The sequence below is a fragment of the Ochotona curzoniae genome, unplaced genomic scaffold (assembly GCF_017591425.1).
Source record: "Ochotona curzoniae isolate NIBS_2020 unplaced genomic scaffold, NIBS_Ocur_1.0 contig_1014, whole genome shotgun sequence".
Taxonomy (NCBI): domain Eukaryota; kingdom Metazoa; phylum Chordata; class Mammalia; order Lagomorpha; family Ochotonidae; genus Ochotona; species Ochotona curzoniae.
The window spans coordinates 8611816-8734095 of record NW_024464920.1 but is presented as its reverse complement, the minus strand read 5'-3'; the positions used below and the strand labels follow the sequence as shown (position 1 = coordinate 8734095).

The window sequence follows — 122280 nt, the reverse complement described above, 5'->3', positions numbered from 1 at the left end:
TGGGAAAGCAACAGACCATGGCTCAAGTCCCTGGACTCCTGCACCCATGTGGGAGACCTGGAAGAGGCTTCTGACTCACAGCTTCGGACTGGCCCAGCTCTGGCAATAGCAGTTGTTGGAGGAGCAAACCAGCAGATGAAGATTTTTGTTTCTCCTTCTCTCTCTGCAACTCTGCTTTTCAAAAATAAGTATTTTTTTTTTAAAAAACCTAAACTTATTCTACACATATCAGCAAGTTTATTGACATTTATGGCTTGTAAACTGCTTGAAATGAGTTTGTAATTTTTATTTTCCAATTTTTGCTGATGTGATGTATTCAAAATTTTCATGGAAAGTATTATTGAAAAATGTGAATAGATTTTAATTTCTTTTCACAAAAACAAATGTCATTTTCCCGTGAAGTTTTGGAAGTATCTATTGCATTTTGTATGTTAACTTTGAATGGGTCTTGCTCAGCTTTTTACTAACTTTCAGAGCTTCTCCTTCACATTTCTTACAACTCCCCTGTGCATAATCCTGTTGTCTGCAAATGTCTCTTCCTTTCCGTTGTTTATGCTTTTCCCCTCTCGTTTTCTTGCTTCTCCTCCTTTTCTTTCTTGTCTTGCTGCAATACCCAGAGCCTCCAGAAGAATATTTTATGGTTATGATGAGACTGGGAAGTTCTTTTTAAAAAAGATTTATTTGAAAGGCAGTCACGGGCCCGGCAGCGTGGCCTAGTGGCTAAAGTCCTTGCCTTGAATGCACCGGGATCCCATATGGGCGCCGGTTCTAATCCCGGCAGCTCCACTTCCCATCCAGCTCCCTGCTGTGGCCTGGGAAAGCAGTCGAGGACAGCCCAAAGCTTTGGGACCCTGCACCCGTGTGGGATGCCCGGAAGAAGTTCCTGGCTCCTGGCTTCGGACCGGCATAGCATTGGCCATTGCAGCCACTTGGGGAGTGAATCATTGGACGCAAGATCTTCCTCTCTGCCTCTCCTCCTCTCTGTATATCTGACTTTCCAATAAACAAATAAATCTAAAAAAAAAAAAAAAAGCAGTCACACAGAGAGGAGAAACAGAAAGCGAACCTCTGCTGGTTCACTCCCCAAATGGCCGCAACAGGCTGATCTGAAGGTGGGAGCCAGAATCATCTTCCAGGTCTCCCACGTGGTTGCAGGGTCCCAAAGCTTTGGGCCGTCCTCCACTGCTTTCCCAGGCCACAAGCAGGAAGCTGGATGGGAAGTGGAGCAGCTGGAACCCGAAGAAGTGCCCGTGAGGGATACTGGCATCATAGGAAGAGGCTACGTGATGGCTCCAGTCCCATGACTGGGCCTTTTTGTTCTGTTCTTCATGTTGAGAGAAAAGTGTTCAGTCTTCATCATTTTTGAACTTTTTCTAGGTAACCCTGAAACAGTTGAAGATGGTTCCTCCTTTTACCCTCTTGTTTGTTGAGGCTTCTTAATCAGGGGTCTATGTCGAACTCCTGCAAATGCTTTTTGCTTCAAGTAATTATGTTATGCAAGTTTTCTCTATTACTTAATATGGTCAGTTATGTCGACTGATATTTGAATGTTAAATCAACCTTGCATTTCTGGAACAAATTTCACTTGATCATGATATAGAATAACCTTGGTACATATATCACTGGACTTAATTTGCATCGCTTTCCAAAGCATATCCAACTAGTTGGTGTTTGGTGTTTGTGATCTGTAATCTGATCCACATGGCTCAGAGACTTTGGGATCTTAACAGGAAGGCATTTCCAGTTTTTAAATTGCCTGTGGTATCATTCCTTTGCCGCAGCTTCCTCTGAGGAGAATCGTCGCTTAAGCTTACATCCCTGTTAATTCCTTCCCTATCTTTCATACATCTCATGCCTTTCTTGGGAGCAACTTATGTTTTTTTCTTCTTCTTTTATCTTCTATAACACATTTTTGTAGGTATAATGGGATCCATCATCCCCCACTTCATCCTTCCCCTATTTTCTCCTGCCACCATTCCCTTCACCGCTGTAAGAGCTTTCAAGTTACAAGTTTAACTTCCTGATATTTAAGGGATGTGATAAGTGCAGGCACAAATATATGTTCTGTCAGCGAAATTAACCAATGACGGAGGCACGGTTGTCAGCGGCCCCAGGACCATCGCAGCAGCCCGGCCTGAAGTTCCCATCCGGGTCAGCCTCAGCCCTGAGTCCGGGCCCCACGTGGGAGCCCTGAGCCCTGAGCCCTGATCCCGGGTCCCGCGTGGTCCGGCCGGCCGGAGCCTCAGCCCTGAGCCCTGAGCCTCATGTGGTCCGGCCGGCCGGATCCCGGAGCCTTTAAACCCTCAGCCCTCGGCCCGGGTCCCGCCGCCCAAGTTCCCGGGCGGGGCTTGGGGCCGTGCCTCGGATTGTGACGTCTGTAGGGGCGGGACTTCCGGCCGCCCAAGTTTAACAGTCCCGGCGGGAGCCGGAAGCCCAGCGCGGAGCGGGTTGCGCCGTGTCTCCCCAAGTTGTGTCGCCCACGGAGAGGTGAGGTTCTCGAGGGCCCGGGGTCTGAGGGCCGCCGCCTCCCGCCCCGTCCGTGCACCGTCAGCTCCCCGGCCGCCCTCGGCTCGCCTTGGGGAGCAGCAGGCCCGAGGCCCCCTGCTTCCCCCGCGTGCCCCGGCGGGCCCGGAGCTCCGGGCGGTTGCCGGGCAGGGGCGCGGCGGCGCGTTGGGTGCGGCTGTGTCCCGGGAGCCGCGCGGGCCGGGGTCGCGCCCGCCCTGCCTGTCCGCTGGGCCCACCGGGCTGCGCCCTCCGGACTGCGCCCTGCACATGAATGCAGGCAAGGTGGGGAGCTGTGAAAGGTTGCCAGTTGTCCTCACAAGTCCCATCTTCCCGTTTTGTAAACATTGCGTAGGCAAGGCACCCCAATGCGCTTTGCCTTGGTTGAGCGGCTGTGCGACTAAGAACTATTGCATACAACTTGGAGAACTTTGAGTTCAGCTGAAAGTTGAGTTGCGTGAGGCCCAGGCTGACAGCTCGCTTTCCCAAGAGACCCTGTTTTGGGGAATGATGTCATGTACGCCCCTCCCTCACGTGTGTTTGGTTCTGACAGAGTCATCCAGTGACTGCTGAAGTTAGTTAGGGCTAAGGGCAGATTGTTTAGACCCAGTTTTTCTGAACTTGGCTTCAGCGGTCTGCCAGCTACACCCCACCGCTCCCCAGGCCCGGTGTAAGATGATGATCCAGGGATCTCGCAGTTGTATTCACTGGACGATCTTTCATGGGAGGGGGCAGGCACACACTTCAGGCAGCATATGCACGCACTGTGCATTTCAGCAGGTGACTTAAAGTGATTTTGCAGTGGGTCTAACAGGTGTGAGTTCAACAGGTCCCTTTCATAGATGTTAGCAGCTCTGTGTATTCCACGGGCAGAGCATTGTGAAGCCCAGTGGCTGTATTTTCTAGTGAAAAGTTTTAGCTCATTTTAAAATACTACTTGTTCTTTTCCTCTTGCGAATGCAAGCTTCCTTTGATTTATTGCTCCCTCAGTGTGTCCTGTGACCTGGAGTGTGTTTCACACAAAGGCGCCCTGAGTCTGTTGACATCTCTGGTCCTCAGGATGGCTCATGAACGATATGCCCTTCCCCTGTTTGTCCCTCTGGGAGTTTTTCTTGCCCTAAATTGCCATACATTATTGCTTGCCATTTTAAAAAATGCCTCTCTTAAGCAGCCTCTTAACCTTGTACCTTCTGGACTGCTTTGTGAATTGGTTTTATAGGACTGATGCAAGGGCAGTGTAGACCACTGTCACAAGGATTTTGTGCAAGTCCTGTGGCTGAACTGCCAATTTTAGGGTGATCTTGGAAAAACTCCCGAGAGATTGCATTCTGACCTGCAAGGTTCCTGGTGCATCATTCCCTTGTAAAAACTTAGGGCACTTTTAGGAGCAGTTACTTGTTGAGTGCCTGTTACGTACCACATTTCAAGCCTGTGGTATGGGAGACCAGCTGTATCATGCGAATGAGGGAAACAGAGAAGGTGCTGTGAAGAAATGAAATTGCATCATGGGGTCTAGGGACCCTGGTAAGGGACTGCCCCTTCTGCCAAGGCGATCAGGAAAGGACTTTTGGTGGCAGATACATTGAGTTGCAAGCTGGATGGTGAGGTGAAGCTGAGCATGGAGAGTCTGGGAAAGTGTTCTGCAGCAGAGGATGGTTAATTCCCACTTGCGGTGGGAACGACCTTGCCTTACTGCGTGGGCTGTGCTAGAGAGGTAGAGGGATCACATGAGGCCAAGTGACAAGGAAGGCAAAGTAGGTTGGGATTCATTCTGATTGCTGTGAGGAAACCTTTAGGAGGGGCAGCTCAGAGAATGTGATCTAGTTGGCATTGTACAAAGTTCATCAGAGCCACTGATGAGCCTCACAGTGGTGAGGACGCTGGGAAGGTAGCAGTTAGAACTGTGTGTCTTTAGTCAGGTCCTTTGGGATACTAACCCCACCACTCTTCTTTGGTCCAACTTTATTGTTTTAAACTTTTCCAGGTGCAGTCATGCAGGAAAACCTGAGATTTGCTTCATCGGGAGATGATATTAAAATATGGGATGCATCATCTCTGACACTGGTGGATAAATTCAATCCACACACATCACCACATGGAGTCAGTTCACTGTGTTGGAGCAGCAACAGTATCCTTTTAAACGTTTCAGGGATTTCAGTGATTTTATTAAGAGAGAGAGACTGAACAGAGGGAACATGTGAGCACTGATTTGTGGTTCACTCCCTGCATGTCCTCGGCAGCTAGCGCTGGGCTGAGCTGAAGCTGGGAACTGGGAAATCAAACCAAGTCTTTCATGAGTGGCAGGGAGACCGACTGCCTAAAGCATTACTTGCTGCTTCCCAGGGTGTGTGTGTGTTTGCAAGAAACTGGGATTGGAGCTGAGCCAGGGCTTGAATCCAGGTACTCTGATAAAATGGACACACCTCCACACATGTCCCTCCACCCTTTTAAAAATGCATGTAGCTACTTTTCTGGTTACACAGCCAGCATCAACTGAAACTTTTGCTTGTGACCATGATAAGAAACAAGTTTTGCATTACTGTCAAAAGTAAAAGAGTTTAATGGTAGACCATATGTACTCTGATTTTCTCTGTTGGTTTCATTGCTAAAGTGTTAGTTGTAACCTCATTAATAAAACCTGCTATTTCAAAACTGATGTTAGCGGCTAGATCCTAGCCTTAGGGCAACATTTTGTTATTGAATCAAGTAGAATACATAGATCATAGTGGAAAAAATTCCAGAAGGTTTTGGAATGAGTTTTTACATCTATATTGAGATGTTTGTGGATCTGGTCTTCAAAACGAGGACGAAATTTAAAGGCAGAAGCCTGATGGGAAGGAGAGAACAAATTGCCCCACATCCCCATCTTACCTATGTGCTCTTCTTATTTCTCTGTGATGAGAATAACTGCTTAGCTCAGAAGAAGTGAAATGATCCAATCTGCATTTTCCTAAGCTTTTTGGGTGTGATTTTGGTTGAGCCCTTCCTGTCTTGGTAAGCTCTTCTAAGTGGATAGAACAGATGAAGCAGTGGGGTCACTGCTGGCTCTGGCCCTTGCAGAGCTGACCTGTTGAGGCAGGGAATGCTTGGTTGTGGAGGTTTTCCTGTGTGGGTTAGGCTGCTTCAGATATCCTGCTGGATGCCAGTTGTGGTTCCCCATGTCACAGCAAGAGAGTCTCCAGACCCACCAGCATCCTCCCCAGAGGGGAATCGCTGTATTTTTAGCAACTTTTGTGTGAAAACACTCTTTAGTTGATGAGCTAGAAATGATTTTTGTGAAACTCCTACGCTAAAAACAACAAACTTTCATCATTGGTCTGAGCTTACCAGGGCCAAAGTGTTCATGAAAGGAAGAATACCAAAGTGGAATTGATTGAGGAGCAGAATGTTGAGCATTTCCTGCCCACCCTGTGTGCTCTTGCAGCTAGGTAACAAAGGTGACTGTCCTGCTGAATTAACTTTAGCACTCCATCATATCCAGATTTTGTTAGAGTAATAGCAAGTGCATTGGTGCTCTGTGAACCAAATTTGTGGTGAAGTGACTATGTCTTCGAAGGACTCTCCAGATGTGCACTGGGGAGAAAAGTTTGAAGAGATTAACGGATACACGAATTACTACTCTTTTTGAAAGTTTTTGTAATGTGTAGAGCTTAATTTTTCCTGTCACTTAGAGTATGAAGTTCTTAATAAGAGCATTCTTAATTAAGAGGAATTGGGGGTTTTCAGTTTATCTTTCCAAGGAGTTACTAAGGATTGACAGCTTAGTGGTCTGTCAACAAAGCTAAGCTGATTTTGTGTTGAATGACTTTTGGAAACTAGTTTTAATTTTGTATGACTTTTTCAGCATCTTACGTTGAAATACACTATTTCCACCTCGGAATGCACATGAGTGTACAGATCTTTTGTCCTCTGAGTACAAGTACGCGGAGTTCTCACTATCTCCCCCTTCGTTTCTGATTTTTTTTTTTTTAATGTGAGGGAAAAGAGCATATTGTTATTTATGTAGTATGATTCAATGTAGTAATTTTTATAACTAAATACCAAATGATATGATATCTACACAGTTTTTATATTCTCTAGTTATTAACTACCACAAACAGGAGAAAAGAAATGTGATATTTGCCAGGTTTTTGAGTCGTGCTTATTTCACTTCGTGGCCTTCGTAAAGCCTCGTCATTCCTGGCGAGGTTTGATTCCTTCGTGCAGATCAGTTGCTAACGGAACGGAGTTCCCAGGCTGCAGCTTGGGTCCTCGAAGCTTGTATTACAGGGATCGGGAGCGCCAGTGTGATCCGTGGGGGAGGTTAGGTTTCTGTAGGTGTGGTACCTGACTTTCCTCATGACTGCTGACACTACAAGAGAAATATGTAATTAGTCCCTGTCACATTATCTCTTTCTAGTCCTTATCTGTGTTCCAAGTAGCAAAGTCATAGTAAACAGAAGCCAAGGGAAGATTTGTTTGTTTATTTTTTCAACATTATACCTACATGGAAACAGAGATGTTTGATTCATGTATTGATAAATTGGTGACTTACTCACAAAATACTTGCATGTTTTTGCAAATCAAGCGAGAGTGAAATATGGTTAATATAATTTTAAATGAAAACCTTATTAATTTCAGATAATGTTTGAATAAACAAATATAAACCACCTTATGTGTTTATGGTTTATATTTGTTAGAGGTAACATAATATTACTTCTTAATACTTTTAGCATTCTATCTCAGAATTTCTGGTCCTGAGAAAATATCAGGTGTGACTTGCTGACTGGGAAAACAAGAGGCAAATGTAGATATTTTCTCTTAGCTTAAATTGGTACCAGATATTGGTTTAATAAATTACAGTGTTTCTAGATGAGAAGACCAACTTATACATGCTGTTATGCTCTCATTCTTGAAAGATAAAATTAGATCTTCTGACCTAGTCTGAAGATGGAGTAGTATTTCATGTGGGTTAAAAGCACTTTTAAGTGACAGTGCAGGCAGAATATGATAGCTCCTCCCTGAAGTATTAATGAAGAGAATTAGCTTAGTAATTAGTGACTGGAGCCATCTTTGAAAGCCAGTGTATATGCTATTTTCATTTGCTCCTCTCCTAAGTGTGTTGGCCTGTGTGAGTGATTATAATATTAATGTCTAATGCTGTAGAACATGCTCATGATTGCTTGATACTCCCTAACTCTTCATTTAGACAACTTCCTAGTGACAGCATCTTCCAGTGGTGACAAAATTGTTGTTTCAAGTTGTAAATGTAAACCTGTTCCACTTCTAGAACTTGCTGAAGGGGTAAGTGATTTTCTTTTTTTAACTTAAAAATTTTAACTCTTAGCTCTGCTTGAATAACAGATGTTCATGGTGCTTGCAAGTAAATGTAAAGATGTTGTAAGGCTCATTTTTCCCCGTCATCTTAATTTGGGAGGTAGCAAGATTGACAAAGTTCCCATCTGTTTGCCCTCCAAGATACCTGCAGTGGCCTGTGTTGGGCTAGGCCAGAGCTGGAGACAAGCTAGAAACACAATCCAAGTTTCTCATGTAGTGATGGGAAACGTGGTCCCTTGAGCTGCCTGCCACAGTGTGCATTGGTGGGAAGCTGGAATCCAGAGCTGCAGGCAAGAATCAAATTCAAACACTCGGATGTGGCATGTAGGCAACTTATCTGACATTTTAATGGCTATATCATATGCCTCCCTAAAATATCGATTTTATTAGAAGTTCAGAAAAATGTAGTGACCCTTAATGGTAAGAGATGGGTGTTTATTGAGGGATCTTTAGATAAAATAATATTGGCTCCTAGGAGAGCTTAGATTTTTTAAAACCAGGTACTTCTTTCTCTGTTTGCCCTGTAGTAGGTAAGGGATCTTGTTGATAATGTCCGGTTATGACTAGGTCTCAGCTAGTTTGCTGGGTTGACCTAACCATATGAACCTTGATGATGTGGCTCTGCCTTCATTAACCTTAAGCTTAGGACCATCAGCAAAAGACCTGTACCTGATGGCAGCTGTCTGCTTCTCAGTCTTTTCATCTGGTACTAATGGCCTGCCTGTGCCTGTCCCACGTTCTCCATGAGCCAGAGTGCTTGGTCAAATGGGCTCAGTCCCATAGCACTGATGCGCACTCGGGGTGTGTGGTGTCCTTCCTGATTTGCTTGATGGGTCACTCCCGCCAACCCAGGATCACATGGCTTCCTCCTTTTCAGCCACACACGCTCCCTGACAGCTATATCTCTTAAAATAGGATGCAGTCTAAATAAAAAGCTAGAAACACTTGGTAGTTTGTTCTTTTTTTAGTTCAAAATTTTCAAAGTGGGCCCTATGTCATGAATTGCCAGTGTTCTTCTGGGATAGGTGGGGAGCCTAAGCAGAAGGAAAGCAGTGGGACGACAGAGTATCAGTTCAGATTTAAAGAGGATTTTTGATTTTTGTCTTCTGAAGATATTGGATTTGCCTGAAATTCATTTCTACCTATAGACGTTGGGAGATTTGGCGAAGAGAATACTGAAGAGAAAAATGAAGTATGAGATGCTTATTTAAGTTAGGTAATATTGAGGCCAAGAATGTTTCTCGTAGATAAAAGACAGCTACCTCTCAAAAGAGCAAGGGGAGTATCTTTTTTTTTTTTTTTTTTTTTTTTTTTTTAGAGATTCGTTTATTTTTATGGGAAGGCAGTTATACAGAGAGAAGAAGGGACAGAGAGAAAAATCTTCCTTGCGATGATTCATTCCACAAGTGACCACAACAGGTGGAGCTGTGACTATCTGAAGCCGGGAGCCTCTTCCTGGTTTCTACACAGGTGTAGAGGCCATCCTTGGTTGTTTTGCCAGGCCACAAGCTGGCAGCTGGGTGGGAAGCAGGAACTCTGGGATTAGAACCAGCACCCATATGGGATCCCGGTACATTCAAGGTGAGGGCTTTAGCTGCTAGGCCACAGCGCCAGGCCCAAAGGGAGTATCTTAATTATCTTCAAATATTTAGATCTGTCAATGTTTTTCAAAAACTATTTGATTGATAACAAAACAATTTTGACATCCACTTCCACCACTACATATTAACATGCTCTACTTTCATACAATATAGCTTTAGGATTAATGAATTTGTGTTTATTTAGAGCCTTTTTGTTTGTTTTTTAGTAGTATTTATAAGTGAGACAATTGTAAGAGTTTTCTGAATATTCCAAATTAGTTGTTACAGTTCTTATTTCTTTTTCCCATAGCTAAGAAATCACATCATAATCCAGTTGGGTAAAAGTGAAATAATTATGGATCCAGCTTTTAATCTGATTTACTGAGAAACATGTTTTGCAGGGGTGGGCAGTGTAGCCCAGTGATTAGGATGCTGGTTTAGCTGCACAGCCCATATGGTAATGCTTGGGTCTGATTCCTGGGCCTGGCTCCTGGTTTCAGTGTCCTGATAATGCAGCGTAGGAGCAAGTAGTGATGGCTCAAGTAATCGGGAGGAGTAGAGTGAGTTCCTGACCGCCATCTTCCCCCCAGCCTGCCCTTGCTGTTGGAGGAGTTCGGTGAAGTACACGAGCAGATAGGTGCTCACGTAGGAGTATGCTAAGCAGATAGGCCTTAGCAGTATTTTTTTTTCTAACGCATTAGTGTGTTGATAAACTCTTTTGGTTACTCATTCCATGTGATCTTTTCCTTAATTAGAATGGAAAATAGAACTTTAAATTCATATGTATATATTTTTTTATTTGGTATCTTACATCATTAAAGTAGACAGGTTGATATTAACAGCATTATAATGGATATTATTGGCTTCTAAATAATTAGGAATATTATTGTTACCTTTAGATTTTTTTTTTAAAGATTTATTTTTATTACAAAGTCAGATATACAGAGAGGAGGAAAGACAGAGAGAAAGATCTTCCGTCCAATGATTCACTCCCCAAGTGAACGCAACTGCTGATGCTATGCCGATCTGAAGCCAGGATCCAGGAACTTCTTCCGGATATCCCACACGGGTGTAGGGTCCCAAGGCTTTGGGCCGTCCTTGACTGTTTTCCCAAGCCACAAGCAGGGAGCTGGATGGGAAGTGGAGCTGCTGGGATTAGAACCGGCGCCCGTATGGGATCCCGGGGTGTGAAAGGCGAGGACATTTAGCTGCTAGGCCATGCCGCCGGGCCCACCTTTAGATTTTTTTTTTTAAGAGATTTTTTTTGTTGTTGTTGTTGCTGTTGTTGGAAAGGAAGATATACAGAGAGAAGGGGATACAGAGAGAAAGATCTTGTGTCCAGTGTTGTACTCCCCAAGTAGTTCAGCAAAGATCTTTTATAAGAAGCAGTTGTAAATAAGAGTTATTGTCTTGCAGCTTTACACCTAGTTGTAGTTGTGATGATGGGCATCTTCGTATGTCAGTCTTTGAGGAACTGCATCCCTGTGTTATTTAAATGCTGTTTTGATAGGCTGGAATAAACTGATGGTTTGCAGTTACACTCATTGTGCTAAAATCAGTTCCTAGAATGGCACCTGAAAGAAAACTACAGCAAATATACTGAAACATTGATGGAACACGCATCTGGCTGTTTTTTTGTGGTAGTTAATACTCTTAGTCAAGAACCTAAGAGACTGTGGGTAGTCCATGGGGTGTGGTCAGGGCTTCTGTACTCTTTGACGAATGTCTCTTGAGCAGAGAATGTTTTTAAGATACAGACTGTCAAGGTAAGAAGACCTCAGCTTCTCATTTCTCAGAAGATGACTTACCTAAATGTGCATTGCTTACCTTTAACTTTGGCATAGTCCTAAAATGTTGCCTTTTCCCTTCACTTCTCTTACTTTTTTTCTGATGTTGCTTAGCTGAAGTTAAGCAAGGAACTGCATCCCTGTGTTATTTAAATGCTGTTTTGATAGGCTGGAATAAACTGATGGTTTGCAGTTACACTCATTGTGCTAAAATCAGTTCCTAGAATGGCACCTGAAAGAAAACTACAGCAAATATACTGAAACATTGATGGAACACGCATCTGGCTGTTTTTTTGTGGTAGTTAATACTCTTAGTCAAGAACCTAAGAGACTGTGGGTAGTCCATGGGGTGTGGTCAGGGCTTCTGTACTCTTTGACGAATGTCTCTTGAGCAGAGAATGTTTTTAAGATACAGACTGTCAAGGTAAGAAGACCTCAGCTTCTCATTTCTCAGAAGATGACTTACCTAAATGTGCATTGCTTACCTTTAACTTTGGCATAGTCCTAAAATGTTGCCTTTTCCCTTCACTTCTCTTACTTTTTTTCTGATGTTGCTTAGCTGAAGTTAAGAAAATTTAATACAGTATTATATTCTAGTCCCTGATGGAACCACCAGATAGGTTAAACTTGTGAATACTCTTTGTGAGAACCTGGCAGTCTCTGTGGGTTGCCATTTAATCTGTAAATACTTACTGATCGTGGATGTGGTCATTGTGCTAATGAAGCTGACATTCTGGTGGGAGACAAATAATAAGGCATGAACAAAAACACCCAGATGTTGGCAACTTGTTCAGAAAACTAAAATAAGATTGCAGTACTAAATTACATTAGGTGGCCAAGAGAGACTTCTTGAAGAAGCAGCATTCATGTTGCCATCTGTCAACTGGAAAAAGCCATCCAGCCAAGATTCAGGGGATTTAGCTTTCCAAGCAAAGAGAATAGCAGTATTAGCCATAATGCAGAGAATATAGTGTGGATATGTTTAAGGAGTGTTGGAAGTTCAATATACATGGAGAATGAATCAGTGAGGAGAGAGAAGTGGTAAGGGCCATGAGGTAAGGTGGCAGAGGCAGGACCCAGTTATCAGGCTTGGAGCATTGAGTTAATGGCTGGGTGTGATTGGAAACCACTGAAGAAGTTTAGAGAGATAATAGGGGAGAGAAATGATCTGTGTTGCAGGTCTCAAAGTTAGCATTGTATATGGAAGGTGCGAGGTGGAAAAACATTAGAAACAGAATATAGGAAGCTATTGTGGTAGTACAATGTTGGATTTGCACCACTAGGAGCTATAAAGGAGGACCTGCTAGGATTTATTTTAGGATTGGAGTTGATAGAATTGTTTGGTTGGGGACAGAGAGAAAAAGGACCCAAGGGTTACTTACTGTTTTTATATTAAGAAAATGGTTGAGTAATGTCTTTGCAGGAGGAAGGAAAAATGTGAGGTCAGGTTCTGATGTTTTAATAGTTGATACTTGGCTTCCATGAGGGAGATTTGCCTAGGTTCAGAACAAATGTGTTGACCTGTTTACAAAGCCTTATTCATTGATAAAGTACAGAGTTTAGAGTCTCAAGCTGAGATTCCTGGAAGACTCTCTGTCTGAGTTGGAGGCTGACTTTAATTGAAGTTACTCTGTGGAGATGCAAGTACAAGTTTTATCAAGCGGTGGTAAAAGGGCAAGTGGGCCCTGATGGGAGACCAGGACTTGCTCCGGTTTCTTGAGCTTTGCGTGCTAGCAGGGTTGTCTGGAAACATGCACAAATCTGTTTGATTTTTGTTGAAGCCAACTTGATCCTTCTGACAAGGTGTTGGATTCCTATGAAAGATAACAGGTGGATCTTTGATAAAAGTATTAACCTGCTTATAGCATTTAATTCAACATATATTCGTTATGTGCATGCTAAGTGTTTGGAGACACTTAAGTCAATTCTGGGCTCTGTTAAATTAAAGATGATCTTTTTTTCCCTCTGCTAAATAGCAAAAGCAGACATGTGTCAGTTTAAATTCTACATCTATGTATTTGGTAAGCGGAGGCCTGAATAACACCGTTAATATTTGGGATTTAAAATCAAAAAGAGTTCATCGATGTCTCAAGGTAAGCCTTTTGTTTTGCTTTCATTTTTACACAAAGGAGTAACTTGTAGTGTGTTCAGAGTATTACCCAAGCTTTTCTTTTAATTTTGAGCTCTCATGATAAATCGGATACTTCAAAGTTGCATCCAGATTTTCAAGAAAATAGTGTTTTACCAAAATTGTCTTATTTTTTTTCTGTTTTATTAATGCACGTTACCCGTGTTTAAAACTTTTTCCTGCTCTCCCACTTAGTTCTGTTCTTAAATGTGTGAACCACTACTTTTCCTAAGTGTGATTTATTGTTATTGGAGATATTTTTAAGACACTTTGGGAAAATGGAAGTGGCTTGGGGGTGATAGTACTTAAGCCACTAAGCAGAAGTAGAAGTTTGACCTCTTCTATAGCTCATTTGGCCACTGCTTTTTAAAATATATATAATTTTTAAATCTTTCATATTTTATATGTACATTTTCAACTTGGTAATGAATTATTTTTTAAGATAATTTACTATTTCAAATTAATCTTTAAATCATTATCTCTTGCAGTTGTATGAAAATGTTCATCACTGGTTTAGATTTTGGGGGGAAATTTTTACTTTTCACTGTTTTGTTCTTTTACTATTTAGAAATTGACCCTACATAATTTTTATCTTTTAAAAAAGGTTTTTGTATGGCACATTTTAAAAATATTTAAATGGATACATGATGCACATGAAAGCAGAACTTCCTTTAACCCAGGAATATAGAGCTTTTTTTGTTGTTGTTAGTAAGGGCCATTTGAATATTTGTAACAGACAATATAAAATTACCAACTTAAAAATTCTTTTGCTACAGACTTGCTCAATTTTGAGTTCCACCTATGATTGTCTTCCCAGAACCAAACATAGATGTTGCAGATCTTTTGGGATCCATGTACTGGAAGTTTGCTGTGCTTGTTGAACTTGTCATCTTATCCCCATGACCTGGTGTTAGCTCACAGCTAGCACCAATTTGATATGTCTCCCACTCTTTAGCTCTCCAACCTTCAGGTTTATTTATTTTTTTCTTTTTAGCAAGTAGCAAACATCACCATTTCTTTATGCGTTCATGTCACTGAGTGAATCTGTATTAGAGGAAGGGGTATGTTGATGAAGAGTTTCTCTTAGTTGAGGCAAAATGCAATCCCTGCACTTACTGCTTAAATATTACCTCTGTTGGTTCATTATTTCAGGTTTAGCCAAACTTCTCAAAGTTTTAGGAATCTATCTATCTATCTATCTCTGCCATGATAGCATTAATAGTAATAATAATAATAATAATAAACAAAAATAAATGGCTGGTAATGAAAACAGTTAGCTTTTGTTTCACTCACAGCTCTGGAAAGCTAGATAGTGTTATTTTTGTGTGCAATAAACTGAGTCAGTGATGTTCACCAATGTAATGGCAAAGATGCTAACTCAGATGATATTCATTGTTTAGTATTTTAAAGAATGAATTATTTGGATTTAATCTTCTTGGGGTGACTTGCTTACTATGAACAAGAAATGTCTTACAGACTTGAAAAGAGATTAGAATTTGTGGCCAGTCCTATCATAGATGTTACAAATTCTAGATGTTTGACCCTTTCCCTCCATGGCAAAATTGTACTAATCTTTTCTATTTTTGGTTTTCTGAATTACTCCAGCTGGTTTTTTGTCATTGTTTCAAATTCTTAATCTTACGATTCTTGAGTCCCTCATTTATTTATTTAACAAGTATTTAATTTTCAAAGTGAGAATCTTATAATTTACCTTTGCATTCCTTACTACAATCCTTTCCATGGTGATTTACTATAATTTGCCACAATTAGTAGGTGTGTAATAAATATTTGTGGCATGATTTATTTTCAACATTTGATTGCAAGGAACCTCTTATTCTTAGTTTTCAAATGGGAACCAAATATAAATGTTGGTTATTCTTCTACATTAGAAGCAGTTTTCCCCCTTAGGATAGCAATTGTTTCATATAAAACAAAACAAAAGGGGGGAAAATAGAATCTCTGAAAACTTATTTGTAGTAGAAGAGTATGATAAGAGCTACTTGTTAATATTGCATGAATTATTAGCCTCAGTCTGTTTGTATTACTAAGATTACCAAGCTATCAAGAACTGCCCAGCTTAAACCTTGATCATTTGTATGTGTCCATAGTAGACATTTCTGATTTGATGGTGGGAAACAGTGTTTGTGAGCTCATGGTAGATGAACAGTTCTGTCTCCTCAAACTGGATTCCATTTGGTTTGGATTTGAAGCTGCCGTCGTGGGAGGGACACAGATGCGAGTTGGACCTGGACTTGAATCCTGACTGTGTCTCTTCACAGCTCTGTTTTGGTGCCCTGGGGGGTCTCATCTGTAGAACGGGGAGACAACCTTGCTTCTCAGGATTAGAAAGTAATATACTAATTTCCCAGCACTAGTTGGCTTGCTGTTTCTTGTCATAACATTTGTTGTACATTTGCTTTTTGCTCTCTCTCACTTTGTAGTTTTTTTCCTTTCCTTCCTCTGATATAGCTTCTCATCTCTCTTTGAGGTTAGTGTTGAGTTTATGTCATCTTCTGTTAATTTATTTCACAATGGTAATGCTTCTTTCTCTTTCCTCTGATACTTTACCTTTTAGGGTTTACTCTGCCATTTTGTGTTAATTTAAATGTCATTTTTGTTGTTGTTTAAACAAGAGCAAGGACACTCATTAAGAGTCAGCATGCCATAAATGCTGTTGTTTGTGGAAGTGGATTCCTTAAGGTAGAAATAATGCCTTCTAAAGAGAAGAAGCTTTCCATATTCCCTTATTTGAGTGTTTGAACTGTTGTGATATTAGAAATAATTCTGTATCCTGAAAGACTTAGTATTGATCAGTTTCTAATTACCTGTTTTTTAGGATATTCAAAGAAAATGTTAAATATTATACTGACAAATACATAATGTTTGTTACCTGCATAAAATCTGAAATGGGCCTTTTGGGGATTATAAGGCCTTGTACTTAATGCTCTTTGTCTTTCAGGACCATAAAGATGAAGTAACTTGTGTAACATACAATTGGAATGATTGCTATATTGCTTCTGGATCACAAAGTGGAGAAATCATTTTGCACAGTGTAACAACTAATATATCTAGTACTCCTTTTGGCCATGGCTACAGCCAGGTACAGTATGAAGCTGATAAGAGGTTTTGAAAAGTCTTAATAGAAGTCATTGAATTTATGTGTTTAAATTTTTTAAAGTTGTGTTGCTTTCTTCAGAAATTTATGAAAAATTAATATGAGAAAGCTATGCATTGTTTTAATTGCACCAAAATTAACTTAGATTTTAATTTCACTCTCAGTAAACCACTTGAAGTTCCCTTGGGCTGTTTAGTAGAGATGGAATAATTGAATGTGTTTAAGCTGAAAATAATTGGATTTCATATATATATAGAAATATATATATATATAAAACATATGATAGTTGAAGTTTGAAAGCTTATTCATATATCTTTACTTAACCTGCAGCACTGTAATGCCAGCCTCTTCCATTTTAAGTTATTACAGAAGTACTTCAGGAAACTTCTTAAAAGGAAAATCTGTCCATTAGAAAATTCTTAGAATAAACCCAGTTTCTCAAGACATTGAACACTTGGTTAACTCACCATAAAATTTGATGCAGAAATTTCCAAGGACATGCAACTTCTTTTAATCCTTTCTATTGTAATCAGTTTGGCCATAACAATTATCAAATATGGGAGAGCTTTACTTAAAAATTTTAAATCAACATTTGAATATTGCATAATGTTTGTGACTATTTAATACATATTAAGAATTTATAGGAAAAATGTTTTTCAAGATTCATATGTATTGGGAAATAGAAGGTGTGCTAGGCATAAATATAAAATCATCTTACAAGTGATTCAAAACAGTGGATAGTTGGAACTGTTGAAGGCGGGAGTTGAAGGAATGAGGATTTCATATGAGTTTAAGGCTTTAATAATTTGTTGTTTGGTTTTATTCTTATCGCACTGGCCATTTTGCCAGTTATTTGATTGTAATCTCAATTAGAGTTATCTTTTTACATGTCAAAGTTGCAGTTGGACCACTGTCACATTTTCTTGTTTCTTGTCCACCATTCTGCTTTACTTGGAAAAGGGGCTCATGTGGCTATATAAATATATTTAGGGATGCTAGACAGTATAAAAGGCTAATAAATTTTAAAAGAGCAGTATTTTGTATCAGGGAAATCACATAACTAGAAACAAGAAAGAAAAATAATGGGATTTATATAGGGCCAGTTTGAAAAAAATCTGGTGTATGGAGTTTGGATATAAAATGTGTAAAGCTTGGAACAGTGGGAGCAAAAATACAGCCTCAATTTTGGAAGGTGTGTTAGGAGGTAGATTTGAATTAGTCTAATGTCCTATTCAGAGTCTTGAAGTAGCAACAACAAAAGCCATTAGACATGTCTCCGTTTCTGTGTTTTATGGATGAGCGTAAGTGGTCGGCCTCAGACATACTTCTTCAAGTGTATTAATGCAATCAGAAATGAAGAAAAGTATTTTTGTTCTTGTGACACCCTTTTTATATGTGTTTTAATAGCAGTGACATAAATGTAAGACTTCAGAATTGGTGTTTTTAAGAAAGGGTTTTTGTTTTTGTTTTTGTTTTTCTTGGTATAGTTCAGGTATACCATGTCTGTTGTTTTACTGAAGTTTTTATTGCTTGTTGCAATAGAGTTTTGGCTATTAGAAATGTCAATACTTGCAGTAATAAGACTGAAAACCTTGGGCTTGATTTTAGCTTTTGGTCTAATTCTGTGTAAAAGATTCAAGTTTCTTTAAACATTGAGGTATAGATCTAGATTTCTTCTGCTGTACACCCTGGGGGCAGCAGGGGATGGCTCATGGATTCTGGGAGGTCCTGGTTTAGTTCCCAGCTCCTGACTCTGGACCGTGTCCTAACTGCTGTGGACATTCAATGTGGAGAGCTCTCTGTATCTGATCTGCCTTACTGCAGATAAGAGCTGAATTATTCTCCCCAAAAGACACATCTGTGCTTACACTACATTTTTTTTTATGAATAATCAAGGATTTGAAACGTTTAATATTTATTAAATGAGCTTCTTAGTGAAAGTGACAACTTTTTAGAGTCTCTGTGAGTCTGCATCATCCTGAATTTCATATCAGATATGAGATTGCCTGAATATGTTTTGAATGAATCTTCCTTGGAAATGTCTGTACTCAGTTGAAGCTATTAGTTTGATGTGAATCACAGGGCCTTTCTGCAGAGGAAGAGAGGGCCTCGCTGCTTGGGAGAACTGGGGCTGACAGATGCCTTAAGTCATGTATTGGTGTTTGACAAGTTCAGCAGCTCAGGTGCACAGAAAGATTACCCTGTGTTGCCTTTCTCAAAGCAGCTAAAAGTATAGATGTGTTTCCTAATATTTAAAAAGGAACTTTAAAAAGTGCCCTAAGGGTTAAATCCATTAACTTTTCTCAAGTGAAATTTTTGATATTTTATGTATAGATTTTATAAATATTAATAATCTGCTTGAGCTATGCTAAATGTAAATGATGCAACACTTTTTGTTGTTTAAGAATGAGTGTATTTTTTTATTTGGCTTACCTGTTTATACCTGAACTCCAGTAGATGGACAAAATTGACAGCTGTAAAGCTTTTATCTAGAATATTGGTCTTTTTTTGTTTTAGAGCAGCATCAGTATAATCCAAATTGGTGTAAAATGTGTGATATTAGATATGTATGATTCTCTTGAAGTATATCCTTAGTATTTGTTTATATTTGCCTTGTATGTAATTTTCTTGATGAGTTTAAGTTTGATAAATAGGCATAAAATAAGCATGAAAAATATTCATTTTACTTATTTGAAAGGCACAGTTAGGGAAAGAGAGATCTTCATCTTCCCATTCATCTTCCCCTAAGTGATTGTGATGGCTAATAGCAGGACCAGGCCAAAGCCAGGAGCCAAGAACTTCACCCAGGTCTCTCACGTGGATGCCGGTACCTAAAAAAATCAGTCCATCTTTTACTGCCCTCGCAGACACAGTATCAGGGAGCTGTATCAGATGTGGGAAGTTGGGATATGAACTGGTGCCCATATGGGACGTCAGCGTCACAGATGGGTCAACATGACCTGCTATTCCACAATGCCAGCTCTGAGAAAGGTTTAAGCTTTTCCTTCCATTTTTTTCTCTTCCAGTTTTTTTTAAGTGTGAAGTTATTTGAAAGGTGCTTTCTTATTCTGTTTCTGCATTTGTGTACCTTTTTTCCTTTACAGTTACATTCATTCTGTTTATCCAATATTGTTTTTCAGTCTTTCTCATTGTGTTTTATGTAAGGTATTCTCATATTATCAGTCTTCATAAACATCATCTAATGATATTGCATGTTTCATTGTTCAGTGCCATAGTTTATACTGAGATGTTCCTGTATTATTTAACTGTTTTCCAATTTTTTATAATCACAATGAGCATCATGTGTTAATATTTTTTCCATAAGTATTCATCTTCTGCTTTTGACATTTTCTTTGAAGGAATAAATTCTCTTTCAGGATAATTCGGTTATAGGCTTTCATTTTATTTCCTTCAGGAGCTTAAGTGTGTTACTCTGTTACCTTTCCATCTCAGATGTCTGATGATAAGTTAATTATTTTCCCCTTAAAAGTCGCTTGTTTTTTCCCCCTAGGAGTTGAAACCTTTTTTTTTTTTTCTTTAAAGTCCATTAATTTTACTGGAATCTGTCTTGCTGTTTGTCATTCTGTATTGCTGTTCTTAGACAGTATGTTCTTTGACTATTTTTAAATATTGGTGAAAAGTTTTCTTGAATTGTTGACTATATTCTTTCTCTGGTCTTTTTTTTTTTTTAATTGTCGCTGTTATCTGATTTTCAGTGGTTTATTGCTTTCTCATTTCTTCTTTTTTTATTTTCTATAAAATCACTTTTTTCAATGTACATTTAAGTTACTGTCAAGTTTGTTTATTCTTGTATTATTTCTACTTTAGCCTTCATTTTTTTTTTTTTTGAGTGTATTTTTTTTTTTTTATTAATAAAATTTATTTTTATATTCTTTACATACTTAGTTAGAGTAAGAAGGTTCAAGGGCTACAGAAAAGTGGATAAGACTAGTATGTTTTCCATATTGTTACCTTCATGTTTAAAGGGGGGTATGAAGGGAGAAAGCCCACCCAATTTCCCACCCTCCCCAAGTCCCGGGTGTAGGGCATGCTCTGAGGTTCTTGTTCAAGTGGTTTTGATGTTGCAACAGTTATGAATCGCTGTCAATCTTGCCACTCCTAGCACTATGAGGTCTTTGAAAAATCCATTGATTGACATAGTCCATCATAGCTGAGATGGTTGGTTGACCTGTTCTGTCTTCTCTCTTTTCTTCGTTAGGGTTCTGAGTCCAGCATTTAGATTAGGAAGATCTCCAAAGAAACTTCTTGTATGTGCTAACAAGTACAGGGCCAGGCACCGTCCATCGCTCCAATCAGCTGGTGGTTGTAATTGCTGGGTTGGTTCTGTTTTCACTCCCGACTTCCACTGGAACCAATGGGTGTTGCAGTCCAGCCTGGTTCTGCCCAGCACATATTTGGCCCTCACCTAAACCAGTGGGAGCTGCAGCCTAGTTGGAGCGACCCACAATAACCCCCACCAGGCCCGCCCCTACCCTGGTTTGCCAGTAAGTGTAGCAGTAATCCAGTCTGCCCCACACCCCATTCCACCCCAGCCACTGTTTAGTTATATGTCCTCCCGTGGAAGTGGTAACCCAAGAGGGATGAGCCCACTATTACCCTCCCAGGCCTCTCCCACTCCCAGATTCCAGTTGATGCTGCCCAAACAAACCTCGCCCACTTTAATTCTGTTTGCACCAGTAGGAATAATCCACCGAGCCCGGCTTTTCCCTGATCTAGTCCACATGAGGCGCACAGGTGTGGTAGCTCTGCCTAGTCTGGTCTGCCCCATCCCAGCCCATGCTCTCCTGCGGAAGTAGCTATCCTGCAAAGGAACCCTCCCTTATTCCCCTGCTGGCTCTGCCTACTTCCTTTCTTGTTCTCAGGCTGGTTGGGCGCTGCGGTCCCCTCCGGTACAGGCAACCTCACCTCGGCATTCCATATTGTGCACTAGTCTTTGTTGCGACCGAACCTGGGTCGACCCACGCTGGTACCTGGATTTGCCAGTGGATGACGTGGACAGATTCAGCCTGGTCTTGCCCCCACGTCTGCCAAGTGTATGCCAGTGGGTAGCTTTCCATGGCCTTTTCTGGGCTGTTTCCTATCATGTTTCTTGCGCTGACCTGCCGGGTCTGTGTCCTGCCAGAGGAGTTGCCCAGGCTCCTCCATCAGAACCTCTCCCAGTGCCAGGTTTCACGCTTACCAGTGGGTCCATGAGCCAATCCTACTCAGTCCACCTCCTGTCACAGCAGGAACTGTGGCTTTTCCTGACTGGCCTTCCACCCAATCTGGTTCTTGCTGTTGGATGTTCCAGCCCAGCCATGGCTTGTCCATACCTACGTATGGCTCACACATGGCTCAGTAGGGGTTTGAGACCTTGCCTAGTCTATCACACATCTGCCCTGGTCCTCCAGAACACCAGGGGGAGTCGGGGTCCAGCCCGGTTCGGTGCATCCAATCCCAGTCCACACTTGTGCCAAGGGAGACTACAACTGTATCCAGATCAGAACGCAGCCCCCCTTCCAGGCCACGCGCCTCTATGTGGGAACCTCAGCCCAGCTAGGGTTGTCCCCTTTGCTCCCCAACCGGGTCTGTTCCCAGCGATAGATCACTCGCATGCCAGTGGTTGCTCTGACTCAGCTTAGCACAGCTCCTCACCTGTCCCGACCTCTGCCTTAGACACTGTGGCTTAGCGTCCCTGGCTCCCGCAGACCAGCAGGTACAAGAACCTAGCTCGGCAAGACCTCTGTGCCCTCCTGGTTTCTAGTTTTACTTGTGGGCTAAGGTTTGTTCAGTCGTGCCTAATCTACTCTGTTCCATTACCAGTTGACACATTGGCCAACTGTTGGAGCTACTTTTGCAGGACAAGCCCCAAGCCCAGGCTTCTGCATGGACTGGTATTTGGTGCCCAGCATTATTAGTGATTACAACTTTTACAAAGAAACAGTTACTGCCTGCTTCAGGTCCGAGAATCACAATGGGTTCAACCTGGAGCTAATTAAGCAGCGACTGAAAGAACCAAATCCCCAGAGCTCCCCAGCCGGGCGGCCAGCAGGCGGAGCCTGGCACCAATGGCGCACTGGCCGCCCGGACACGGCTCACCATGTGCCCATGGCGGCCGTCCGGAATCCAGGCATGAGACGCCCCGTCCTGAGACCCACCAGCTGCCGGGAAGCTGCTGGAGGTTTAAAATTCCCAGGCCCAAGGTCGCGCCCCTCCCAAATCCCCTTCACCGCCCAATGAGGGCGGTGGCTGGGTGCCGGACCTGCCCGGTCCCAGAGGCCTCCCCCCTTGGTCTACTCACCCCAAAGGAAGCAGCCTCTGGAACCAAGCAGGCCCGGACACGGCTCACCATGTGCCCATGGCGGCCGTCCGGAATCCAGGCATGAGACGCCCCGTCCTGAGACCCACCAGCTGCCGGGAAGCTGCTGGAGGTTTAAAATTCCCAGGCCCAAGGTCGCGCCCCTCCCAAATCCCCTTCACCGCCCAATGAGGGCGGTGGCTGGGTGCCGGACCTGCCCGGTCCCAGAGGCCTCCCCCCTTGGTCTACTCACCCCAAAGGAAGCAGCCTCTGGAACCAAGCAGGCCCGGACACGGCTCACCATGTGCCCATGGCGGCCGTCCGGAATCCAGGCATGAGACGCCCCGTCCTGAGACCCACCAGCTGCCGGGAAGCTGCTGGAGGTTTAAAATTCCCAGGCCCAAGGTCGCGCCCCTCCCAAATCCCCTTCACCGCCCAATGAGGGCGGTGGCTGGGTGCCGGACCTGCCCGGTCCCAGAGGCCTCCCCCCTTGGTCTACTCACCCCAAAGGAAGCAGCCTCTGGAACCAAGCAGGCCCGGACACGGCTCACCATGTGCCCATGGCGGCCGTCCGGAATCCAGGCATGAGACGCCCCGTCCTGAGACCCACCAGCTGCCGGGAAGCTGCTGGAGGTTTAAAATTCCCAGGCCCAAGGTCGCGCCCCTCCCAAATCCCCTTCACCGCCCAATGAGGGCGGTGGCTGGGTGCCGGACCTGCCCGGTCCCAGAGGCCTCCCCCCTTGGTCTACTCACCCCAAAGGAAGCAGCCTCTGGAACCAAGCAGGCCCGGACACGGCTCACCATGTGCCCATGGCGGCCGTCCGGAATCCAGGCATGAGACGCCCCGTCCTGAGACCCACCAGCTGCCGGGAAGCTGCTGGAGGTTTAAAATTCCCAGGCCCAAGGTCGCGCCCCTCCCAAATCCCCTTCACCGCCCAATGAGGGCGGTGGCTGGGTGCCGGACCTGCCCGGTCCCAGAGGCCTCCCCCCTTGGTCTACTCACCCCAAAGGAAGCAGCCTCTGGAACCAAGCAGGCCCGGACACGGCTCACCATGTGCCCATGGCGGCCGTCCGGAATCCAGGCATGAGACGCCCCGTCCTGAGACCCACCAGCTGCCGGGAAGCTGCTGGAGGTTTAAAATTCCCAGGCCCAAGGTCGCGCCCCTCCCAAATCCCCTTCACCGCCCAATGAGGGCGGTGGCTGGGTGCCGGACCTGCCCGGTCCCAGAGGCCTCCCCCCTTGGTCTACTCACCCCAAAGGAAGCAGCCTCTGGAACCAAGCAGGCCCGGACACGGCTCACCATGTGCCCATGGCGGCCGTCCGGAATCCAGGCATGAGACGCCCCGTCCTGAGACCCACCAGCTGCCGGGAAGCTGCTGGAGGTTTAAAATTCCCAGGCCCAAGGTCGCGCCCCTCCCAAATCCCCTTCACCGCCCAATGAGGGCGGTGGCTGGGTGCCGGACCTGCCCGGTCCCAGAGGCCTCCCCCCTTGGTCTACTCACCCCAAAGGAAGCAGCCTCTGGAACCAAGCAGGCCCGGACACGGCTCACCATGTGCCCATGGCGGCCGTCCGGAATCCAGGCATGAGACGCCCCGTCCTGAGACCCACCAGCTGCCGGGAAGCTGCTGGAGGTTTAAAATTCCCAGGCCCAAGGTCGCGCCCCTCCCAAATCCCCTTCACCGCCCAATGAGGGCGGTGGCTGGGTGCCGGACCTGCCCGGTCCCAGAGGCCTCCCCCCTTGGTCTACTCACCCCAAAGGAAGCAGCCTCTGGAACCAAGCAGGCCCGGACACGGCTCACCATGTGCCCATGGCGGCCGTCCGGAATCCAGGCATGAGACGCCCCGTCCTGAGACCCACCAGCTGCCGGGAAGCTGCTGGAGGTTTAAAATTCCCAGGCCCAAGGTCGCGCCCCTCCCAAATCCCCTTCACCGCCCAATGAGGGCGGTGGCTGGGTGCCGGACCTGCCCGGTCCCAGAGGCCTCCCCCCTTGGTCTACTCACCCCAAAGGAAGCAGCCTCTGGAACCAAGCAGGCCCGGACACGGCTCACCATGTGCCCATGGCGGCCGTCCGGAATCCAGGCATGAGACGCCCCGTCCTGAGACCCACCAGCTGCCGGGAAGCTGCTGGAGGTTTAAAATTCCCAGGCCCAAGGTCGCGCCCCTCCCAAATCCCCTTCACCGCCCAATGAGGGCGGTGGCTGGGTGCCGGACCTGCCCGGTCCCAGAGGCCTCCCCCCTTGGTCTACTCACCCCAAAGGAAGCAGCCTCTGGAACCAAGCAGGCCCGGACACGGCTCACCATGTGCCCATGGCGGCCGTCCGGAATCCAGGCATGAGACGCCCCGTCCTGAGACCCACCAGCTGCCGGGAAGCTGCTGGAGGTTTAAAATTCCCAGGCCCAAGGTCGCGCCCCTCCCAAATCCCCTTCACCGCCCAATGAGGGCGGTGGCTGGGTGCCGGACCTGCCCGGTCCCAGAGGCCTCCCCCCTTGGTCTACTCACCCCAAAGGAAGCAGCCTCTGGAACCAAGCAGGCCCGGACACGGCTCACCATGTGCCCATGGCGGCCGTCCGGAATCCAGGCATGAGACGCCCCGTCCTGAGACCCACCAGCTGCCGGGAAGCTGCTGGAGGTTTAAAATTCCCAGGCCCAAGGTCGCGCCCCTCCCAAATCCCCTTCACCGCCCAATGAGGGCGGTGGCTGGGTGCCGGACCTGCCCGGTCCCAGAGGCCTCCCCCCTTGGTCTACTCACCCCAAAGGAAGCAGCCTCTGGAACCAAGCAGGCCCGGACACGGCTCACCATGTGCCCATGGCGGCCGTCCGGAATCCAGGCATGAGACGCCCCGTCCTGAGACCCACCAGCTGCCGGGAAGCTGCTGGAGGTTTAAAATTCCCAGGCCCAAGGTCGCGCCCCTCCCAAATCCCCTTCACCGCCCAATGAGGGCGGTGGCTGGGTGCCGGACCTGCCCGGTCCCAGAGGCCTCCCCCCTTGGTCTACTCACCCCAAAGGAAGCAGCCTCTGGAACCAAGCAGGCCCGGACACGGCTCACCATGTGCCCATGGCGGCCGTCCGGAATCCAGGCATGAGACGCCCCGTCCTGAGACCCACCAGCTGCCGGGAAGCTGCTGGAGGTTTAAAATTCCCAGGCCCAAGGTCGCGCCCCTCCCAAATCCCCTTCACCGCCCAATGAGGGCGGTGGCTGGGTGCCGGACCTGCCCGGTCCCAGAGGCCTCCCCCCTTGGTCTACTCACCCCAAAGGAAGCAGCCTCTGGAACCAAGCAGGCCCGGACACGGCTCACCATGTGCCCATGGCGGCCGTCCGGAATCCAGGCATGAGACGCCCCGTCCTGAGACCCACCAGCTGCCGGGAAGCTGCTGGAGGTTTAAAATTCCCAGGCCCAAGGTCGCGCCCCTCCCAAATCCCCTTCACCGCCCAATGAGGGCGGTGGCTGGGTGCCGGACCTGCCCGGTCCCAGAGGCCTCCCCCCTTGGTCTACTCACCCCAAAGGAAGCAGCCTCTGGAACCAAGCAGGCCCGGACACGGCTCACCATGTGCCCATGGCGGCCGTCCGGAATCCAGGCATGAGACGCCCCGTCCTGAGACCCACCAGCTGCCGGGAAGCTGCTGGAGGTTTAAAATTCCCAGGCCCAAGGTCGCGCCCCTCCCAAATCCCCTTCACCGCCCAATGAGGGCGGTGGCTGGGTGCCGGACCTGCCCGGTCCCAGAGGCCTCCCCCCTTGGTCTACTCACCCCAAAGGAAGCAGCCTCTGGAACCAAGCAGGCCCGGACACGGCTCACCATGTGCCCATGGCGGCCGTCCGGAATCCAGGCATGAGACGCCCCGTCCTGAGACCCACCAGCTGCCGGGAAGCTGCTGGAGGTTTAAAATTCCCAGGCCCAAGGTCGCGCCCCTCCCAAATCCCCTTCACCGCCCAATGAGGGCGGTGGCTGGGTGCCGGACCTGCCCGGTCCCAGAGGCCTCCCCCCTTGGTCTACTCACCCCAAAGGAAGCAGCCTCTGGAACCAAGCAGGCCCGGACACGGCTCACCATGTGCCCATGGCGGCCGTCCGGAATCCAGGCATGAGACGCCCCGTCCTGAGACCCACCAGCTGCCGGGAAGCTGCTGGAGGTTTAAAATTCCCAGGCCCAAGGTCGCGCCCCTCCCAAATCCCCTTCACCGCCCAATGAGGGCGGTGGCTGGGTGCCGGACCTGCCCGGTCCCAGAGGCCTCCCCCCTTGGTCTACTCACCCCAAAGGAAGCAGCCTCTGGAACCAAGCAGGCCCGGACACGGCTCACCATGTGCCCATGGCGGCCGTCCGGAATCCAGGCATGAGACGCCCCGTCCTGAGACCCACCAGCTGCCGGGAAGCTGCTGGAGGTTTAAAATTCCCAGGCCCAAGGTCGCGCCCCTCCCAAATCCCCTTCACCGCCCAATGAGGGCGGTGGCTGGGTGCCGGACCTGCCCGGTCCCAGAGGCCTCCCCCCTTGGTCTACTCACCCCAAAGGAAGCAGCCTCTGGAACCAAGCAGGCCCGGACACGGCTCACCATGTGCCCATGGCGGCCGTCCGGAATCCAGGCATGAGACGCCCCGTCCTGAGACCCACCAGCTGCCGGGAAGCTGCTGGAGGTTTAAAATTCCCAGGCCCAAGGTCGCGCCCCTCCCAAATCCCCTTCACCGCCCAATGAGGGCGGTGGCTGGGTGCCGGACCTGCCCGGTCCCAGAGGCCTCCCCCCTTGGTCTACTCACCCCAAAGGAAGCAGCCTCTGGAACCAAGCAGGCCCGGACACGGCTCACCATGTGCCCATGGCGGCCGTCCGGAATCCAGGCATGAGACGCCCCGTCCTGAGACCCACCAGCTGCCGGGAAGCTGCTGGAGGTTTAAAATTCCCAGGCCCAAGGTCGCGCCCCTCCCAAATCCCCTTCACCGCCCAATGAGGGCGGTGGCTGGGTGCCGGACCTGCCCGGTCCCAGAGGCCTCCCCCCTTGGTCTACTCACCCCAAAGGAAGCAGCCTCTGGAACCAAGCAGGCCCGGACACGGCTCACCATGTGCCCATGGCGGCCGTCCGGAATCCAGGCATGAGACGCCCCGTCCTGAGACCCACCAGCTGCCGGGAAGCTGCTGGAGGTTTAAAATTCCCAGGCCCAAGGTCGCGCCCCTCCCAAATCCCCTTCACCGCCCAATGAGGGCGGTGGCTGGGTGCCGGACCTGCCCGGTCCCAGAGGCCTCCCCCCTTGGTCTACTCACCCCAAAGGAAGCAGCCTCTGGAACCAAGCAGGCCCGGACACGGCTCACCATGTGCCCATGGCGGCCGTCCGGAATCCAGGCATGAGACGCCCCGTCCTGAGACCCACCAGCTGCCGGGAAGCTGCTGGAGGTTTAAAATTCCCAGGCCCAAGGTCGCGCCCCTCCCAAATCCCCTTCACCGCCCAATGAGGGCGGTGGCTGGGTGCCGGACCTGCCCGGTCCCAGAGGCCTCCCCCCTTGGTCTACTCACCCCAAAGGAAGCAGCCTCTGGAACCAAGCAGGCCCGGACACGGCTCACCATGTGCCCATGGCGGCCGTCCGGAATCCAGGCATGAGACGCCCCGTCCTGAGACCCCTTTAGCCTTCATTTTTGAAGAAGCGTTTAAAACATCTAATTCCCCAGATCTCTTGAGTATTCTAATTTATGCTGCTTTTCAAAATGTGTTTTACCATTTTATTGACCTTTTGGTCATTTGTTGAAAATATCTTACTCATTGTTCTCATAGCAACTTTATGTGGAGTTAATTTGTAAAATTAGTTTCACAGGCAGAGATGAGATTAAGGGTCTTTATTCTTTCTCAGAACTGACTCTTCTTTTTAGGTAATTAAAAATAGATAAATAAATAAACTAATGACTGACTTGCTGACTTTTTCTCCTACCTGTCTGTCAAGGTGTTTCCTTGAGCTCTGTTGCCTCCTTTCTTGTTGGGTTTGCTGTCACTCCAGCTGAGTGTGTGGTCCCGGCCTTGGCCAGAAGGCATGGCGAGGAACTTGGGATACTCAGGGTAGAAATCTGATGTGGCTGAACTGCTCTGGTCCCTGACTTTTCTGCAGATCTCGTGCACACCTATTAATGCAGTGGGCATTCCTGGTTTCAGCAGATGCTGTGAAATTGGCCATGGTGCTTTGCTGTGAACACCTTGGGGCTATTCTGGACCTCTCCCAATCTTAGATTTGCTTTAGATCTCCTTGATCTTTTCCTCTGCTTCCTTCTGCACAGACACTAATGCCTTGAAGAACTCAAGCTATTTGTTATTTGATCTAGCAACCTGCACTTTGGAATTAATGTCAGTACCTGATCATATAAAATATTGAAAATACGCATAGCGTTTTAGATTTTTTATAATCTGTCTGTAACACCTCCTGGGGGGTGAAGAGGGGGCTGGGGTATTTGTGTGTGTGTGTGTGTGTGTGTGTGTGTGTGTGTGTGTGTGTGTGTGTAGGTTGCAAAGACAAGGCCTGATATCAATAGGTGAACACACAGGTCCCAACATACAGTCCTACATACAGCTGTGCTTTGTTACACAGAAATGATACAAAGCAAAATCTTTGCTGAGGGCAGGCACATGGGTGATGGGCAGAAAAAACCAAGTATGAGCTTCCAGTTGCAGCATCTCTAGGCAGTGTTTGCTAGGGGAGCTCACCAGAGACCATTGCCAGCATTTTTTCCTGGCCTGGTTACCTCATCACTCTCTCCACCCCAGCTAATATTGAACATCTAAACCCTCAGAAGGAAGACAGGTGCTCTGTCACAAACTGTATTTTACATAGTTTAGACACAACGAGCCACTTAAGTCAGAGTAGTCCAGACCCTCCTCAAATCAAGGTCTCCAACATTGGCCAAGGACTGAATTTTTTTTTTAATAAAATTTTATTTTGACATTCTTTACATAGTTAATTAGGGTAAGAAGGTTCAAGGGCTACAGGAAAGTGGATAATACTAGTGTGTTTTCCATATTGTTACCTTCATGTTTAAAGGGGGGTATTAAGGGAGAAGGCCCGCCCAATTTCCCACCCTCCCCAAGTCCCGGATGTAGGGCATGCTCTGAGGTTCTTGCTCAAGTGGTTTTGATATTGCAACAGTTATGAATCGCTGTCAGTCTTGCCACTCCTAGCACTATGAGGTCTTTGAAAAATCCACTGATTGACATAGTCCATCATAGCTGAGATGGTTGGTCGACCTGTTCTGTCTTCTCTCTTTTCTTCGTTAGGGTTCTGAGTCCAGCATTTAGATTAGAAAGATCTCCAAAGAAACTTCTTGTATGTGCTAACAAGTACAGGGCCTGGCACCGTCCATCGCCCCAATCAGCTGGTGGTTGCAGTTGCTGGGTTGGTTCTGTTTTCACTTCCGACTTCCACTGGAACCAATGGGTGTTGCAGTCCAGCCTGGTTCTGCCCAGCACATACTTGGCCCTCACATAAACCAGTGTTAACTGCAGCCTAGTTGGAGCAACCCACAATAACCCCCACCAGGCCCACCCCCTACCCTGGTTTGCCAGTAAGTGTAGCAGTAATCCAGTTTGTCCCACACCCCATTCCACCCCAGCCGCTATCTTAGTTATATGTCCTCCTGTGGAAGTGGTAATCCAAGAGGGATGAGCCCACTATTTCCCTCCCAGGCCTCTCCCACTCCCAGATTCCAGCTGATGCTGCATCTAAGCCCAAACAGCCCTCGCCCACTTAAATTTTGTTTGCACCAGTAGGAATAATCCGCCCATCCCGGCTTTTCCCTGATCTAGTCCACATGAGGCGCACAGGTGTGGTAGCTCTGCCTAGTCTGGTCTGCCCCCATCCCAGCCCATGCTCTCCTGTGGAAGTAGCTGTCCTGGAAAGGAACCCTCCCTTACTCCCCTGCCAGCTCTGCCCACTTCCTTTCTTGTTCTCAGGCTGGTTGGGCGCTGCGGTCCCTTCCGGTACAGGCAACCTCACCTCGGCATTCTATAATGTGCACTAGTCTTTGTTGCGACCGAACCTGGGTCGACCCACACTGGTGCCTGGATTTGCCAGTGGATGAGGTGGACAGATTCAGCCTGGTCTTGCCCCCACGTCTGCCAATTGTATGCCAGTGGGTAGCTTTCCATGGCCTTTTCTGGGCTGTTTCCTATCATGTTTCTTGCGCTTACCTGCCGGGTCTGTGTCCTGCCAGAGGAGTTGCCCAGGCTCCTCCATCAGAACCTCTCCCAGTGCCAGGTTTCACGCTTACCAGTGGGTCCATGAGCCAACCCTACTCAGTCCACCTCCTGTCATAGCAGGAACTGTGGCTTTTCCTGACTGGCCTTCCACCCAATCTGGTTCTTGCTGTTGGATGTTCCAGCCCAGACATGGTTTGTCCATACCCACGTATGGCTCACACATGGCTCGGTAGGGGTTTGAGATCTTGGCTAGTCCATCCCACATCTGCCTTGGTCCTCCAGAACACCAGGGGGAGTCGGGGTCCGTCCTGGTTTGCTGCATCCAATCCCAGTCCACACTTGTGCCAAGGGAGACTACAACTGTTTCCAAATCAGAACGCAGCCCCCCTTCCAGGCCACGCGCCTCTTGGTGGGAACCTCAGCCCAGCTAGGGTTGTCCCCTTTGCTCCCCAACCGGGTCTGTTCCCAGCCATAGATCATTTGCCTGCCAATGGATGCTCTGACCCAGCTTGGCACAGCCCTTCCCCTGTCCCGAATGCTGCCTTAGACACTGTGGCTTAGCGCAAGGACTGAATTTGAAAGCAAGATTTTCTGAGGATAGGAAGTATCAGACCTGCTTTTCTGCACATGACATATATAATGAAACTCAAGAGTTTTCAGAAATGTTGGCATAATAACCACTCAAAGCTCTGCTTTAAGAGCATTACTGCTACAAACTATGAGGATGGATGGTAAGCCATTGAGAATGTGTGTAGAATAACTATGGCAGCTCAGGTGGCAGAAAATGAGCACTTGAAATAGGACACTGGCAATCCACAGGGACAGAATGGGGTCAGAGGAATACTGTGGAATCTATTTAGGTGTAGATTTGTGTATGTTTACATATACATATACACAGAGTCTTGTATATATGTGCTGGGTAATACAAAGCTATGAGAAAATAACATTGGAGTATATTTTTATCTGTGCAAAGGGAAAATTTTCCAAGTAGAAAGATGTTGTCTTTGGGACAAGTTTGATAAATTTAGAATTTGAGACCTGTAACAGAAAAGTAAACAAAAGAGGAACTGGACAAAGTATTTCTGTTTGCAACTTATGAAAGCATTAATGTTCTGATTAGATTAGGAGCAAGTGCAAATTAGTATTTAAAAGTCTTGACAGCCCAATATAAAATAGGCAAAGTAGATTAATGGGGAATGCAGAAAATGAGAAAGGTATATGACCACTCAGTAGTTTTTCAAGAAAGAACATTTAAATCATAAGCAATGAAGTAGAAATTCTTGATGAATTGGTAGTTTAAAAAACTCATAGCATATTTATAAATTAAAAGTAACCTACACGTTCAGTGTTACTTTATTCAAATTGATAGACTCATGTGTTCAGCTATTTAAATAATATAGAAATATTAATAACATGGCTGTTTCCAGTAGAAAAGTGTGATTGCAAGTTTTCTGTTAATACTCTATAAATATACACACAGTATACACCTAGAAAATATGTAAAATAATCTCTCAAAGTGTTAATTTTTCTCAAAATAATAGTCACATAATATTTTTCTTATAATTAAAAAATAATCTAAATAGCAGAGATGATCAAACTGTGATCTACTTTTTGTTTTTTAGAAAATTTATGTAGAATTGTAAAAAAGAGAGAGGAAGAGACAGAAGAAGTTTTCTGCTTCTCTCTCAAATGGCTGCAACAGCCAGGGCTGGGCCAGGTTGAAGTCAGAAGCCAGGAGTTTCATCCAGATCTCCTGCCTGAGTTCAGGAATCCAAACACTTGAGCCATTTACCACTGCTATCCAGGCCGTTGGCAGGGAGCTGATTTAGAAGTGGAGCTGCTGAGACTCAAAGTGGCACCCATGTGGGGCTGCTGGGCAGCTTTTCCTGCTCTGCCACAGTGCTGACTGACCTCAGGATCCCTTAGGTTTCTATGTGAAGTTTGGTTGCCACGCTCATTTATTTATCTGACTTCCTTTACCATACAGCAGCGTAGAAAGTTTACTGTTGGGTCCTTGGAGAGAGCTTGCCAAATTCCATCTGCAGCGAGTGCTAGATATTTTTTCTTCGTGCAAACAATCTCTTCCACAGATACACTCTTACATAGTAATAGTGCATTGTAGAACTGCTGCTTATGCTGCTAGAATTTTTCCCCTATGGGTATTTTAATTGTTTTTTTGTTTTCTTTCCCTTAGAAATAGCTTAGTCTGGAACAGGACTGGGACTTAGTAATTTGAGTGCTTTTGATGCCCAAATCAGTTGTTATTCAATGTAAGTGTAATTTATAAGACCAGTGCTTTGTTTACCCAGATCTTTATGATATTTTTCATGAAGAGAGATGATAAATAGAAACTTCAGAGATTCTGTTAATATTAGAGATAAAGTGGAAGGCATTGGAAGGAGCCAGTGTGGTTCCCCAAGAATCTTTCAAAAGTGGTGTGTATGATGTTTGAATGGTGGCTACACAAGCAGTAATCACGGAAGTTAGGAGCCTTTGATAATGACAGTGGCCAGGTACCTCTGCAAAGACAGAATTGCTGTGGAATTCTCAAAATAATTGGAAAAATGAGAAGTGTTTTCTCTTTTGAAAACAAGAACATGGAGGTCTGGAGAATGTAAGTAATTAATAAATCACTCAAAGTTTGAGCCGCTACCTGAACCCAGAATCCAGAGTGGAAGAAACGTTTCGCTTTTCTTGAGCCCTTGATTGTTAGTGACTTCCCAGAATAGATGCTAAGAACTTGAAGCAATGTGTGAAAGTTTTGTCTTGCCTTAATGAAGAAATGCAGCTTTTAAACAACATTTTAAAATTTATTTATTTTATGATATAGTTCCATAGGCTCAGGGATTTCCTCTCATCCCATCCCCACTTCCTTTCTACTCAGTGATTTTTCCCTATATTATTATAATAGTATAGTCCTTCAAAAGTCCTTCATTCTGCTATTTAAATGTATCCTGACGTTGCAAGTACAGACAGTGGCAGATAGTACAGCTACAGCATCTTGTTGTTAAAATATATTTAACACTTTCTTGGGAGTTCATCTTGGATTTTGGAGTAGAGATGCATGCTGCATTGTGTCTTCACTTCTCAATGTGATAGTATCTATCAAGCAGTAAGCTGCCTGTTCCCTGCTACATTCAGGCAGATTCTAATGACTGTGTTTTATGGATGTCTTAGGCAAATTCCTGCATAGTTAAAAGATTAAACTGCATGGACTTTGAGAATGTACTGGCTCTGTGACTTTGTACTGCTTTGTTTCTTCAAACTCTACCTTTGCATTGCATATACATTCAGATCATGTGGAGGGACCATAGCTGTATGAACTCTTCAAAGCACTACAAAAATCTTTTTAAAAATTAACATAAACCTTTATATTTTGATAGGGTGGTATATGGCTTTCTAAACAGTTCACTAAAGTCTCTTTTACATATGGCTAGGATTTATTTGGCTTCTATTTTTCCTATAAATCAGAGAAAAGCTTTCTTTTAAGAGCTATGCTTATTTACAAAAATGAAAACTATAAAAATTAACATGTTAATCTGGGTACTTTAACTCTGTGGAAATGAGAACCCCAATTTAATGGCTAAACATAGTAATTATCTTGCCTTGAGTATCTGGGAAAAAACTCTTTTTTAAAATTTAGAATTCCGAAGCATTTTTTTTTCATTGAAAGCTAATGTACATTATCAGAAAGCAGAGTAGGAATTTCCAGGTGAAAAAATTAGCTTAAATATGAAGTACTTAATTCTCAACACAACAAATGATCGTATCGGTACAAGTTTGAGAACAACTTTTTAGTAAAAGTAGACGAAATTCAACCAATTTTAATCCAAGACTTGTTTACTGACGCTGCCAGGTGCCCTGTTTATTCCGGCCCATCAGAAACTAGAAAGGGAGAAGGCCTCGGCTGGCCTGGGGCTGAGTGTGAAAGGCCAGCGGTGCCCGAGGCGGCTGCTTTGAAGAGTGGGTAGAGTTCATCCCCAGTCTAGGGAGTTGGCAGTGCCTCAGTTCTTCACAGAATTTGTTGTGCTTCAAGTGTTTAAAGGCCAGCCTATTAGCCTATTGGGTGCTTGTGTTCAAATATGTAGACATATCTACAATGTGCTTATATAGAAAACAATGAAGTGTGATGCTTGTTCAGCTTGGTATATGTATGGATAAATTAGTGATTTAGTTGTGATTAGTCCTTTTATTTATGGTTAATGTTGCAATCCTGATAAGTTCAAGTAGGAATCACAAGGAAATCCTCAAGAAGTGGGGAATTGAGATAGTGATGCTGAGGTCACTGAAGTCGTGATAAATCTCCAGTTGGTAGAAAGTGAAATGTTTTAAGGGTGTCTTATGATAAGGCTGTTATGCTTTAAACCTGTAATTCTATAAGCCCCGTGGATTTAGTGTCCTTGGCTTTATGTAGTTTACATAAAATTGTTTTTTTATGAATGCCTACAATTACATTAGATTTTATTTTATTTCTATAGTGTGTTCGTCACCTGAAGTATTCCTTTTTTAAGAAGTCGTTGCTGGGCAGCGTGTCAGATAATGGAGTGGTGACTCTGTGGGATGTGAATAGTCAGAATCCCTACCATGACTTTGACAGTGCACATAAAGCCCCAGCTTCAGGCATCTGTTTTTCTCCTGTCAATGAACTGCTGTTTGTAACCATAGGCTTGGATAAAAAAATCATTCTCTATGACACTTCAAGTAAGAAGTAAGTATAATATACTGCTTTCTTAATTTAGTAACAAATAGTCATTACATTAACAATCATTGGACACTTGTGTGTGCCTCTCTGATTATTGTTCAGGAGAACTAACAGTATACTTAATGTATCCAGTAAGGCAGAATTTTGTTTTTTCTCTCCTGTGTAGAAAATGGTGGATGAAAGATGGATATTATTTAAAGATATGTTTGGAATGTGAATCTTGAGGGATAATGTCTTTTGATTTCATGTCTTTATTTTAGCATGTATTTTTCTCTTTTTGAAAACACTGCTAAATGCATGTGTTTCTGAAACAATGTTACTGCTGCAGCTTAAGTTTTATTATTTAGAGAAAGATTTCTAAACTGTTGCCATTGGGATTAGTTAATTCTTTGTTGCATGAGGCCTGTTGGACTTTACAGACTATTTAGCAGTACCTTTGCCCTCTACCCACTAACTGCCAGAGCATTCAGGAGCTATGACAAATGGCCTCCAGATGTTGCTGAATATCCCATGGGGATGATTGCCTTCAGTTGAGAAACACTGATCTGGAGCTGGGAGCATGTAATCTTGTAAGCATTTGAGCTCTTTGTGCTACCATTTTACAGATGTACTTGGGTAGCTTGAAACAGGTGCAGAAGTGCTACTGGGTGTTTTAAAGACACCTAACAATAGCTACAGACCGTTTAGAGCATTCATTTCCCTATCAAGGAAGCTCCTTGAGCTTTTACATGATTTCACTCTTGTGATCTATGGATAGCCCTAAGAGTCTAAGTCATCTTCAGCTAGGACCAAGGCACAAAGGCTGTTGGCTATCTTTTTGTTGAAGTGGTAACTACGAAGAACACTACAGCAGATGCTTCCCTGTGAAAGGTCATATTCTCTTGAGGCTAAAGCGGGCTAATGAAGAAGAAATAGATGCTTAAAGCTTTCTCAACCCTGAGGCTCGAGCCCAGTGTAGAGTAACATGTGGGAATGTCACATCCTCTGGGAAAGTAGCAATTACTTAGAGAGACTGTTCCTAGAAGCTGTGGGATGTACCTCTTACAAATGAATAGAAAAATAGGTTGGAAAGTTTTACTGGTGATTTTCCTTTCATTGTATTAGAGATGTCTTTAAATTCTAAAACTGCTTTAGGTAAGTGTTTAGCATGTGTTTGTGGTACACCTAATTCTGAAAACGTTAGTTCTGATACTCAGTTATTTATAAGTCATGGGTATGTGTGCATACCTGTATACACTAGCATATGTCCATGTGCTTTGTCTTTCTTTCCAAAGGCTGGTGAAAACCATTGTGGCTGATACTCCTCTCACTGCAGTAGATTTCATGCCTGATGGAGCCACTTTGGCCATTGGAACTTCCCGTGGGAAAATATATCAGTATGATTTAAGGATGTTGAAGTCACCGGTTAAGACCATCAGTGCTCACAAGACATCTGTCCAGTGTATAGCATTTCAGTATTCTACTGCTCTTAGTAAGGTGCGGTGTTTTCTTTTCACCGTTTTTGATTTTACCAAATAAATCCAGCTCAGAACGTGAAAATTACATGTTGTCAATTAAACAAGATATATAATTTTTTCATAATTACTTTTATATGGTAGCATTTTAAATAATTATAACACAAAGCCATTTGGTATACTTACTTGTAATATTTCTTTTGTATTCTAATTCTCATATATTTTTGTTTTCAAACTATTTTAAGAGTTTTTTTTTTGTTTGTTTTAGAGGAAACTGAGATCTACCAGCAAGCTAAAGATTTGTTTTAAGGGAAAAATATATTTATAACAAGGAGCTTATAAAATATTAATGTGTAGTATGACATATTAGTAACCTGAGCTTTTAAATATTCCATTACATTTCAGTCAAGTTTAAATAAAAGCAGTTCAAACAAGCCCACGGCAGTGAACAAAAGAGCTGTTAACGTGAACAGTGCTAACGGAGGAGTTCCGAATTCTGGAATTGTCAGGGAATTACCGGCCACTTCCATTGCCACGGTCCTTCCACAGCCCATGAGCACAGCCGGAGGGAGAGGGACCAGCGCTGCTCAGGAGAAAGCAGGTAAATGTCGCGCACATCCAGCGTTGGGAGTTTGGTTTCTCCCCTCGCCCATGTACATAAATAGCACTTTGTTAAAAACTCGAAACCTGAGTATTGAGGTTAAATTATTAGTAGACGTTATTGAAGACATAAAAATTTTAACTTTAGGTATAAATTTTTAAAGTGTTGTGAAAAGCTTTTATTCTGTTTAGCTTCTGTTGTGAAAAATAGCTTAACAATGGAATGATACCAACTCAAATTATTCATCATTAATTCCACTGGCTAGGTGGTGTTTCATTGTGTTTTCAGATAGATGATCAGAGAGTATGAAACTTGGTCGCTGTTTGAGTGATTTGACCTTCTAGTTAAAAGGGGAAAAAAAGTGTTGATGAGGCATCGTAATTCATGTTTAAGAATGGAGAGCGAGTCAGGTAGTGGAATGAGTATTTTTAACTATTAAATAGTGTACATACTAAGCAATATATTTGTAGCTCATTAAAAGTAGTGTTGGAAATTTAAATGATTTCGTCTCTAATAAGTTATAGAATGAAGTGGTTCTGAAACAGGAATTTAGATCTTGTGAAGGGTATAAAATGATGGTAATCTTGCCCATACACATTATTTTACCTTTAGTAAAGATAAAATTCAGTCAATTGCTGAAAACATTTTTATTTTAAGAAATCATGCTGTGGTGTCAGTTAATAGATAGTTTTAAATGTCTACATGGTATTCTGTTGCTTTTGCAAAATACTGTGTTTGTTTACTAGAAATACAGGTATCTTTTTAACTTTTCAGGACAAGGATGAAAGCAAATATATTTTTGGTGTTTTCTCATTTTCATTTTGTGGAAAAATTTTTAAAAATCATAAATGTGTTGACAGTAAATTTTCTGTGAATGTACATGTCATAATGTCTTAAATTTTAAGGACTCCTGAAAACAAACACTATTGGTACCAAGTAAAAGAAGAAATTCTTCTTGAAATATGAAAGAGTTATGCCCACAAATTCATAATTCTCAAAAAGCAAGCAAAATATTCTCTTCCTGTAAACTCTATGGAGTGTCCACCATTGTTCACTGAGCTCAATAAGGCACCGCCATTACTTAGGACATGACAAAGGTGGCTCTGTGTGACCAGTGGTTAGTGATGCCTACTGCAATCTTAAAGTCTTTTTGCAAAAGTGTGTTGGGTCTCCATAGAGATTATCTGTTAATTTCCATTCGGATGATTTCCAGCTTCCAGAAAAACTTTACAAATAATTCTGTTCACACTTTATAAATTTTGTCATGAAATTTGCTGTTCTTTTTCTGTCAAGGATACAGGCATTCACCTACACACTTTTACTTTTTGCTCTAAAACACTGAGACTAGACTAAATCTCCTGTCCCTCCCTCCCTACCAGGATGGCTACAGGCAATTTTCTTAACCTCACTGAGATCCATTTTTCCTTCTAAACACTGGGATAATAGCTAACTTTTGGGATTGTTGTGAAGATCTGAGAAAATACGTCACGAATGCCTGGCACCTGGGACACATGCAGTAAATTAGTGTTGCTCATCTCATTTTCACTGTCATCATGACCATAATCGTCACTGTTACTGCTATTGTTTTCAGCTTTGTGTAAAATTAATATTTTGCAATGTCTTTCTAGTGAAGCTCTCTTGCTTAGTTACTAAAAGGGACCTCTGTAGATTTGCTGTTGGCTCTCATATTTAGTAGGGGATAAAGTAGAATTTTATATGATGGTTTTATCTGATAATTGACTTCAGTTAAAGTTCTGCAAGCTTTGAAATATGTTAAAGACTTAGGAAAAAAATAGAATTTCTCCTTTTTATAACTGCTAAGCACTTGGTATAAACAGTCTTAAAAAAAATGAAAGAGTTTCAGACAGGAGGGAGAGGTAGGAAAAGTGTCCTGGTTCTTAGTCCTCACATGACCGAGCCAGACCAAAGCTCAGAGTTAGAAAGCTTCTTCTAACAGAGGTAGTGGCCCAAGAAGTGCTTGGTCATTTTGTTGGGTCTCCCAGCTGGTTAGCAGGGAGTTCTTAGAAGTAGATGTGTGGAGATGGACAGCATCTCCATATGGATGGGTGTAGGTGGCCACCTTACCCAGTGTGCGCAACACTGACTTCAGTATAAACACTCTTCAGCAATAGTGTTTCATCTTCACCTGGTTTGATTATATTTTAACTTTCTAGCAGTTATTTCATTAGTCCGCATTGAGCGCTTTTTTGGATGAAAGTCTGTTGTTTGCTTTCATCCAAGGCTTTGAGTTTCCTATTGAAATGTCGAAACACTTTTAAAATCTGATATGTGAACATGCTTCCATCCCAAAGGTTAGATTTTCATCAAAGTTTTTGAATCTCGGGAACTTAGACCTTCATTCAGAGATGAGTAAGAAGCTACCGAGCCTGCCAAGTTCTACCCTTAACCAGCCCCTGCCCTGAAGGGATGCATGTATACTGCCAGTGAAAATAAATAACCGCAACTCTTTTAGTGCTGTCTACTCTTCTTTATGAGTTTGATATTCTGGTTTTTCTTTTTCTAGAAATATACAGAAGTTAGAGAAGTCATTTGAGGGCATTATTATGCTGCTACTGTGAGTGAAAGAAAGAGAGGGGAAAAAGATGCATTTTCTGTCAGTTGAAAAACTGGCATCAGTTGTGTGTTGCTGTGTGTTAGGCATCACAGCCTATACCTTAAGAATTTTCTTAATCATTTGTAGATCATGTTAGTAATGGAAGTCAGTGGTGTTGAGTATACTTCAAAGGGGGAAGCAAAATGTTTCAGAGATATTCCATCAAAATAGCTAAAAGAAGATGCTGTTCTGTGAGTCGCTGTTTGCTTATGAAAACCCTTTTTAATCCATGAAAGTACTGGTTAGCGCTCACTATGGTACAATTATTTATTAACAGTGAATAGTACATTAATTTCTGTGCTCCAGCTTCCAATGAGTGCAATCGCACTGATTTTTATATTTAATTTTTGTAAGGTTTGCCTCGAAACCTAAGCACAGATACATCACCTAGAGAAGCGGATGGTGGGAGGCATCAGGATCTCTCCAGCTTGGACGACACCGGGAAAAGCAGCTTGGGTGACATGTTCTCACCCATCCGAGACGGTGAGTCCCTTCCGACTGGCCAGGGCTGTTGGGTGCTGGCGCTGGGTGCACAGGGAACAAACAGGAGGAGCAGCTTCCGTCTAACTCTGTTTTGGGTAGCTTTTCTTGTCTTCTAGATGTTACCTTTGCCTTTATCCTGATAATTCAAATATTACAGTTCTAAAATATAATGCTGGAAATTTCCACAGGTGGATATGAAATGGCAATCAAGCCTAGTATTTTGATTTTCCCCAGAAGTTTTATAAAGAAAATTGATATTCATAAATAATCTTACTTGTGTCTAATTCCAAATAATATTTCTAAAATCAGAGTGCTTTTGATGAACATAAATATTATTCTAATGGTTTTTTTTAATATAATTTAAAATATTTCAAAAGGCAGAGCCACAGAGCATGAGAGATCTTTCATTTGTTGGTTCTCTCCCATGCAGTCAGGATTAGGTGGTGGGGTCCAAGCCGTCCTCTGCTGCCTCTGATAGCAAGAGGCTTGATTGCAGAGAAGCTAAGATTGAACTGACAGTGCAGCATAGGATGGGGTAGCTCAACTTGTAGCTTAAACTGCTCTGCCACTATGTCCACTCCCTCATTTGATTATTACTATTCAGTTGGTGTTTACTAAATGTTTTCATGGGAAACATGGCTAGTAGATAGTTTGTTTTATCTTTTACCCTCTGTATGAAAGTATCGTATATGTATCATGTATAATAATACACATTTAAAAATATATGTATTTCAGGAAGCTCACAGGAACATGGAATTAGGAGATGTTTATTTGGGTGCAAAAATTTTTGAAACCCATATATGGATTTTTCATGATTCACTTCTATGAACTTTTTAAAAGACTCCTCATATGTATTCACCCCTTACTGCCCCCTCCTATTCCATAAATGTTGCAATTAACAGAACAAAATCCACTGTTTTGGTAAATGGACTCTGTTTTACCTACTATATGAATTAGGACATTCTTTAGCTGTGATTTTACAGTGCTAGTTCATATTAACTTTTTAATGTTATATAGTCTTACCAGTATTATCAATAATATGGGTAAAAATCTAGAGTAATTTTTAGGGTGGGAATAATCATATTTTTTGGCTAGCTGATTCCATTTCTATAAATCCAAAAGTATTGAGAGTTTGCATGCTTACTATTTCATCTGCAGTAATGCAACGTTAGAGGGGATCTTAGTGTTAATGATAACAGGATGTTTAATGCATCCAATTGGAGAAAAGCAGAACCAGATCTGGGGAAGTTTTCAGAAGTTATACGGAAGTTGGGAGCTTTGGCCTGGGAGACCCCTGGGGCAAGTTTTGCACGGAAGAATGCAGAGAGAGCTTTTTTTTTTTTTCCTAAGTGTCTGATGTATTAATTTGTTTAAATGTGATTAGAATTTTACACATATAGCCTCATTCATTAAGGTTTTGTATTAACAAGAAAATTGTTCCAAAGATTTTTCTTTCAGTCTCATGTATTTCAATCTCTTTCTCTGCTTAAATAAAAAACTTGATGTGCTTATGTCTCAGTTGCTTTCTCTTGTAACTAGGACTACTTTTATTTAGAGGAAGCTAGTATTTTGTAAAAGTGTATGTGCATGCAGTATACAATTACAAGATTCGTGCATACACATGTATAAGTAGTCTTTATAGCATGTGCACTGATCATTTATATTTCTGGTAAATTTGGTAATATGCTGATTTTTTTAATATGTTAGAACAGAGTTAAAGGTTTTTATTATAAATTGGCAAATGAATATTTCAATAATATATTTAATGTACTGACATTGGAGCAGATACTAAAAAAACCTTATATTTTTGTAAGATCATATTGCTTTGCAAAATATTTTTACGTTATTTCAGTTGATTCCCAGAGCAGTTCTGTGAGATGATCAGAGTTGTGTTTTGTAGCTAGCAGTACTGAGGCTTCATTGCAGCGAGGCTTGTCGTGGTGTAGCTGCAGTGTGTCACAGACCTTGCAAACCTGCTCCAAGGTCTTGTTCTGCTGAACCTTCTGCCCGCTAGATGACTCAGCACTGTGCATTTTACACTGTATTTTCATGTTTGCTGCTAAGTATAAATCTGAAGAGTGAGAAGGGAAGTTGAATACTGGTTGAAAATTCCTCTGCTGAAATTGTGACCACAGGTATTTCTGCTGTTCCAGCTTATCGGATTTGGGAATCTTTGCAGCAATCTGCAGTGTTTGAGCATTCCCCATCTGACATCCAAAACTCAAAGCTCAAAAGGTTTACGTTTCAGAGCATTTAGCATTTCAAATTAGGGATATCAAACCTATACTCATCTTAATGTTTGACCTCACTAATGTTAGCCTTTGAACTCGACAACGATGAGTGGGGAAGGGCTGGCACTGAGTGGTGGCAGTTCAAGGATGAGTGCTCTGCTTCCAATCCAGCTCTTTGCTAATGTGTCTGGGAAAGCAACAGAAGATGACCCAAGTCCTTAGGTGGCTGCACCCATGTGGGAGACTGGGAAGAAGCTCCTGGCTTCTGGCTTCAGACTGGCCTGGCTCGGGTTGTTGCAGCCAATTGAAGCAGTAAATTGGTGGATGGAAGGATTCTCTCTCTCTTTCTCTTTCTCCCCTTTCCCCTAACTCCCCTCTCCCCCTTCTGTGTAATTTGGTAATTCTGCCTTGAAGGTAAATAAATACATGTTTTTAAAAAAATCCGTATGAAGTCTAAATTGAGATTGCTTGTTTTTCACTATATTTTAAGCCTGGTTTTCTAATTTTATTGCAGATGCTCTAGTTAATAAGGGAGGTGATGAGTCCTTAACCAAAGGAGATGGTAAGAACTACTTCAAACTTAGTGTTTTAATAATGACAATTTGAAATGATATGTGTGCTATTTCTGCGCAACAAATTGTCTCATACTTTGAGACTTAAAAGAGCAAAGATTGCTTATTTTATTATTTCTGTGCATTAAAAATCTGAACATGGCCTGACAGAGCCTTTGGGTCTCCTCTTCAGAGTATCTACCAAAAGCGTGTTCTGCCCAAGATCTAGGAGGGCAGGGATGTGCTTGTCAAGCTCATTTATGTGGCTTGGTTAGAGATTGCTGTCTTTGCCAATTGAATCTCTCCCTCTCTTTTTCATTTTTATGTATAAGAATAATATTTACTGGACTATACATGAGCCAGTGCGTTATATGTATTTGCAATGAGGGACTTTCAGAAGGAAATAATAGTAGTAATACTTGTAGTTTTTATTTATTGAAAGCAATACTTTGCTGGATACCATACAAAGTGTTGTTGTTTGTCTTTTTTCCTAATTTTCCATTATATGGTTTTATAGGTATAAGTTCCTTCCCTTCACTCCCTTTTCTCTCTCCCCATACTGTCCACTGCACACTGTTTTCCCTCATATTATTACAGTAACACAGTTCTTCAGCAAAAGTCACAAGTCCAACGTTCTGTTATTTAAGTGTATCATGCTTAAATAACATGTAGGTATTATCATGTAGGAATAGGCAGTGGTACAAAATCTAGAGTATTGTACTGTCAAGATATATTTAACAGTTTCATTCATTAAGAGTCTTCCTTTTACTTGGGAGTAGAGATGTATATTGCAGCGTATCTTCATGTCCCAATATGTTAGTCTCCACTATGCAGGCAATCTATGAGAAATATATATGCATGTTTGCCTATGTATGTTTTGTATTTTGCGTAAAGGTTGCCTTTTGTCAGAGAGAACATATTCTGTTTGTCCTTTGGGGGACTGCCTTATTGTCCGAGCATAATTGTCTCCCAGTTAGGATCATTTTGTTGCTAATGGTGAAATTTCATTCTTATTAGTGGCTGAGAAGTATTCCGTGGAGTCAATGTGGCACAGCTTTTATATCCATTCTCTTTCAGTGGGTATCTAGATTGCTTCCATGTCTTTGCTGTTGTGGACTGTGCTGCTATATAGGGTTGCAGGTCACTTTCTTGTATGCAGATTCATTTCCTTTGGATATGACCCCAGGAGGGGGATTGCTAGATGAAACTGTAAATTGATTTTCAGTTGCCTAAGCACATGTTTAAACAGCTTTTGTTTGCTTTGGAAGTATTTTATTTTCAAAGCTGAAGGAAAGCTTTGCTGAGTGTGTTATTCTGAGATGACTGTTTTTTCCTTTTAGGATATAGAATATGTCACTTCACTCTATTCTGTCTAATGGGCTTCCTCTGAAAGGGCATTTCTGAGTATGATTGGGGTTCTTCTATAATTAATTGACTTCTCATGTTAAACTGAATATTTAACATGAATGTTTAAGTATCTTTTATTTGTGTTCAGCCAAAGAAGGCTTGATTATGATGTGTCATGGCAAGGATCACTTCTGGTCAACTATGTTTGGAGTTTTGTGCTCTTCCTATATTTGGTTCCCAACTTCTTTCTCCATGGTGGAGAAGTTCTCATTTATTATTACATTGAGTATTACTTTTAACTCAGCTTCTCTTTCTGCACCATCAGGAACTCCCATAACTCTTCTGTTCAGCTTTTTGATGGTGTCCCTTAATTCTGGAGGATTTTCTTAGCTTTACTCAATTCCTCTTCCAGGTTTCTGATTGTTTCAGCATTTTCTCAGAATATGTCTTCCCTCTCTGAGATTCTTTCTTCTGCCTCATTCATTCTGTTCTTGAGGCTTTGCATTTGATTTTTAATTTGTTGTGTTCTTCATTTCTAGTAATTTAGTTTGATTTGGTTTCAATGTGCTATTTCCTCTATAATGTCCTTAAATTTTGTAAGCTCGAGTATGTGCTTCTCATTATTTTTAAGGAACTTTAAAAATTCTTTATCTGGCAGTTCTCATTGTCTTCCTTGGTTAATTCTGAGGTTGACAAAGTCTTTTGCTCCTTTTCAGAGAGGCATCTGTGACCTCATTCATTGTGCCTGTTCCTCTTCTGTTGCCCTTGGCCACTGCAATTCTCATTAATAGATTCTTCTCCTTGGTGCTGGTTTCTAAGCTGTGTCATCCATAGGCTGTAGGTCGACATTACTGATCTGATCCTGTTCAGTGCCTAGTTCTATTTGTGTCACACCCCTTGCTCCAGTGAGTTAAGATCCTGAGCTCCCATGCTACACTTTGCCATTGCCTCTACAGCCACTGCTTCAGGGTCACCACGACTCTCCAACCCTTGTGATACTGTATTATGGCTGCACCATTGCATGCTAAGCCATTGTCCTGCTCACAGATCCTGGGATTAGGGAGGTATCATCTGTAACTTTGAACTAGATCACAGGGCTGTCAGTGGCACCCGTTGCATGGTTTTGTTTTTATTTTGTTCTCTTCTCTCTTCTGGGGGCCATCTGGACTTATTTTAGATGGAACCCTTTGGACACCAAGTCAGTATTATTTTCCCGGTGGGACCAATGCAATGTGCTGAACCAGAAGTGAGTTTCTGCCTGGCTTAGCGAAGGCACAGCTGACTGTTTTTGCCCCCTTCAGTGGTTTTGCCACAGAAGTCACAGTGGTACCTGACATGGCATTGGTGGGTGAATCAAGGGCTATGAAATCCATGCCATTCCCACACCTATTCAATTGGTTCCACTACTCTGTTTCTACTTGGATTGGATTTGAAAAAATAAGCAGGGTCTGCAGTTCTGTGGCTGGATTCACCTCTGAGTTCCTGTTGATCGCCTTCCCATCTAACTGATGGTGAGGCCCCAGTTGCCACTGGGGTGACTGTATGCTACTGTCTCTGCTGCTTCCCAGGGTCCATGCATCTCCAGGTGTCCCTCTCCACTGGCCTGCCCTCTCCCGTTTCCCAGGATTGCACCCTCTCTGCTTCTCCTCATCTGATCCTCCTCACATTACTCCGCCATCTGGCTCTCCTCCAACCAACTGCATCTTGTGTATGGCAACCAATACCATGGCATCTTGCTTCTACCAGTACAGGTGAATAAGAATAAGAGAGAAATAACAATAACAATGGCAATAACAATATGTGACCTAATCTTACAAATAACGTTTCAGTATTTTTTCATTACTTTTACTATATTGGAGGTAAACTACTAAGCTCAGGTCGCCTTCAAAGGGAAAGACGAATATAAGGGTATGGATACCAAGAGGCATGAATAATGAGAAGCCATCATAGATGCTGCTTACCATGGATGTGTACCACAGAAATGTGCTACAGATGTATGCACAGACAGTGGCACTGATACAGGTCACAGATGCATGTCACCAATAATGTGTCTCCTGTTTTCAGCCACTGGAAACTAATTCTGGCCATCCATTCTTGGCTTTGCAGTTTTCAAAGAGTGGTCTCATGCATGGTCTTACTATATAGTGGGAGCTAGGAAATGTCATTTACATGTACAGCTCCCCAAGCGGATATAGAAAGTTTTGAGATTTTTGCCTAAGTATACATTAATGAGTGGGTATATTTGATGAAGAGCCAGTTTTTCTGAATCCCAAGCCATGTCTCCTACTGCATTAATTCACTAATTGTGTTAAAAGTGCTTTTCTTAAGTATCCAACATTTAGATACATCTTGTAAAGTGCAAGTTTTTCCTTCTTTTTCAGGACTTGACTTTCTACCACAGTTAAACTCAGTGTTTCCTCCAAGAAAAACACCAGTGGCTGTAGGCAGTTCAGTATTACATTCTAGTCCTCTTAATGTTTTTATGGGATCTCCAGGGAGAGAAGAAAATGAAAACCATGATCTGACGGCAGAGTCTAAGAAAACGTATTTGGGAAAACAGGAACCTAAAGACTCATTCAAACAGGTATCTGCCTGAAAATGATACTGAGCTCACTGTGTGTGTTGATCGCTAGAAAGCAAGCAGCTACCAGTGGATATGTCCTCATTAGTGACAGTGGTGATCATCTTGATGTCACTTTTAATAACTAAAGAATACTTTTGAAATCTATCCTTGGATATGCTAAAGGTAACAGCAGCTGTAAATTTATACCGTTTTTTTAAGATTCTTGATATGTCTGTTTAATCACTTTATAACTTCTTTAAAATGTTTCTATTCTGACATAGAACTTCCAAGTAGATAACCACATCACTTAGTACAAATGTGAGGGTTTATCAGTGATGCTAAGAATGACATTAAATCCTTATTCTAAAAATACAGTATCCAAATTTAATTTCTTAATGTAAAGGTTCAGAATAATTAAGTGTTACCAAGTCCTTAAGTATATATAACATGTAACAGGCTTTACAATATTTTTGGCACTATAAAGATATTACGGAGACAGTGCAAAAATATCTTTTAATTTATTTTCACATATTTCTGACTACCACATAGGCATTCAGGTATTTTTTTATGACCAGCAATTTCTATTTAAAAGGTTATTGTTTGAGAGGTAGAGAAATTAAAGGAGAGCAGTGAACATACCCACAGATACTTTTGTCCACAATTTCACGTCCCATGTGCCTGCAATAGCTGAGGCTGAACCAGGCTAAAATGGGTTCCTCGGAACTCAGTGCAGATCTCCAGCATGCCTGAAGGGGCTCTCACCTTCTGCCACCCAGCGGCTGCGTTAGCAGGAAGCTCACATCAGGAATGGAACCAGGAGTAGCATCCAGGTGCTCTAGTGTGGAATGCCAGCTTCTTAACTGGTGTTTTGCTGGTAGGTCAAGTGCTTGCCCCAGGGATTTGCATTTTGAGTGATATTAAATAGGAGAAACTTAGTTTCTGCTCAACCTGTTAGCACTGTGATATTTTTGATTAAGAAGTCTATTTTGCTGCTAGTTCTATCTATCCCTCTCTGTCCCTTCCTATCCTTCCTTCATTTCCATGATTCTATCTACTGGCGAAAAATGGAAAAAGAAAAGTAGGTAAGAATATTATGGCTAATGTATTAAAGTTACTGTTTATTTTATATATGAAGTTTGCAAAGTTGATCTCCCCTGGTGCTGAAACTGGAAGTGTAAATACTTCTCCGTTATCTAACCAAACGAGAAATGTGGAGAAATTTGAAAAGCCTGAGAAAGAAATGGAATCCCAATTGATATATGAACCCCCAGTAAATGGATCTTCAACTCCAAGTGAGTACATAACATTAAGTGGTATTTGAAAGTGTGAAGCTCAAAAGTTCTCCAGTTACTTAACTTGATAGACTAATCATAGACTAAAACGTTCAAGGAATATAAAGCTAATGACACTTCTCCAGTGTGACTGTTAATGATAGGAATGAAATGTTTATGAATGGTTAAATTGAGCCAAATGATTTGATTCCCTTTTGGTGTGAGCCTCAGTGTCTTGATTTAATATGGTGCAGATAGAATTCTAATGTGGGACCCTTTGAAAGAAGTAGTTAATTACCTGAAACCATCTTTATTTTTTTTTCTTATTCATGTTAATGCCTTATCCTTAGAATTATTCTGCAATACCTAGAAAAAAATGAGACATGTAAAGGGATATTTAGGTTCCGCTGTAAGAGTTTTCTAGACAAAGTAACTCTTTGTGCAGAAGCATCTTTTTTATCTAGGTACCTGCATTTGACTCTGAGGTTGCCGCAGATATATTGCATTAGCTCACACTCTAGAGCTTTCCCGTAGCACTACTTTACTCTTATGTTCCTTCTGTTTGTTTTTAATAGTCTTGGTTTATCTAGTTTGTGGTGCAGCTTGTCACATTCATCTTTTGTAAGAGGAAATGGTTCAGAGATTCTTGAAGATTAATCCCTCTGTCATATGTTATTACATTAGATGGTTGGCAGTGTATAAATATAGATAAATGACTATTAGAAATAATGTCATAGAAAGTTCTTAAGATGTGTATTCCAGACAGTGAATTTTTCTAAATGTCACAGGAACACTGTTCTTTGCTAGTTTTTCAAGTTTTCTCATGGCAAATCTTATTTAGAAATGTTTGATGTGTCTTAGTCCAAGTTGACTATTAATATTTTCTCTGTTCCTTATTTGAGATCCAAGAGTAGCATCAGCTGTCACTGCCGGAGTTGCCAGTTCACTCTCAGAAAAAATAGCTGATACCATCGGAAGCAGTCGGCCAAATGCACCTTTGACATCTGTTCAAATCCGTTTCATTCAGAACATGATACAGGAAACACTGGATGACTTTAGGTAGTAATTGAGACATTGCTGTTTCTGTACAGACCCATGTATTTATTTGTTTTGCTGCATGTAGAATCAGAGCTGTAAGTAATATGGTGGATACTACTTTTGTGTAGGTTCTAGTAACTGTAGAAAACACAGTGAGCTTTGTTGGTGATGTCCTGCATTTACTGACTATCAGCCAGGAAAAGGCACAGTTACTCAGGGTAATTATGAGATGACACAGCAAGGCAAGCTAGCATTTAGGCTGCCAGTACAGATTTTTTTTTTCTAATCAACAGAATGTGAACAGATTATGATAAGCTCAAATGTGGTACTTAAATGCAGTATTTATTGCTAAGTCGTTAAGTATTTCCAAATAGAGTATGTCAGAATGTAATATTTGATCTACATTTTTTCCTGGGCTTACTTTTTGTCTTTCTCGTCCTTTGAATCTTGAATGTTGTGAAAGTGTGCTCCAGAATGCTGCTTCGTTTTCGCTTGTCATCTCAGTATTTTGAGGCTATTTTCAATTACTAGAGTATCTTTTTTGTGTTAAGAAAAATGCTCATTCAGTATTCACTGTGTGCCAGGCACAATATTAAGGATACAGACATTGGCATAATACAGATTTTGAGGGAATCTAACTGGCTGTAATGGGAACAGAATAAAGCTGGAATCACAAAAGGAACTAATCTGCCGGGGCAGATTTAGAAGGTTATCATTGACGATTTTGTTTTACCTTGAAATGAGTGATAACAGCATGAGCTGTTTGGGACTGTAGATTGCAGGCATGTTTAGGGAATAGAAGTACTGTGGCAAGAGATGAGGCCATGAAGGTGGCTATGGAGGCCTGGACTTGGCAGCAATAAGGAGCCATCAGAGTTGTTAAGCACAGGAGGAATGTACTGCTGTGTTTACCATTCATTCAGTAACTATTTGAGTATCAAGTTTACCACTCCCTTTTTAAAAATTTTTATTTGAAAGTGAGAATTACACAAAGAGGACAAACAGGGAGATTCTTCTGTCTGCTGGTTCGCTTCCCAAATGGCTACTACAGCCAGAGCTGGGCCAGTCCAAAGGTGGGGGCCAGGTCTTGGCTTTCTGTGCCTTGGGGAAGATGTGTCTACCCTCCTTCCAGCCTTGGAGGTTTAAGCCCTGTGTGTAGAGGCCTTCTGTGCATACAGGCCTGCCTTCACTCTTCAGTAAGCTCCGCTTGGCTAAGCTTGGAGGTGCTGTGTGGTGAGGAAAGGACCTCTTTTTAGCTGGTCTGCCTCTCTTAATCCATTGAAAGCTTCTGTCTAAGACTAAGTAAGTACCTAAATTGGCTGTTCTGCCCTAAGTTTCTGCTGGTCATGTACGGCTACTGTTGTCGATGGAGACAGAGGAAGGTGCTGGAGGACCTTCTCTCAGTTGTTTCCCTCAATGACGGGGGTCACTGCTGTATTCCCCGTGAGGACCCAGAGTTTTTCAGAGGAGTTGCTCCCCTGTGTGTAAATCTTCACCAGGCTCTGTGCTTCTTGCCGGGGTGGAGGTGAGGGGTGGGGGATGGGGGAGGTCTCAAACCCTCTGGCTCTCCCTGATTTTTGCATAAGTACTTAGTGAAGAAGGCCTGTGGGGAAAAGGTTGATGAGTGAATGCAGGTTTGCTTCTAAGGGTTCTTAGTTGCATGCCAATCTTCACTTGGCCCCTTCATGCTATCCAGGGCAGGCTTTTCCTAACCACTGCCCTGTTGACTATGAAAGCAGTAATACTTCATTCTGCTAGGAAGGACTTACCATTAAAAAAAAAATTTTTTTTTTTTTTTTTTTTTTTTTTTAGATTTCTTTATATTCTCAGCTCTCTGGTTGAATTAAAAATGGTCAGGTTTGAGGGATTACATCTTGAAGATAGCTTGGAGTTCATATATGTTGTTTTTCTGGAATCTTTAAGTTTCCTTTTTTTTTAAATTATATCTTTGACAATCTTTACATAGTTAATTAGGGTAAAAAAGTTCAAGGGCTATAGGGAAGTGGGTAAGACTATTATTTCCATATTGTTTCTTTCATGTATCTGAGGTAAACGGGGATATTGAGGGAGAAGCCCCACCCAGTTTCCCACCCACCCCAAGTCCCGGATATGGGGCATGCTCTGAGACACTTGCTTATGTGGTTTTGATAGTTTACCAGTTAGTTTCCTTTTCTTTTTGTTTAGCCGTATTTTAAAGGTGTATTTAAATGTTTTATAGGGAGTCCTACTTCTATTTGGGAGTGGAAATGTATATTTCTATGTGTCTTTGCTTCCCACTACAATGGTGTACGTTTGTTCTGGGAAGTAGTTCGCCCTGCTCTTGTGTTGCCAGGTCTTACATTCTCTTAGGAATAGTTAATTTCCATCACCCTTCTAAAATGTCAGCTCAGTGTCTGGAGTATTCACCCTTTTTACCTGAACTTTAACTTCAGTTTTGCCAACATTACAGGGTGCCAAAATAGCCTTTTCTGATTTCTAGCTGATTTTTTTAACCTTGATTTCTTACCTTATACTCCAATACAAGTGTTGTTAGGAGTCAGCAGCTGTCTCAAGGACATAGTGTCCTATTTTGAGGCTGCTCCTCACCTCCTTTCTTCAGGACCTGAAACCTCCCAGCCTTGGTATTAACACATTCTAACACCCCATACCCTGTGGAATTGTGTCAAGCCCCAGGAAAATGCCTTAGTGTAGCCATTCTTTTTTCTCTTTGGAATTTGTGTGCACTTCACGGAGAAAGGCAAGTGTGTATATAAGGCTTAGCTAGTGGACATACCTACTTTACAAGATCATATCCCTTCCTGGTTGGCTTGGTACTTCTCTGATGGCTTCAGTTTGTTTTGAGAACAGCATTTGTCATGACTTGAAAGCAGAAGAGGAATTTTCAAGAATGACCCTGTAGATACACAGAAAATGTAATATATTTAGGACTACGTCTAGCCACACAGGTACCCGAAGTGACTCTGAATCCTAATGTGTGTTTTCAGATATAAGGTACTCAAGGCCAGATAGCATCTGCTGTCATATCTTTTTGTAACATCATGAAAATGCATTGACTATAGACCACGTGGCATACATGATCTGTAACTTTAAGAAAAGCATATCTTTTCTCAGCAGCATTTGAGAGAATAATAACTTCTTTTTGGGGGTTTTCCTAAGATGAGTTCATTGACAATGTCAGACAGAAGCCAACAGAAAGCTCTGTGCAGTGGTAATGTTTGAACTCATAGATTGTGGGACCAGTGACTTAGTGTTTGCTTTATTATCTCTGTATTCCTTTATAGGTATGAATCAGTTGCATTTATGAAGGCATTTTGCAATCCAGTAGCCCTCTGTCAGTATTTTTTAATAGCTAAAACGTTGATAATCCATTGATATTTCTAACCTGCTGAATTCTGTATTTTATTGTAAAGTATGTTTCTTTAATGATCATTTCTACATAAAAAATATAGTGTAACGAGAGTTTTAGAGGTAAACTGGGTTAACTTGCTTAGCTCCACTGTGAAATACTGCATAAGTTACTTCATTGGCAAATGAAAGCAGTAATTGAAGCTAATTGTGAAGATTAAATGAGTTCTTACTTTTGAAATATAGGAAGTTCTGCCTTCTACATTAAATAATAAATAAAAGCAAGGTGCAATGATATGTGAATTATTGTAGTATTTATTAGTATCCAGTAATTGAAATAAAAGTGATCTAGAATTGGTGATGCTGTTAACAATTCTAACGATTATTTTACTTTCATTCCTAGAGAAGCATGCCACAGGGACATTGTGAATTTGCAAGTTGAGATGATTAAACAGTTTCATATGCAGTTGGTATGTATGGAAAATTTCAGTCTGAGTGAATGCCAAGTTGTTTTGAAACTGAGAAAAATCTGGAAAAGGCAATGTATTTTTACCTGTTTGTATCTTGCTACTAAAATGGATAGGGAGTTTTAGAAATGTAGTAAGTAAAATCAATTTTAAGTGGTTGCCTCCTTTTTAACCTGTCAAAATTAAAAATATGCTTAAACAGCCCTTTTTCTCTGATATGAAAACTAAGAGCCTTCCTAAATGTGTGAATGTAAGTTTCCCAAAATATATTAATTTGACCAGTGATCACTGTGGTTAAATACAAAATCTGTCATTCCGCTAGTTAATGAAACATGAGGGAAATGATACCTGTAAGTATGTAAAGTATGGCTTGCCAAATAAGTGTGAGATAACCAATAATTTAAAACCCATTCTTCCCTTTTTCTAGAATGAAATGCACTCTTTGCTGGAAAGATACTCTGTGAATGAAGGTTTAGTGGCTGAAATTGAAAGACTACGAGAAGAAAACAAAAGACTGCGGGCCCATTTTTGAAATTTCACTGAATGCCTTAATGTTTTATAATTTATGCAGTTCTGATTGACACAGAACTACACAGAATAAGTGTTGATTTCATGACCTCTAGAAGGAATTTTTTTTCCCAAGTAAAAGTTGATAGGACTATATGCAACTGCTATTTCATTTCTTTGTTAAAACATTTATATTTTTATATTAAAAGCTGGACAATAATAAATCATTTACCTAAAGAAAGTAAACAGGATCTTTATTTCCTGAAAGCTTTAACTATACACTAAGTGCCCTTTTTCCTAAAACAAGAAAATTGTGCAGAAAAATAGGTTATGCTTTTTAATCACTTCTTTTGTATCAGATGTATTTTTTGATTGACAAATTGCCTTCTAAATTTTGGGGATAGTTGAAGTTTGAAGAGTTTGATATTTCTTCTATTTTTATAGGGATGATAATTTTAAAATGGCAATTGGTATTTTAAGCCATTAATAAAATACAGTGTTGACTAGTAATTATTTCATTAACTTCATGAGGTCAAGTTAGGACTGTTATTTATTAACTGTGATATTCTGTATTCTGTCTTTTACATGTATTGCTTTGTGGTGCTTCTCACAACCTTGTTGTGTTCCTGGTTGGTATTCTTCTGTTAGCTCTACCTGTTAAATCTCTGAAGGGTTTGTAAGGGTCAACAAGACAAACGTATCTTCTCAGTATCTCACCAGTTCATAACATAGAAAATTATAACATGCTCACAGTGTGACTCAATCAGTGAAATTTTCATGTAATATATTAAATGTTACAGTATTATTGTCATTTTTCTCCCAACTATCAAGTGTAGATTATTTTGTTTTGTGGTTTCTGTCATTAACTTTCTCTAATGCTTTGTATGTTGTGCATATTTTTATTTTATTAGCCTTATCACAAAATTATTTATGAAGACTAATTATCAGAGAAATTTATACCTCTTTGGCAGTAGATGGATGGGAACGTCTGTTGTGATCGGTAATTTTAGGGGTGTAAGTTGAAGATGCCTACTGACTTGTTTGCTTTCTTATTGTCAGTTGTCCCAAAGATTTGAACTTTGTACCTTGTATATTGCTCTCTAGTCCAGTCTTGACTTTTGGGAGAAAAGTTGCTAAAATAAATAAATAAATAAAATAGTTTAGCTTGCTAACTTTCTAGCTTTCCAAAATAATGGAATAATTTAAGGATGCATTTAATAAGCATAAATATCCTAATAATTTAGTTTAAAATTGAATCAGGAACATTACTTTTTTTCTGGTGTGTCCCAGAGAACACATTTGTATTGAAGCATATAGAGGTGCTAATGTAATCTTTGCCTGGCAATTAAGAAAGCATTTTGACTTGTAGCAAGATTTTTTTAATACATCAATCAACAAGTTTAAAAGGCACAAATATTGAATTTCACCAATATGCTGTTTTTAAATGTTTTAATATTTTATTATTGCCTTTTCTATAAAGGTACATAATGTGTATCAAAGGAGGTAAGATAAATACAACAGTATTTTTATGTGTATATATGAAACATTTTTGTCTTGAACTTAAAAGCTGAATAAGTATAAAAATAAAATTTTTATGGTGAAAAATAATGAAGTTGAAATTGGATTTTTATCTATAACCAAAATGTAATAATAGGAATTGAACTTACCTCACTGTCTGAAAAATAAACAGGGTGATGTATGTGCAGTCCTTCTCAGATCTGGGTATTAGCACAGCACAGTGACATTGGAAACATACAGGATTCAAGACTCAGTGACCCCAAACTCCAAGTAAGAAGAAAGCTACACCACAGTACATCATCAGTTCCGAAAAGAAGCAGTAAAGGAATATTATTAAAAGGAGCTAGGGAAGAAAGGGGGGCATAGGATAACAAAGTGTCAGTGGAGCAGCATGTTTGATGTACTGGGAAGAAAAACTCAATTTATAATTTTATACCCAGTGAAAGTACTTTTTAAAAACAACATGAACATTTTTTTCAGAGCTAAAAAAGCCTAAGAAGTTCATCACAAGCTGCCTCACACTCCAGGAAGTGTTAAGTAATGCCTCTGATCTGAAGAAAGAAAGAACTCTGAAAATTACAAATGCATGAGCAAATGTAAGGGACATTTTTTTCTTATTTTGAATGTTGCTTAATAAAGAATGTGTAATTTAACAAAGTAAGGTGAAACATGACAGTGTCATCAAAGTTTTGGGAGGAGTGCCATGTGAGTATACCGCTCTAAAGCTCTTACACTAAAGAAGCATAATGTTACCTAGGAGTAGACTGTGATAAGATAGTAAACTGTAAGCTCTAATGCAGTCACAGAAGGAATACCGCTTCATGAGTAATTAATGAAGTAACAAAAAAGATCCCAACTTTTTTTTTCACCAAGGAAGATAAGAAGGCATATATGTACATATACACACAAGAACATTGGTCTTCAAAGAAATGCAGACTAAACCACAATGACATTACTAAGCATCTGTTTAATGCCACTAAAGACATGGACCACAGCAAATGTTGATAAGGATGTGAAGCAACTGGAATTTTCATTTTCTAGTAATATAAATGACATTAATTTTGAGAGACATTTTGGCAATTTCTTAACCTATTGAGCGTATACGTCTTTAATACTCTAGTTGTTACACTTCAGTATTTCTGGAAAACGAGAACCATGTCCACATAATTTTCACATCTCAGCAGCATTTATAATAACCAAAATTAAAAATAATCCAAATAACAACAGGTAAACAATCAAAGGAATTACCATGTATACAGAATACTGCAAAGCTGTATGAACGAAATAATAAATGCATACATAATAAATACAGACATAAATGAAAAAAAAAGTGATTGTACTAATAAAAGCTAGATCATAAGGAGCATGGTCAATGTGTGATTCCACTGACAGATAACGTTTAGAAAATTCAAATTTAATTCTGGTGGCAGAAAGCAGTTACTGTTTGGAAACAGTAGGGATGGGATGGGAGGGGCAGATTATAGAGTAATGGTATCTTGAAAATGTATATAGTAATATTCTCAACTGCAGATTTTGTCAGCTTTTGCATTTAGTTTGTCAGTTACACCTCAGTTTTTTTAAAAAGGTCCATTATGACATTAGTATATTTGAATGATTTTTCCTATGTCTCATAAACTTTGTATTGTTCAAAATATGAGGGTGCTGTAAAGCTAAAAGAATACGTTAGGCTAGCACTTTACCTGTTCTTTAGATGTTAATGTAACAAAGGAGAATCTTCAGTATCGAACTTTTGTTAGCTAACTCTCTCATTATGGATTTCTAGTCGCAGAAAATGTGGAGTAAATAGACAGACTCGTGGGGCATTCCCAAATCTTTGGTTTTAGAAGTTAATTAAAAAAATAGTAGGATGTGATCTACAACATGGCATTTAACCTCAATAAAAACTACTTTCTGGTTTCTAAATTTGTGACAGTGTATTAGATCAAATTTAAAATTTGTTCTCAGCATTTTTATCTAATAATCTGGGTTTTTTTGTAACCTTTAGTCTTTGAAATATGCCTGCTATGTATTTATAAATATTTAGTGGTGAGTTAGTGATTTGAATATAGAAAATTAAGTTCTGTATGAAGTTTATGTTTTCTTAGGAAATTTTGATGATTACTATTTGTAAATATTCAAATTTCTTTGGTCAATAGCATAAATCATTAGATAAATTCAGTCATCAAAAACAGTATGTTTGCCACATGCAGTATGTCCTCTAGGAAGATAAAATTTAAGTGTAGTTTGTTGACATTGTCAGGGAAGACAAGAAACAGCAATAGTACTGTTACTCATAGTTATTTGTCTTATTTATTGAATATATAACATTTGTTAAAGATAAAAGAATATAATTCTATGGAAATCATAATTACATTTCTGTCACTCAGTAAATTCTGACAATTATCATTCAAAAAATCTTTCAGTCTTACCAGTATTGACAAGATTTGCATTTGTGTTTGAAGCATAGTTTATTCTAATATGAGAAAATAGCAACTAGAAAAGTTTAAGAACCTGTGATATTATTAATTTAAATCAGTTACTGATATTTATATTGTTAAACATTTCCATTGTTTTTAAATATTTACTTATTGCAAAGTCAGAAAAACAAGAGTTCTGTCTATGAGGAAGAAATACAGAGAGAAAAATCTTCCATCCAATGATTCACTCCCCCACAGTGATGGCAACATGTGGAGCTGAGCATATCTGGAGCCAGGAGCCAGAAGCTTCTGGGGCCCCCACGCAGGTGCAGGGTGCCAAGGCTTTGGGCTGTCCTCAACTGCTTTCCCAGGTCACAAGCAGGGAGCTGGATGGGAAGCAGGGCCACAGGGATTAGAACTGGCACTCATATGGGATCCCAGCACGTTCAAGGTGAGGACTATGGCTGATAGGCTACTGCACTGGACGCAATTCTGTTTCCATTTTTTAACAGAAGCTTTCTAGGGGAGCTATTAAATTTCTAGATGAATGGATTTGAATATAAAAATGCACATGTCTATTCTATATTACAGTGTATGGGATCAAGTTCCAGAAATGAAGAAATCAGATTTTGTTCTGTTTTTTTCAAAATTATCTATTTGAAAAACAGGAAAAAGAGCTCTTGTCTGCTAATTCTCTTCCCCATATCTCCGCAGTGTCCAGAGCTGAACTGAGGCTGAAGTCAGGAGCCAGAAACTGAGCCAGGTCTTCCATCTGTGTAGAAGAATTTCAGGCAACTGAGCCATCACTTTTTGTTTTTCAACTCAGCGTTAGCAAGAAGTTAGAGGCCAGAGCATGAACTGGAGCCAGGAAACAAATGCAGCGATTCTGTTATGGGACGTAGCGTCTTCATTGCAAGGCTAAATGATTACCCTACTCTTTTAAAGAAAGAGCTTGTCCGAGTTTATGCTTCTATAACAGGCTGTAGTGCTGTGATTCGCATGGGTTTTCTGATTCCTACATCATGTGGCAAAACCCACACACATATTTTAAATTGAGTGTTGGATAGCAGGGTGGGAGGAGGTGTTAACCTTAGAGCAGCTAGATTTACCTTCTAGCCACAGCTCACCTACTTACAGCCTTCACTGAGGCGTGAAATATAGAATGGCTCAAAGATTCATATAAAATCCAAACATTGTCTGTCTCCCAGTATGCTTCAAATGATGCTTGTATGTGTTTAGTTAAAATAATATATCACTCCTAGTATTTTATCATGCTGCATTTTATTCTGCTTCATGAAGTTTCCACATGAAGTCAGATTTAATGTTTTAATTGAAAATGCTGATTGTTGTACTCAGCAAGCTGCTTTTCGTTTGAACTCAGAATGATAATCTAAAAGGCTTTTGAGGAAAAGTTGATATAAAGTCCATGATTGGGTGTTTGTGTAGATGTATCCCTGTGTACTTGCCATGTCATTTTTACATAAATTTTACATTGATGTTAAGAGCTAATGTAAAATTGAAATCCAGTCCTCCTTGTGATCTTTAAAGAAATACAAATACACAGCCAACGCATCAAGAGTGATTCACCTTCATTCCCTTTGTGGAACCTTTTCTACATAGGATTTCAGTGGCGATTTAGTATTTAATGAGGGTTGTGGTGTGCACAGATCACAGTTGAGAAAGCAGACATGCACCATCCTAATATTAGAGTGCTGGAGTGATGTGCTGCAGGCTAGGGAAAGTAGCATCTGATTTAGATCCCGCTCCATTTCTTAACATCCCCAGTGGTTGCAGGTTCATGTCCCAGCTGCTGCTTTTTCAATCCAGCTCCCTGCTGATGACCTGGAAAAAGCAATGGAAGGTTGCCCAAATGTTTGGTTTCCTGCCACCCGTGTGGTAGACCTGGTTGAGGTTCCTGGCTGTGACCTGGTCCAGCACTGGCCATATTCAGCCATCTGGAAGAGCGAGCCAACAAATGAAAGATTATCTGTCCCTCTCCCCTATCTCTCTAACTCTGAAATAGGTCATCTTTTTTTAAAAATAATCCAAGTTATTGTATGTTGTAGAATCTGATTATAGGCCTATCTTCCATGTCAATGGGCTAAAGTTTTTTTTACCGAGTTTTAATGTAGTATAAAAGACTAGAAATTAAAGTTCACCAGGAACACAGCTATTGACAAAGTTACAGAGAATAGATAGCTTGAGGAACCATGAAACATCTCAGTAAAAGTGTAAGAGATTTGTCAAAAAATTCTGACTGCTGGATGATTTGGGGAGGGTTTAAGCAAGAATTGGAGTGATGCCAGCAGGTCGGCAGAATAGGAAGTCCTCAGCCGTTCAATGCATGAAGCAGGTTTAATAGCAAGCAAACACCAATGCCACTGCAAGAAATCAGAAATGAGTTATGATGTCCTTCAACCCAGGCATCATGAAGCCAATCACATGACAGCCCAAGAGGAAATGAGTAATAACTCGTTACAGCCCGTCCCTCGCAGCCTGGTGTGGTGGGGTTTTCAACTGCCATCATCTCCCTGGGAGGAGAAGGAGCAGTTATGTGCAGAATTGGTTTAGACAAGCTGCCATACTGACTGGTTTTGGTGTTGTGCTAATTGAAGCATTGAACAGAACTTGGTCCCAGGTTGGAGGTCTCTGAGACCAAAGACTACCAACATGCACAAGAGCTTGTATTCAACAACAGACAAATAAGCCAGTTTAAAAATAGACAATGGACTTTAACAGGCAATTCTCCAACTGTGTTCAGTTGCACATTGGACACATGAAAATATGTCTAACATTGTTTAAGATACTCAAAATCACATGGTGATACATCATGTCATTGTGGTGGTCATTAGCAAAATAATAGAAAACAAGTGTTGGAAAAGTTGATTCACTTGTGAATTTGTCAGCGGGGACATAAATGGTGTAGTCATTTTGGAAAGCAGCATGAAGCTTTCTCAATAAGTGAAAAGAAAAAACAGAACAGGCATTTAGTCTGTCAAAGCGGGACACCTGCATCCCAAGTGGTAAAGTCTGGGTTTAAGTTCCAGCTAGGATCCCAATTCCAGCGTCTGGCTAATGCACACCTCGGTAAGCAGCAGGTGACGGCTCAAGTAATTGGCTTCCGGCCACTCATGTGGGGGACCTAGACTGAATTCCTGCCTCTTGGATTCTTCTTGGCTCAACCCCAGCAATTGTAGTCACCTGGAAAGCGAGCGAGGGGTTGGGATATCTCTTTCGTCCATCTGTATCTCTCTTTAAAAAGTTTTAGGACATAGAAGTACTCTATATATCCAGCAGTTTCATTTCTGGGCTTATCTGCCTCCAAATCAGATTTTTAGACCATGTTCATCACATCACTATTCACACTCGCCCTCCCCTCCACAGCCCTCCCCCCCAAATGGAGACAACTGGAAGTGGCCTTCAACAGAGAGCAGGTTAAACAAACACAGGGACACACATAATGAAATATTTAGTGTCCTGTCATCACCTGGATGAAATTCAAAGACATGGTAAGCGAAATAAGATGATCACAAAAATACCAAAATTTGTATGATATCATTCATACAAATAGGTATAGTAATCAAAATCAGAAACAGAGTAGAGAGGCATGGGGAAAGCCCTGTACCTGCAAAACTATGTAATAGAAAATAAGAATTTTTTAAAAAGTAGAAAGGTACTTGAGCATGGTTGAGGCAGGCTGGAGAAGGAAGCGGTGTGCAGTGAGTACAGAGTTGCAGTGTTGCAGGGTGGGGACAGTTCAAGAGATCTTTTGCACCACAATGTGATTATACTTCATGCTGTTGAAACACATTTGAAAAGAATGAAGATGGTAAATTTGAAGTCTTATGAGTTCTCAAAAATTATAACATTTTACTTTTTAAATTATTTTTTTATTGGAAAGGCAGATACACAGAGAGGAAGAGAGAGAAAGGAAAATCTTTTGTCCACTGCTTCGCTCCCCAAGCCGCCACAGCAACCAGAGCTGCGCCAGTCCGAAACTGGGAGCCAGGAGCTAGGCTACCACGCCGGGCCCTATATTATTATTATTATTATTATTATTATTTTACATAGTATTGAGTAAACTATGTTAAAAATAATGCAAGCTCAATTTTTCAAAACACATGGGTTGAGACAGTATCAATGACAGGTTCAAAAAAATATATTGCAGGTTAAATTAAGGCAAACGTGGTATCTAACTTTTTGAGATTCGCTCATTTCCCTTAGCATTATAGTTTCCAGTTGGGCCCATTTAACCACAAAGAACTGCATTTTGGTTTTTTTTAATAGCTGAGTAGTATTCCATGGAGTAGATGAACCAAAGCTTTCTTATCCATTCTTCTGCTGATGGGCATTTCGGTTGTTTCCATGTTTTTGCAATTACTGATTGTGCTGCTATGAACATAGGGGTACATGTTGGTTTGTCGTGAAACAGATGTTTTGGATATATTCCTAGGAGTGCTATAGCTGGGTCATATGGTATGCAGATTTTGAGTTGTTTGAGTGTTCTCCAGACTGATTTCCATAAAGGCTGTACCAACCTGCAGCCCCACTAGCAGTGGAGTAGGGTTCCCTTTTCCCCACATCCTCGCTAACAAGTGTCGTTGGTGTTCTTGTTTATGTGGGCCAATCTTACTGGTGTTAGGTGGTACCTCATCGATGTCTTAATTTGGATTTCCCTTATTGCCAGGGAACTGGAGCATTTTTTCCTGTTTGTTTGCCATTTGGGCTTGTTCCTTTGTGAAATGTTTGCCCATTTCCCGTGCCCATTTCTTGAGTGGCTTGTTTGTTTTGGTGTTTTGGTTGTTTTGTAGTTCTTTGTATATTCTGGAGATTAGCCCTCTATCCCCTACATGGTACGCAAAGATCTTTTCCCATTCTGTGGGTTGTTTGCTGATTGTTTCCCTTGCTGTGCAGAAGCTTCTTAGTTTGATGAGATCCCATTTGTTTAGTCTGGTCTTGATTGCTATTGCCTTTGGTGTTCTTTTTAGGAAGTCAGGACCTACTCCTAGATCTTGCAGGGTGTTTCCAACATTTTCTTCCAAGAGTTTGAAGGTTTCTGGATGTAGGTTTAGTTCTTTTCCTATATTATTTTTAAAAAGAGAGAAACCATGCCTTTGATGCAGGTCTGTGTTCAGGAAATACGTTATCAGTTGGCTCACCTGAGGGTATTTCTAGGGAACAGAAGGGACAGAGCAGACCTCGTGTTGTTAGAGATGAAGAAGCAGTAAGTCAGTTGTATCATCTGTAAGAGGGAATTGCTCGGTTATTTCTGCCAGAGCAAAAGCATTTTTGTGTGTGTTCAGACATGATCATGAGTGGTTTTATTCGTATCTTGTATCTACCCTCATGCGAGCTGAGTGCCATTGCCCAATTGTTAACATGATCTGAGAATTGTTGATGTTCAGTGGGGAGCTCTTTGGCCTAGATTGTGCCTGACAGGGTCTTTCTGTTCGTTTCTTTTCTCGGTTGCCTGTTCTAGACTAGGACAGATTATTAGCCCACAGCACATTAATCTGTGTGGTCCAGCTCTTCCCCGTTGTCAAGATGTTGTTGGTAAAGTCATTCAGAAAACCCTGTCTGGGGCTGCACTATATTCAGTTTCCACATTTATTTTCTTGCAGATCATGATGGTCAGTTACTTGAAGTTGTAGTAGCCATGCCTCTGATAGAGGAAGGTTTCAGAACAAAAATGATGAGTAGCTGTTTTAGTACAGAGCTGCCAGAATAGAATGATTTCGTTTTAGAATGGATCACGAAGCCCAGCAACCTAGAAGACCAAGATTTAGATGTCATGATTTAAGGAAGATCTTACGAATTCTTTAAAAAGTCAAGTTACTGAAAGGGCACTTTTTTGTCAGCCCACAGAGCAAGTTGATGGCCTGTTCCCTTCGTCTCCCTGTATTATTTTCCTCTTCTGTAAGAACCAGTAAATCTACAAACACAGGTAGGTAGAATGCTAGACGAGAGGCTAGAAACAAGTATCATGCAAATACTGGCAAAAAAAAAAAAACTGATATTACTAGCAAATTACATTTCAGGGCATAATGCATTACTAAAGATAAAGTATTTCATAGGTTTAATTTCACCAGGAAAACATAAAAATTCTTATGTCTGGGCCTGGCATGGTGGCCTAGTGGCTAAAGTCCTTGTCTTGAATGCGCCAGGATCCCACATGGGTCCCAGTTATAATCCCTGTGGCCCTTCTTCCCATCCAGATCCCTGCTTATGGCCTGGGAAAGTAGTTGAGGACGGTCCAAAGCCTTGGGACCCTGCACCCTCATGGGAGACTTGAACGAGGCTCCAGGATACTGGCTTCGGATCATTGCAGCTCTGGCTGTTGCGACTGCTTGGGGAGTGAGTCACTGGAAGATCTTCCTCTCCTCCTCTTTGTATATCTGACTTTCCAATAAAAATAAAATCTTTTTTAAAATTCTTATGTGTCATATACCTAATAACAGCTTTAAAATACATAAAACAAATTTTTCAGATGATGAAGTGAATCCAGGCTGCTCCACATCTTATCCAGCTCCCTGATAATGGCCTGGGAAAGCAGCAGAGAATGGCCCAAGGCCTCAAGCTCTTTATCCACCCACATGGGAGACACACAAGTTGTTCCTGGCTCAAATTTCAGACTAGCCCAGCTCTGGCTATTTCAGCCATTTGAGGAACCAACAGATGAAAAATCTATCTTTCCCTCCCTTCTTTCCTCCCTCTTTCTTTGTAATTGACTTTAAAATGAAATAAACACGTCTTTAGAAAAGTAAGAAGCAAAAATAATTTCCATGACCTTTAAAAAAAATTTTATTAGAATAAGAGAGTTGAGCAGGGAGAACTCTTTCATGTGCTGCTTTGCTCTCCAGATGGCCACAGTGACCAAAGCCAGGAGTCAGGATCTTCTCGGTCTCCCAGGTCAGTGACTGGTCCAGGCACTTGGGCTATCTGCTGCTGCTTTTCCCAGCCATCATCAGGAAACAGAAAGAATCAAACAAATATGCATATGGGGATGCTGGCATCAAAGGCTTCACGCTCTAAGCCACAACATTGGCTTCAATTCCTACAACCTTAAGAATTTTCTCTTTGCAGATGCAATACATGGGTGTAGTATGCTAGTCCATCACTATGGGTATCCCATATGGGGGACTGGTTCATGTCACAGCTGCTACAGTTTCAATCTAGCGTCCTGATTAAGGCCTGGGGAAATAGTAGTGGATGGCTACATCCATGTGAGAGACCCAGAAAGAAGTTCCAGGTTTCTAGCCTCAGATGAGCTATTCTCTGGTCACTGTGGCCGTTTGGGCAGTGAACTGGTGAATTGAAGCGATTTATCTTTTCTCTCCTTTTCCCTGCAAGTCTGCCTTTAAAATAAAAATCAATATATCTTTTTTCAAAAAAAGGATTTTTCGACGCGCGATGGCGCAGTGGTTAAGGTCCTCACCTTGCACGCCTGGGATCCCATATGGGCGCCAGTTCTATCCCGGCAGCCCCGCTTCCCTTCCAGCTCCCTGCCTGTGGCCCGGGAAAGCAGTGGAGGATGGCCCAAAGGTTTGGGGCCCTGCACCCGTGCGGGAGACCTGGCTTCGGCTTGGCATAGCATTGGCCGTTGCGCTCACTTGGGGAGTGAATCATCGGACGGAATATCTTCCTCTCTGTCTCTCCTCTCTGTATATCTGCCTTTCCAGTAAAAAAAAATAATAAAAATAAATCTTTAAAAAAAAAGGATTTTTTTCTTTGCCTTGAGTTTTCAGAAGTCTTACTAAAAAATACATGTTTTTTTTTTTAAAGATTTATTTTTATTATTTTTTTTTACTGGAAAGGCAGATATACAGAGAGGAGAGACAGAGAGGAAGATATTCCGTCCGATGATTCACTCCCCAAGTGAGCGCAACGGCCAATGCTATGCCAAGCCGAAGCCAGGAGCCACTTCAGGGTCTCCCACGCGGGTGCAGGGCCCCAAACCTTTGGGCCATCCTCCACTGCTTTCCCGGGCCACAGGCAGGGAGCTGGAAGGGAAGCGGGGCTGCCGGGATTAGAACCGGCGCCCACATGGGATCCCGGGCGTGCAAGGCGAGGACCTTTAACCACTTGCGCCACCGCGCCGGGCCCAAAATACATGTTTATGTGTGTGTGTTTTGTTGTCTTGGACTCATAGTTTTTCTTGCATCTGTGTCTTGATATATATCATCAATGTTATAAAAATGCTAAACATTTTATTAGACATTATATATATATATCCATTTTCTCTTTCACGTCCTGGATAGCCAAGGGAATGTCGTATTTCCTATAATATCTGTCGTCTGTCATTCTTTAGTGTCCTTTCATCATTACTGTTACTAATTTGATCTTCAGCTAGATTTAATTTGCTGTTTACCTCATCTGGTATATATTTCATGTCACCTATTTAATTTTTCAGTTTGGAATTTCCATGGGACTCTTGGTTATAGTTTATGATAGTTGCAATCTTCTAATTTAGTTTCTTAAATGTTAATCTCAGTATTTTAGAAGTCCATGTTGGGTAATTCTGGATAAAGCTGAATATGCTGTGGATAAGTCTCTTGTTTCACAGGTTTCTTCTATTTTCTGCTTACATTGTGGCTGCTTTTCTTCAATACTCTTATTGAGTTATTACTATTGTTCATGAGAATAGCAGAAATATTTCGAGTCTCTGAATACGAGTGGATCCAAGAGACAGTTAACAAATGTATTAAGTGGAAATGTCTTCACCAAGGCTCTTGGCCAGACGCAGCCTAGTGTTGCTATTATATAATGAGGCTTTCTTGGCTGTTTATTATGCACCTAGTAGGTAAATATTTTTCGCTGAGTGTGAGAACTGTGTTATGCCTTGCTGAGATTTTTGTAAGAGCATCCTGTCTAGCTTTTCTGTCTACCACTCCTCTCTTTTGTGTGTTGTGTGCTTTTCTTTTTGTGCTGTTCAGCAGAGGGCAAGTGTGGCTGTCGACAGGAAAAAATTGTGGTTTTCGGTCTGGCATCCTGGTCGTCCTTGCATAAGTATCTCTCACTATCCCACACATCCTGAACATGATAGTCCAACATAGGCTTCCAGAAAGTTCTGTTGCTTTTTATGGTTCAGCACCATCTCTTTCTCTGACTAGAAAATCCAGCATACATCTCACACTTTTTGCAGTATTTCACCTTAACATAATGGTATTCATTCTTTTTGGTGTGAACCCCAACATTTGTTTCCCACCATTAATATAGTTCTTGTTTCAGTGTCTGTCTTCTCATTGGACAGAGGGTGTTCCTGAATTTTTTCCGGCAATGTCAACAATGGGATGCTCTGCCTTATGTAGAGTTTTCATATCATCTCCTAACCATCTAATTTAATCCATCATTGAATTATGTTGAATACCTGCAGGATTTTTTTTTACTAATCATTAATTCCTGTGGTATATATTTTAATATACCTAGAATATTGTTAATGATAACACTTGCTTTACACACATAAAATAATAGCATTTGGCATAGTAGGATAAATTTATAAATATAGAAAAATAACAACAATGGTTGAAGATAGAGGACATGTACTTTTAAGTGGGTCCTATTCAAGTAAAATCTGGCGACCAGCTCACTTAAAAATTAAAATGTCAAAAATCAATTATGCTTCATTTTGCATTCAGACACACTGAACTTTTCAAAATGTGTTTGGAGCACATCTGATGTCAAAAGACACCTACTCCATTTGAATAATAGTAAAAATAATTGTCATGCTAAGCTTCTGTCTGCTAAAGGAGACTAAAGAATGCTTGAATGTCTAAATATTGCTGTAGTTATTGAATTCTAGATAACACAGTTGGTGACTTTGGCAGAGAACAAACTTGTCCGATTTAGAGAAGTTCTGCTACATGGACCAAACAAAGGAAGCAAACACAAGGAAAGGTAGGTTGGGAGGATCCAGCGAGCTTTCTTTGTCATGTAGAGGAGTTTCCAGTTTTTCAGACAAGCAGAAGGATGTGGCTTGCACCTTACAGCCTTGGCCCCCCTGCTTTCTGGAGAAGGTATGCAAAGAAAATGAGATCACCATCTTCAACTTTTAGATAAATGTAGCTGTGCATCAGGCATGGATGTGCAGGCTTCAGAGGGGATTTGCATATCCTCAGGATTTGGGGATATGATCAGTGGTAGGAAATATGCTGACTACTGCCTTTCAGCGCCACCAGCACCCACAGGAGATTCGGTTCCAGTCTATGCTTCAGTCACAATGTAAACTTTCATCCTGGATTTTCATTTTTCCTTCTTCATTCATTTATTCATTTAGTGAACAGTCATCACTTCCCATGTGCCACACCCTAGGGTTCCTGGTGACGAGCACCCCCATTAAGAAGGAAAGACATCTAGAATATCATGTGTTCCAAGACAGCAAATGGACCAGTGGACAGGGAGTCATGTCAGCAGCGGAGAGGGGCTTTGCACATTAGCTGCGGCCCAAACAGTAGACAGCTATCCAGGAAGACTTCTTAGAGGAAACACAAAAGGTAAAAGCTCTGAGATAGGGCTCAAGAGTAAAGAGTAATACAGATAGGCTCAGTGAACAGAAAGAAGTGGATAACGTGCCTCCCAGAAAGAGGAAACCAGGAACGTTCAACACTGGACCAGCAAGAGCAAGGCGGGGTAGGACATGAGCTGCAGAGATGGGCTGGGTTTTATGAAGAATTCCAACAGAGACATGACAAGTTCAGGAAGATAATTCCAACTCCAGCAAAGAATTAAGCCAAGGACTGCCATGACAATATAAGAGACTGCTCAGTAGTACAAGTAAGACTGTTGAAGACCTGAGCCATCATAAAACTGAAATAAGTTTACGAGGTGAAATAAGCTGACTTTGATCAGTGAATTTAAAACGGAATTCATTTAGAAACTACCTGTCAAAACATTATGTGCACAAGCTGTTGGTTTGAGAAGGCTCTTTTATGTTTAATAATTACCTCTAGTTTTAATTAAACTCCCTGTAGTTTTCACACAATTTTACTGCAGTAAATGTATGTATACGGATAATAGTTCTCAACATCTACCAAGCTTTCTTTTCTTAACCTGTAGGTGTGAGTTGTTATATTTGACTTTTGAATTAATTTGTGGGATAAATTCTAACATGATTAGGGAGAATTGGTCTTTAAATATGTGGTTGCATTTTCTCCACTAGTTTTCTATTTTAGAATTTCAATAAAGATTTCTAATGAGTTTTGCTAGATTTTTGTTATAGGAGCATATTAGTTTCTTAACAAATTATCTCAAATCCAACGATCATAAAGTCTAGCATATTAGAAAGATTAAATATGATAGGTATATTTTAAAAATGGTTTTGAAGATCTGATTTATTTGAAATGTAGATTTTACAGGGAAAGTGAAATAGAGCTCTTCCATCCACTGGTTCACTCCTCAAATGGCTACCTTGGCTAAAGTTGAGCAAATCTGAAGCCAGGAGCCAGAAACGTCTTCTGTGTGTCTCTTGTGAGTGCAGGGTACAAAGGACTTTGATCATCCTCCACTGCTTTCCCAGGCCATAAACAACTGGATTGGAAGTAGAGCTGCTGAGGCAATAGCCAGCTCCAATATGAGATGTCAGTGCTACAGAGTGGAGGATTAGCGTGCTGTGCAACCACACCAGCCTATTGTTACAGGTATATATTTTTTTTACCATATGTATTTATTATACTACTTATGAGTTTATTTTATAATCAAGATGAACAGTACAATGGTGAAAGTGTAATATTTTAAAATTATCTCATAGGCTCTGAATTAATTCTTTGCTTTTATTATCTATAAAATGGACATATTCGTTATAGCAATGACTTATTTGATGCTGGATCATCAACTCCATATTATGGTTATTTATATGGGAAGATCACAACTCAAGTAGCAGAGACAAGCGATGCACTACAGTACGAATAGGCTTTCAGCTGCTTTATGTTGGCTTGTGTGTTCTGTTCTAAATACACTCTCCCATTTGTTTGTTTATGGTTGTGTTTTGAATCACAAAACTTCTGTTTCTGCATGTGTTTTCTGCTTCTTCTGAGAACTGGTTCATTAAAAGTCAGAGAGTCTGCAAAAATGAGAGTCTGAATAACTAAAAATTTTTTAAAAGAAAGTTGCATATCCTACTATGAAGTAGAGCATGTCAAGTTGAAGCAGTCTCTTGTCATATTACATTATTGGGGAGTTGGCTAGAAACACTTTCACATTTTGTTCTAACTAGTGTATTCTGTCAGTTATTCATCTAAAGGGTTAGATATTTAAGCCACTTTGTCAAAAACATAAAAAATATATGACAGCAACAATAAAAACATCTTAGCTAGCTTAAAGTCTGTATCTATCTTTTTAAATTTTTATTTCTCCATAACAAATCAGCAAGTCTTAGCAGTTGTAAACAAATCTGGTTTGTTATTATGGTTTCTCTAGGTCACCAGTCTGGAGTGGCTCTGCTAGGTCCTTTGCTCAGAAGGCTCACAGGACTGCCTGCAATGGAAGTGTGGGCCAGGGCTATATTCTCTTCTCAAGGGTTCCCTGGGAAAGAATTGATTTCCACGGTCATTCACAACACTGGCAGAATTCACTTTCTTATAGTTGCATGACTGAGGACCCTAGCATTTTGTTGGCTATAACTAACATTGAAGGAATTTAAAGATTTTAAAGAATAGGTCATGGAGAGAGCTTGGGTCCTGGGCATGGAGAAGGAGTCGTGTGAAAAAGAAAAAATAGAACCATGTGGTCACAGTGAAGTAGTGGGGTGTCACTGAAGGAGTGGGGAGTTTGAGGCCACAGGGAGATCAAAGCTTTTCCTCAGAAAAAGAAATGTGGCAGTTCTATACAGAGAAAGTTGTAGAAAAATTTCAAAAGGGATGTCATTAACATGCATTCCCATAGGAAAGGTGGGGTGGGCTTGAGTAAGGTTAGAGGCACAGAAACACTTGGTCATCTGCTGGGTTTCTGCCAGGGAGAGTGGAGGCCGTCAGTTTGCCTGAGCTCTAACTGCTTAGTGGTTTGGATAACTGAAGTTATACTGACAGCAAGACAGGGCTCCCAATTTCCTAGACCAGTGTGTGGGCCATTTGGGGCAGGATGGTTTTTAGGTTTATATATTCTTACTTATAGAAAGAGACTTGGTACAGAATTTTTAGAGTTGTCTTTCTATCTGCTTTTAAAATTTCAAGATAGCCTTCTCCCACTTTATGGTGATTCTGTGACTGTGATGCTCTATTGATCATTTGTAAGTCATGTAGACATCTCTGCATCCTTGTAGATTTTACTTACATCATGTAATCACAGGCCAGGAAGGCATCTTGGGTGTCTTTGGTGTAATTTGTTTTCCTTACAGATGGTAACCCATGGAGGATCTTTCTGTATGAGGGATAGGAATGGGGTCACCATCCTCAGAATGTTTGCCATCTTCTTACTTTTTCCCCGTTAATGTCAGTGGTTCCATTGCCAGTTTCTCAGTGTTGCTGGCTGACAGAGGAGTCAGTGTGACATTCTTCTCATTTATTAATCAGTGTATGCGAAATACATACTGTAAGCCACTGTTTTCAGTACTGCCCAGAAAGAAAAACGCAGATAATTCATGACCCCAACCTTTGCTGCTTTGAGGTAATGTTTAATCCATATCCAGCATGCTTTTTGTTACTGCACAGCATAATAGTTCTTGGCTGTAGAGCCAAACTCAAAGCAAATAGCAATTTTATATATATATATATGATGTGAGAAGTCTGAGAGCAAGGCTGATAGTAAATCCCCTGTGGATGTGGAATATAGATTTCAAGATGCAGTCCATGCCATAACCACATGCGCTCTGCATCGTAATTCTTTACATCTGAGAATTAGTGCTTATAGTCAGGGGAGTGTGGTGTAACTGGCTGCAGAGTCAGGGCGTAGATTTTCACAAGCTGTTCCTTGATAACACTTGAGTCCTTTTGCTTTGTGCTCTGCATTTGGATTTTCGTTTTGTTCTCGTGATTATAAAACTGATGTATGAGTTGATGTATGTCTGTGGTCTGCCATATGAACATCATTTTGCTTTCACTGCCATTTTGTTTTGATGGATGCCTTTGTCTTTTGGTTCACAATGATATTAACAGCTAAATCAGATTCCATCTGATTCAGAAATTAAGCACTATTTATTCAATCAATTTCCTCATTCATTTTGTTGTGTGACTAGAAGTCTATAATCATTTATCCCAAACCCTTGGGGCTTCAGAATTTAGTTTTTGATTTTTTAATAATGATAAAGGTTTAAATACCACATGACACTTTTGATGGGGTTTGTACAGCATCGTGTAGTCACAGCACTACTCATTCTATAATAAAACATAGAAATGTTGAGATTAGTTGATACAAGGAGAGACATGGAGTGAGCTGATGTTCATGCAGGTCACATCTACTTTTGTCACCATATGGAAGAGACCTTTGATGGTTTGAGCTTTATGGACTTTGGAATCTCAGATAAGAGATTTTTCCTGATTTACAAATGAGGTGAACCAGAGAGTGACATTTGCTCCCAAAAAGCACGCATTGCTTCATAAATGACCATATTTCTACCTTTGTTGTAAGGCAATTGTGGTTTGTTTACATCTTTTAAAAGAACAAAAGTGACTCAGTGGCTCAACAAGTGACCGATTCTGGACTCTGTTGTAATCAGGGCTCTCACGTGATTTGATGAGGTTCCTTTTAGTTTTTCATGCGTTTTTGTCTCTAGGGTCTCAGTCTCTCACCTAGCAGCCTCTGTTCTAAGCTATCCTCTTGCAGTGGCAAAAATAGCTACAGCAACTCAGTTCAAATTCAAATTTTCTCCCCTCTTCCTCTCTGAACTCCTTTTCATTGGTGCTGACTGAGTCACATCTTGGAGGTGCTGACTGGATTAGGTCTGGGCCACCTGATTTATCCTGGGGTTCGGGTAACATAAATTTCAATTGAACTCATGTAGCTTCTCAGAGACTTGGAGCTGTTGCCACAGGAAATGGAAACACTGAATGTGACCATACATATCAACCCTGGGTTTGTTTTGTTTAATTAAAATTGTCTAGTGCCAATCAGTACAGTTAATCATAACATATTTGCAGCTCTTTCTAGCCTTCCTGCTGATTGATAATTAAAATACCTTCATTCTTTTGTGTGTTTGGGAAACAGAGACAGACAGAGTACTCACACACTGGTTTACTTCCCAATTGCCTGCCCCAGAGGCTGGACCAGGTGGAAGCCAGGAGCTCCGAACTCAGTCCAGCTCTTCTAGATCTTTGGCGGGGATGCGACTGTTATAGCAATCATTTGATGCCCAGTGCCTCAGTAACGCACTCTCCCCTTGGCCCTGCCTCCCCAGAATCCGCATTAGCATAAAGCCAAACATGGGGAGCCCAAGCCAGGACTTGAACCCAGGAACTGAAATATGGGACTTAGGCATTTTAGTGGTTGGAACACACACCCCTTTACTGGTATACCTAACAAAATACGAGGGTACTTCAAAAAGCTCACAGACAATGGAAAGAAAAAATAGATTCATTTTGGCACCAATTTTTAAAAAGTTCTTGCAATTTTCCATTTCCTACAAACTTTTTACTCTCTTTAATAAAAGCTTGCAAGTCTAAAACAAAATCTAAACTGTACTAATGATCACATTACAATTGTTAGGGACCCATAGCATCTTCAGCTACAATGTGGCAAGCTTTCAAGGCTTTGGTTGATATCTTCAGAGAGGTGATTCTTTAAGTTCATGCCTATATTGTCTTTTTGTTTCAGAACTGATTGTTCATAACTATCACTATTATTATTTTATCCATACTGTCCTGCATGATGCTTTGCAACCTAAGACTTCAACGTAATGCCTTGGCTTGGATTTTCCACCATTTACTTGTATGAGTTATTTAACCTCTCTGCTTCTCACTTTCTGTAAAAAGAATACAGTGAGAACATCTACCACACCACTTTGCCCTGAGGGTCACAGGAATTAATATATGCAAAGACTTTAAGAGCCTGACACACAGTAAATGGGCAAAATCTTTACCAATCGTAAAATTCCTCAGGGGTAACACTAATGCTGAAATTCACCTTCAAACAACACACTAGGGGCAGTAAGATTTCCTATGTCCTGCTGCCTTGTGTACATTATTATGAACAATATCGTTTATCTTACTGTCGGGTTAAAGTGAGGAAAAATAAGCCAACCATAATTTTTTCAAAAAGCATTTATTTTGACACAAGAGATTCTAGTCAGCTTTACAAAGTTAGAAAGTGGAAATCCTTCCTGAACTGATGGAAAAATGAATGCAATCTCAAATCCCAAGCCAGACTCCTATTTTGGTTGCTATTCTTTCCCTAAAAGACAAAACCTGATGTCTTCCCAGTGTATATAAAACAAAATTTAAAATCCATATATAGCACTATTTACCACCCACCCTGTCCGTGGTCATGAATATCACAAATTCTTTAAATTTCCCAAGCCTGAGATAAATGTCAGGCCATTCTATAAATTGACTTTATGAAGCATTTCTGAGCTGAGCCTTCTGACATTCACACCAATGTTTCCATAGTAACTAATGTGTTCAGAAGGGGAAGAGCAGGAGAAGATGAAAAACAAAGGAGAGGATCCAAATAAAAGAGGGATGCAAAGTGAGGGGAACCAGAATGTTCTGTGGACTTCGAACTACTTCTCCCAGGAGATGAGTGCTCTTACTCAGGGCAGGGTTGGGGGGGGTGGGGTGCTCCCTCATCTGGTGGGCCCACAGAAGGATACCCACCAGAGCAATTCCCAAAGACTGATCAGTGGGCACCTCATGATCTTAGACCATGACTCATGCACGCCAATTTGGATTATCCCTTCCTCTTTTTATGTTAATCTTAGTTCTGTTTTGAGATGCCTTAGTTGCCGTGGTAACAGAAATAATTTGTGCCTGTCATTGAACTGTCAAAAAAAAAAAAAAGGAAATATGAAGTCAATTTTGAGAACAGTTAGAAAGCAGGGTAGGGAAACATAGGTGCAAGCAATGATCCTAATTGTTTGCAAACATTGAAGCACAGCACCCCAGAACACTATTTAAAGATGGGTCTGTCTTCAAATCCTATTTAACAGCCCCCAAACACTGGCATTCAGAAGCAAGTTTTCCAATAATTAGCTCTCCTGTGATGTCTACAGCAAGGCATCCTTTCTTAAGAAATCTTCAAAAAAAAATAGACTTTCTATGAAAATTGTGTTTAATCTCCAAGTTGTTTCTAGTGCAGCGCAGAGAAATGGCTACAGGAGAGGAGGGCTGTTGTTTTTCTAAATCACGGAGGTAGAAGTGGAGGACATGTTCAGAAGTCTGACTCAGGAAAACAGCCACCTGCAGAGTGCAAAATAATGGGGCCCTGGAATGTCATATTCTGATTCCTGAAACCTGTAATTAGGCTACCATCCCTGGCCAAAGGAACTTAGTAAATGTGATTAAGTTAAGGATCTTGTGGACAGGATGAGGGGGCCACATGACCTGTGTAAATTTTTAAGGGGGAGTCTGGGACATCAAGATTGGAAGGGGCCAGGGGAGGGTTGCAAAGAAGGCAACAGAGGTCAGAGTGACTCAAGTCTGTGCCACATAGCACAGGCAGCCTTAGGATACAAGCAAAGGCAAGCCTAGGGGTCCCCGTGTATGCCAGCCCCCGCTGACACCTTGATTTCAGCCCAGTGAAACTGATTTCAGAGCACCATCTTCCAGAACTCTAAGGTAACAAATCTGTGTTGTTTTAAGCCTCTGGCTTGTGGCAATTTGTTAGAGCAATGCAAGAAAATGGTACAGTGCGATTAGCCGTCTCTGGTCTCACCAGGCTCTCTGAGGCAGTCTGATTTGATCTTGACTCTTACCCAGCAGGATCAAATGGAGCCATCTCCCGACTGGAGGCTGAGCATTTCCTGCCTGCTGGCTGTCATTCTCTAGGGGTCCCATGGGTCAGTCTCTCTCTTGGTGTGATGCTTCAGGGTCCTTAGATCTCATCACTGTGAGGGTCTTGGTCATGGCAAGGTGAGCTGCGGGGGCAGGGGGCAGGTTTCTAAAGCCCCCCCCCCCCCATGGACCACCTGGTGAAAGCAAAGGCCTTCCTGAGAGAGAGCACTCATGTGTACATGGCCCACACCTCTGTTCAGGTGTTTGCGAGGCGAGCTGCCTGTTCTTTGCAACTCCACCATATGTGTCTTCAGGTCTGATGCCATGGTCAATGGACATCAGTAAACTCCACCACTCCCTGGACCATGCTGGACATTCAGTACAGAGATAACAATTTGACTCTAAATAGCTTCCTTGAGTGTGTTTTTATTTTTGCCGTTCTTTTGCTCTTCCTGTTGAGATGCCGTGTTAGCAATGGTCACAATTTCATGCTTAGGAAAACCCTGACAGAGATCTTAAAGTTTTCATCTTCCAGATGCAGAAATGAAGACCCAGGAACTAGACCCACATGAAAGGTTGCACAAGGTGAGAGAGTAGCAGAGCTGGGCCCTCAAACCAGGTGTGACTTTCTGACCCGGCCCTCTAATTGCTGCCTTCTTTCCATGTCCGATGCATCTCAGGATGGTGCCCAGTGGCTCCATTTCCCGCTGGCTCTCAGCAACTCTTTTATCCTCTGAGTCCCAGATGACTCTTAACACCCCTTCACCACGAGGTGAGGAGAATGGGACAGGAGCGGGGAGGGCACAGGTTTGAGGTCAGATCGAAATACGGATCCTGCAGCTGCACAGGCATCCTGGCCTTTCGACGTTCGTTATTCTAGGTGGGAATTGGACGTCTGCAAAGTAGCAGTTCTTGGAGCTCTCTGTGCCCTCGCTTTATTTTCTTCCTCCGCGGTAGGCAGGCTTCAAAGATGACTTGCAAACCTCTGTTCCATGTTGCCACGGACTGAAAGTTTGTACCCACCCCTCCTGCAAAATGTGTATGTTGAAGCTCTAATTAACTGGCACTTTGGTCTTGAACTCCTGAGTCTTCCAGAACTTTGAGAAATAAGTGTTGTGTTGTGGCTGTAAACAAATTGTGGTATGGTTATAGAAATCGGAACCAAGACACCTGGTTAATCTCTTTGCCCTGAATGTGCCTGGAATTCCAAGTATAAGACTTTCAGTAAATTAAAAATGAGATGAGCTAGGTGAATTTGGTCTATTTGAAGTCTTTTTTTTTTTTTTTAAAAAAAAGATGTATTTATTTTTTCATTGCAAAGTCGATCCATAGAGAGACTGAGAGGAAGAGCTTCCATCCGATAATTCACCCCCCTCCAACCAGTGACCGCAAGGGCCAAAGATGCACCGATCCGAAGCCGGGAGCCCTGAGCTCCTCCGAATCACCCACACGTGAGTGCAGGGTCCAACGGCTTTGGGCTGTTCTCAACTGCTTTCCCAGGTCACAAGCAGGGAGCTGGATGGGAAGCGGGGCTGCTGGGACCATAACCGGCGCCCATATGGGATCCCAGCACGTGTAAGGCAAAGACTTTTAGCCGCTAGGCCACCGTGCAGGGCCCTATTTGAGTTGTTTTCAAAAAGTGGTTGACTGGGGCCCGGCGCGGTGGCGCAAGTGGTTAAGGTCCTCGCCTTGCATGTGGGCGCCAGTTCTATCCCGGCAGCCCCTCTTCCCTTCCAGCTCCCTGCCTGTGGCCCGGGAAAGCAGTCAAGGACGGCCCAAGGCTTTGGGGCCCTGCACCCGTGTGGGAGACCCAGAAGAGGCTCCTGGCTTCGGATCGACATAGCATCGGCTATTGCGCTCACTTGGGGAGTGAATCATTGGACGGAAGATCTTCCTCTCTGTCTCTTCTCTCTGAATATCCGCCTTTCCAATAAAAAAAAAATAATAATAAAAATAAATCTTTAAAAAAAAGTGGTTGACGGAATGAGAGGGTTTCTGGGAGGAACCAACTAGCAAGCGGTAGCCTCTGGGAGTGGCCTCTATGAACCGTGTGTGATGCTGGGTCAACAGCCTGCATGTCAGGGTCCCAGTCAGCCACAAGGACATACGTCCTGCCAATACCCAGACGGAGCTCTGTATGAGTCTTTCCCTAGTGGAGCTTCCCCAGTGAGTCGGGAGGACTCCTAACCAACCCCTTGTGAGCCCGGTACTCAGACTCTGGATCCAGGAATACCTGTTTTCCCTTTGTATTAGCTCACACTGCGGTACCCAGGGCTCCTATCTGGCACCCGAACGTTGAGCAAGTGGATGGTTTTGCACAGCTGTTGCAATGCCCCCGGGGGGGCGGTGAGGCCGGCCGCGAGCGCCCTCTGTCGGCGCGGCGGCCCGCTCGGCCTGGCGCGTGCGTGGCTGCAGGCGCATGCGCGAGGCCCGAGGCCCGAGGCCCGGGTGGAGGCGCTGCAGCTAATCCGCAGGCTTCTGGAGCGTTCGCTCTCCGCGTTTCAGGGTGCTAAGCACGTTCCCTCGGCGGGACCCGGCTATCACCGGGTGAGTTTCAGGGGTGTTATCCTTCAGGCTTTCGTTCCCTTGAGGAAGAGCCGAGTCTTGAGCCGCACTTTGGGAAGGCAGGGTGAAGAGGCCGGAGAATTTGAGTTAAGGCAGATGGAAGCTGACTAGATGAGGTTCTCTCTGGCAGCTCCGGGCCTCCTTTCTGAGGAGGGGAGAGGAAGGAGAGTTGGGCTGACGACCAGAACCTGGGGTGCAGGTACCTGGAAGCAGAAAAGGCCCTTGTTTTGCTCCAGAGGGAACTGGCAGCGCAGGCCGTGCCCGGGGCGTCGCGTCCCTGCCACCTGCCGTGGGTTGAGTCTAATTCCGGCACCCTACAGTAGCTCGTTGGTCTCCATCCCCAAGCCCCAGTTGTACTTAATTCTCTCAGTTCTTCTCTGTTCCGAAGCAACAACAAACACCTGTACTCAGGAGTAACCGACAACCAAGGTGTCTGAAGGCTGTTTTTGAAGTGCTTTTCATGTCCAGCCAGAATGTCTTTGGTCATTCGTTTGCTGCTCCCCTAGTATTAGTATGTTCCTCATCCAACCTCTCTTACCGGCCTGTTGAAATTCCAGACATACACAGGTAACGTGTATTCATTTCTGTCTCTAAAGCGCCAACCACGAAAACAGATTCTGACTTTTCTCACTGAAAGGACACATGCCCCAGCTGGGGACATTTCTGCTCCGTTTGGGAGGATTCACATGTACAAGGGAAGACACAGGGAAGGCGGTGCGTCATCCCTCCAAGAGCACCGAAGGACGTGCCAGGCCGCTGGGCGCAGTGCTGTTGCAGAGCCGGGCAGAGGGAGGCGAGGGGGTTAACACAGCTCGGCGCGGTTCCCCACCGGGGACTTTGAGGGTCCCTGGCTTGGAACCACCATTCCTTTCATAATATTCAGCCTGTTCCTAATCATTGTATTCCAGATATTGAGCACAAGGTTTTCATCCCTTCCACCACAATGTTTTGTGTCCAATTTGAACACTCCTAAATTGAACTTTGCAATTATTATTCATTGAAATCTGGCTTGGCACAAAGAAGGGAACACGAATGAACCCTTGTAAGCCTTCTTTGCATTTCCAAGTGCCGGTTCATTTCTTGAAGGCAAGTCATTGTTAGGGGTTTAGGGAAAAAGTTAGTTCCCAAGTGCCACCTCCAGAGGGCACAGCTGTCTCAAAAAAAATTTTTTTTTTTTTAGTACCTTTATTTTGCCCAAGTTTTTGAGCAAGGGGCTTTGTGTGAAGCTTCAGATTTCTGGGATCTGAATTTCATACAGTGGGAGTCCATTACTTTCCACTTAGCATAAAATTTCAACTTCTTTAAAAAATTTAAAAACTCATCACAATGCTGTTAATTTGACCCTGCCTTAAAAAAATATCTCTGCTCTTCTTCACCCTTTAGTGGTAACGAAGAGTCAAGAACAATGTTTGGTTTAAAAAAAATACATTAAAAATGTATTTGCCTGAATTTGTGTTTCCAAAGATTGCACAAAAGGCCCAGTTTCTGAGAAAATAAAAAGTGTGCTGTGTTTTGCAAGGAATTGTGTTCTGGGTTTAGGACCCAAGATATCATTGCAGCAAATGATTTGGAAGCTCTTTTCTCTTGAAGGATATATGTTTGTAGCATCAGAATTTATGGTGATTTTATTTGAAAATGCTTTTATTTGCAAGGAGGGGAAGGCGACATGTATTAGCTTAGAAAAGATTGGCATTCTTTCCTTCTAGAATGTATATTAAAGAATTCACTTTTTCCTTCTGCTGTCTTAGCCATGTCTGTTGCCTTTGGCGTGAGATTGGATTGTGTAAGGCTAAAAGTCTAAGAAAAGGGAAAACCAGGGACCCACAAAGTGATTTCTATAACTCTCCTTCCTGTGTTTTCCTTACCTCTTACGTGCTGTTCACTTTGGCCTGTCTTTCCTGTGTTTATGTTTTAAAATACAAAGAAACTGATAACAGCGAAAGGTAGTTATTTAAAACTGTTTAGCATCTCTTTAGGAGCAAACGCTTTTTAGGTTTTGGAAGCTCATTTCCATGTTGGCATGGAACATGTTGGGAACAATTCAGGCTAGGTGTTGAAAGTGTTCAATGTGTGTGTCTTATAAAATGGGAAAGAGCCCAAGCTTACCACCCAAACAGAGTATGTTCCATAAAGAAACTGCCTGGAGGTGGTGAAGATGCCTACCTCCCACATCCTGACGGCAGCTCCTGCTCCTTCCCTCCCTCGGATGCTCACTGCCAGCAGGTGACACTGCAGGTGCTTGAGTTCCAGGCACCACGAGGGACCTGAATTGAGTTCCTGGCCCCCTGGCTCCAGCCTAGCCTAACCTTGTCTTGTATCAGCAGATGTGTGGTACCCATTTCTAATAATTTTTTTTTTAAATTATGAAGGAAACCATGCTTAGGAAGTGATATTAGCTAAGCATGTGGAAAAATAGAGAGAGGCTTCAGAAAATACCCCTGAAGTCAAGTCAAGCTGTGCATGAACTATTTTGAGCTAATGTGCATGAGAGAGAAGTGTAATTAGCAAATCCATGGATTTATCCTCCTCCTATTTCAGTTCAAACCAGCGAATGTTAGCGCAGTGATTTATTTCTTGGCCATGTGTATTAGTCTTGTTTCCTTATGGAAATGGGAGATCTCTGGTGCCTGAGAACCAAGTCTTATGTATTAGTGTATTTGTTTTTCTCTATTTGTTATCGTATGTTAGACAAGGTTGATCTTGCACAAAAGGTTGTCAGTGACTCACTGGGCTCTGGAATTGCTGACCACTTCCCATTTTAAACTAGAATATGGCTGACTTTTGAAATTTTAAAGCATTTGTGAATTCCAAAGTGCTTTCTCTCTCAAGTCTGTAGGAGGCCTAAGGCATTCATTTCCTGAGGTGAACGAATGTGCAACTGTCGTCTGATAGGGGACTTGCAAGAGAGTTATAAGCGCTTGTGGGTTTTGGTGCTGTCATTCTTATGGATTATAGAATACACCAGCGACTAGTGTCATGGAAAGGATTCAATGCAAGATGAGGTCACACAGAACAATCGAAATGGTAGGATTAGGGAATCCAACTACTTAGACCGAGCAAAGATAAGCAAATAGAGGAAGGCTCTCTTCACTCATTCCTGCATGTGTAGATTACGGAATTTCCCTTCCCTTAATGATCTGTAAATGTTAACAGCTCCATATGAGATCTTGTACCACTGAAGCTGAGTGACTCACAAGAGCTCTGAGGCATTGTCAGCCATGCCCAGTGAAAGGCTAAGCACAGGCCGTTAGGGATGGGTCCATTGTCAGCCATGCCCAGTGGAAGGCTAAGCACAGGCCGTTAGGGATGGGTCCATGGTGCCTCTGCAGAAAGCTTTTACTAGATCGCCTTGAAAGTCACCTGACAACGAGAATGTACTGAGCTTGCATTACATGCATTTTATTAAATCAGAGACAGTTTTATGCATGACAACCATCAAAAGGAAAATAGGAGATGAAGACCAGTAAGCTGAAGTGTGACATCCTTAGATGAAGGATGTGTCATTCCTATTCAGGGTCACATTTCTTGTTCTGTGGTGCCTGTTAGCCTAGGGACAAGTGTTGATTACATGGCTAGTTCAAATTTTCTGTTTCTGGCACATGAGTCTAGTTTACAGTGTTTATAATTCTAATCCAATTAGAAATGCATGCAGAGAGCTAATGCTATTTGCAAGAATTTAGAAGTAAGTTCTTTAGTAAAATAAATGGAACTTTTGGTAAAGTTAATTGTAACCTGATTTTGAAACGTCTGGATGTTCTTTTATCAGCTTTGCTTGACAGCTGATAAAACTTTGGAAAGAATTCAGATGGAAGCAGGCAGGACTCCTGTGTTCTCGTTGTTGGACTTGAGGTCTAGATTAAAGTTTTTTTTTTTTTTCTTAGACATTTTGGTTCACTCTCCAAATGCTTGTAGACAGCTAGGGCTGGGTCAGACTGAATCTGGGAGCCAGAAACTCCTTGCATCTCTCTCTGAATGGCAGAGACCTATGTACTTGAACCAGCATCTGCTGCCTCCCAGGGAGTGCTTTAGCAAGAAGCTGGATCAGAAGCAGAGCCAGGATTCAGTCTCCAACATGGGATGTAGACACTCAGTCATGTCTTCACAGTTCTCCAAGCTACCATAATAGTCTCTAAAGATGATTCATTCATTAAGAAAGATACTAATAATCTGGACAATTCTTGTTTCTCCCTTTTTGCCAAATATTCACCTTGTTGCCTGTATGTCTAGGTAGATTAATGAATACTAGGTCAGGGGCAACACCTCATTCTGTATTTCAGATGGAATGTAATACATTATTGAGGATCCACAAATGTCCAAACAATAGTCACCAGTATCCAGCAGGGTGACTCGCTATTGGTTATGTTCAGTGTCATTATTCAATACAGTCCTCAGCTTTCATGGCCTCAGAAAGTGAAAGCCAGGACAGTATGCCAGTGTTTGATGTAAGCGGCCTCCTGGTGGCGCTAGAAGGACACTTGCTCTATTCAGAAAGGCCACAGGTTCACTGGCTGAATAGGCACTGGACACACCATCCCCAGGTCACAGTGTGGTGGTTCAAAGTCTGTCTGATTGCATTTGCTGTGGTGTGGACAGGTTCCTAGCATTTTCCTCCAATCTCAGAAAGTGGCTTGGGGCTGGTTGCACATCCTGGTGTTTAGTAATTCCTGAGGTGACACTCCTTAAGTTCCAATGTGTGATTTTCCCCAGTAGCAGAAAGAATGAATTTTTGACTCTTTGAGCCTATGTGAACAATCCAGCTGTTCTCAGAGTTCAAGCTGATGGCCTCATGGTTTTAGCAGATTACTGTCTTTCTCCAGCAAGCAGAACAAGGTGGCAGAGGCCTCTCAGGACATTGTAATAATGTAAATAGCAAGCTGGTGGAATTGCAGATATACTGGAGTGGTTTCTTTTTTTTTTTTTTTTTACAGCAAGATTTAGTTATGATCTTAAAGCCGCATGACTGCTTTGCATGGTCCAGAGCCCTCTTTTCATGTCCTGTCCCTGGCATTCCTTACTTTGAAAACTATCTTCTGCTGGCCAGCCAAACACCGGCTCAGGAATGCAGTGATTCGGACATGTTTTATTTAGTCAGATCCTCCCGCCCGCATCCCTCTCCGCCCCCTGCTCGGTCCTCCTGAAGGTTTTCTACCTTTCCAGTTCTCTAATGATGTTACTTGGAGAATTAAAGACAGCCCCCCACAGCAGAACAATAGCAAAGGAGAAGGGGTCTGACAAGAACAATGAAGCAAACTCTTCAGACGTTTGCAGAAAGGCAGTCAAGACAAAGAAGGTTTTTCTCTTTTTGATGAAAGCTGCCCTATCTTTTCTTTCCTTTCAGACCTTTTTTTTTCCCTGTTCTTGGTTTCTTGCAACTTTCAGTGTTTTATGAATGGCTATTTTAACTTCTCTCTTTTATATTAATAAATAGAATGATATTACTGTTGCTAATTTACTGTTTGGAAAGTACAGGCTTTCAAGTGGCCCTCTTGAAGATTTTTGAGTAATTGCAATTTGAAATCTTTTTCTTTTTTCACCCGTGGATTCTGATTTTTCTCTTAGCCAGAGTGTTTTGCCTATTCTCTACTGTTTTTTTTTTCTTTACAAAAAAGGATAATTGAAAGTTGTTCTACAAATATAGCTGAAAAAAAAATCATGTTTCTCGGTGAAAAACAACAACCCTGAAATGAAAAGCAGCTTAAATCAGACCAGAACAGACTTGCAAAGTGAAGCTGACGTCCTGTAGGGAGAAGGCAGGAACGCTAATGTCCCTTGTAATCAGTTTGGGCCATTGCAGTGCTAAATGACAGGATCAAGAAGAAAAATTTTGAAATTGATTTTTAAGACTGTCTGAAAAAGGAGATTGAAATGAATATTAAGTGATTTCTTTGCGGCTGTCAGAAGTAATAATGAAAGAAGAGACAGGCCCAGCCTTGCTGCAAATACAGGATCAGGGAGTTTAGAATCAACGCAGATTGGAGATGAAGCTTTGCACTGCGCTTTTTACGAAATGTTAATGAGCAGGAAGAAAAGGAAGCAGCAAAGGAAATCTAATAAGAATGTGAGCAGACCTGAGCCAGAATGGGTCATGGAAAAAACGGGACATCACATGTCAGAGGTTTAGGAGGTACTGTGTGGGGCAGGTGCTGTGTTCCCAATTCTGTGGGGCTGGAAGAGCAGCCCCTTCCCCGGGAAGGGTGGGAGATGCACTGTGGGTGTGGCTGTGGGATTGGGATGGATTTGCCTGGACACATTGATACTTTCCCACCTGCCCCTCCACCCCAGAAGCCATACACGTTTATCAGTTAGCTGGGTGGTGTGGGGCTCCAGGCTGGCTGTGGAATAAGCCCATATGGCATGAGGGTTGAATTCATGTCTTTGGTCTCATTAGCACCATGTTGGAACCAACAGAGTTAGCTAACTAATTAATACAAAGATGAGTTAGGCGTTCTCTGGGATTTGGAATCAGTTTCCCTCAAATTAGCCATGTCAATTACCACAAATCCATAGATACCAAGAGTTGGAAAAGGATCTGGCAGGATTTAAAAGCAGATAGAAATATGAATTTTAGTAAAAAAAAAAAAAAAAAAAAGAAGAGGCCGTCTACCTTTCCAAGACTGTGCTTCCCCAGCATGAAGGACTGATACAACATTTTGATAGTTTACTTTTTCTGTAATCTGCTTTCATTTCTTAAACTCCATTTTCTTCTTGTTTCCAAAATATTCAGGCTGGGAAAATTCAATTTGTAACTTTTTGCTCACTGATATGGAAATGAGGAGTAAACCTTAATTCTCTTTTCTAGTGAAAATAGTACCCCAATTTCCTGTTGGAAAACATTTTGCCTCCCCTTTGTATTTCAGGATTTGCTGTCAGGGGCATGGCTTTTCCTAAGCTTTGAGGTGAGCAGTTTTGTGATTCAGTCTAAGCAGTGGTTCTCCACTAAGGGTGGTTTTGCGAGAGAGGGACTTTTAGCCTTGTCTGGGTTGGCACTTTGTCTAGAATACAGTTGTTGCCGTGGGTGTGTAGTTTGAATAGGCCAGGGATGTCACTATATATCTGAATGCACAGAACAGGTCCCCTACAACAAAGAGTTATCTGGTCCAAGCCGTTAGTGTTGAAATTGTGAAACTGTGATCTAAATCCTTCTTCTGAGACCTTGATATAAACAATAAACTGAAAAATGGTGGGAACTCATTAGCAGTGCCTGTTTACAGCTGTCAGATTGTTGTTCACTACACCTCAACTCTTTCTTGGCTCCCACTATTCTCTGTGCTGGGGGCTCCAGGATTGTGGATTATTCCATGAGCTCAGTGATACCCTTCTGATGGATTCTTTACTGCTTCAGTTATCCAGAGAAATGCTCTCTCCTTGCAAGGAATTCTAAATTGATCTGAAATAGCTGGCGTTTCACTAGTGAATATGTCAAATGGCATCCTATAAATGAGTAGTGCCGTATATGTCCTAGAGACAGTTGTTGAGTAAGTAGCCTGTGGTTGAGGGTCAAGATAGAGCAAGCAGAAGCCACAGAAGAGAGAAAGAATTCCACACATTTGGGGGTACCCTGTCCTGACCAAGCCACTATTGTAAGGGAAAACCAGTAGGTCAACCAGATTGCCTGGGAGCTTGCTTTAAGTGGGGAAATAAAGTTTTCCAGGATAGGTTGTCAGCAACAATAGATGAAGTGCAAAACCTACAAAGTGTGATTAAAAATAGTAATGCATAACCTACAGTGTTTGAAACACTGGCCTGTCTTTGACCTCCTTGGGCTATCATGCAAAAAAGCAAATTTGCCTAAACTAGGGACTGAAGATAACATTGCTTTTTTTTTTTTCTTTTAAAAACATCATCCTCATTTCAAGCTTCATTTAAAAATAATGAGAGCATAGTTGGCAGAACCTTACACACAGGCATGGAAGTTTTCTTTAAGGATTTTTAAACTCGGGGCTGATGCCAAGCTTGGTGCTCTATCCCATTAAACAGGAGAAACTTTTTTGAATTAGGATGAGGCTGTGAACAGGCTGGTCTCATTCCTGAGGCTAGAAAGGAGGACTGAGGGCAGTTGGTTGAGTCTGTTTAGTGGTTGGAGACCTTGGGGGCTGCCTCCTGAAAGACCTGTTCTGTTGGAAGCTTCTCTTTGCTGAGTGCATGGGTTGGAATATGTTAAACTGTTCTTCGGTGAACAGAATCATAAAAAATATGTGAGCATACAAATAGAAGATTCATGTTTGAGATCTCATGAGGTTCATTGTACTTCCAAGAGAGGCTTTCTTTTCTTTTCTTTTTTAGGATGCCAGCAAAATGCCATGGTATTTTATTTTTGTCTCCGGTAAATTGCATTGGAAACTTAAAACAAATTAAACATCCTGTTTTGTGTTTCTGAGCCTCACGGGGGGAACTCAGTCTCTGCTGTCTGATGGTTCAGATGGGAAGGAACATCGGGAAATAAGATATTGTCTGCAGTCACTGTTTTGGAACAGTTTTGAGTATGAGGGAGCCAGGGAGCGGGGCACCTGGGCCATTCAATATCACCTGGAATTGCAAGCAGTTGTGTTTACTAAAGAAAAAAAACCAATTGGAGTGTTGGGAGGTAAAGTGTGTATGTGTTGTATTACGCTGTAATAAGATAGAAAATCTGATAAAACCTTTATGTTTTGGAGATTTATTTCTAGTATGCAGTGGTCCTCAATTAAAATCCATTATTAAAGCCATTTTGAGACTTTAAATCTCAATAAAAGTAATAATGATCACTACTCAAAGGAAACTAAAGTGACAGAAATTACTAGCAACTGAGACTGAGAGCTTGCCTTTGGAATTTGATGGGGCTGGATTTTTCTTGAGTTCCTAATTACTATGAAAAAAAATTTTTTTCTATTATTTTCAATGTTGGTAAAATGGAAACAGCTTCCACCTCAATGTAATTCCCCGGCCCCCGGTGTGCCCCAAATGTACATTGGATTGTTCTGGAAATCACAAGGTTGCTTCTCCTTTTCCTGCCTTCCTGCTCAGATGAAATGGAACTGTCTGGAAGGCTACAGTTGGGCCTGTGCTCCCCCTGAGCCTGAGTGATAGAATTAGCATTTTAGTGCTAATTTTAGTGCTTCCTGCTTTCAACTGGGTCTTCTGGACAGTGGGAGCTGTCTGGCTACCTTAGTGTTTATGAAAACATCTCAGCGCCCTCCACCCCAGCATGAACTCTCAGTTGCAATACTACATTGAAGGCCAAGCAGCACCCAAATGAATGGGTGGTTGTGGCACCTTTCAAATGTCACTTTTGGGGGAAAAAAATCTATGAAGTGAAAGCTCAGGTCCTTGGGGAAGGAGCAGAAGTAAACTGTCACCCCTCCTCCTGCTTAGATAAGCTCTCCCCCTGGCTCCCTGACTTGCTTGGCACTCTCTGCTTTCCTCCCCCGCTCCGGTCCTCCCAGCCACCTCCTCCCACACACACCTGAGCGATATGAAATTCTGGTTTGGGTGTATGCCCTGGAGGCTGAACTATGCAAGAAGTGTCACCCGCCGAGGTGTTTCCTTTCAGAATGTCATTGTTTAACTTCAGGGTCCTGTTATTCTTGTGTGAAGGAAATGTCAGAAACGAATTTCACGGTGTAATTTCCCAGGCATTGACAGGTCTTTGCCATCTGTCATTGGATCGTGGCTTTACCTTTGGTTTCCTGCCATGTTTAGGGTTTCGACCTATCCCTTTGAATCCTGGTAATTTTACCTCTCAATATAGCCTCTGATGGAGGGCCTGCTGCCAGCGGTGACTTTTGTAACTTTAGAGAATGGAGTGATTTCTTTCTTAGGCCTTGCTGATTATTATTTTTGAAGCCTCGAGTGTCATGCATCCTGTCACTTGAACATTGTCAGTTCTTGGTGATTAATGCCGTGTTAGCTATTTTTATCCTTGGTGTTTGCTGATGGGGGAGGTGCTGCCTTTACAGCACAAAAATCCCAGCCTTGCTTTTGGAAATGTGGGATTAAATTCTGGTTTGCTGAAAGAGGTGGTCTAGGGGAGAAGAACTGGTGTAGGAAGAGGAAAAAAACAATGTGATTTTTTTGTAAGAACCCAACTTTAATTGGAAAGAAGGAAAAACTAAAGTTTTTCATTCCCTACATAGTGGAGATCTTGAAAAAATCCCCTTGCTCTGAAGTCAGAAGATGGATTTTATAAAGTACAAGCAGATTGTCTTTGAACTGAATTTTAAAGCTCGGCTGTCAGCGTTGACAAGTTCCCGAATTCAATTTTCAAACTAAAACTTAGAAAACTGGGGAAGACATTGTGTCTCCTCAGTAGCTTATCAAAAGAAGTGAGGTGGCAGGCTCACACTGCTGTCTTGGGGCAGCCAGGTACAGGCAGGCAGACACTCCCTGACAGACTGGCATTGATTGCTGCCAGGGGCAACACGTTTCTGAGGTGGGTACTAGTGGGAAGGGCTCCAGTACCTCCAAATGGCTGAGACCAGCGGCTCAGGACTGGGGGTGGCGAGGGCAGGGGCAGTGCCTCGACATGAGCAAGGGAGAGTGTTCCCAATTTTAGAGGAGCTATAAGCACCGTTGATCCTTGCTGGGCATTTACTGATCTTCATGGTTGGCAGAAACAGGTTTCGGAGACACAGACAATAGCCGGCTAATTGTCCTGTCAAAGCGCAGGGTTCACGTCCAGAGAAGCCCAAGCGTGGTGGCCACTAGCTCCCTGGAGCTTCTGTTTGTGATCAAACAGCTCAAAACCATAGTAGCCATGGCTGTTGAGTTGTCAAGATCTTGCTTTTCGGTGGGATAATCACCTGTCCTAAAAAAGGATGATATTGGTATGACCGTGTTAGTATTAATGCACAATTATTAAACATTTCTAGCGTGTTAGATGTGATCAAACATATATGAAAAATGTATGTTCTGGAAAACTGTGCCCGGATTTACAGTTTTCCGCATCAAACTAAATTTGCCTTTCAATATAATTTTTTCATGAGAATTTAAAAAAAAAGATTTTATTTATTCATTGGAAAGTCAGATACACAGAGAGGAGGAGAGACAGAGAGGAAGATCTTCCGTCCAATGATTCACTCCCCAAGTGAGCACAACAGCCGATGCTATGCTGGTTCAAAGCCAGGATCCAGGAACTTCTTCCAGGTATCCCACATGGGTGCAGGGTCCCAAGGCTTTGGGCTGTCCTCGATTGCTTTCCCAGGCCACAGCAGGGAGCTGGATGGGAAGTGGAGCTGCCGGGATTAGAACCGGCGCCCATATGGGACCCTGGTGCGTTCAAGGTGAGGACTTTAGCCGCTAGGCCACTGTGCCAGGCCCTCATGAACATTTTTTGAAAAAGTGTATTCACCTGTTGGATAGGGAGAAGAGGGGAGGTGGGAGAGAGAGCAAGCAAGCAAGCACACTCATCCACAGGGCATTTCCCAGATGCCCCAAAGCCAGGAAACAAAGTCCCAGTCTATCACATGGGTAACCAGAATCTGCTCAGTGTAGGCTCTGAGGTTCACACTAGCAGGAGGCTGGTGTCAGGGGCTAGGTGTTGAGGCTGCGCACCCTGACGTGGGTTACAGGTCTCATGGCCCAGTTCTTGCCCCTCCCATGGACCCCTCAGAGATGGTGTGGTGCCTACTTAGATCATGTCCTCAGGCAATGCAGTAGGCAGGGACATCACCATTGTGCTGATGTTGAAGAGGAAGAATGTTTTTACGACTTTCCTCCTAGTAAGCAGAGAGGTGGGGGGCTGGACCTGAATTTGATTCCTGACCTTGTCCTCTGAATGTCATGCTCTAGCTACTCCCCCACAGTAATGACAATGATGAACTCAGTGGGAGAATTTCCTCCTACAGATTTTTTATATCAATAAGTAAATATCATGACCTTTTAAATACTCTATGGATTGTGTGATTCTACTAAGCCTTAAATTTTCACAGACTGACTTTGTATCCATTTGGACTTTTACAACAATTTAGGTTTATTAGTTGCTACATTTCATCTGTATTCCTGTAACTGTTATACAAACTTATTAAGTTAAAATTTTATTAGCTAGAGCTCACAATTAGCCAGATGTTTTTGCTTTTTTCTCCCTTCCTTGCATTCTACTTTGAAAAGGAAGAAGAAAACCACAGAAAAACAAGCTCATGTCAGAATTTCTTTGAAAGGTTAACAATGACCTGTCGTCCTATCTCTTTTAGCTAAATATGAGTTTATTTTCTTATGTCTTTGAATTGCTAAATCAACCACAAAGTCCCCTCAAAATGTTAAGGTAGTTGTGTTCTCGAGAGTAAGCAAATGGCTGAGATAGAATCCCTGTGTCTCAGTGAGTTAATATCAGAGTTGACTGCCGTCCACCTGGCCGTCCAGTGGTAGGTCGGTGGTAGTTACAGCTCTGTTGCATATGCTCACCCAGCTACCTGGACTGTTTCCTCATGTGCTGTGGATATTCCTCTAGCATCCCACAGCTATCTGCTGAGGCCAAGAAGCTGACTGGCAAAGGAAGGCAGCCACCCTGGAAGACTGACTGAGGGCGCATAGCTCTTCTCTCTCCACTGCAAGGCCAGGACTCAGTCATACAGCCTCAGTTAACGGGAAGGGTGGCTGAGCAATGCAGGTAAGCTCTGTGCTTGAGGAAGACAAAGAAACACAGCTTGGTGTCTACCTGTCCCTAGCTCTGTCCCTTTTAATAGTTCCTCATGAGATCGTATGCTTCTTCCATGATTGTGAACTACCTGTTGCCCTCTAGATAAGTGGTTTTTAAAACTTCAGTCATTTTTAAAAATCTGCTAAACTTCGCCAAGGCCCATATAAAACCAGACTGGGTTTGAGGGTAGGGGAGAGTATAGAAGCAGGCCAGAAATTTCCATTTTCAGAAGTCTGTCCCATGAATCAGGGAAAGCCAGTCTGGCACCAGTTTGATGTTTTGGAATCACTGATCTGGATAAAGCACCCACTCAGGCCAAAAATACAGATTGACTCATTTCAGGAACTTTTTTTTTTTTAGCAGAAGAGATTGGTAGAAATAAACAATCTGTGTTTATACCAATTCTCCTACTTAATCAAAACTGTGAACAGTTGTCTTCAAGGTCTGTTGAATGCTTCAAGTGCAAGACTGCTTCAACAGCTGATGTAATATCCCACGTGGAGGAGGGCCTTCCTGGGTACCATGGGCACTACCTGTCTTACATTGTGATTATTTCTAAAAGTGTTCTATGTTTCATTGCAACCTTTTCCATCTTTCTATTAAGAGCAGTTAAAATTTCTTGCCACCCAAATGACTCCAATAAAAGAAAAAGCAATTTTAGTCAAAGTATTTTCTGAAGTATATGATCACTGGATTTCAAAAATCAACATGTTTATTTTCTAGTTTTGATTTTCAAGTATTTGGAATTACTAGTTAGTTCATTTGCTTTTATTTCATGTATAATTATCTAAAATACTTCTGCTATATGGAGGTTTTTTTTTCTTTTTTTAGTATTGTGTGGCTTTTGAGGGATAAAGGTGCTCTCTCATAAGCAATAAAAGTTGCAGTGGCAAAATTGGTTTCATCAGCTTTGCTGGACCATTCCACAGTTACCTTCCCATGTTACAGTGGGAGAGCACAAGGTGATATTTCAGCTTTACTCGTTTGTGTTGCCATCATGTTGGATTTATGAAAGGCCACTGAAATTTATCACCCTTCTCTGTTATTCCAAACCATAATTTTCTAGTCTCATGGCTTGTCTGTGAGCATTCTGATAAAATGTGCAGCTCTCTGAACCTTTGCAGCAAGAATTTGTTCAAAATCTTAAATTGTATATTGCTGTGACCCAAGCAGAGGATGAGAAAACTGTGGTCATTCAAGTTGTTTGTTGAGGGCAATATTGCAAGGCATTTTGCATAGAGCTTTAATCATAATTGCCCTTAAAATGCTATGCTCTCCATTGCCTATCCAGTAATGTCTACCTGCCTTGGTCTTATATTCAGGCACCCTTGTACGGTCTGTAAGAGTGTGTGTGTATGTATGCATGTATGGTGCTTTATTTTCCAGAGTAATATGTGCTAAGATCAGTAGGGCTTGGGTTGATAGCTGCATGTGTGTAGAACAGAACGAAGTAGACCTCTGAGAAGTCTGATTTGCCTTAATGTGGGGTGGGAAATGCAGAAGAGACATTGTAAACAGAGATGGTTCTGGCCTAGAACGTGGGGAGATTAGGCAGCTCTCATTGGGTTTACTTTCAGGCAGGGGACACCTGCTGAGCTTGGAGGGATTTCTGTACCACTTCTTCCCGCAGGACATCCAGTGTCTACTAGGCCCAAACAGGAAGCCCAGGTGCAGGCAAGCCTGATCCAGCCACTATCTGTTTCACCAACTCTGCATGTTCTTTGTCTGAGGGATAGGAGGCCGTTGCCCAATACTGTGACTGCCTCCCAGTGCATGTCCCACTGTAATGACAGAGCTGACAGATGAAGCCCAGAGCCCAAATCTGATTCTGGATGTCAGCAGCTATATCTTTGGATTTCTCCACTGTGCCAGCTCTGTCTCCTCTTGTTTAGGATTTTGGTTTGTGGGCTGCTGGGAGTAATCCCACCTTGGCATGCCCCAGTTGCCTCCTGTTCCTTCTCAGGTCCCTCACTGCTCCAATCCTCAGTGCCTTCTTTAAGGCCTTGATGTGGTCCCAGTTCCTCGATTTTATCGAGTGTCTGTCCCTGGAAATGCTGTTGCCATCTGGGCAGAGGCCACTTAGAAGCCCTCATCCAAACCCCATGTTCTTACAGGATCTCCACTTGAAATTTCTGATGAATTTTTTGGCATTGTAGGCCCTAAATCCCTCCCCTAAAATATCTACCTTAGCCGAGAAGTTAATTCATCATCTCCAGAACATCTTGTGTTTTCTGCCTTTCATCTTTGCACCTCATACTTCCAAATGAAATCTACAGGCTTGAAACCTTTCCTGTGGTTTTTGCCTGCACATATCACTAACAAGTTTGTGTGTCTTAGTTTGGGGTGTGCAAGACAGATGTTCTGCTTGATCTGTCTCCATTAACTAGACTTTAACTATGGAAAGCCTGCAGTAAATGTCCTCAGGATAGTGTTTAGTTGAGGATTATGTGAGAAAGTGGAAACGCGGCCCTAGGTTGGTAAGTTAGGGCATGGTGTTCACATATGGGAAAAGCAATGCAAGTGACTTGGAGTATAAGGATATGGTTCCATGTTACATAGGTTGCTTTACTAGCAGACTTTTGAGAGCCCTGAGTAGGCTGTTACAGTGCAATAAGCTAATGTGACTATCATTCTGATGTGGTAGTGAGCCTCATATTTTCCATTCTTTTGACCACAGAATTTTTTTTTGACCAATGAAACAGTGACAAACCAGGATTTGTAGTTAACTCATTTTGGGGAAATAGAAATTGGGATAATAGTCTGCCTTTCTGTGATATCCTTGATTATCAAAAATACCTGTATAATTAAAATTATCTTTATTTTTCCCCCAAATATTGTTGATAGCTCATAAGAAAAGGAAAAATAGTGTTTTCTGGTTTACAGTCCCAGACATCATTCTTTTGGATATTTTATGTCTTTGTGTTTGTAAGCTTCCAAAATTTGTAAATGTAGTTTGTGCCTTGCTAAAAGATAAATGTAGTTTTAGAAAATTCCTGTTGATCTTAATGCAACTTAGAATAATGAAGATATGCAGCCAAGAGCATTATCCTTGTCAAACCTCTTAGAAGAGGGATGCAAATGCCTTTGTGTTAATAGCAATTTTCCTGTAGGTTGCCCACCATTCAAACTATTTATGCAAATCTCAACGCAAGCTTTATTGAATGATTCACGGAATCTAAAATCAACAATTAGGATTCTCCTCCCCCCCCACCCCATGATTGATTTATTTGTTCCACAGCTTCTTTGTGTGGACACACAGATTTAAAAAAAAATGAGGTCATTGTGTGTTTAGATTTCTTCTCTTTAAGTGAGGTCTGTTATCATCAGCAATCATTTATCAGGGCTGTAATTGCATGTACAGTAGATAGGATTGAATTTCAGAGCAAGAGGAAGGAAAGGATCTTTGAAATTGAAGTTAAACCTATGATTTTTTATGAACTTTGGGGTGCCTAATTAAGCAATTAGTAACAAGCAAGAGTTTCCAAATGTCAAGTGTATAATTATGAGATAAACAGGAGCTGGTCTTTCCAATACATTTCTATGCTCTACTCTGTTACCTCTCCAGGGACCCCCAACAAAGTCTTGCGCTGAAGAGTTTGAGATCAGGACGGATCACCACAGCTAATTGGCAGAAATCATGTCTTCTGGGAGATCACAACTAAATGTCTAGGGTAAGAGCTGAGTTTAAACCTGGTAAAATGTATCCGTGAGTATTGATTTTTCTCTCTCAAACTATGTATCATATAAAAATACAATTTTATTCCTTTTTATGTTTTCCTTTGGCCTCTTTTAGTCTCTTTTAACATTGAACTTACCACAAGCCAGTTAGAATTCAATATAGGTAATTTTTTTTAACATTGAAAGGAAATTAAACTTAGAATGCGGTAAAGAATAAAGGAATATGTGATAAGTCAAACATGCTGATATTTAATTGTGTATGAAATCTTCTCCTGTATTAATCAAGACTGTTAATAGAAACGGAATAATCTGTTTAATTAGAAAATATTGTAAAGGTGTTGGGCATAAGGGATCTCATCTTGTGAGCTCCTCACTACCACTTCGCCATTTACCCCTGGCGTTTCTGTATACAGAGTTGGTGCTAGACAAATTCGCATTGGTTTTAGAAGTCAAATGTTAGATATATTTATGCTAGGAAGATTGGTAGGCATGAAAAAAAAAACCCACAAAATCAAAACCTCTTATATCTTTCCCTCAAAAGTTTAAGAGGTTTTTTTGAGAAGACAGGGTATGCACATATTAGAAATAAAGATCAGTTTTTGTTATTAAAATGTTAATCATTTTATATATATATGTATATATATAAAAAACATGAATCTATTTTATTTATAAACATTATGCACAGGTGTCTTGGTTTTCTTGCAAGTAGATAAACAGACTTATCTAATTCTTTTTGTTTCACTCCCTTCGTATCAATATGACTTATTTCAGTGACTAACTTATTTGTCAGTGGGTATATGTGCCAGCTTCAGTAGAGAAAAACACCAGGTCGCAGTGTTCCACTCTGTTGGTTTATTTCAAATGAGCAAGGTTAGAGACAGCAGCACAGGATGCTGGCAGATACCTAGCTCCTTTCCCTGTCTTGGCTGTCTTCTCAAGATCTAATGATCTATTTGAGTTCCAGGCAGAGGGACTAAGGATGAGGAGGATGCAGCTGTTCCTTGGGAATGCGTCCCAGGTGTTGCACACGAGACAGAGAGAAAGAAAAGAAAAAAGGTATCTGGCTGTGTGACAATCCAGTACACATCAGAGTGTTTCTTAAGGAAGAAGGAGAGAAGACATTGGGAGGAAAATTGGCAGTCTCTGCCATAGATCATTACTAATTTTTGATATGACAATGCCAAAAGAAGCATTCGTGAAAGTGGATATATGTCAGTGCATGCCACATAGGGGTGTCTCAAAGACTTATCAGAAAATCCTTGAGGAGGATTGTGGATAAAAGTAAATTCATGGGGCTCAGTGCTGCAGCCCAGCATTTAAAGTCCTCACCTTGCACACACCGGGATTCCAAGTGGGCACGATTCTAATCCCGGCAGCCCGACTTCCCATCCAGCTCCCTGCTTGTGGCTTGGGAAAGCAGTTGAGGATGGCCCAAAGCCTTGGGACTCTGCATGGGAAACCTGGAAGAGGCTCTGGGCTCCTGGCTTTGGATCAGCTCAGCTCCAGCCGTTGCGGCCCCTTGGGGAGTAAATCATGGGATGGAAGATCTTCCTCTCTGTCTCTCCTCCTCTCTGTAGATCTGGCTTTCTAATAAAAATAAATATTTTTAAAAAGTAAATTCATGGTTATCTACTAGAATGGATGTAGAGGTGATAGAAGGAAGTCTGAATTTATTGCAAATGAAAGGATTGACTCATGTTGTATATGAATTTGGTAAAGATTATGACCCATTCCTTTAGGTACACATTCAACAGCTGTGAATTGAACACCTACTGTGTGCTGAATACTGGTTGTACAGAAATGGGACTGACAACCCCTGTCCTTTGATAAGCACGTTAGTGTACCTTCGGGACTGGCAGTGAGGGGAATTAGGACTGGATAGGGAGGAAAGTGCCAGATTACAAAGAACTCGGACTTCTGGTTGAAGAGGTTCAAACCAGTCTTGCAGCCAGCAGGGGATGTTTGAAAACTTTGATCAGAAAATGATCTGGTTCTAGTGATGACTGAGGAAAGCAAATCAGATGCACATAGGTTAACTGGAGGAGGCCAAGAAAGCTTTGAAACAAGTGGTCAGCTAAGGTTACTCAGTTTTCCATGTGAGTTGCTGGGGACCTGAATGAGAGAGGCAGCTGATTTCAGTCCTGGAACTGGATCTCTTCTTGTTTTTCTGCTGACCGACTTCCTTCCATGTCCTTATGTGATAGAGAGAGAGAGAGAGAGAGAGAGAGATTGAGAGAGAGAGAGAGAGAGAGAGAGAGAGAGAGATTGAGATTCAGAAAGACACAATACATACCTAGAGAGGGCTAGCTCTATTGGATTAGGAACCCATAATTATGACTTTATTTAACCTCTGTCACTTTGTCACAGTCTCATTTTCAAATATAGTTCTGAGATTTCATTGTATGAACTTGGGAGAGATATAAATATTCAGCCCTAACATTCCCCCAAGTCTCTGAAAGTGCAAAGTTTTCATTTGCAGAATTTTGCAGAATGGGGAAAGTTCTCTCTGCCTCCTTAAAGGGTTGTCAGGAGGATTATTTGAGATGAGGTTTCTGAGCACTTGGCATGGTGTCAGGCACGTAAGAGGTGTGCAGTAGCTATCAGAAGGGGCAGATGGTACAAGCATTTCAATGGAAAAATTCTAAGACTTGAGGAATGGATATGGAAGAGCAGGGAGAGCGAGGGCACAGAGGTGAGGTTGAAGACCTGAGCTGGGGTGATGAGGAGGATGATGCCAAACGATGAAAGCAGGGTCTGGGAAGAAGCCAGTTTTCGAGGAGAGATTGATGAACTTGACTTTAGGCATGATGCATCTGGTGAGATGGCTGAATATACAAGTGGAAATTTCCAGCAGACAGTTGGGGTTTATTTACAAGAGAGGGTATATATGGCTGCTCACGACGGCTCCTGCGGGACACAAAATTGGGAGAGGCTTGAAATTCAAGAGGAAAGAAACAACACATTGAAATGATTCTGCACAGATCCAGTTAACAAAACTCTAGCCTGTGCAGCAGGAATTTAGTTTTATAAAGTTTTCTGGTTGACTGGATGAACAGACTGGTAGCTGAGTCCTCTGGATCACCCGTTCAGTTCTGCACTTGCATGTTGTAGACACAGGGAGACAGTTCAGGTTCCCAAGCCAAACAGCCCCTGCCCCCAAGCAAGTCACGTCTTGAGCATTTGGGTTGTGGGTTTTATGCGAAAAGAGAAGTGGCTTTCTCAGTCATAGGACAAAGTAGCCGGGAAATTTCTTAGCTAGGATATTGTCTCTAAACACTGCAGAGTCCTGGGCTGACTGAAAAGCCGTTAGCACTTCAGGATCCAATTAAAAAGGAATTATTTTTCCATTCTATAGCTAAGGAAATGGATCAACAAAGAGCCTGAATGAATGTTTTAAAACCTGACAGATGTATCACGGTAGACAAGGGAATGGAATTTAGAAGGCTCCCCCTTCCTGAGATGCTAAGATGCTAAGTTATTTTCTTCTTAGAGCAATCTGTCAGTTCTCTCAGCACTGAGGCAGTTGAAATCAACCTTTGGTAGATTCATGCCAGTAAATAAAAAATAGCACACCTTTATCCAGTTGCAGCAATGGGAAAGAGCAAGTACTTAGACATAATCGCATTTACTATTAACTTTTCTGGCTCTGTCTTTTAGGCTATATTCACACAATACTTCATGCTCCTGCAAACAAAAGTAAAATAGCACTTTCCTCTATTCAGTTTGCAAGAACTTGTACTATTCTACCAAAATGGTTCTTGCTAACAGCCCCAGTCTCTTTTCATCACCAAAAACATGGGACTTTTTTCTGCCCCCTTTGTGAATTAATCTGCTATTAGTCACTGTTTCATTAAGATCTCCATTCCATGGGCTTTCTTGGTTGCCTGGCGCCTCACCAACTGTTTCTTCCTTTTTTTTTTTTTTTTTCATGGGACTTCCTCCTCTATCCCAGTTAAGTTCTGGTGTTTTATGGTTCAGTTATCACCAATAGAGCTGTTACTCCTGAATCTCCTCTTGGGCACAGATTTTTCTCCCAAGCTCCAGATTTACCTATCAAAATGGGTAGCTTTACTTGGATAACCCCTAAGCACCTCAAGATCAAAATATTAGAAACTAAGAAACTCTTTCCTCCTTGAGATCTTTCTCCTTCCTCCCGATCTCATCTATGAAATTTGAAATCTGGGGAGCTGCCCTGGAGGCACAGTGGATTGAACTGCTGCCTGGGATATTGTCATTCCAATATGAATGCCTGTTTAAGTCTTGCCTGCTCCATTTCCAGGCCATCCCCCTGCTAATATCTTTAGGAAGGCAGTGGAAGACATGCCACCCATGGAGATGGCCCTGCTGCAGCCATTGCAGCCATTTAGGAACTGAAACAGCAGTAGGCAGATCTACTTCTCTCCATTCCTGTTTGTAATATTTTCCAATAAAGAAATGTTAAAACCCTGTGTTAATCCCTTTCTCTATTAACACAATCAGCCCTGACTCAGTAGTCAGTCATCTACTACTGCAAACGCTACTTGCATCCCTCAAATGTGGCATTGGGGAGAGATGAAAATAGCATGATTTGGAAGAAGGGAAAAGGGAATTAAGATCTCGGAATGTCAGATATATTGATTATTTAAAAAATTATCATTCCTACTTTATCTGGCTTATCTGAGAATGGTCCATACATTTATAAGGGAATTCAGTGTTTTGGTGGTTTGAACACAACTAGCCCAACGTAGCTGTACACATCCTGCTGTCACCTCTCCCTTCCCTGTACCTGGGATCACTCATTAGTTATAGCATTGGATTTCAGAAAGCCCAGAAACAGTTCACATTCTTAATGCAGGAACTGAGCCGGTTGGTTTGTATCAGAGTTTGTGACACCACTGAATCCCATCTCTGATCCATTCAGGAGTCGCTGCAGTATGTGTTTCTTTTATTTCTAGTGTCATTGCAGTAGACAGTGATGTTCTGAGGAACTCCAGTGGTCATTTAACTAATATCTTATCCTCCACCATGTATCTGTATCAATAGGAAGCCCATGGATTTATTAGCACCTGTTTTCCTTTGTTGAATTTTAACCACCTATGAGATTATATGATAGAGAGTTACTTTCTATTTATCCTTTTTTCCCCCACTAATCCAACACGACGCTGAGCCTGTGCTTGATTGATTTCAGAGTCACTGCTCTGTGACAGGTTGGCAGAGAAGAGGGTTTTCTGCTTAGAGATGGGACCATTTGGACACTCACCAAGGGACAGCATAGACATAGGATAGAAAGTCCGTCATGGAATTTGAGCCCTTGCACTTTCCAAGTTTTGATATCAAGATAATGTGAGTTTCCTAACATTGATTACTAGTATTTCTTAAGTGCTGCTTGGTTTTAACATCCAGTTGTTTATCCATGGTAATTTTTGAAGGTATAAAAAATGGTATTTCTGACTTGATAGAGTCTCTGAGACTCAAGAACTGTGTGCCAGATTGTGGGAGCAGCAGGAAACATGTGAGTAGGAGAAAGGTGACTGTAGAGGGATGGGGCGAAGGTGGGAGGGACTGCAAAATAACAACGAAAGAATACGGAGCGCCTGGGCTACTGTAACATTTTTAGCAAGAAATGACATTGAGTTCATTGAATGTAAGTGCCCCTTATATGATCTATTTCTGGTATGATCTGAGGGATCTAAAAAAATAGGAGTACTGTGACTCCTTTCTTGGAGTAACATAATCTCTCCAGGAAAAAAGAAAAGTATGAGGGGTGCCTCCATCAACTTACACGTGTGGGATTGGTGTCCCACTTTCTGATCTTAGGGATGCTGTGACAGCACTTGCATCCCAACACCTGTGCTCCATCTTAGCAAGCCCCTCTCTTTGTTTTCATGTTTCTGGGAATAGACACCAAAGGTTATGTCTTAAATTGTTTTGTCCTCAGTCCTATACATCATTCCAGGCACATGGAAGCCACTTAGCCACCAATGGGTTGCTATTTTCCCTCTTGTGTTTTGGCCCTTAGATACCATCCTTCCCATTTGTACTGTTTAGCAAATTAAAACTTACCCCCTCCTGGCCTCACACCTGGATTATTCTGGCTTTCATATTTTTTCCCCCTTCTGTTAGGCAAGTTTTTCTAGAATACTATGTTTCTCAGATTGTTTCTACTCAAGTATTTATGGATGTTCCCTGTTGCTCACAGTGACATTCCTATTCTTTTCTGCTTAGATTTTAAGGCCTTCTTAAGCTATGTATGTTTAAAAAAAGATTTTGTTTTATTTTGAAAGGCAGAGAGAGAGATCTGTCTTCCATGCACTGACTCACTCTCCACATACACAAGTTGAGACTGGGCCAGGCGGAAGCCAGGAGCCTGGAACTGCATCCAGTTCTCCCACATGATTGATAAGGATCCAAGAAGTTGATGCACCTTCTGCTGGCTCCCAGGTGTGCATTTGCAGGAAGCTGGGTTCTGACTGGAGTAACCAGGACTCAAACCAGGCACTCCAATACGGAGTGCAGACGTCCCAATCAGTGGCTTACTACACTGTGCCAAATGCCATCCCAAGGACCTTCTTATGACCGCACATCTGTCTGTTCATCAGTGTCCATCAATAGACTCAAAATAAAACCTTTCTTCTTGAAAGTCAAGCTTTTTCTTGGTTCTTGTCTAAAATCAACCACTGAGTATGGAGTCTCTTGGAGGAAGTTGAGTTAATATTCTCAAAACACAGGCCAAACAGAATTAGAGGTTACTATAGAAAAGAAAAAAATATCTAACCTGTTATGAGTAGCCAGCCTTGAAGTTAAGGGTAGAGACGAGAAGCATTTGTTGGATTGCTCCTCTGATTGCTGTTTTCGCAAGTGTTATCTTATTCAGTCCTCACAACAGCTGGGAATGGTAGGGTATTGTTACATCTAGTTTATGGGACGTTGAGGCTCTGATCTGATGTTTGCTTGTCTGAACTCACACAGGTAGTAATCGTGATATTTCTGTTACGTGACAATTTCTAGGGAAGTCTGGTACAAGTCGTATCACTTAATTGAACTTAATGGGCCACATGTCGGCTGTGTGGCATGTTAGCAGCTACCATCAGTTTTGTTTGTGCTTCTGAGCAGTTCACAGTCTGCCTTCCTTTAGGAAGGCATCTAGAATCTCAGTGGTGCATAAATAAATGAGTTTCATTTTGGTGCTTTTGAAATAGGCAGTGATATTCCAGTGCCCCACTTCGCTTGTAAGGTACAAGGATGGAAGGAATGATTTGAGTGCTATCCAGGTTATGATTGGAGAGATGAACAGAGGCTCTTCTCTCTCCTCTGTCAAGCACTTTATGCTGGCTTATCTGGAATTTCCACATTACTGACTTCTTTGGGTAAAGACATTGAAGAGGCCCTTTTTAAAAGTGACAGGCACCTTAGGAAGGGGGATCTCAAGGAGCAATTATTAGCCATCAGTGTCCTGGCTCAGTGAGTGAACTTGTCATTTCAGGGCCTGGACGGAATGGGAAGGAAGACAGATTATTGTCTATTCCAAAAAGAAAAATGAGAAAACAAGGCTAGCAGAATGGGACTTCTGCTAGCTACAGAGAGCGGGTGGCTGGCACACACAGAGAAATGGGGACACAACTGAAGATGAGCAAGTGGCAAAGATCATCTTTAAAAACTTTTTCACTGACTGCAGATCCTGGCTGGTGAGTGGGTGGCATGTGACCGTTCATTGGTCACAGATGGCCTGGCATCACCTGATTGTGTTCTTTTTGCAAGATTCTTTTTCTTCTGCTGTGTATTACATCAGGATAAGAGTAGAACATCTTCGTTCTGGAGAAGCTTGCTCTGTCTGTCGCCTGGAGATGAGGCTCATTAGCTGTCACAGTAAAGGGACTCTAGAATGTCTCTCTTGTAGGTCAGAAGGCCTTTTGTAGGTCTCTCTTGGGCCCAGCAGTAGTTTTTGGAGGAGAAGGAAGAAGTACACAATAATATCCTCTCAGTGGTGCCTTTTCTTTCTCTCACCTGAAGGTTGCCCCTGTGTTACACTTTGACATTCAGACGATACTAAAACAAGCTAAGCAGTCATTAACTCAGACTCACATTTGGGTGGAGGGCGAAGAGAACATAAAAGAAATTTGTTGGAACCTACCAGTTGCAAGTTTGTTTATCCAGGGCATGCCAGCATGTACAATGATCAGCGTTCATTACCCAGATTACGGGGGCAGGAGTATAGGGAATACAACAAAACAGGTCAGTCCTGAATAACCTTACAGCCAATTATTTGAAAATCTGCTCTTGTTAAAACTCAGAGCAGAACAAAACTGTAAATTAATGTATTCTCCACCAAAGCATTGAACACTAAGCAAATCTTGTTCATTTCATGCTGGTGGAGGTAGAATGAGCTAACACTGCATACCTTGGGCATCACTTCGAATGTGCCTTTTCAACAAAGCTCTAGGGGTTTTTCTTTAAAACTATGCCATGTAGGCTTGAGAAAGGATTGAGGCAGCCCTGCTGAGCTGGGTGAAGATTAGAGGACAGAGTCCTGAATTATTCTAGAAATATAAATAGTTTAAAAATAGTGCACAGGAGATTATTTGCTAAAAGAGGTCTCTGTCTTCATTACCGAGAATATTTTCAGCATTTGTGTCCTTACTGTGCCTTTTAAAAAATTATTTATTTGTTTTATGATAGAGTTCCATAGGCTCTGGGATTTCTCTCCCCTCACCCTCCAACCCACCCCCTCACCCTCCAACCCACCCCCCTCATTGGCTTCCCATATATCATTACAAAGGCATAGCCTTATTGTGTCTTTTATTCATGCTCCCTTGTTAAGTATCTCACATTGCCTGATGTATTGATTCATTTGCATAAATCTGTCTGTCTTGTGAGAGTGAAATGAGGTCCACTAAGGTTTGCTTGGAAATTCCTGGATAGGAGAATCTGGGGAAAGCTGAACCACCTTTAGAGTGGAGTCAGGCAGTGGTAGGCACAGAGCAACTACATGTTCCTTCAAAATATTCTTGGAAAAAGAAATTACGAGATGTTTATTTGGAGGGATTTAAAAAATCTTTAGTTTTTTTTTTGTAAGATTTCATGAACTTTAAAAAAATTATTCACTTGAGAAGCAGAGGGACAGAAAAAGCATTTGTTCATTGACTCAGCACCCCAGTGCAGTCGTTGGGGGTGCTGAAGCCTGGGCTCCTTGGTCAGTGGCCGACACACAATCCCTTGAGCCTTTGCTGCATCCCATGTTCTGCGTTAGCAAGAAGGAGGAACTGGGAGTCCAAGCCAGGTAACAGGCTCAGGCGTGGTGATGCGGGAGGCGGGGATGTCAAGCAGCATTGTTCCCAGACAACTCTTGCTGCAATGGGAAGTTTTTTTAAACTTTTTTTTTTTTTTCAACGTGAAGTTTTGAGAATCTCTCACACCATACTTTCCTAAGACAGCAGAGCCTGAGAGAAAGAAACATTTGGCTTTCACTGATTTTTTTATATTTGGAAGTCCTAGGATCATTCTGTAATTGTGAGACTACGAAGACTTTTCAAAAATCTTTTAAAATTTTATCTTGTTTGTAAGATATTAACCAGGTTTATTTTTATTTGTATAACAGTTCTGTGGAGGTTTCCAGGCTATCATAAGGCTTCCCCCAGGGAGAGGATCAGGTTACAAAGTTATGTTTTTGGTTTTTCAGTAGATATTCCAATTTGAAATTGGGTTTCTAAGTTGAGATTCCAGCTCAGATTCACTTCAATAATCCACATGAGTGGTAATGGAGGCTCTTGTTTCATGAGTATGAGACAAAAAACAAAAAAATTCTCCCCAAATCTAGAAAAATCTAGAAATCTAAGTAAAATTTCATCTTTGGTAACAGAAATGCTTTTTACCAACAGTGTCTAATTAATAGCGAGTGGCTAAATATATTCATTGAGTACTTGAAGTATGTTGATTGTAACTATGAAATTGAAGTTTAAATTCTGTGTAGTTTAAATTTAAGTACTCATATGTGGCTACAGGTGCAGGTCTAGAATGAAAAATGTGGCATTGAATCCTAATTTTACTACCTAGGCTTTGTGATGTTAGGCAAATTACTTCACCTCTTTGTGCTTCAGCCTAAGTCGGCTTTTGTCCCTGATTCTCCCCCTATCTGCTAAAGGATTCTGTGCTCCAGATTCAACTTTTTGGTCTCATCCCTTATTTCTCTCCTCCATTTCCTAATTCCACTCAAATCAGACTGCTCTTTTAAAAGAACTTTTCCTGCCTATATTAATAGAGGGCCTTGATTGCAAGTTAAAGAAAATCTAACTCAGGTTTATGTATAGAAAAAGGAAAATTTTCACCTCTGATATCAGGGATGAATCGACCCAGGAGCCATTTTCATCCATTTCCTTTTTCTGATTTCTTTAGTGCGACTGTTATTCCAAGGTGGATACTTCCACTTGATATTCAGCTACCTGGAGTTGCCAACAGATCCCATTTGGCATTTGCCTGAGAAACAGATGCTCCACTTAATTTTTATATTAGTACTAGTTTGCTGGGTTGTTATAAAAGTACTCTGATTTTCCAAGTTTTAACATACCTGAGGAAAATTTTCCCCTAGGAAATAGTTAATGGTTATGCACAAATAAAGTTTTGTTCATGTTGTGTATTACCACTTCAGGTCTGGGAGCGGAGATGGCCTTTGAACTCTTGTGATATGAAAGCTTCCATACTACTATAGGTTGCTGTAGTACAACTTGTTTCATAGTATATTGTCTGCAGTAGCAATTACTGAGCTTTAGTATAGAAAATAGGATCCCATGGTCAGTATCTTTGGCACAGAGTTCAAGATTCTGTAGCTCAGCCAACTCCCAGGGGATTCTGAAGTGCTGCTGGTTTCTGGTGTTTGCTGGACCCTATCGAGAGAAGCAGGAAGTTTCACAACTTTCTTCCTTGATTCTTCCTTGATTCTCAGTCATATTTTTACACAGGGAGAAGCTACTTTTTCATCATCATGACTCTGAATCTGAAGTGTGATGACCTAAAATTAACAGAAGGAAAGACATGCACAATTTAAATGTCAGCAAATCAACAAAATTTTAGTGTACCTAAACATTGCAAATGTTACCAAACAGAACTACAAAATACAAATCAGTCACTTGAGGAGCTGCCAAAACTATTTCTGGAGATAAGAGCTGGATGATGCTGTTCAATGCCAAATTCAGTTTCCTCAGTTTGTGAGGAAATCTTTATCTGACCAACCCTCGTGACACTGGAGAAGGAACAGGGGCTGTGAAATCCCACCTAAATTTTAATCCCTTTTGGTTTTTTTGTGGTTTTTATATAGTAGGTGAGTTAAAATACAACCACGTGGGAATGTAGAGGAATTAAATTTTTAAATGCACAAAAAAAGCTGTATTTTGTAAATATTTGTAACTTTTTTTTTTTAGTATGTGCAGTAATAAACCAACATAGAACCTGAAGTTTCAGCTGATAATGGGAAGGATGCATAATAATAGCTCAGATAACAGGTTAGAAGGTGACATCATAGCCCAGGAGAGGCTTAGGAGAGTGACATCTTTTAATCTTCTCAGGAGGTGAGGCCTGCTTCCTTAGTAGTCAGGCATTCAGATGACAGGGAAGCCCTCCATGTTTTTGGGGGGGTTAGAATGTTGGGTATATTCACATCTCAGGTGGTCTTTAGTCCTGTGAACTTATCGAAGCACCCCATCTTCAGCCCTAACTGAAAGACTGGGTTCTTCCTCCTCCTTCCTACACCTGGCAGATGTTGTTAAATAAGACTTGGTTAATGACCATGGTCAAGTGCGTGGGGGAATGACAAAAGGTAATCAGTCACGAGACGAATGTTTTAAATCCGGATGCTGTAGACAGTCTAATAAATTTTCCCTCAGCAATATAATTTTTATCTTACCCTATTTCTGAAAAAGATCCAAGCAGAATAAGAAAATGCAATAAAGTGAAAGTATAATCATTTAGGTGTCTACCCCGAGAGCAGTGTCTACATTGCATTTTAGCATTTGGATGGGGGAAGTATTGATAACGATGTTTGGAGTTGACAGCCCTGTACTTTTAATAAATTCGGCTTCAAGGCACAACTGAGCAATTTCTTTGCTGAACAACGCAGACAGTTGGCGTGGCTGTGGGTCAGCTGCAGGGGCACACAAAGGAAAGGTGATTCACAAGATAAAATGGCCTGGCGTATGGTGTCATTCATCCATCACTCATCAAGCATTGTGGGTTTTCTGGGTTGTTTTAAAATTGATGTAAAAACGGATTTATTACTGATTTTTCATTGTAAGTCTAAAATGCTGATGTTTTCACTGAAAACAAACCCACAAGGCCCTTTCTAATAACAACAGACTAGATAGTAGTTGCTAATTTATAAGCTTAAGAATTCTGAGGTTTAGCAGTACAACCCAACTATTTTGAGCCAACATAAATTTCTCTGATAATAACTTACATTTCCTTGAAATGAGTATCTTTTAAGATGGATTTAGTTGAAAGGATGCTGAGGAAATTACCAAATTACCATAGTGAAAAAAAAGTGTTGTAAGAAGACTGTAAACAGTATTCAGAATACCTGGATAGTGAGGCTAGAGTGACTGAAACATTCTTCACTTTAGCAAGTCTTAAAATGAAAGCCGAACATACCTGGTAGCCTATAGTTAACCATACTTCTCTGAAGACAATTTTGCTGATTATAGAATTCAAAGATATTTTTATATTAAGATAGCAAGCAATAAACCTATTAGGAAAGAATAGGCAGATTTGAGAAAAGCTAAAATGATTACGGAGAAAACAGAAATATTTGTATCTTATGGCAACATTTTGAAAAATTAAAGCAGTGAATTCATGTTTTGATTTTGGAGAGGGACGGACTTCAGATACTTGTAGTAGTTTAAAATATATGCATTCTAAATTAAAAAGAAATAACAATTTCACCTCAGAGATTATGTGTGGACTCTTCACATTACTCCCAGAATGGAGAATGTAGCATTTCCTTCTACACACACACAAAGGAAGGGAAGTAGAAATGACTTTCATACCTTTTTTCTAAGACATTTGAACTTGCCATATCTACCTTGTCGTTTTTTAGTGTTCTCAAGTTCAGTGCACTGGGAAGAATCTGAAGATGATGAATCATAAATAATAGACACAGTTACACAGTGCTTTTAGAAATTCTATAAAATGGCCAGTTAGAACTTCAAGAAGCCATTATGTCAGAGAGCAGTCCCCACAGTCCCTCTCTGAGGCAGGTGGTGGCCTGCAGCCCAGCCTGGAGAGAACTTCCAAACCTGTGTGCAGGGGGCCTTCATGCTGATGCCTGAGACTTGAGCACCAAGCCCTGGGGGGAAGTGCCTCGTTCTCTCTCATCATATAAAACAGAAGCCAGTTGCTTCTTTCCAGATGTAAGGAAAAAAGAAGTACTTTTTCATTTTTGTAATATAATTAATAACAAGAATATATACTTTAAAATTAAGCATGAGGTTTGTACTTTGTCCCTCACAGAAAAATCATTTTGTATGCCATTTCTGCTCAAATGCCCCACTCTAGAATAAGGCAGCTCAATTGGATGAACACAAGAAAGGCTTTAGAAGATTAAGATACTCTATGGAATATTTTCAGATCATCAAAATTTCATGGAAAATGCACATTCCTTTTTCATTTCATTTTTAAAAAAGATATCTTCCTGCAATGGGATAATAGAAACAGATTTCCTACTTGTTTCATGTTTCATGTTTCCAAGGAAAGGAGAGTCAGGGCTCTGTTTTAATTATTTCTTTCTTCTATGCTGCTCATTCACTTCACCCTGCATATACACTGAAGGTAATTAAGAAAAAGACTCACAAATGCGAGCTAATGTTTTTATAAACAAATAAATTTCTGCTGGTTACTTGAAGTTTTCATTTTTATTTTGTTTTTGACTCCTTGGAGTTTTTAGTGCAGAATAATATTTAAGTTATTAAATATAAAAGGTAAAGAATAGGTATTTTTTGCACTCAGAGACTGAGGTACTACAAGTATTTAAAATATATTTTATCATATTTATTAAGGATCAGAAGGCTTTTGAGTGCTTGTTTTAAGAACCCTTCCAAGAACTAAAACAACTTCCAAAGACCTTTTCATTTTGAAAGAATAAACAGGATTATGAGAATAGGTAACTTTTTCCTTGAGGAGCTGTAAATGCAAGTCATTAGTAAAGTTCATTCGCTCCGTCGGAATTCGTCTGTTATAAGGTCTGTTGGATAATTATTCTTTCTAAACACGACAACAAAAACTGAACAGATGTTTAGGTAGATATCATGTTTGATGGATAAGATATAATGAATCTGTTCTTTTCATTGTTTTTTAATAAAAAATAAATATCTGGTGGTAAGATTTCTGCAGGGTTCTTAATAGGAATATGTTCCCTGGAATAAAGGGGGTGGGGGGAAGTGAAATGGAAGTTGATGTGATACTAGAATAATGAAAAATGTATCACTTAACACGGTTTGCATTATTCAGAGTTATGCCCATGCAAGTGTGTGCTCTAATCCCCAGCCAATATGTTGCTTAGTAACCAGTTACCTGCACACCTGCTCTGTACCTATAAGAGACAGTGCATGTATGGTTATTGGCTGCATTTAGTGCTGAAGAAAGAGATAAAAATCCAACAAATATTAATAATTTATGCATCGATACATCTTTTACCTTATTATGGCACTCGCTGTTTAGCAAAAGGTTTCTTTTTTTTTTTAATCAGAAGAGTTACTGCTTCCCATCACTCTTTGACCCCCTGAGAAGCATGAGAAAGAACTAAATTCCTTTCAGAGCATCTGTAATCAACTGTTTGCTGCAGACAACAGATGCTACCATTAGCAGGGATTTTGCACTTAGGTGAGAGGGAAGATTGAATGGACAATTTTAGTTTATAGAGGATTCCAACGGTGGAGGCAGAAATCAGTCTAGAATCGGTCTGACCTTAAGGGTCTGTCTACAGGAAGGCTTGATTAACAGAGCCCTAGAAATATCAGTCCTTGTGATTAGGCTGTGGGGTAGCTGGATTGTTCCTGATTATTTCCCTCTCAAGTTACAGTAAAGACCAGTTCTACCATTGATTGTGTAGCAGTGACCCAGCAGGGCAGATCTAAGAGGTAAGCTTGGTACCAACATATGAACCCCAACTGTTTTTTCCCCATTAGAAGGCTGATTGCATACTAGGTGTTTGAGTCTCAGGGCTTCTAGAAAGGATGCCCTGAGGGCTTCAGATTCGTTTCTTCCAACTGTTGGTAGGATTCCAGGTTTTCTTTTCCTTGTTTTCTTTCTTTCTTTTATTTATTTATTTTTTTTAACAGTTGGAAGGTATCCTTAGAAATCATGTTGATCTTAGTCCTGCCTATAGATAAGAACGACCTGGATAACTCTTAATACTGATGCATGGGATCCCACCTTCAAATTGTGATGCTATATCTCCAGTCGGATTCAGGCCAAAAAAGGAACCAGGCTGCACATTTTCATTCTAATGTGTTACTCTTCACTTGAAGACAAAGTACGGAAGACACATTTATTTTCCATTACTTAACTAGACTTTTTGTCTTCTCCATAGTCTTAACCACCGAGTTAGTGAGTAGGCAGGGCCCTTGTGCTCAAGTTAGAGAGGAACAGCTCTTTCACCAGCAGGGTTTCACCACCCTGCCTTTACTTCCTCCTTGAAGCTCATCTTGGAACTACTCAGAAAGAAGACTTGAAAGTGGATCAGATAAGCTTATCAATGGAACTATCTGTAAGGCAACTCAGTTCCAACTCATTTCACCTCTGCTCTGTATTCCATCATACCTGATGATGGCACATTGCCCAGGTTCTACCATGAGATTAAATGACAGCATTATGACACTTCAAAATCAAAATCTCTACATTAGGTGCCTAAATTGGATACCAATCTCCTATAAAATGACTAGGGCGAAATTGAAAGGTGAAAGCTTCATAAATTCCAGAGGACTCAAGACTAGAATCATATTTTCTTATTCTAGTGATTTGAAAGTTCAAGGAAATTAAAATGAATCCATCCTCTGCAATTCGTCATTTTGATCAGTTTCAGATGAATTCTTGATTCTAGATAGTTTTGGGGATTTTCCAGGAGCTGTGGCTGAGGAAGAATCTGGGGAGAATGAAGTTCTATTGCTCAGAATATTTTGATAGCATTGCAGGTTTCTGAGAATACCTGTTATAAGGAATCTGAAAAGTTAATAGGACATTCAAAACTATTGGTTAGCAAGTAAGTCAAAGAGAACAGATGTTTAGATCTTGACATCCCACATCAGAGTGTGTAGGTTTGATTCCTGGGTCTTCTCTGGTCAGCCTTTCTTCTAATATGTACTGTCAGAGGTAACTGGTGATGACTCAGTTATTTGGGTTTCTGCCACCCTTGGGGGAGACCTGGATTGGTTTTCCAGCCCCTTGATTTGGCCTGGCTCAGTTGACTATTTTTGAGCATTTAATGAGTGACCAAAGCAGAAAGGATATGAGCTCTTTGTCTTTGCATGTTTAAACAAACTGAAAAGAAAGAAGCCAATCCTTTGCTTTTGAGCTGTTATTCCATATCCACGGCAAAAATGTGTTCCTAGAACACAACAGTTGTCAGAGGCTACAGCAGAATTTCAGTCATAACTGACAGGTGACCCAAAAGAGAAAGAGTTCAGCTTGACCAATAAGCCAGTACTGTGATAACTTGGAATGGGGAAAATATCCTTTCACAAGATTGGGTTCCAAAAGCTTAGCGTACTTGGGAAAACCCCATCTATACACCTGTCCCTGTCTTGGATGTGCTGTTTGAGGCACTGGTGCTCTCTGGCAGAGTTTGCAGTAGAGACAGCTCCTACTGTTGGAGCTAATTAGAGTATGGTGCACTTCCCTTTTGTATCCCATGCACTTGAAACCTTTCTCCCACTTTTTCTGCTGCCACGTACATAAGCCAAATTCTGGCGAGCATCTGCTCTAATTTTGGACCTCAGTTGCTCCACAGTTTAATTAGATAATTTCTTGCTTATTTACCATGCCACCTTCTATAGCACCCCGCCGTGGCCCAACATCATTTGGTGAGGCTGAGGCCTTGGTCAGAGTGTGGACTTGTCACTGTGTCTGTGCCTACAGAGCTACCACAATCAAAGCCACATATATCCTCAGTAGGGAAAACCACATATATCCTCTGTAGGGAAAACCACATATATTCTCTTGGCCAAACCTAGCAGTAATAACACATCTCCACAGACATTCAGACATGGACAGTCTAAGCAGCTGTAAGCCATCAAGTGTGCCTAGGTATGAGCACCACAAAAGGCCCCAGATTGACATACCCTTGGTTTTTAACATTTTATTTCATTTCTCAACATTCCTGGTATGTGCTGTAGTTGTTGGGGGTTTATTTTCTAGATTTTTTACAGACTCTTTGTGGAAATGTGGTGTAGAAAATTTGTTCACTAAGCACAACCTTGCCTCATGAAAGGGAAGAGGAATGTCTCCTTGTCTACTCAAGTCACCATCAATAAAATGCTAGAGTTTTACATGTGTGAAGTGGAAAGACAGAAAACGGCCAATGGCTGTTATAGGAACTGAAATCCTTTCATGTTAAAGTGAATATTGGTAGTGGGGGAGAGATGTTAACTGCCTAATCCTTACCTCATTGCCTGTCTACACCTGTTCTGCACTCAGTGTCCATCCACGTTAGTGAGTTTTATGCTACCACCTGAGTACTTTGAGTGCCTATCCCTTCTGCTTTATCTGCACTGCTACCGTTCAAGTCAGATAGTTGTTTTATCTTTTTATTAAGCAAGGCGTTTCTTCTCCTTACCAGAATTTTGGTATTTGTGCTTTGCTCTCCTCTCACCTCAAATTCACATGCAAATAAAACTAAAAAATCCGTCCCTCAGATCACCAGAGTAATTGTTTTATTGTGTACCACTGTGGAACCTTATAAACACTATGTGCATAAGCTACACTCGATCTATAAAAGTTTTTCTTCTAGTATACTTTTAAATTAAATCTAGAGTTCTTCAATAATACATTAACCTTAACCTTCTGTAACTTTTTACTATGTAAAATTTAAAAGTTTTCACTGTTTAGCTTTTATAAAGTTTAGCTGAAAGTACATATTATATAGTTGCACAAAACTATTTTATTTCCTTATATCCCTATTCTATGAGCTCATCTCTATTTTTAAATAAATTCTTTTACTTAAACTTTTTTGATTAGTCTATACCTGGTAGGGTGAGAATCATTCATACCTCTGTCGTCCACACCCACATCTTGTCCCAGGAGACAATCTTCAAAGACAGAAGCATGTATGAAGCTATCACCTTCTGTGATCCATCTGAGTGACCCATTGGAGGCTGTGCTGAAGAAGTGTCATTCTTTCCAGAAGTATATCCTTGGTGGTTTGCTTGATTTGTCTCTTGTTTTCTTTATATATTTGCTCGTAGACCAGTAATGCACCATGAATATCATTGTTGATGAAAACCTTTGGTATTGAGGTCCATGTTTTCAGACTTGTTCAGGAGCTTGTTTGCAGTCTGCAAAAAGTTTCTGGTGAACCCTTCCTAGGGAGTTTTTATGGTTGAGGATCTTCCTGTCTTGCAGTTTCCTTTTCCCTTGCTACCTCATCAACTGTGTATTCCTGTTCTGGTTTCATTCTGATCTTACGGGACCAGTGTTATAGATGCAGTCTGTTTGATTGGCCAAAACATCTTTATTATTCAAGACTATTCTTACTTCAATGGCTTTTAGATAAGATTAAATCAACTAATCCATGTGAGATGCCTGTCACTGTGTCTGGTAATAGGTGATCGATAACTAACCATTTTGCTTTTGGTATCTTCTTGCAGATTCAGGTTCATGTCTCACTGATGCCTCCATATTGTAAGATCCTCTCCTAGTCACGTGTTTGTCTCTTACCTTCACACTTATATGCAAGCATTTTTTTTTTTTTTTGCTGGTGCTGGTTTTTATGTTAGAATGCATTTGCCTGGTAAAATCCTCTCCATTGTCTGATACTGAGTTGGATTGCTTTCCCATGAGTGAACAAATTGAAGTATCCCTTGTTTTTGGCTCCCAGCTTCCCAAATTACAATGCCATTAGTTAATCAAATTCTCATACTCTTCCTGAGAGTGCATAGTACGTACTGCCTGGGAAGGCTGGGGACTACATCCTCCTATGTTTCTTTCCTAGTGCCCCACACTGCAACAGTCATGGACAATGCTCAGGAATGTTGATGCAACGAATGGCCACACAATAAGAATCTCTTCCCAGGGGGAAATCTTAATATTTTTAAGGCTTTGCATGTGTAATATTTTTATGGAGAATGAGCCTGTTAGCCTATAATCCTATACAATTCAGTGGAAAACTTTAAATTAAAAAGGACTTTAGAATAATTGCTGTTTTCATTTCAAATTATCTTTTGAATTCTAATTTATAGCTAACGTCTGAATTTCAGAACTAACAAGTTTTTGCCTGTACTGATACATTGTGGGTGTAGGAGAAACGAGAGGGATATTTACATCTAACCTTTTAGTTTCCTTCTTTGTTGAAATAACTTTTCTAAAACTAATGGTAAACTTGATGGAATCTGTTAAATAGAATTGCAGTGTAGTTCTAAGATGGTTAGTCTCAAGACAAATAATTCAGTCTGGTGATCATTCAGAGGTGGCTTGCTTTTTTTAAAAAAAACTTAAAAGGTCAGTTGGTTTATTTTCATGTATTTAGCAACAGTTTACAAAGCAGTCTTTTAGAGCTGTCATTGTATTAATTTTCATGGTTTTTTAATTGTGAATTTTATATTTCCATGGGAAGTAATTAATACATTTAGGGAACTCTCCTGGGTTTCATAAACACTTCCAATTAAAAAATATTGATTTGGCAGTGGTTTCTTCTTGGTGTGCCTTCGTCTAACCCGAATGTGAGCAAAAATAGGACAACTGCAGACATTCTTTCATTCTTCAATAGAAATTAATTAGTTCTATGGGTATTATTAGCCTGTAAGCGCCTAGAGGGCAAGGATAATGTCTTATTCATTATTATATCTCACCCATGGTCTAGCAGGGTCCCTGCATATGTAAAAGACAGAAATTGGTATCCTGAGTAGTAGATTTGCATAATTAGAAGAGCTTTGCCACTGGTCAGTGTGGAGCCCAGAAGGAAAATCTGTAAAGGACTTGCGGTAGGAGCTTAGTGAGCATGGGAGGCAGGACAGGTACAACCTCTCAGAGGTACCTGAAACTCGGTAGGGATTGGAAGCAGGGTAGAGAGGGGCCTTTCCTAGGAAACCTGGGAATGGAGGAGTAAGGAATCCAGTGAGAAGATTTCTGGGTATGGTACAATTCTTTATAAACTTGATGTTGAGCTCACCTGGAGGGAATGGGTAATAGATGTTTGTAGAAACTTAACAAAGATTCAGAAGTTGGGGGGATAATAATTCTGGTGCAGAATGTGTGTGTGTGTGTATGTAAGAGAGAGAGAAAGACAGACTAGAAAATACATGATATGTTTTAATGCAGGGTTGTATGTGTGTGCCTCCATATGAGAACTCATGCCACCATTGGGACAGAGGATTAACTTTTCCTCAGAGCCAAATTCTGAATTCTAGTTATCAACAGATGTTTTGAGATTGTGATCCTGATTGCCATCTTTCCTTAAAATAGATGATGCAGATTATTTTATTTTTAACCTCATGTGGCTCAACCTTATGTCGGAGCTGAAGCTGTTGAACACAGTGACGTTGGACTAGTTGGGGTAGAGGTAGAGATGAGACTAAACATTGGACTTTCTGGCCTAAGAACCAGTCACTTGACACATATTTCCTGAGTGCCAGGTGAATGCCAGATCCTCCTGCTCCCATTCTCTGTGGAGGAGACAGGCAATAATCAAGGTAGTAGAATAAATGGGAAAAGTATGCAGTGTGTCCTATATGTTATTTTGTATTGCACAAAATGAAAAAGTGTCATTGTGAAAAGCAAAACAAAACATCTTAACTAAGGTTTTCAAGGAAGGCACTAGTGTGAAGATGGTATTTGAAGAAAGGAGATGAGGCAGTACTGTGGGAATATGTGGAGGAGAACGTTCCTGTTGAGGGAATGAGAAGTGTAATGGGCTGGGGTTGGGGTAGGTCTGTGGTGTTTGAGCAATAGGAGGCCAGTGGGCAATGAATGATGAGTAAAGTAGTAGGAGGGAACAGCTCATGACTGTGGGCAGGGGGTACATACCATGCAGCCTTTCTTATTGAAGCGGAAACTGTTGAAAGGTTTTGAGTGATAATATTCTAAGAGGATTTTCCTGGCTACTGGACTGAAAAATAAATATAAGGAAAAGAGGGTTGAAGGAATGTGGTCAGCAAGAAGATCTTGGCACTAATCCAGGTGCAGAATGCCCTGAGTCCCACTCCAGGTGGGTGGCAATAAAGATGGAGAGGTGCTAAGGTAAGGATATTGTGCTATTTCCATTTGATATCACTTAATTTGGGATATTTATAAGTTTAGGGACCTGGTCAGAGGAGGTACAGGGCTTTGTAAAAGTTAGTTCCTAATTCTGAATTGCTCAGTCTTTTAGAAGAATATATATACTCATATTCTATATATGCATATACACTCGTATGTCTGTCTGCATGTATGTATGTAGCAAACATGTGAGAGAAATCATCCAAAGTATAGAAACTGATCCAGAAAATGAAAGGCCAGCAGAAAGGGATTCTTTGAGGAGCTATATTTTAAATAAGGAACAAGAGTTTTAAGGCCTAGGTGGAGGCAACAGCAAAATTTGTAGAGAAGTGCAAGCTATTGTGTTGTTTATTTCTATTTACTTTTGAAGTTACAGTAGATACAAAGCATCAAAGCAAAAATTCCCAGTTCCCCATCTGTGCCCCAAGTAGCATCATATAGTCCATCAGGCCTTTGTGGTTTAAGGTCTGTCCTGGGGGAAGAGTTCAAAGCAGAAGGAACTACAAGTACCAAGACCCTCAAGTACAAGTTTGCTCTGTGAATTAAGGAATACAAGGAGGCTCGGTACCTTTTCTTGCCAAGGTAAAGGGCCAATAGAGAGGATTCCTCATAGCTATGGGAAGGGGGTTGGAGCCATCAGGGATTCATCTAGAGTTTTTTTTTTTTTTTTCTCCCTCAGCCAAGGGAGAATAAATGAAAAGGGAAGTGACCAAGACAGGCAAGGTAGCTTCTTAGAGCTCGAGAAAGAGATAGGGACTTGACGATTTCCTTGCGTACAGAGTATAAAGGCAGCCAATAGTGGAGAAAGGCCATTTGGATGCTAATATGGAAGTCATGGCAGGCTCAGATGTCTGGTGAGCAATGGGTAAGATCCTCATTGGCTAATCCTACAAAACATGGAGAGCAGCATTGTGAGAGACTGCTGTACAGGATGGTGGTGAAGGCCAGGGGCTGTGGACCCAGCCTGATAGGAGAATCCCAGCCTTCTCACCCACCCTTGGCAAGTCTTGGGAGTTTCTAGACCAGCAGACCCTCGAAACCACTGAGGGAGTAAGCTGAAGGTTTTCAACAGCAGCAGCAGCAGCAGCAGCAGCAGCAGCAGCAGCAAGAACCACTGAAGACTGTCTGATGGAGCATGTCTGTTTATTATCAAGCAAGTACAAACTTATATAGACTAGAATCTTCTGATCCGTAGTCAGACACGTTATCCGTTGAGCCACTTGCCCCGTGCTATAAACTTATATAGACTTAAAAAGGGGAAGGCAGAAGGGCATATGTCAACAGTCCCCCCCACCCAACAACACTGTAATTCTCTAGAAGGCATGTCTGTCTCTGAACCCAACAATCAAGTCATAGGTCACATGCAGCATATATGGGTAGCAGGTATGCCACAGGTCACATTCAACACATAGGCTGGCAGGTATGCCCTAGGTCATGTCCACCACATGTGGCTGGCAGGTAGGCTGTGGGTTGCACTTGACTTCTCAGAGTTGCTTATCTAGAAGGTCCCAGCACAGTTAGTCCAAGGACGGAAGAAAGACACTGGGATACAGCCCAACACTCTCACCTCTAAGGCTGGTGATGAGGCTAGGTTGAGGTCTTGGTGAGCCAAGATCATTGTCAAGGGACTCTCCCGAAACAGAGTGTGCTGTGTCCCTATGACTTCCCACATAGGCCAAGGAGGCAGAAATCCAGGGATGATCTCCCACAGTTAAGTTACTTAATCTTTGTGCGTCAGCTTCTCCAACTTCAAAATACAGTGGGATCAAGTTGAATATGGGTTAGGAAAACTGATTTCCCCTCTACCTTTGGGATTCTTAGCTAGGGCTCCTATAATAAAGGGTGGACATTTATTGATATGGGTATTGCATTTGAGAGGGCATCCAGACATGAGAAACTCAAATAGAAGCTTAGAAATCCAGCATTTATCATTGTTTCAACAAAGGATGATGCATTCTTAGGGAAATCAGAAGGCAAAGGAAGAGGACCTTGAGTCACTAGGAGCAGCAAATTGCAGAAAGGTGAATGCTTGGAAATTAATGGTAGATAAATGTTAATGAAGTTTGTTATGCTAATGCTACGGATACCACCTCCCCAGATTGATGAGTCTGGGGTCCTAGGGGCCTGAAGATTAACTTTTGTCTTTCCTGACACAAATGGAAGGAGGGGTACCTTTAAATGCATATCTTGGGCTTGGTACGATAGTGTAGAGGCTAAAGTCCTCACTTACGCACCCATGATCCAATATGCGTGCTGGTTCATATCCTGGCAGCTCTGCTTCCCTTCCAGTACCCTGTTTGTAGCCTAGAAAAAGCAGTTGAGGACAGCCCAAAGCCTTGGGACCTTATACCCATATGGGAGACCCGGAAGAAGCTCCAGGCTCCTGGCTTCAGATTGGCTCAGCTGTGGCTGATGTGGCTACTTGGAAAATGAACCTACAGATAAATTATCTTTGTCTCTCTTTCACACTGTAAATCTGACTTTCCAATAATTTTTTTAAAAAGCATGTTTTGCTTTTAGGCCAATAAAAGAGCTGTGTGTGTGTGTGTATGTGTGTGTGTCTTTGTTATATCTGCTTCTTAGTTGCCTTCAGCTCAGAGTAATTCAAAGTGGCATATTTGGGGGAAATCTATTCTGTTACCTTTGAAGTCTCTACCTTATAAGGTTGCTGTAAAGAATAAGTAAATTAATAGATGTAAATTTCTCTGAACAGTAGCTTGTGAAGGGCGAGGCTGTGTAGGAATATGCCAGCATTTCTATTACTATTCCCACTCCAGGCCTCTGGAGAGCCTTGATAGAGGCACGGTGTCAGAAGACACAGTCACTGTGCAGACTTTCTTCTGATTGTGTGGGGCCCAGGGATCTTTGAGAGCTCTTTAAAGGGGGGTGACCAGTGACCAGACCTGCAATCCCTGGGAGTTTTTGATTTCTCACCAATTCTGAGAAAGACTCAGGCAGTTTTAATTTGAATTAGAAAAATAAAGAAATGTGGTATTCCTCAAGTGTATCATGAAGTTAATCCTTCCTGGTTATGTGTGCCTAGGGACCCATAAGCAGTTATAAATTGCTGAGAGATAGATTCTGAGGTGGGGCTAGGTGGTCAGCAATGGTGCAAAGGTGGGCACAGAGCATGTCAAGAGAGACTTTAAATGCCATTCTAATGCCCTCAGCCTTTGCTCTCTGGATGCTGGGGAGCCAGAGGATTGTTACACAGAGGTGACATAATCTGATTTAGATCTTTAATAACTTTGTTAGCAGCCAGAGCATAGATGTAAAATTGTCAAGATCAGAGAGGGGAAATATAGGATCAGTTAAAAAGCTGAAGGGACAGAACATGGATGCACATGCAGGATTGACAGCAGGAATAAAGCAGTATCAGTAGAGGCAAAGATTTGAAGCAGTGGTCAGAGATGCTCTTGGGATGCCTGCTTTCCTTATCGGAGTGCCTGGGTTCAAGTCTCAGTGCTGCTTATGCACATGGCAGGAAGGCAGCAGGTGACCATTCCAGTATGGGGTACCTGCCACCTGTGTGGGGAACCTGGCTTAGTGCTAGGCTGCTGGCTAGAGCATGATCCAGCCCTGGTTATTGTGGGCAATTGGGGAGTGAACCAAGGGAGGGGACCTTTTCATTTCACTGTCTGTCTCTTTCTCCCTGCTACCACTCCCTCTGTTTGCCTCTCAAACATATAAAATAAACAATGAATTTGACACATTTAGGAAACTTAGGCCTGATGTTATACCTGGAGAAGTCAGGCTTCTGGCTCTGGAAACAGGAAATCCAAGAGAAAGAATAGGCTTGAGGATGACAGTGAGTACAGTTTGGTACTTGTTAAAGGTTGAGATACCTGTGTCCAAGCAGAAGTGTCAAATGTTGACACAGTAGAGATTTGGGAGGTGTAAAGATAGACGTGATTAGGGGAGGAGGTGGAATTGCGTAAAGCGAGAAAACCAAAGCAAAGGATGCAAGGATCACAGGCTCAGGTAAGGATCCTTGGAAAGAAAGGCAAGATGGACAGAAGGACCACAGCGAGAGGTTAGCTGCTGAGGAATAAGGAGGGAGTTTCCAGAACATGTAAGATCAAATTGAGAGCTTTTAGGAACTGAGGACGTCTGTACAAGGCATTATCCATGGCACTTGACAGACTATGATTTATTAGCATTAATCAAATCTCAGGAGAGGACAAGATGTACAGACGGATGGAAAGTGAGTTCAGATCACATTTGCATGGAATTTAGGAACAAGGGAAAGATGAGGATGGCGGGTGGAGGTGCAATACCCAGGCGCTTCGCCTTCCAGTGCATAAGAACTTGATAAGCAGTGATAATTCAGCAGAGGGAGAACATTCAAGAACTCATGTGTTTCACACTTAGAAGAAAGGGATGTTAGAATTCCCTCTAAAGCAAGTCTTAAACTGTTACCCAGCCAACTGTCGGAAAGATCCCTACAGGTGAGATGGGATGACTGAAAGGTTAAGTGAAGAATCCATATGTTTGACATTTTCATGAAGTTTTCATCAATGTGTGGAACCCTTGTGTTTTCTAAAATAGATCTTGTTCAGCCCAGGTGAGCAGCTCTCTGGCAGCCTCAACTCTTTGCTCAGCTCTGTGTACTTGGTCTCATAAACTCCTAATGAGCTGTCACTTAAATTTCTTGTTTAAGCATGTGATTTGTCCCCTAACTCAAACTTGTAAACACCATCAAGTACTGAGCAGTGACAGAATCTGTGTCATCCAAGAGGCTTCACAGGGAAAAGAAACAGAATTTTTATTATTTTTTAAAGATTTATTTATTTTACTGGAAAGCCAGATTTACAGAGAGAAGGAGAGACAGAAATATCGTTTGTCCACTGGTTTGTTCCCCAAGTGGTCACAACAGCTGCAGCTAAGCCTAACTGAAGCCAGGAGCCAGGAGCCAGGAGCCTCTTCCAGGTCTCCCATTTGGGTGCAGGGTCCCAAGGCTTTGGGCTGTCCTCAACTGCTTTTCTAGGCTACAAGCAGGGAGCTGGAAGGGAAGCGGAACAGTTGGGACAGGAATTGGTACCCATATAGGATCCTGGCAAGCTGAGGATTTAGCCATTAGGCTATTGCGCTGGGCCCAAGGAGCAGAACTTTCATCTTGGAGAAATAGTTGGAATACCATGGTGGTGTATTTGGACAATTGTTAATATAGTTTCTGGTTAGTTAGGAAAATATGAAAACAATACAGTCATGTGTAAAGAAAAACACTGAGAGATATCTCATTGGATTCAGTGATTTCTTTTAGTAACTTCCATACTTGCCATTTCACGGCCTATGTAGCTATCTCCAGACGCAAAGTGACGGGGAGCCCACAACAAAGGGCCAAATCAAGTCTTCAAATAATAAAATAATAACGCTAAAAGTTAGTACAACCTGTCATCCAAATATGTTAGGGAAAAATTGATTTTCTTTCTGTTGGCAGCAAATGTATTTGATATGAACCATTCGTTTAACAAATAGTGATGAAGTGGCCTTTAACTACTAGGCATTGTGGTGGGCTCTGGACTTATGGTGACAACTCTATCTCTACCCTCATGTTGCTAATGATTCTGCATATTGTGATAACACTTAATAAGAGGATATTGTACAGTGAAGAATGAGAGCGGGAACTCAGGGTTCAGAGTGACATCCAGCAGTCGGATGTGAACCTCACTAACTGGCCCTTTACATGCATATAGAATAGGTGCAAACACACTCACCATTCTTGGTGTTTGGAGGGGCACCTATGAACCCTTCTACCTCGTCTCTACTGCCCCTCCATCGGCTCCTCCCCACAGGAGAGACCTACCTGGTGGTGAGAGAACTTGGGCATGCCTGACTCAGCCTCTTTCCCTTCTTGGAATGAATCTTCCTGTAACTCAACCAGATGCTCATGAGTGACTTGGAACTTCTGGTAACCATCCAAGGTTCCCAGCACAGCTTAACCCAGGCTTTCTACAGTTTGTGAGCAGTGGAAGAAATGAAGTGCTCCAGGTAATGGTTCTTTTAGTGGTGATCTTCATGTTGAGAGGGAAAGGTGGGGTGGTGCTAAGCCCTGGAATTTGACTTTTCTGACCCCGTGCTCCTAGGGATCGGGCCTTCTGTGTGGTCTCAGTTTGGATCTTGGTTGTTGACTGTGCAAGTTCTGACCT

The 122280-nt window shown here is 41.8% G+C and overlaps 1 protein-coding gene and 1 long non-coding RNA gene across 2 annotated transcripts; both read left to right on the top strand.

Annotated features, from left to right (window-relative positions):
* Positions 1–2421: 2421 nt before the first annotated feature.
* Positions 2422–56384, top strand: NEDD1 (NEDD1 gamma-tubulin ring complex targeting factor). Its single transcript, XM_040980434.1, has 15 exons — positions 2422–2487; positions 4487–4630; positions 7691–7785; positions 13162–13278; positions 16273–16413; positions 35370–35599; positions 36868–37069; positions 37453–37648; positions 40617–40745; positions 43491–43538; positions 47256–47458; positions 48573–48729; positions 49611–49767; positions 53495–53561; positions 53986–56384. The coding sequence occupies exons 2-15, from the start codon at positions 4495–4497 to the stop codon at positions 54088–54090; spliced, it is 1983 nt and encodes a 660-aa protein (XP_040836368.1). The 5' UTR covers positions 2422–2487; positions 4487–4494; the 3' UTR covers positions 54091–56384.
* Positions 56385–76386: 20002 nt separating this feature from the next.
* LOC121156664 lies at positions 76387–96614 on the top strand. Its single transcript, XR_005883903.1, has 4 exons — positions 76387–76437; positions 90842–91000; positions 94596–94701; positions 96448–96614. It is a non-coding gene; the product is annotated as an uncharacterized LOC121156664 (long non-coding RNA).
* The last annotated feature ends 25666 nt before the right edge of the window (positions 96615–122280 follow it).

What these genes read in the sequence shown, in the direction of transcription:
- NEDD1 (XM_040980434.1), top strand. Translation starts at nt 4,495, where the DNA reads ATGCAGGAAAACCTGAGATTTGCTTCATCGGGAGATGATATTAAAATA. An exon ending in ACTGTGTTGGAGCAGCAACA is followed by an intron (nt 4,631 to 7,690) that starts GTATCCTTTTAA and finishes CTCTTCATTTAG; the next exon opens with ACAACTTCCTAGTGACAGCA. An exon ending in ATTCTACTGCTCTTAGTAAG is followed by an intron (nt 37,070 to 37,452) that starts GTGCGGTGTTTT and finishes ATTACATTTCAG; the next exon opens with TCAAGTTTAAATAAAAGCAG.